The following is a 144,179-nucleotide window of genomic DNA, read 5'->3' as shown; positions in this document are numbered from 1 at the left end:
AGGATGTCTTTTTACACTATATAAAGGTGGAAATTTACATTGGAAACGTTTGGTTTAGCTGTTATAAAAGTTTGGTTTTTTAGTGCTGAAAATGCATTTTCAGCTCGCACTGTACACATTTGCTATGTGAGGCATTATCTCATAAGGGAAATACTGGACAATCAAATTAATGACTGCCCAGGCTTCAGGATGTCTTTTTACACTATATAAAGGTGGAAATTTACATTGGAAACGTTTGGTTTAGCTGTTATAAAAGTTTGGTTTTTTAGTGCTGTAAATGCATTTTCAGCTCGCGCTGTACACATTTGCTATGTGAGGCATTATCTCATAAGGGAAATATTGGACAATCAAATAATTGACTGCCCAGGCTTCAGGATGTCTTTTTACACTATATAAAGGTGGAAATTTACATTGGAAACGTTTGGTTTAGCTGTTATAAAAGTTTGGTTTTTTAGTGCTGTAAATGCATTTTCAGCTCGCGCTGTACACATTTTCTATGAGAGGCATTATCTCATAAGTGAAATATTGGACAATCAAATTAATGACTGCCCAGGCTTCAGGATGTCTTTTTACACTATATAAAGGTGGAAATTTACATTGGAAACGTTTGGTTTAGCTGTTATAAAAGTTTGGTTTTTTAGTGCTGTAAATGCATTTTCAGCTCGCGCTGTACACATTTGCTATGAGAGGCATTATCTCATAAGGGAAATATTGGACAATCAAATTAATGGCTGACCAGGCTTCAGGATGTCTTTTTACACTATATAAAGGTGGAAATTTACATTGGAAACGTTTAGTTTAGCTGTTAATGAAGTTTCGTTTTTTTAGTGCTGAAAATTCATTGTCTGCTGGCGCTGTACACTTTTTCTAAGTGTTGCAATATCTCATGAAGGAAATACTGGACAATCAAATTAATGACTTTCCAGGCTTCAGGATGCCTTTCTACACTATATAAAGGTGGAAATTTACATTGGAAACGTTTGGTTTAGCTGTTATAAAAGTTTGGTTTTTTAGTACTGTAAATGCATTTTCAGCTCGCACTGTACACATTTGCTATGTGAGGCATTATCTCATAAGGGAAATACTGGACAATCAAATTAATGACTTCCCAGGCTTCAGGATGTCTTTTTACACTATATAAAGGTGGAAATTTACATTGGAAACGTTTGGTTTAGCTGTTATAAAAGTTGGGTTTTTTAATGCTGAAAATGCATTTTCAGCTCGCACTGTACACATTTGCTATGTGAGGCATTATCTCATAAGGGAAATACTGGACAATCAAATTAATGACTTCCCAGGCTTCAGGATGCCTTTTTACACTCTATAAATGTGGAAATTTACATTGGAAACGTTTGGTTTAGCTGTTAATGAAGTTTCGTTTTTTTAGTGCTGAAAATTCATTGTCTGCTGGCGCTGTACACTTTTTCTAAGTGTTGCAATATCTCATGAAGGAGATACTGGACAATCAAATTAATGACTTTCCAGGCTTCAGGATGCCTTTTTACACTATATAAAGGTGGCAATTTACATTGGAAACGTTTGGTTTAGCTGTTATAAAAGTTTGGTTTTTTTAGTGCTGAAAATGCATTTTCAGCTCGCACTGTACACATTTGCTATGAGAGGCATTATCTCATAAGGGAAATACAGGACAATCAAATTAATTACTGCCCAGGCTTCAGGATGTCTTTTTACACTATATAAAGGTGGAAATTTACATTGGAAACGTTTGGTTTAGCTGTTATAAAAGTTTGTTTTTTTAGTGCTGAAAATGCATTTTCAGCTCGCACTGTACACATTTGCTATGTGAGGCATTATCTCATAAGGGAAATACTGAACAATCAAATTAATGACTTCCCAGGCTTCAGGATGCCTTTTTTACACTCTATAAATGTGGAAATTTACATTGGAAACGTTTGGTTTAGCTGTTAATGAAGTTTCGTTTTTTTAGTGCTGAAAATTCATTGTCTGCTGGCGCTGTACACTTTTTCTAAGTGTTGCAATATCTCATGAAGGAAATACTGGACAATCAAATTAATGACTTTCCAGGCTTCAGGATGCCTTTCTACACTATATAAAGGTGGAAATTTACATTTGAAACGTTTGGTTTAGCTGTTATAAAAGTTTGGTTTTTTTAGTGCTGTAAATGCATTTTCAGCTCGCGCTGTACACATTTGCTATGAGAGGCATTATCTCATAAGGGAAATACTGGACAATCAAATTAATGACTGCCCAGGCTTCAGGATGTCTTTTTACACTATATAAAGGTGGAAATTTACATTGGAAACGTTTGGTTTAGCTGTTATAAAAGTTTGGTTTTTTAGTGCTGAAAATGCATTTTCAGCTCGCACTGTACACATTTGCTATGTGAGGCATTATCTCATAAGGGAAATACTGGACAATCAAATTAATGACTGCCCAGGCTTCAGGATGTCTTTTTACACTATATAAAGGTGGAAATTTACATTGGAAACGTTTGGTTTAGCTGTTATAAAAGTTTGGTTTTTTAGTGCTGTAAATGCATTTTCAGCTCGCGCTGTACACATTTGCTATGTGAGGCATTATCTCATAAGGGAAATATTGGACAATCAAATAATTGACTGCCCAGGCTTCAGGATGTCTTTTTACACTATATAAAGGTGGAAATTTACATTGGAAACGTTTGGTTTAGCTGTTATAAAAGTTTGGTTTTTTAGTGCTGTAAATGCATTTTCAGCTCGCGCTGTACACATTTTCTATGAGAGGCATTATCTCATAAGTGAAATATTGGACAATCAAATTAATGACTGCCCAGGCTTCAGGATGTCTTTTTACACTATATAAAGGTGGAAATTTACATTGGAAACGTTTGGTTTAGCTGTTATAAAAGTTTGGTTTTTTAGTGCTGTAAATGCATTTTCAGCTCGCGCTGTACACATTTGCTATGAGAGGCATTATCTCATAAGGGAAATATTGGACAATCAAATTAATGGCTGACCAGGCTTCAGGATGTCTTTTTACACTATATAAAGGTGGAAATTTACATTGGAAACGTTTAGTTTAGCTGTTAATGAAGTTTCGTTTTTTTAGTGCTGAAAATTCATTGTCTGCTGGCGCTGTACACTTTTTCTAAGTGTTGCAATATCTCATGAAGGAAATACTGGACAATCAAATTAATGACTTTCCAGGCTTCAGGATGCCTTTCTACACTATATAAAGGTGGAAATTTACATTGGAAACGTTTGGTTTAGCTGTTATAAAAGTTTGGTTTTTTAGTACTGTAAATGCATTTTCAGCTCGCACTGTACACATTTGCTATGTGAGGCATTATCTCATAAGGGAAATACTGGACAATCAAATTAATGACTTCCCAGGCTTCAGGATGTCTTTTTACACTATATAAAGGTGGAAATTTACATTGGAAACGTTTGGTTTAGCTGTTATAAAAGTTGGGTTTTTTAATGCTGAAAATGCATTTTCAGCTCGCACTGTACACATTTGCTATGTGAGGCATTATCTCATAAGGGAAATACTGGACAATCAAATTAATGACTTCCCAGGCTTCAGGATGCCTTTTTACACTCTATAAATGTGGAAATTTACATTGGAAACGTTTGGTTTAGCTGTTAATGAAGTTTCGTTTTTTTAGTGCTGAAAATTCATTGTCTGCTGGCGCTGTACACTTTTTCTAAGTGTTGCAATATCTCATGAAGGAAATACTGGACAATCAAATTAATGACTTTCCAGGCTTCAGGATGCCTTTTTACACTATATAAAGGTGGCAATTTACATTGGAAACGTTTGGTTTAGCTGTTATAAAAGTTTGGTTTTTTTAGTGCTGAAAATGCATTTTCAGCTCGCACTGTACACATTTGCTATGAGAGGCATTATCTCATAAGGGAAATACAGGACAATCAAATTAATTACTGCCCAGGCTTCAGGATGTCTTTTTACACTATATAAAGGTGGAAATTTACATTGGAAACGTTTGGTTTAGCTGTTATAAAAGTTTGTTTTTTTAGTGCTGAAAATGCATTTTCAGCTCGCACTGTACACATTTGCTATGTGAGGCATTATCTCATAAGGGAAATACTGAACAATCAAATTAATGACTTCCCAGGCTTCAGGATGCCTTTTTTACACTCTATAAATGTGGAAATTTACATTGGAAACGTTTGGTTTAGCTGTTAATGAAGTTTCGTTTTTTTAGTGCTGAAAATTCATTGTCTGCTGGCGCTGTACACTTTTTCTAAGTGTTGCAATATCTCATGAAGGAAATACTGGACAATCAAATTAATGACTTTCCAGGCTTCAGGATGCCTTTCTACACTATATAAAGGTGGAAATTTACATTTGAAACGTTTGGTTTAGCTGTTATAAAAGTTTGGTTTTTTTAGTGCTGTAAATGCATTTTCAGCTCGCGCTGTACACATTTGCTATGAGAGGCATTATCTCATAAGGGAAATATTGGACAATCAAATTAATGACTGCCCAGGCTTCAGGATGTCTTTTTACACTATATAAAGGTGGAAATATACATTGGAAACGTTTAGTTTAGCTGTTAATGAAGTTTCGTTTTTTTAGTGCTGAAAATTCATTGTCTGCTGGCGCTGTACACTTTTTCTAAGTGTTGCAATATCTCATGAAGGAAATACTGGACAATCAAATTAATGACTTTCCAGGCTTCAGGATGCCTTTCTACACTATATAAAGGTGGAAATTTACATTGGAAACGTTTGGTTTAGCTGTTATAAAAGTTTGTTTTTTTAGTGCTGTAAATGCATTTTCAGCTCGCGCTGTACACATTTGCTATGAGAGGCATTATCTCATAAGGGAAATATTGGACAATCAAATTAATGACTGCCCAGGCTTCAGGATGTCTTTTTACACTATATAAAGGTGGAAATGTACATTGGAAACGTTTGGTTTAGCTGTTATAAAAGTTTGGTTTTTTAGTGCTGTAAATGCATTTTCAGCTCGCGCTGTACACATTTGCTATGAGAGGCATTATCTCATAAGGGAAATATTGGACAATCAAATTAATGACTGCCCAGGCTTCAGGATGTCTTTTTACACTATATAAGGGTGGAAATTTACATTGGAAACGTTTAGTTTAGCTGTTAATGAAGTGTCGTTTTTTTAGTGCTGAAAATTCATTGTCTGCTGGCGCTGTACACTTTTTCTAAGTGTTGCAATATCTCATGAAGGAAATACTGGACAATCAAATTAATGACTTTCCAGGCTTTAGGATGCCTTTCTACACTATATAAAGGTGGAAATGTACATTGGAAACGTTTGGTTTAGCTGTTATAAAAGTTTGGTTTTTTAGTGCTGTAAATGCATTTTCAGCTCGCGCTGTACATATTTGCTATGTGAGGCATTATCTCATAAGGGAAATACTGGACAATCAAATTAATGACTGCCCAGGCTTCAGGATGTCTTTTTACACTATATAAAGGTGGAAATTTACATTGGAAACGTTTGGTTTAGCTGTTATAAAAGTTGGTTTTTTTAATGCTGAAAATGCATTTTCAGCTCGCACTGTACACATTTGCTATGTGAGGCATTATCTCATAAGGGAAATACTGGACAATCAAATTAATGACTTCCCAGGCTTCAGGATGCCTTTTTACACTCTATAAATGTGGAAATTTACATTGGAAACGTTTGGTTTAGCTGTTAATGAAGTTTCGTTTTTTTAGTGCTGAAAATTCATTGTCTGCTGGTGCTGTACACTTTTTCTAAGTGTTGCAATATCTCATGAAGGAAATACTGGACAATCAAATTAATGACTGCCCAGGCTTCAGGATGTCTTTTTACACTATATAAAGGTGGCAATTTACATTGGAAACGTTTGGTTTAGCTGTTATAAAAGTTTGGTTTTTTTAGTGCTGAAAATGCATTTTCAGCTCGCACTGTACACATTTGCTATGTGAGGCATTATCTCATAAGGGAAATACTGGACAATCAAATTAATGACTGCCCATGCTTCAGGATGTCTTTTTACACTATATAAAGGTGGAAATTTACATTGGAAACGTTTGGTTTAGCTGTTATAAAAGTTTGGTTTTTTAGTGCTGAAAATGCATTTTCAGCTCGCACTGTACACATTTGCTATGTGAGGCATTATCTCATAAGGGAAATACTGGACAATCAAATTAATGACTTCCCAGGCTTCAGGATGCCTTTTTACACTCTATAAATGTGGAAATTTACATTGGAAACGTTTGGTTTAGCTGTTAATGAAGTTTCGTTTTTTTAGTGCTGAAAATTCATTGTCTGCTGGCGCTGTACACTTTTTCTAAGTGTTGCAATATCTCATGAAGGAAATACTGGACAATCAAATTAATGACTTTCCAGGCTTCAGGATGCCTTTCTACACTATATAAAGGTGGAAATTTACATTTGAAACGTTTGGTTTAGCTGTTATAAAAGTTTGGTTTTTTAGTGCTGTAAATGCATTTTCAGCTCGCGCTGTACACATTTGCTATGATAGGCATTATCTCATAAGGGAAATATTGGACAATCAAATTAATGACTGCCCAGGCTTCAGGATGTCTTTTTACACTATATAAGGGTGGAAATTTACATTGGAAACGTTTAGTTTAGCTGTTAATGAAGTGTCGTTTTTTTAGTGCTGAAAATTCATTGTCTGCTGGCGCTGTACACTTTTTCTAAGTGTTGCAATATCTCATGAAGGAAATACTGGACAATCAAATTAATGACTTTCCAGGCTTCAGGATGCCTTTCTACGTTATATAAAGGTGGAAATGTACATTGGAAACGTTTGGTTTAGCTGTTATAAAAGTTTGGTTTTTTAGTGCTGTAAATGCATTTTCAGCTCGCGCTGTACACATTTGCTATGAGAGGCATTATCTCAAAAGGGAAATATTGGACAATCAAATTAATGACTGCCCAGGCTTCAGGATGTCTTTTTACATTATATAAAGGTGGAAATTTACATTGGAAACGTTTGGTTTAGCTGTTATAAAAGTTGGGTTTTTTAATGCTGAAAATGCATTTTCAGCTCGCACTGTACACATTTGCTATGTGAGGCATTATCTCATAAGGGAAATACTGGACAATCAAATTAATGACTTCCCAGGCTTCAGGATGCCTTTTTACACTCTATAAATGTGGAAATTTACATTGGAAACGTTTGGTTTAGCTGTTAATGAAGTTTCGTTTTTTTAGTGCTGAAAATTCATTGTCTGCTGGCGCTGTACACTTTTTCTAAGTGTTGCAATATCTCATGAAGGAAATACTGGACAATCAAATTAATGACTTTCCAGGCTTCAGGATGCCTTTCTACACTATATAAAGGTGGAAATGTACATTGGAAACGTTTGGTTTAGCTGTTATAAAAGTTATGTTTTTTAGTGCTGTAAATGCATTTTCAGCTCGCGCTGTACACATTTGCTATGAGAGGCATTATCTCATAAGGGAAATATTGGACAATCAAATTAATGACTGCCCAGGCTTCAGGATGTCTTTTTACACTATATAAGGGTGGAAATTTACATTGGAAACGTTTAGTTTAGCTGTTAATGAAGTTTCGTTTTTTTAGTGCTGAAAATTCATTGTCTGCTGGCGCTGTACACTTTTTCTAAGTGTTGCAATATCTCATGAAAGAAATACTGGACAATCAAATTAATGACTTTCCAGGCTTCAGGATGCCTTTCTACACTATATAAAGGTGGAAATGTACATTGGAAACGTTTGGTTTAGCTGTTATAAAAGTTTGGTTTTTTAGTGCTGCAAATGCATTTTCAGCTCGCGCTGTACACATTTGCTATGAGAGGCATTATCTCAAAAGGGAAATATTGGACAATCAAATTAATGACTGCCCAGGCTTCAGGATGTCTTTTTACACTATATAAAGGTGGAAATTTACATTGGAAACGTTTGGTTTAGCTGTTATAAAAGTTTGTTTTTTTAGTGCTGAAAATGCATTTTCAGCTCGCATTGTACACATTTGCTATGTGAGGCATTATCTCATAAGGGAAATACTGGACAATCAAATTAATGACTTCCCAGGCTTCAGGATGCCTTTTTACACTCTATAAATGTCGAAATTTACATTGGAAACGTTTGGTTTAGCTGTTAATGAAGTTTCGTTTTTTTAGTGCTGAAAATTCATTGTCTGCTGGCGCTGAACACTTTTTCTAAGTGTTGCAATATCTCATGAAGGAAATACTGGACAATCAAATTAATGACTTTCCAGGCTTCAGGATGCCTTTCTACACTATATAAAGGTGGAAATTTACATTTGAAACGTTTGGTTTAGCTGTTATAAAAGTTTGGTTTTTTAGTGCTGTAAATGCATTTTCAGCTCGCGCTGTACACATTTGCTATGAGAGGCATTATCTCATAAGGGAAATATTGGACAATCAAATTAATGACTGCCCAGGCTTCAGGATGTCTTTTTACACTATATAAAGGTGGAAATTTACATTGGAAACGTTTGGTTTAGCTGTTATAAAAGTTTGGTTTTTTAGTGCTTAAAATGCATTTTCAGCTCGCACTGTACACATTTTCTATGTGAGGCATTATCTCATAAGGGAAATACTGGACAATCAAATTAATGACTTCCCAGGCTTCAGGATGCCTTTTTACACTCTATAAAGGTGGAAATTTACATTGGGAACGTTTGGTTTAGCTGTTATAAAAGTTTGTTTTTTTCGTGCTGTAAATGCATTTTCAGCTCGCGCTGTACACATTTGCAATGAGAGGCATTATCTCATAAGGGAAATATTGGACAATCAAATTAATGACTGCCCAGGCTTCAGGATGTCTTTTTACACTATATAAAGGTGGAAATTTACATTGGAAACGTTTAGTTTAGCTGTTAATGAAGTTTCGTTTTTTTTAGTGCTGAAAATTCATTGTCTGCTGGCGCTGTACACTTTTTCTAAGTGTTGCAATATCTCATGAAGGAAATACTGGACAATCAAATTAATGACTTTCCAGGCTTCAGGATGCCTTTCTACACTATATAAAGGTGGAAATTTACATTGGAAACGTTTGGTTTAGCTGTTATAAAAGTTTGGTTTTTTAGTGCTGTAAATGCATTTTCAGCTCGCGCTGTACACATTTGCTATAAGAGGCATTATCTCATAAGGGAAATATTGGACAATCAAATTAATGACTGCCCAGGCTTCAGGATGTCTTTTTACACTATATAAAGGTGGAAATTTACATTGGAAACGTTTGGTTTAGCTGTTATAAAAGTTTGGTTTTTAAGTGCTGTAAATGCATTTTCAGCTCGCGCTGTACACATTTGCTATGAGAGGCATTATCTCATAAGGGAAATATTGGACAATCAAATTAATGGCTGCCCAGGCTTCAGGATGTCTTTTTACACTATATAAAGGTGGAAATTTACATTGGAAACTTTTAGTTTAGCTGTTCATGAAGTTTCGTTTTTTTAGTGCTGAAAATTCATTGTCTGCTGGCGCTGTACACTTTTTCTAAGTGTTGCAATATCTCATGAAGGAAATACTGGACAATCAAATTAATGACTTTCCAGGCTTCAGGATGCCTTTCTACACTATATAAAGGTGGAAATGTACATTGGAAACGTTTGGTTTAGCTGTTATAAAAGTTTGGTTTTTTAGTGCTGTAAATGCATTTTCAGCTCGCGCTGTACACATTTGCTATGAGAGGCATTATCTCAGAAGGGAAATATTGGACAATCAAATTAATGACTGTCCAGGCTTCAGGATGTCTTTTTACACTATATAAAGGTGGAAATTTACATTGGAAACGTTTGGTTTAGCTGTTATAAAAGTTTGGTTTTTTTAGTGCTGAAAATGCATTTTCAGCTCGCACTGTACACATTTGCTATGTGAGGCATTATCTCATAAGGGAAATACTGGACAATCAAATTAATGACTGCCCAGGCTTCAGGATGTCTTTTTACACTATATAAAGGTGGAAATTTACATTGGAAACGTTTGGTTTAGCTGTTATAAAAGTTTGGTTTTTTAGTGCTGAAAATGCATTTTCAGCTCGCACTGTACACATTTGCTATGTGAGGCATTATCTCATAAGGGAAATACTGGACAATCAAATTAATGACTTCCCAGGCTTCAGGATGCCTTTTTACACTCTATAAATGTGGAAATTTACATTGGAAACGTTTGGTTTAGCTGTTAATGAAGTTTCGTTTTTTTAGTGCTGAAAATTCATTGTCTGCTGGCGCTGTACACTTTTTCTAAGTGTTGCAATATCTCATGAAGGAAATACTGGACAATCAAATTAATGACTTTCCAGGCTTCAGGATGCCTTTCTACACTATATAAAGGTGGAAATTTACATTGGAAACGTTTGGTTTAGCTGTTATAAAAGTTTGTTTTTTTAGTGCTGTAAATACATTTTCAGCTCGCGCTGTACACATTTGCTATGAGAGGCATTATCTCATAAGGGAAATATTGGACAATCAAATTAATGACTGCCCAGGCTTCAGGATGTCTTTTTACACTATATAAAGGTGGAAATGTACATTGGAAACGTTTGGTTTAGCTGTTATAAAAGTTTGGTTTTTTAGTGCTGTAAATGCATTTTCAGCTCGCGCTGTACACATTTGCTATGAGAGGCATTATCTCATAAGGGAAATATTGGACAATCAAATTAATGACTGCCCAGGCTTCAGGATGTCTTTTTACACTATATAAGGGTGGAAATTTACATTGGAAACGTTTAGTTTAGCTGTTAATGAAGTGTCGTTTTTTTAGTGCTGAAAATTCATTGTCTGCTGGCGCTGTACACTTTTTCTAAGTGTTGCAATATCTCATGAAGGAAATACTGGACAATCAAATTAATGACTTTCCAGGCTTTAGGATGCCTTTCTACACTATATAAAGGTGGAAATGTACATTGGAAACGTTTGGTTTAGCTGTTATAAAAGTTTGGTTTTTTAGTGCTGTAAATGCATTTTCAGCTCGCGCTGTACACATTTGCTATGTGAGGCATTATCTCATAAGGGAAATACTGGACAATCAATTTAATGACTGCCCAGGCTTCAGGATGTCTTTTTACACTATATAAAGGTGGAAATTTACATTGGAAACGTTTGGTTTAGCTGTTATAAAAGTTGGGTTTTTTAATGCTGAAAATGCATTTTCAGCTCGCACTGTACACATTTGCTATGTGAGGCATTATCTCATAAGGGAAATACTGGACAATCAAATTAATGACTTCCCAGGCTTCAGGATGCCTTTTTACACTCTATAAATGTGGAAATTTACATTGGAAACGTTTGGTTTAGCTGTTAATGAAGTTTCGTTTTTTTAGTGCTGAAAATTCATTGTCTGCTGGTGCTGTACACTTTTTCTAAGTGTTGCAATATCTCATGAAGGAAATACTGGACAATCAAATTAATGACTTTCCAGGCTTCAGGATGCCTTTCTACACTATATAAAGGTGGAAATGTACATTGGAAACGTTTGGTTTAGCTGTTATAAAAGTTTGGTTTTTTAGTGCTGTAAATGCATTTTCAGCTCGCGCTGTACACATTTGCTATGAGAGGCATTATCTCATAAGGGAAATATTGGACAATCAAATTAATGACTGCCCAGGCTTCAGGATGTCTTTTTACACTATATAAAGGTGGAAATTTACATTGGAAACGTTTGGTTTAGCTGTTATATAAGTTTGGTTTTTTTAGTGCTGAAAATGCATTTTCAGCTCGCACTGTCCACATTTGCTATGTGAGGCATTATCTCATAAGGGAAATACTGGACAATCAAATTAATGACTGCCCAGGCTTCAGGATGTCTTTTTACACTATATAAAGGTGGAAATTTACATTGGAAACGTTTGGTTTAGCTGTTATAAAAGTTTGGTTTTTTAGTGCTGAAAATGCATTTTCAGCTCGCACTGTACACATTTGCTATGTGAGGCATTATCTCATAAGGGAAATACTGGACAATCAAATTAATGACTTCCCAGGCTTCAGGATGCCTTTTTACACTCTATAAATGTGGAAATTTACATTGGAAACGTTTGGTTTAGCTGTTAATGAAGTTTCGTTTTTTTAGTGCTGAAAATTCATTGTCTGCTGGCGCTGTACACTTTTTCTAAGTGTTGCAATATCTCATGAAGGAAATACTGGACAATCAAATTAATGACTTTCCAGGCTTCAGGATGCCTTTCTACACTATATAAAGGTGGAAATTTACATTGGAAACGTTTGGTTTAGCTGTTATAAAAGTTTGGTTTTTTAGTGCTGTAAATGCATTTTCAGCTCGCGCTGTACACATTTGCTATGAGAGGCATTATCTCATAAGGGTAATATTGGACAATCAAATTAATGACTGCCCAGGCTTCAGGATGTCTTTTTACACTATATAAGGGTGGAAATTTACATTGGAAACGTTAAGTTTAGCTGTTAATGAAGTTTCGTTTTTTTAGTGCTGAAAATTCATTGTCTGCTGGCGCTGTACACTTTTTCTAAGTGTTGCAATATCTCATGAAGGAAATACTGGACAATCAAATTAATGACTTTCCAGGCTTCAGGATGCCTTTCTACACTATATAAAGGTGGAAATGTACATTGGAAACGTTTGGTTTAGCTGTTATAAAAGTTTGTTTTTTTAGTGCTGAAAATGCATTTTCAGCTCGCATTGTACACATTTGCTATGTGAGGCATTATCTCATAAGGGAAATACTGGACAATCAAATTAATGACTTCCCAGGCTTCAGGATGCCTTTTTACACTATATAAAGGTGGAAATTTACATTGGAAACGTTTGGTTTAGCTGTTATAAAAGTTGGGTTTTTTAATGCTGAAAATGCATTTTCAGCTCGCACTGTACACATTTGCTATGTGAGGCATTATCTCATAAGGGAAATACTGGACAATCAAATTAATGACTTCCCAGGCTTCAGGATGCCTTTTTACACTCTATAAATGTGGAAATTTACATTGGAAACGTTTGGTTTAGCTGTTAATGAAGTTTCGTTTTTTTAGTGCTGAAAATTCATTGTCTGCTGGCGCTGTACACTTTTTCTAAGTGTTGCAATATCTCATGAAGGAAATACTGGACAATCAAATTAATGACTTTCCAGGCTTCAGGATGCCTTTTTACACTATATAAAGGTGGCAATTTACATTGGAAACGTTTGGTTTAGCTGTTATAAAAGTTTGGTTTTTTTAGTGCTGAAAATGCATTTTCAGCTCGCACTGTACACATTTGCTATGAGAGGCATTATCTCATAAGGGAAATACAGGACAATCAAATTAATTACTGCCCAGGCTTCAGGATGTCTTTTTACACTATATAAAGGTGGAAATTTACATTGGAAACGTTTGGTTTAGCTGTTATAAAAGTTTGTTTTTTTAGTGCTGAAAATGCATTTTCAGCTCGCACTGTACACATTTGCTATGTGAGGCATTATCTCATAAGGGAAATACTGAACAATCAAATTAATGACTTCCCAGGCTTCAGGATGCCTTTTTTACACTCTATAAATGTGGAAATTTACATTGGAAACGTTTGGTTTAGCTGTTAATGAAGTTTCGTTTTTTTAGTGCTGAAAATTCATTGTCTGCTGGCGCTGTACACTTTTTCTAAGTGTTGCAATATCTCATGAAGGAAATACTGGACAATCAAATTAATGACTTTCCAGGCTTCAGGATGCCTTTCTACACTATATAAAGGTGGAAATTTACATTTGAAACGTTTGGTTTAGCTGTTATAAAAGTTTGGTTTTTTTAGTGCTGTAAATGCATTTTCAGCTCGCGCTGTACACATTTGCTATGAGAGGCATTATCTCATAAGGGAAATATTGGACAATCAAATTAATGACTGCCCAGGCTTCAGGATGTCTTTTTACACTATATAAAGGTGGAAATATACATTGGAAACGTTTAGTTTAGCTGTTAATGAAGTTTCGTTTTTTTAGTGCTGAAAATTCATTGTCTGCTGGCGCTGTACACTTTTTCTAAGTGTTGCAATATCTCATGAAGGAAATACTGGACAATCAAATTAATGACTTTCCAGGCTTCAGGATGCCTTTCTACACTATATAAAGGTGGAAATTTACATTGGAAACGTTTGGTTTAGCTGTTATAAAAGTTTGTTTTTTTAGTGCTGTAAATGCATTTTCAGCTCGCGCTGTACACATTTGCTATGAGAGGCATTATCTCATAAGGGAAATATTGGACAATCAAATTAATGACTGCCCAGGCTTCAGGATGTCTTTTTACACTATATAAAGGTGGAAATGTACATTGGAAACGTTTGGTTTAGCTGTTATAAAAGTTTGGTTTTTTAGTGCTGTAAATGCATTTTCAGCTCGCGCTGTACACATTTGCTATGAGAGGCATTATCTCATAAGGGAAATATTGGACAATCAAATTAATGACTGCCCAGGCTTCAGGATGTCTTTTTACACTATATAAGGGTGGAAATTTACATTGGAAACGTTTAGTTTAGCTGTTAATGAAGTGTCGTTTTTTTAGTGCTGAAAATTCATTGTCTGCTGGCGCTGTACACTTTTTCTAAGTGTTGCAATATCTCATGAAGGAAATACTGGACAATCAAATTAATGACTTTCCAGGCTTTAGGATGCCTTTCTACACTATATAAAGGTGGAAATGTACATTGGAAACGTTTGGTTTAGCTGTTATAAAAGTTTGGTTTTTTAGTGCTGTAAATGCATTTTCAGCTCGCGCTGTACATATTTGCTATGTGAGGCATTATCTCATAAGGGAAATACTGGACAATCAAATTAATGACTGCCCAGGCTTCAGGATGTCTTTTTACACTATATAAAGGTGGAAATTTACATTGGAAACGTTTGGTTTAGCTGTTATAAAAGTTGGTTTTTTTAATGCTGAAAATGCATTTTCAGCTCGCACTGTACACATTTGCTATGTGAGGCATTATCTCATAAGGGAAATACTGGACAATCAAATTAATGACTTCCCAGGCTTCAGGATGCCTTTTTACACTCTATAAATGTGGAAATTTACATTGGAAACGTTTGGTTTAGCTGTTAATGAAGTTTCGTTTTTTTAGTGCTGAAAATTCATTGTCTGCTGGTGCTGTACACTTTTTCTAAGTGTTGCAATATCTCATGAAGGAAATACTGGACAATCAAATTAATGACTGCCCAGGCTTCAGGATGTCTTTTTACACTATATAAAGGTGGCAATTTACATTGGAAACGTTTGGTTTAGCTGTTATAAAAGTTTGGTTTTTTTAGTGCTGAAAATGCATTTTCAGCTCGCACTGTACACATTTGCTATGTGAGGCATTATCTCATAAGGGAAATACTGGACAATCAAATTAATGACTGCCCATGCTTCAGGATGTCTTTTTACACTATATAAAGGTGGAAATTTACATTGGAAACGTTTGGTTTAGCTGTTATAAAAGTTTGGTTTTTTAGTGCTGAAAATGCATTTTCAGCTCGCACTGTACACATTTGCTATGTGAGGCATTATCTCATAAGGGAAATACTGGACAATCAAATTAATGACTTCCCAGGCTTCAGGATGCCTTTTTACACTCTATAAATGTGGAAATTTACATTGGAAACGTTTGGTTTAGCTGTTAATGAAGTTTCGTTTTTTTAGTGCTGAAAATTCATTGTCTGCTGGCGCTGTACACTTTTTCTAAGTGTTGCAATATCTCATGAAGGAAATACTGGACAATCAAATTAATGACTTTCCAGGCTTCAGGATGCCTTTCTACACTATATAAAGGTGGAAATTTACATTTGAAACGTTTGGTTTAGCTGTTATAAAAGTTTGGTTTTTTAGTGCTGTAAATGCATTTTCAGCTCGCGCTGTACACATTTGCTATGATAGGCATTATCTCATAAGGGAAATATTGGACAATCAAATTAATGACTGCCCAGGCTTCAGGATGTCTTTTTACACTATATAAGGGTGGAAATTTACATTGGAAACGTTTAGTTTAGCTGTTAATGAAGTGTCGTTTTTTTAGTGCTGAAAATTCATTGTCTGCTGGCGCTGTACACTTTTTCTAAGTGTTGCAATATCTCATGAAGGAAATACTGGACAATCAAATTAATGACTTTCCAGGCTTCAGGATGCCTTTCTACGTTATATAAAGGTGGAAATGTACATTGGAAACGTTTGGTTTAGCTGTTATAAAAGTTTGGTTTTTTAGTGCTGTAAATGCATTTTCAGCTCGCGCTGTACACATTTGCTATGAGAGGCATTATCTCAAAAGGGAAATATTGGACAATCAAATTAATGACTGCCCAGGCTTCAGGATGTCTTTTTACATTATATAAAGGTGGAAATTTACATTGGAAACGTTTGGTTTAGCTGTTATAAAAGTTGGGTTTTTTAATGCTGAAAATGCATTTTCAGCTCGCACTGTACACATTTGCTATGTGAGGCATTATCTCATAAGGGAAATACTGGACAATCAAATTAATGACTTCCCAGGCTTCAGGATGCCTTTTTACACTCTATAAATGTGGAAATTTACATTGGAAACGTTTGGTTTAGCTGTTAATGAAGTTTCGTTTTTTTAGTGCTGAAAATTCATTGTCTGCTGGCGCTGTACACTTTTTCTAAGTGTTGCAATATCTCATGAAGGAAATACTGGACAATCAAATTAATGACTTTCCAGGCTTCAGGATGCCTTTCTACACTATATAAAGGTGGAAATGTACATTGGAAACGTTTGGTTTAGCTGTTATAAAAGTTATGTTTTTTAGTGCTGTAAATGCATTTTCAGCTCGCGCTGTACACATTTGCTATGAGAGGCATTATCTCATAAGGGAAATATTGGACAATCAAATTAATGACTGCCCAGGCTTCAGGATGTCTTTTTACACTATATAAGGGTGGAAATTTACATTGGAAACGTTTAGTTTAGCTGTTAATGAAGTTTCGTTTTTTTAGTGCTGAAAATTCATTGTCTGCTGGCGCTGTACACTTTTTCTAAGTGTTGCAATATCTCATGAAAGAAATACTGGACAATCAAATTAATGACTTTCCAGGCTTCAGGATGCCTTTCTACACTATATAAAGGTGGAAATGTACATTGGAAACGTTTGGTTTAGCTGTTATAAAAGTTTGGTTTTTTAGTGCTGCAAATGCATTTTCAGCTCGCGCTGTACACATTTGCTATGAGAGGCATTATCTCAAAAGGGAAATATTGGACAATCAAATTAATGACTGCCCAGGCTTCAGGATGTCTTTTTACACTATATAAAGGTGGAAATTTACATTGGAAACGTTTGGTTTAGCTGTTATAAAAGTTTGTTTTTTTAGTGCTGAAAATGCATTTTCAGCTCGCATTGTACACATTTGCTATGTGAGGCATTATCTCATAAGGGAAATACTGGACAATCAAATTAATGACTTCCCAGGCTTCAGGATGCCTTTTTACACTCTATAAATGTCGAAATTTACATTGGAAACGTTTGGTTTAGCTGTTAATGAAGTTTCGTTTTTTTAGTGCTGAAAATTCATTGTCTGCTGGCGCTGAACACTTTTTCTAAGTGTTGCAATATCTCATGAAGGAAATACTGGACAATCAAATTAATGACTTTCCAGGCTTCAGGATGCCTTTCTACACTATATAAAGGTGGAAATTTACATTTGAAACGTTTGGTTTAGCTGTTATAAAAGTTTGGTTTTTTAGTGCTGTAAATGCATTTTCAGCTCGCGCTGTACACATTTGCTATGAGAGGCATTATCTCATAAGGGAAATATTGGACAATCAAATTAATGACTGCCCAGGCTTCAGGATGTCTTTTTACACTATATAAAGGTGGAAATTTACATTGGAAACGTTTGGTTTAGCTGTTATAAAAGTTTGGTTTTTTAGTGCTTAAAATGCATTTTCAGCTCGCACTGTACACATTTTCTATGTGAGGCATTATCTCATAAGGGAAATACTGGACAATCAAATTAATGACTTCCCAGGCTTCAGGATGCCTTTTTACACTCTATAAAGGTGGAAATTTACATTGGGAACGTTTGGTTTAGCTGTTATAAAAGTTTGTTTTTTTCGTGCTGTAAATGCATTTTCAGCTCGCGCTGTACACATTTGCAATGAGAGGCATTATCTCATAAGGGAAATATTGGACAATCAAATTAATGACTGCCCAGGCTTCAGGATGTCTTTTTACACTATATAAAGGTGGAAATTTACATTGGAAACGTTTAGTTTAGCTGTTAATGAAGTTTCGTTTTTTTTAGTGCTGAAAATTCATTGTCTGCTGGCGCTGTACACTTTTTCTAAGTGTTGCAATATCTCATGAAGGAAATACTGGACAATCAAATTAATGACTTTCCAGGCTTCAGGATGCCTTTCTACACTATATAAAGGTGGAAATTTACATTGGAAACGTTTGGTTTAGCTGTTATAAAAGTTTGGTTTTTTAGTGCTGTAAATGCATTTTCAGCTCGCGCTGTACACATTTGCTATAAGAGGCATTATCTCATAAGGGAAATATTGGACAATCAAATTAATGACTGCCCAGGCTTCAGGATGTCTTTTTACACTATATAAAGGTGGAAATTTACATTGGAAACGTTTGGTTTAGCTGTTATAAAAGTTTGGTTTTTAAGTGCTGTAAATGCATTTTCAGCTCGCGCTGTACACATTTGCTATGAGAGGCATTATCTCATAAGGGAAATATTGGACAATCAAATTAATGGCTGCCCAGGCTTCAGGATGTCTTTTTACACTATATAAAGGTGGAAATTTACATTGGAAACTTTTAGTTTAGCTGTTCATGAAGTTTCGTTTTTTTAGTGCTGAAAATTCATTGTCTGCTGGCGCTGTACACTTTTTCTAAGTGTTGCAATATCTCATGAAGGAAATACTGGACAATCAAATTAATGACTTTCCAGGCTTCAGGATGCCTTTCTACACTATATAAAGGTGGAAATGTACATTGGAAACGTTTGGTTTAGCTGTTATAAAAGTTTGGTTTTTTAGTGCTGTAAATGCATTTTCAGCTCGCGCTGTACACATTTGCTATGAGAGGCATTATCTCAGAAGGGAAATATTGGACAATCAAATTAATGACTGTCCAGGCTTCAGGATGTCTTTTTACACTATATAAAGGTGGAAATTTACATTGGAAACGTTTGGTTTAGCTGTTATAAAAGTTTGGTTTTTTTAGTGCTGAAAATGCATTTTCAGCTCGCACTGTACACATTTGCTATGTGAGGCATTATCTCATAAGGGAAATACTGGACAATCAAATTAATGACTGCCCAGGCTTCAGGATGTCTTTTTACACTATATAAAGGTGGAAATTTACATTGGAAACGTTTGGTTTAGCTGTTATAAAAGTTTGGTTTTTTAGTGCTGAAAATGCATTTTCAGCTCGCACTGTACACATTTGCTATGTGAGGCATTATCTCATAAGGGAAATACTGGACAATCAAATTAATGACTTCCCAGGCTTCAGGATGCCTTTTTACACTCTATAAATGTGGAAATTTACATTGGAAACGTTTGGTTTAGCTGTTAATGAAGTTTCGTTTTTTTAGTGCTGAAAATTCATTGTCTGCTGGCGCTGTACACTTTTTCTAAGTGTTGCAATATCTCATGAAGGAAATACTGGACAATCAAATTAATGACTTTCCAGGCTTCAGGATGCCTTTCTACACTATATAAAGGTGGAAATTTACATTGGAAACGTTTGGTTTAGCTGTTATAAAAGTTTGTTTTTTTAGTGCTGTAAATACATTTTCAGCTCGCGCTGTACACATTTGCTATGAGAGGCATTATCTCATAAGGGAAATATTGGACAATCAAATTAATGACTGCCCAGGCTTCAGGATGTCTTTTTACACTATATAAAGGTGGAAATGTACATTGGAAACGTTTGGTTTAGCTGTTATAAAAGTTTGGTTTTTTAGTGCTGTAAATGCATTTTCAGCTCGCGCTGTACACATTTGCTATGAGAGGCATTATCTCATAAGGGAAATATTGGACAATCAAATTAATGACTGCCCAGGCTTCAGGATGTCTTTTTACACTATATAAGGGTGGAAATTTACATTGGAAACGTTTAGTTTAGCTGTTAATGAAGTGTCGTTTTTTTAGTGCTGAAAATTCATTGTCTGCTGGCGCTGTACACTTTTTCTAAGTGTTGCAATATCTCATGAAGGAAATACTGGACAATCAAATTAATGACTTTCCAGGCTTTAGGATGCCTTTCTACACTATATAAAGGTGGAAATGTACATTGGAAACGTTTGGTTTAGCTGTTATAAAAGTTTGGTTTTTTAGTGCTGTAAATGCATTTTCAGCTCGCGCTGTACACATTTGCTATGTGAGGCATTATCTCATAAGGGAAATACTGGACAATCAATTTAATGACTGCCCAGGCTTCAGGATGTCTTTTTACACTATATAAAGGTGGAAATTTACATTGGAAACGTTTGGTTTAGCTGTTATAAAAGTTGGGTTTTTTAATGCTGAAAATGCATTTTCAGCTCGCACTGTACACATTTGCTATGTGAGGCATTATCTCATAAGGGAAATACTGGACAATCAAATTAATGACTTCCCAGGCTTCAGGATGCCTTTTTACACTCTATAAATGTGGAAATTTACATTGGAAACGTTTGGTTTAGCTGTTAATGAAGTTTCGTTTTTTTAGTGCTGAAAATTCATTGTCTGCTGGTGCTGTACACTTTTTCTAAGTGTTGCAATATCTCATGAAGGAAATACTGGACAATCAAATTAATGACTTTCCAGGCTTCAGGATGCCTTTCTACACTATATAAAGGTGGAAATGTACATTGGAAACGTTTGGTTTAGCTGTTATAAAAGTTTGGTTTTTTAGTGCTGTAAATGCATTTTCAGCTCGCGCTGTACACATTTGCTATGAGAGGCATTATCTCATAAGGGAAATATTGGACAATCAAATTAATGACTGCCCAGGCTTCAGGATGTCTTTTTACACTATATAAAGGTGGAAATTTACATTGGAAACGTTTGGTTTAGCTGTTATATAAGTTTGGTTTTTTTAGTGCTGAAAATGCATTTTCAGCTCGCACTGTCCACATTTGCTATGTGAGGCATTATCTCATAAGGGAAATACTGGACAATCAAATTAATGACTGCCCAGGCTTCAGGATGTCTTTTTACACTATATAAAGGTGGAAATTTACATTGGAAACGTTTGGTTTAGCTGTTATAAAAGTTTGGTTTTTTAGTGCTGAAAATGCATTTTCAGCTCGCACTGTACACATTTGCTATGTGAGGCATTATCTCATAAGGGAAATACTGGACAATCAAATTAATGACTTCCCAGGCTTCAGGATGCCTTTTTACACTCTATAAATGTGGAAATTTACATTGGAAACGTTTGGTTTAGCTGTTAATGAAGTTTCGTTTTTTTAGTGCTGAAAATTCATTGTCTGCTGGCGCTGTACACTTTTTCTAAGTGTTGCAATATCTCATGAAGGAAATACTGGACAATCAAATTAATGACTTTCCAGGCTTCAGGATGCCTTTCTACACTATATAAAGGTGGAAATTTACATTGGAAACGTTTGGTTTAGCTGTTATAAAAGTTTGGTTTTTTAGTGCTGTAAATGCATTTTCAGCTCGCGCTGTACACATTTGCTATGAGAGGCATTATCTCATAAGGGTAATATTGGACAATCAAATTAATGACTGCCCAGGCTTCAGGATGTCTTTTTACACTATATAAGGGTGGAAATTTACATTGGAAACGTTAAGTTTAGCTGTTAATGAAGTTTCGTTTTTTTAGTGCTGAAAATTCATTGTCTGCTGGCGCTGTACACTTTTTCTAAGTGTTGCAATATCTCATGAAGGAAATACTGGACAATCAAATTAATGACTTTCCAGGCTTCAGGATGCCTTTCTACACTATATAAAGGTGGAAATGTACATTGGAAACGTTTGGTTTAGCTGTTATAAAAGTTTGTTTTTTTAGTGCTGAAAATGCATTTTCAGCTCGCATTGTACACATTTGCTATGTGAGGCATTATCTCATAAGGGAAATACTGGACAATCAAATTAATGACTTCCCAGGCTTCAGGATGCCTTTTTACACTCTATAAATGTCGAAATTTACATTGGAAACGTTTGGTTTAGCTGTTAATGAAGTTTCGTTTTTTTAGTGCTGAAAATTCATTGTCTGCTGGCGCTGTACACTTTTTCTAAGTGTTGCAATATCTCATGAAAGAAATACTGGACAATCAAATTAATGACTTTCCAGGCTTCAGGATGCCTTTCTACACTATATAAAGGTGGAAATGTACATTGGAAACGTTTGGTTTAGCTGTTATAAAAGTTTGGTTTTTTAGTGCTGCAAATGCATTTTCAGCTCGCGCTGTACACATTTGCTATGAGAGGCATTATCTCAAAAGGGAAATATTGGACAATCAAATTAATGACTGCCCAGGCTTCAGGATGTCTTTTTACACTATATAAAGGTGGAAATTTACATTGGAAACGTTTGGTTTAGCTGTTATAAAAGTTTGTTTTTTTAGTGCTGAAAATGCATTTTCAGCTCGCATTGTACACATTTGCTATGTGAGGCATTATCTCATAAGGGAAATACTGGACAATCAAATTAATGACTTCCCAGGCTTCAGGATGCCTTTTTACACTCTATAAATGTCGAAATTTACATTGGAAACGTTTGGTTTAGCTGTTAATGAAGTTTCGTTTTTTTAGTGCTGAAAATTCATTGTCTGCTGGCGCTGAACACTTTTTCTAAGTGTTGCAATATCTCATGAAGGAAATACTGGACAATCAAATTAATGACTTTCCAGGCTTCAGGATGCCTTTCTACACTATATAAAGGTGGAAATTTACATTTGAAACGTTTGGTTTAGCTGTTATAAAAGTTTGGTTTTTTAGTGCTGTAAATGCATTTTCAGCTCGCGCTGTACACATTTGCTATGAGAGGCATTATCTCATAAGGGAAATATTGGACAATTAAATTAATGACTGCCCAGGCTTCAGGATGTCTTTTTACACTATATAAAGGTGGAAATTTACATTGGAAACGTTTGGTTTAGCTGTTATAAAAGTTTGGTTTTTTAGTGCTTAAAATGCATTTTCAGCTCGCACTGTACACATTTTCTATGTGAGGCATTATCTCATAAGGGAAATATTGGACAATCAAATTAATGACTGCCCAGGCTTCAGGATGTCTTTTTACACTATATAAAGGTGGAAATTTACATTGGAAACGTTTAGTTTAGCTGTTAATGAAGTTTCGTTTTTTTAGTGCTGAAAATTCATTGTCTGCTGGCGCTGTACACTTTTTCTAAGTGTTGCAATATCTCATGAAGGAAATACTGGACAATCAAATTAATGACTTTCCAGGCTTCAGGATGCCTTTCTACACTATATAAAGGTGGAAATTTACATTGGAAACGTTTGGTTTAGCTGTTATAAAAGTTTGGTTTTTTAGTGCTGTAAATGCATTTTCAGCTCGCGCTGTACACATTTGCTATGAGAGGCATTATCTCATAAGGGAAATATTGGACAATCAAATTAATGGCTGACCAGGCTTCAGGATGTCTTTTTACACTATATAAAGGTGGAAATTTACATTGGAAACGTTTAGTTTAGCTGTTAATGAAGTTTCGTTTTTTTAGTGCTGAAAATTCATTGTCTGCTGGCGCTGTACACTTTTTCTAAGTGTTGCAATATCTCATGAAGGAAATACTGGACAATCAAATTAATGACTTTCCAGGCTTCAGGATGCCTTTCTACACTATATAAAGGTGGAAATTTACATTGGAAACGTTTGGTTTAGCTGTTATAAAAGTTTGGTTTTTTAGTACTGTAAATGCATTTTCAGCTCGCACTGTACACATTTGCTATGTGAGGCATTATCTCATAAGGGAAATACTGGACAATCAAATTAATGACTTCCCAGGCTTCAGGATGTCTTTTTACACTATATAAAGGTGGAAATTTACATTGGAAACGTTTGGTTTAGCTGTTATAAAAGTTGGGTTTTTTAATGCTGAAAATGCATTTTCAGCTCGCACTGTACACATTTGCTATGTGAGGCATTATCTCATAAGGGAAATACTGGACAATCAAATTAATGACTTCCCAGGCTTCAGGATGCCTTTTTACACTCTATAAATGTGGAAATTTACATTGGAAACGTTTGGTTTAGCTGTTAATGAAGTTTCGTTTTTTTAGTGCTGAAAATTCATTGTCTGCTGGCGCTGTACACTTTTTCTAAGTGTTGCAATATCTCATGAAGGAAATACTGGACAATCAAATTAATGACTTTCCAGGCTTCAGGATGCCTTTTTACACTATATAAAGGTGGCAATTTACATTGGAAACGTTTGGTTTAGCTGTTATAAAAGTTTGGTTTTTTTAGTGCTGAAAATGCATTTTCAGCTCGCACTGTACACATTTGCTATGAGAGGCATTATCTCATAAGGGAAATACAGGACAATCAAATTAATTACTGCCCAGGCTTCAGGATGTCTTTTTACACTATATAAAGGTGGAAATTTACATTGGAAACGTTTGGTTTAGCTGTTATAAAAGTTTGTTTTTTTAGTGCTGAAAATGCATTTTCAGCTCGCACTGTACACATTTGCTATGTGAGGCATTATCTCATAAGGGAAATACTGAACAATCAAATTAATGACTTCCCAGGCTTCAGATGCCTTTTTTACACTCTATAAATGTGGAAATTTACATTGGAAACGTTTGGTTTAGCTGTTAATGAAGTTTCGTTTTTTTAGTGCTGAAAATTCATTGTCTGCTGGCGCTGTACACTTTTTCTAAGTGTTGCAATATCTCATGAAGGAAATACTGGACAATCAAATTAATGACTTTCCAGGCTTCAGGATGCCTTTCTACACTATATAAAGGTGGAAATTTACATTTGAAACGTTTGGTTTAGCTGTTATAAAAGTTTGGTTTTTTTAGTGCTGTAAATGCATTTTCAGCTCGCGCTGTACACATTTGCTATGAGAGGCATTATCTCATAAGGGAAATACTGGACAATCAAATTAATGACTGCCCAGGCTTCAGGATGTCTTTTTACACTATATAAAGGTGGAAATTTACATTGGAAACGTTTGGTTTAGCTGTTATAAAAGTTTGGTTTTTTAGTGCTGAAAATGCATTTTCAGCTCGCACTGTACACATTTGCTATGTGAGGCATTATCTCATAAGGGAAATACTGGACAATCAAATTAATGACTGCCCAGGCTTCAGGATGTCTTTTTACACTATATAAAGGTGGAAATTTACATTGGAAACGTTTGGTTTAGCTGTTATAAAAGTTTGGTTTTTTAGTGCTGTAAATGCATTTTCAGCTCGCGCTGTACACATTTGCTATGTGAGGCATTATCTCATAAGGGAAATATTGGACAATCAAATAATTGACTGCCCAGGCTTCAGGATGTCTTTTTACACTATATAAAGGTGGAAATTTACATTGGAAACGTTTGGTTTAGCTGTTATAAAAGTTTGGTTTTTTAGTGCTGTAAATGCATTTTCAGCTCGCGCTGTACACATTTTCTATGAGAGGCATTGTCTCATAAGTGAAATATTGGACAATCAAATTAATGACTGCCCAGGCTTCAGGATGTCTTTTTACACTATATAAAGGTGGAAATTTACATTGGAAACGTTTGGTTTAGCTGTTATAAAAGTTTGGTTTTTTAGTGCTGTAAATGCATTTTCAGCTCGCGCTGTACACATTTGCTATGAGAGGCATTATCTCATAAGGGAAATATTGGACAATCAAATTAATGGCTGACCAGGCTTCAGGATGTCTTTTTACACTATATAAAGGTGGAAATTTACATTGGAAACGTTTAGTTTAGCTGTTAATGAAGTTTCGTTTTTTTAGTGCTGAAAATTCATTGTCTGCTGGCGCTGTACAATTTTTCTAAGTGTTGCAATATCTCATGAAGGAAATACTGGACAATCAAATTAATGACTTTCCAGGCTTCAGGATGCCTTTCTACACTATATAAAGGTGGAAATTTACATTGGAAACGTTTGGTTTAGCTGTTATAAAAGTTTGGTTTTTTAGTACTGTAAATGCATTTTCAGCTCGCACTGTACACATTTGCTATGTGAGGCATTATCTCATAAGGGAAATACTGGACAATCAAATTAATGACTTCCCAGGCTTCAGGATGTCTTTTTACACTATATAAAGGTGGAAATTTACATTGGAAACGTTTGGTTTAGCTGTTATAAAAGTTGGGTTTTTTAATGCTGAAAATGCATTTTCAGCTCGCACTGTACACATTTGCTATGTGAGGCATTATCTCATAAGGGAAATACTGGACAATCAAATTAATGACTTCCCAGGCTTCAGGATGCCTTTTTACACTCTATAAATGTGGAAATTTACATTGGAAACGTTTGGTTTAGCTGTTAATGAAGTTTCGTTTTTTTAGTGCTGAAAATTCATTGTCTGCTGGCGCTGTACACTTTTTCTAAGTGTTGCAATATCTCATGAAGGAAATACTGGACAATCAAATTAATGACTTTCCAGGCTTCAGGATGCCTTTTTACACTATATAAAGGTGGCAATTTACATTGGAAACGTTTGGTTTAGCTGTTATAAAAGTTTGGTTTTTTTAGTGCTGAAAATGCATTTTCAGCTCGCACTGTACACATTTGCTATGAGAGGCATTATCTCATAAGGGAAATACAGGACAATCAAATTAATTACTGCCCAGGCTTCAGGATGTCTTTTTACACTATATAAAGGTGGAAATTTACATTGGAAACGTTTGGTTTAGCTGTTATAAAAGTTTGTTTTTTTAGTGCTGAAAATGCATTTTCAGCTCGCACTGTACACATTTGCTATGTGAGGCATTATCTCATAAGGGAAATACTGAACAATCAAATTAATGACTTCCCAGGCTTCAGGATGCCTTTTTTACACTCTATAAATGTGGAAATTTACATTGGAAACGTTTGGTTTAGCTGTTAATGAAGTTTCGTTTTTTTAGTGCTGAAAATTCATTGTCTGCTGGCGCTGTACACTTTTTCTAAGTGTTGCAATATCTCATGAAGGAAATACTGGACAATCAAATTAATGACTTTCCAGGCTTCAGGATGCCTTTCTACACTATATAAAGGTGGAAATTTACATTTGAAACGTTTGGTTTAGCTGTTATAAAAGTTTGGTTTTTTTAGTGCTGTAAATGCATTTTCAGCTCGCGCTGTACACATTTGCTATGAGAGGCATTATCTCATAAGGGAAATATTGGACAATCAAATTAATGACTGCCCAGGCTTCAGGATGTCTTTTTACACTATATAAAGGTGGAAATATACATTGGAAACGTTTAGTTTAGCTGTTAATGAAGTTTCGTTTTTTTAGTGCTGAAAATTCATTGTCTGCTGGCGCTGTACACTTTTTCTAAGTGTTGCAATATCTCATGAAGGAAATACTGGACAATCAAATTAATGACTTTCCAGGCTTCAGGATGCCTTTCTACACTATATAAAGGTGGAAATTTACATTGGAAACGTTTGGTTTAGCTGTTATAAAAGTTTGTTTTTTTAGTGCTGTAAATGCATTTTCAGCTCGCGCTGTACACATTTGCTATGAGAGGCATTATCTCATAAGGGAAATATTGGACAATCAAATTAATGACTGCCCAGGCTTCAGGATGTCTTTTTACACTATATAAAGGTGGAAATGTACATTGGAAACGTTTGGTTTAGCTGTTATAAAAGTTTGGTTTTTTAGTGCTGTAAATGCATTTTCAGCTCGCGCTGTACACATTTGCTATGAGAGGCATTATCTCATAAGGGAAATATTGGACAATCAAATTAATGACTGCCCAGGCTTCAGGATGTCTTTTTACACTATATAAGGGTGGAAATTTACATTGGAAACGTTTAGTTTAGCTGTTAATGAAGTGTCGTTTTTTTAGTGCTGAAAATTCATTGTCTGCTGGCGCTGTACACTTTTTCTAAGTGTTGCAATATCTCATGAAGGAAATACTGGACAATCAAATTAATGACTTTCCAGGCTTTAGGATGCCTTTCTACACTATATAAAGGTGGAAATGTACATTGGAAACGTTTGGTTTAGCTGTTATAAAAGTTTGGTTTTTTAGTGCTGTAAATGCATTTTCAGCTCGCGCTGTACACATTTGCTATGTGAGGCATTATCTCATAAGGGAAATACTGGACAATCAAATTAATGACTGCCCAGGCTTCAGGATGTCTTTTTACACTATATAAAGGTGGAAATTTACATTGGAAACGTTTGGTTTAGCTGTTATAAAAGTTGGTTTTTTTAATGCTGAAAATGCATTTTCAGCTCGCACTGTACACATTTGCTATGTGAGGCATTATCTCATAAGGGAAATACTGGACAATCAAATTAATGACTTCCCAGGCTTCAGGATGCCTTTTTACACTCTATAAATGTGGAAATTTACATTGGAAACGTTTGGTTTAGCTGTTAATGAAGTTTCGTTTTTTTAGTGCTGAAAATTCATTGTCTGCTGGTGCTGTACACTTTTTCTAAGTGTTGCAATATCTCATGAAGGAAATACTGGACAATCAAATTAATGACTGCCCAGGCTTCAGGATGTCTTTTTACACTATATAAAGGTGGCAATTTACATTGGAAACGTTTGGTTTAGCTGTTATAAAAGTTTGGTTTTTTTAGTGCTGAAAATGCATTTTCAGCTCGCACTGTACACATTTGCTATGTGAGGCATTATCTCATAAGGGAAATACTGGACAATCAAATTAATGACTGCCCATGCTTCAGGATGTCTTTTTACACTATATAAAGGTGGAAATTTACATTGGAAACGTTTGGTTTAGCTGTTATAAAAGTTTGGTTTTTTAGTGCTGAAAATGCATTTTCAGCTCGCACTGTACACATTTGCTATGTGAGGCATTATCTCATAAGGGAAATACTGGACAATCAAATTAATGACTTCCCAGGCTTCAGGATGCCTTTTTACACTCTATAAATGTGGAAATTTACATTGGAAACGTTTGGTTTAGCTGTTAATGAAGTTTCGTTTTTTTAGTGCTGAAAATTCATTGTCTGCTGGCGCTGTACACTTTTTCTAAGTGTTGCAATATCTCATGAAGGAAATACTGGACAATCAAATTAATGACTTTCCAGGCTTCAGGATGCCTTTCTACACTATATAAAGGTGGAAATTTACATTTGAAACGTTTGGTTTAGCTGTTATAAAAGTTTGGTTTTTTAGTGCTGTAAATGCATTTTCAGCTCGCGCTGTACACATTTGCTATGATAGGCATTATCTCATAAGGGAAATATTGGACAATCAAATTAATGACTGCCCAGGCTTCAGGATGTCTTTTTACACTATATAAGGGTGGAAATTTACATTGGAAACGTTTAGTTTAGCTGTTAATGAAGTGTCGTTTTTTTAGTGCTGAAAATTCATTGTCTGCTGGCGCTGTACACTTTTTCTAAGTGTTGCAATATCTCATGAAGGAAATACTGGACAATCAAATTAATGACTTTCCAGGCTTCAGGATGCCTTTCTACGTTATATAAAGGTGGAAATGTACATTGGAAACGTTTGGTTTAGCTGTTATAAAAGTTTGTTTTTTTAGTGCTGTAAATGCATTTTCAGCTCGCGCTGTACACATTTGCTATGAGAGGCATTATCTCAAAAGGGAAATATTGGACAATCAAATTAATGACTGCCCAGGCTTCAGGATGTCTTTTTACATTATATAAAGGTGGAAATTTACATTGGAAACGTTTGGTTTAGCTGTTATAAAAGTTGGGTTTTTTAATGCTGAAAATGCATTTTCAGCTCGCACTGTACACATTTGCTATGTGAGGCATTATCTCATAAGGGAAATACTGGACAATCAAATTAATGACTTCCCAGGCTTCAGGATGCCTTTTTACACTCTATAAATGTGGAAATTTACATTGGAAACGTTTGGTTTAGCTGTTAATGAAGTTTCGTTTTTTTAGTGCTGAAAATTCATTGTCTGCTGGCGCTGTACACTTTTTCTAAGTGTTGCAATATCTCATGAAGGAAATACTGGACAATCAAATTAATGACTTTCCAGGCTTCAGGATGCCTTTCTACACTATATAAAGGTGGAAATGTACATTGGAAACGTTTGGTTTAGCTGTTATAAAAGTTATGTTTTTTAGTGCTGTAAATGCATTTTCAGCTCGCGCTGTACACATTTGCTATGAGAGGCATTATCTCATAAGGGAAATATTGGACAATCAAATTAATGACTGCCCAGGCTTCAGGATGTCTTTTTACACTATATAAGGGTGGAAATTTACATTGGAAACGTTTAGTTTAGCTGTTAATGAAGTTTCGTTTTTTTAGTGCTGAAAATTCATTGTCTGCTGGCGCTGTACACTTTTTCTAAGTGTTGCAATATCTCATGAAAGAAATACTGGACAATCAAATTAATGACTTTCCAGGCTTCAGGATGCCTTTCTACACTATATAAAGGTGGAAATGTACATTGGAAACGTTTGGTTTAGCTGTTATAAAAGTTTGGTTTTTTAGTGCTGCAAATGCATTTTCAGCTCGCGCTGTACACATTTGCTATGAGAGGCATTATCTCAAAAGGGAAATATTGGACAATCAAATTAATGACTGCCCAGGCTTCAGGATGTCTTTTTACACTATATAAAGGTGGAAATTTACATTGGAAACGTTTGGTTTAGCTGTTATAAAAGTTTGTTTTTTTAGTGCTGAAAATGCATTTTCAGCTCGCATTGTACACATTTGCTATGTGAGGCATTATCTCATAAGGGAAATACTGGACAATCAAATTAATGACTTCCCAGGCTTCAGGATGCCTTTTTACACTCTATAAATGTCGAAATTTACATTGGAAACGTTTGGTTTAGCTGTTAATGAAGTTTCGTTTTTTTAGTGCTGAAAATTCATTGTCTGCTGGCGCTGAACACTTTTTCTAAGTGTTGCAATATCTCATGAAGGAAATACTGGACAATCAAATTAATGACTTTCCAGGCTTCAGGATGCCTTTCTACACTATATAAAGGTGGAAATTTACATTTGAAACGTTTGGTTTAGCTGTTATAAAAGTTTGGTTTTTTAGTGCTTGTAAATGCATTTTCAGCTCGCGCTGTACACATTTGCTATGAGAGGCATTATCTCATAAGGGAAATATTGGACAATCAAATTAATGACTGCCCAGGCTTCAGGATGTCTTTTTACACTATATAAAGGTGGAAATTTACATTGGAAACGTTTGGTTTAGCTGTTATAAAAGTTTGGTTTTTTAGTGCTTAAAATGCATTTTCAGCTCGCACTGTACACATTTTCTATGTGAGGCATTATCTCATAAGGGAAATACTGGACAATCAAATTAATGACTTCCCAGGCTTCAGGATGCCTTTTTACACTCTATAAAGGTGGAAATTTACATTGGGAACGTTTGGTTTAGCTGTTATAAAAGTTTGTTTTTTTCGTGCTGTAAATGCATTTTCAGCTCGCGCTGTACACATTCGCAATGAGAGGCATTATCTCATAAGGGAAATATTGGACAATCAAATTAATGACTGCCCAGGCTTCAGGATGTCTTTTTACACTATATAAAGGTGGAAATTTACATTGGAAACGTTTAGTTTAGCTGTTAATGAAGTTTCGTTTTTTTTAGTGCTGAAAATTCATTGTCTGCTGGCGCTGTACACTTTTTCTAAGTGTTGCAATATCTCATGAAGGAAATACTGGACAATCAAATTAATGACTTTCCAGGCTTCAGGATGCCTTTCTACACTATATAAAGGTGGAAATTTACATTGGAAACGTTTGGTTTAGCTGTTATAAAAGTTTGGTTTTTTAGTGCTGTAAATGCATTTTCAGCTCGCGCTGTACACATTTGCTATAAGAGGCATTATCTCATAAGGGAAATATTGGACAATCAAATTAATGACTGCCCAGGCTTCAGGATGTCTTTTTACACTATATAAAGGTGGAAATTTACATTGGAAACGTTTGGTTTAGCTGTTATAAAAGTTTGGTTTTTAAGTGCTGTAAATGCATTTTCAGCTCGCGCTGTACACATTTGCTATGAGAGGCATTATCTCAGAAGGGAAATATTGGACAATCAAATTAATGACTGTCCAGGCTTCAGGATGTCTTTTTACACTATATAAAGGTGGAAATTTACATTGGAAACGTTTGGTTTAGCTGTTATAAAAGTTTGGTTTTTTTAGTGCTGAAAATGCATTTTCAGCTCGCACTGTACACATTTGCTATGTGAGGCATTATCTCATAAGGGAAATACTGGACAATCAAATTAATGACTGCCCAGGCTTCAGGATGTCTTTTTACACTATATAAAGGTGGAAATTTACATTGGAAACGTTTGGTTTAGCTGTTATAAAAGTTTGGTTTTTTAGTGCTGAAAATGCATTTTCAGCTCGCACTGTACACATTTGCTATGTGAGGCATTATCTCATAAGGGAAATACTGGACAATCAAATTAATGACTTCCCAGGCTTCAGGATGCCTTTTTACACTCTATAAATGTGGAAATTTACATTGGAAACGTTTGGTTTAGCTGTTAATGAAGTTTCGTTTTTTTAGTGCTGAAAATTCATTGTCTGCTGGCGCTGTACACTTTTTCTAAGTGTTGCAATATCTCATGAAGGAAATACTGGACAATCAAATTAATGACTTTCCAGGCTTCAGGATGCCTTTCTACACTATATAAAGGTGGAAATTTACATTGGAAACGTTTGGTTTAGCTGTTATAAAAGTTTGTTTTTTTAGTGCTGTAAATACATTTTCAGCTCGCGCTGTACACATTTGCTATGAGAGGCATTATCTCATAAGGGAAATATTGGACAATCAAATTAATGACTGCCCAGGCTTCAGGATGTCTTTTTACACTATATAAAGGTGGAAATGTACATTGGAAACGTTTGGTTTAGCTGTTATAAAAGTTTGGTTTTTTAGTGCTGTAAATGCATTTTCAGCTCGCGCTGTACACATTTGCTATGAGAGGCATTATCTCATAAGGGAAATATTGGACAATCAAATTAATGACTGCCCAGGCTTCAGGATGTCTTTTTACACTATATAAGGGTGGAAATTTACATTGGAAACGTTTAGTTTAGCTGTTAATGAAGTGTCGTTTTTTTAGTGCTGAAAATTCATTGTCTGCTGGCGCTGTACACTTTTTCTAAGTGTTGCAATATCTCATGAAGGAAATACTGGACAATCAAATTAATGACTTTCCAGGCTTTAGGATGCCTTTCTACACTATATAAAGGTGGAAATGTACATTGGAAACGTTTGGTTTAGCTGTTATAAAAGTTTGGTTTTTTAGTGCTGTAAATGCATTTTCAGCTCGCGCTGTACACATTTGCTATGTGAGGCATTATCTCATAAGGGAAATACTGGACAATCAATTTAATGACTGCCCAGGCTTCAGGATGTCTTTTTACACTATATAAAGGTGGAAATTTACATTGGAAACGTTTGGTTTAGCTGTTATAAAAGTTGGGTTTTTTAATGCTGAAAATGCATTTTCAGCTCGCACTGTACACATTTGCTATGTGAGGTATTATCTCATAAGGGAAATACTGGACAATCAAATTAATGACTTCCCAGGCTTCAGGATGCCTTTTTACACTCTATAAATGTGGAAATTTACATTGGAAACGTTTGGTTTAGCTGTTAATGAAGTTTCGTTTTTTTAGTGCTGAAAATTCATTGTCTGCTGGTGCTGTACACTTTTTCTAAGTGTTGCAATATCTCATGAAGGAAATACTGGACAATCAAATTAATGACTTTCCAGGCTTCAGGATGCCTTTCTACACTATATAAAGGTGGAAATGTACATTGGAAACGTTTGGTTTAGCTGTTATAAAAGTTTGGTTTTTTAGTGCTGTAAATGCATTTTCAGCTCGCGCTGTACACATTTGCTATGAGAGGCATTATCTCATAAGGGAAATATTGGACAATCAAATTAATGACTGCCCAGGCTTCAGGATGTCTTTTTACACTATATAAAGGTGGAAATTTACATTGGAAACGTTTGGTTTAGCTGTTATATAAGTTTGGTTTTTTTAGTGCTGAAAATGCATTTTCAGCTCGCACTGTCCACATTTGCTATGTGAGGCATTATCTCATAAGGGAAATACTGGACAATCAAATTAATGACTGCCCAGGCTTCAGGATGTCTTTTTACACTATATAAAGGTGGAAATTTACATTGGAAACGTTTGGTTTAGCTGTTATAAAAGTTTGGTTTTTTAGTGCTGAAAATGCATTTTCAGCTCGCACTGTACACATTTGCTATGTGAGGCATTATCTCATAAGGGAAATACTGGACAATCAAATTAATGACTTCCCAGGCTTCAGGATGCCTTTTTACACTCTATAAATGTGGAAATTTACATTGGAAACGTTTGGTTTAGCTGTTAATGAAGTTTCGTTTTTTTAGTGCTGAAAATTCATTGTCTGCTGGCGCTGTACACTTTTTCTAAGTGTTGCAATATCTCATGAAGGAAATACTGGACAATCAAATTAATGACTTTCCAGGCTTCAGGATGCCTTTCTACACTATATAAAGGTGGAAATTTACATTGGAAACGTTTGGTTTAGCTGTTATAAAAGTTTGGTTTTTTAGTGCTGTAAATGCATTTTCAGCTCGCGCTGTACACATTTGCTACGAGAGGCATTATCTCATAAGGGTAATATTGGACAATCAAATTAATGACTGCCCAGGCTTCAGGATGTCTTTTTACACTATATAAGGGTGGAAATTTACATTGGAAACGTTAAGTTTAGCTGTTAATGAAGTTTCGTTTTTTTAGTGCTGAAAATTCATTGTCTGCTGGCGCTGTACACTTTTTCTAAGTGTTGCAATATCTCATGAAGGAAATACTGGACAATCAAATTAATGACTTTCCAGGCTTCAGGATGCCTTTCTACACTATATAAAGGTGGAAATGTACATTGGAAACGTTTGGTTTAGCTGTTATAAAAGTTTGTTTTTTTAGTGCTGAAAATGCATTTTCAGCTCGCATTGTACACATTTGCTATGTGAGGCATTATCTCATAAGGGAAATACTGGACAATCAAATTAATGACTTCCCAGGCTTCAGGATGCCTTTTTACACTCTATAAATGTCGAAATTTACATTGGAAACGTTTGGTTTAGCTGTTAATGAAGTTTCGTTTTTTTAGTGCTGAAAATTCATTGTCTGCTGGCGCTGTACACTTTTTCTAAGTGTTGCAATATCTCATGAAAGAAATACTGGACAATCAAATTAATGACTTTCCAGGCTTCAGGATGCCTTTCTACACTATATAAAGGTGGAAATGTACATTGGAAACGTTTGGTTTAGCTGTTATAAAAGTTTGGTTTTTTAGTGCTGCAAATGCATTTTCAGCTCGCGCTGTACACATTTGCTATGAGAGGCATTATCTCAAAAGGGAAATATTGGACAATCAAATTAATGACTGCCCAGGCTTCAGGATGTCTTTTTACACTATATAAAGGTGGAAATTTACATTGGAAACGTTTGGTTTAGCTGTTATAAAAGTTTGTTTTTTTAGTGCTGAAAATGCATTTTCAGCTCGCATTGTACACATTTGCTATGTGAGGCATTATCTCATAAGGGAAATACTGGACAATCAAATTAATGACTTCCCAGGCTTCAGGATGCCTTTTTACACTCTATAAATGTCGAAATTTACATTGGAAACGTTTGGTTTAGCTGTTAATGAAGTTTCGTTTTTTTAGTGCTGAAAATTCATTGTCTGCTGGCGCTGAACACTTTTTCTAAGTGTTGCAATATCTCATGAAGGAAATACTGGACAATCAAATTAATGACTTTCCAGGCTTCAGGATGCCTTTCTACACTATATAAAGGTGGAAATTTACATTTGAAACGTTTGGTTTAGCTGTTATAAAAGTTTGGTTTTTTAGTGCTGTAAATGCATTTTCAGCTCGCGCTGTACACATTTGCTATGAGAGGCATTATCTCATAAGGGAAATATTGGACAATCAAATTAATGACTGCCCAGGCTTCAGGATGTCTTTTTACACTATATAAAGGTGGAAATTTACATTGGAAACGTTTGGTTTAGCTGTTATAAAAGTTTGGTTTTTTAGTGCTTAAAATGCATTTTCAGCTCGCACTGTACACATTTTCTATGTGAGGCATTATCTCATAAGGGAAATACTGGACAATCAAATTAATGACTTCCCAGGCTTCAGGATGCCTTTTTACACTCTATAAAGGTGGAAATTTACATTGGAAACGTTTGGTTTAGCTGTTATAAAAGTTTGTTTTTTTCGTGCTGTAAATGCATTTTCAGCTCGCGCTGTACACATTTGCAGTGAGAGGCATTATCTCATAAGGGAAATATTGGACAATCAAATTAATGACTGCCCAGGCTTCAGGATGTCTTTTTACACTATATAAAGGTGGAAATTTACATTGGAAACGTTTAGTTTAGCTGTTAATGAAGTTTCGTTTTTTTTAGTGCTGAAAATTCATTGTCTGCTGGCGCTGTACACTTTTTCTAAGTGTTGCAATATCTCATGAAGGAAATACTGGACAATCAAATTAATGACTTTCCAGGCTTCAGGATGCCTTTCTACACTATATAAAGGTGGAAATTTACATTGGAAACGTTTGGTTTAGCTGTTATAAAAGTTTGGTTTTTTAGTGCTGTAAATGCATTTTCAGCTCGCGCTGTACACATTTGCTATAAGAGGCATTATCTCATAAGGGAAATATTGGACAATCAAATTAATGACTGCCCAGGCTTCAGGATGTCTTTTTACACTATATAAAGGTGGAAATTTACATTGGAAACGTTTGGTTTAGCTGTTATAAAAGTTTGGTTTTTTTAGTGCTGTAAATGCATTTTCAGCTCGCGCTGTACACATTTGCTATGAGAGGCATTATCTCATAAGGGAAATATTGGACAATCAAATTAATGGCTGCCCAGGCTTCAGGATGTCTTTTTACACTATATAAAGGTGGAAATTTACATTGGAAACTTTTAGTTTAGCTGTTCATGAAGTTTCGTTTTTTTAGTGCTGAAAATTCATTGTCTGCTGGCGCTGTACACTTTTTCTAAGTGTTGCAATATCTCATGAAGGAAATACTGGACAATCAAATTAATGACTTTCCAGGCTTCAGGATGCCTTTCTACACTATATAAAGGTGGAAATGTACATTGGAAACGTTTGGTTTAGCTGTTATAAAAGTTTGGTTTTTTAGTGCTGTAAATGCATTTTCAGCTCGCGCTGTACACATTTGCTATGAGAGGCATTATCTCAGAAGGGAAATATTGGACAATCAAATTAATGACTGCCCAGGCTTCAGGATGTCTTTTTACACTATATAAAGGTGGAAATTTACATTGGAAACGTTTGGTTTAGCTGTTATAAAAGTTTGGTTTTTTTAGTGCTGAAAATGCATTTTCAGCTCGCACTGTACACATTTGCTATGTGAGGCATTATCTCATAAGGGAAATACTGGACAATCAAATTAATGACTGCCCAGGCTTCAGGATGTCTTTTTACACTATATAAAGGTGGAAATTTACATTGGAAACGTTTGGTTTAGCTGTTATAAAAGTTTGGTTTTTTAGTGCTGAAAATGCATTTTCAGCTCGCACTGTACACATTTGCTATGTGAGGCATTATCTCATAAGGGAAATACTGGACAATCAAATTAATGACTTCCCAGGCTTCAGGATGCCTTTTTACACTCTATAAATGTGGAAATTTACATTGGAAACGTTTGGTTTAGCTGTTAATGAAGTTTCGTTTTTTTAGTGCTGAAAATTCATTGTCTGCTGGCGCTGTACACTTTTTCTAAGTGTTGCAATATCTCATGAAGGAAATACTGGACAATCAAATTAATGACTTTCCAGGCTTCAGGATGCCTTTCTACACTATATAAAGGTGGAAATTTACATTGGAAACGTTTGGTTTAGCTGTTATAAAAGTTTGTTTTTTTAGTGCTGTAAATGCATTTTCAGCTCGCGCTGTACACATTTGCTATGAGAGGCATTATCTCATAAGGGAAATATTGGACAATCAAATTAATGACTGCCCAGGCTTCAGGATGTCTTTTTACACTATATAAAGGTGGAAATGTACATTGGAAACGTTTGGTTTAGCTGTTATAAAAGTTTGGTTTTTTAGTGCTGTAAATGCATTTTCAGCTCGCGCTGTACACATTTGCTATGAGAGGCATTATCTCATAAGGGAAATATTGGACAATCAAATTAATGACTGCCCAGGCTTCAGGATGTCTTTTTACACTATATAAGGGTGGAAATTTACATTGGAAACGTTTAGTTTAGCTGTTAATGAAGTGTCGTTTATTTAGTGCTGAAAATTCATTGTCTGCTGGCGCTGTACACTTTTTCTAAGTGTTGCAATATCTCATGAAGGAAATACTGGACAATCAAATTAATGACTTTCCAGGCTTTAGGATGCCTTTCTACACTATATAAAGGTGGAAATGTACATTGGAAACGTTTGGTTTAGCTGTTATAAAAGTTTGGTTTTTTAGTGCTGTAAATGCATTTTCAGCTCGCGCTGTACACATTTGCTATGTGAGGCATTATCTCATAAGGGAAATACTGGACAATCAATTTAATGACTGCCCAGGCTTCAGGATGTCTTTTTACACTATATAAAGGTGGAAATTTACATTGGAAACGTTTGGTTTAGCTGTTATAAAAGTTGGGTTTTTTAATGCTGAAAATGCATTTTCAGCTCGCACTGTACACATTTGCTATGTGAGGCATTATCTCAAAAGGGAAATATTGGACAATCAAATTAATGACTGCCCAGGCTTCAGGATGTCTTTTTACACTATATAGAGGTGGAAATTTACATTGGAAACGTTTGGTTTAGCTGTTATAAAAGTTTGTTTTTTTAGTGCTGAAAATGCATTTTCAGCTCGCATTGTACACATTTGCTATGTGAGGCATTATCTCATAAGGGAAATACTGGACAATCAAATTAATGACTTCCCAGGCTTCAGGATGCCTTTTTACACTCTATAAATGTCGAAATTTACATTGGAAACGTTTGGTTTAGCTGTTAATGAAGTTTCGTTTTTTTAGTGCTGAAAATTCATTGTCTGCTGGCGCTGTACACTTTTTCTAAGTGTTGCAATATCTCATGAAGGAAATACTGGACAATCAAATTAATGACTTTCCAGGCTTCAGGATGCCTTTCTACACTATATAAAGGTGGAAATTTACATTTGAAACGTTTGGTTTAGCTGTTATAAAAGTTTGGTTTTTTAGTGCTGTAAATGCATTTTCAGCTCGCGCTGTACACATTTGCTATGAGAGGCATTATCTCATAAGGGAAATATTGGACAATCAAATTAATGACTGCCCAGGCTTCAGGATGTCTTTTTACACTATATAAAGGTGGAAATTTACATAGGAAACGTTTGGTTTAGCTGTTATAAAAGTTTGGTTTTTTAGTGCTTAAAATGCATTTTCAGCTCGCACTGTACACATTTTCTATGTGAGGCATTATCTCATAAGGGAAATACTGGACAATCAAATTAATGACTTCCCAGGCTTCAGGATGCCTTTTTACACTCTATAAAGGTGGAAATTTACATTGGAAACGTTTGGTTTAGCTGTTATAAAAGTTTGTTTTTTTCGTGCTGTAAATGCATTTTCAGCTCGCGCTGTACACATTTGCAATGAGAGGCATTATCTCATAAGGGAAATATTGGACAATCCAATTAATGACTGCCCAGGCTTCAGGATGTCTTTTTACACTATATAAAGGTGGAAATTTACATTGGAAACGTTTAGTTTAGCTGTTAATGAAGTTTCGTTTTTTTTAGTGCTGAAAATTCATTGTCTGCTGGCGCTGTACACTTTTTCTAAGTGTTGCAATATCTCATGAAGGAAATACTGGACAATCAAATTAATGACTTTCCAGGCTTCAGGATGCCTTTCTACACTATATAAAGGTGGAAATTTACATTGGAAACGTTTGGTTTAGCTGTTATAAAAGTTTGGTTTTTTAGTGCTGTAAATGCATTTTCAGCTCGCGCTGTACACATTTGCTATAAGAGGCATTATCTCATAAGGGAAATATTGGACAATCAAATTAATGACTGCCCAGGCTTCAGGATGTCTTTTTACACTATATAAAGGTGGAAATTTACATTGGAAACGTTTGGTTTAGCTGTTATAAAAGTTTGGTTTTTTAGTGCTGTAAATGCATTTTCAGCTCGCGCTGTACACATTTGCTATGAGAGGCATTATCTCATAAGGGAAATATTGGACAATCAAATTAATGACTGCCCAGGCTTCAGGATGTCTTTTTACACTATATAAAGGTGGAAATTTACATTGGAAACGTTTAGTTTAGCTGTTAATGAAGTTTCGTTTTTTTTAGTGCTGAACATTCATTGTCTGCTGGCGCTGTACACTTTTTCTAAGTGTTGCAATATCTCATGAAGGAAATACTGGACAATCAAATTAATGACTTTCCAGGCTTCAGGATGCCTTTCTACACTATATAAAGGTGGAAATTTACATTGGAAACGTTTGGTTTAGCTGTTATAAAAGTTTGGTTTTTTAGTGCTGTAAATGCATTTTCAGCTCGCGCTGTACACATTTGCTATAAGAGGCATTATCTCATAAGGGAAATATTGGACAATCAAATTAATGACTGCCCAGGCTTCAGGATGTCTTTTTACACTATATAAAGGTGGAAATTTACATTGGAAACGTTTGGTTTAGCTGTTATAAAAGTTTGGTTTTTTAGTGCTGTAAATGCATTTTCAGCTCGCGCTGTACACATTTGCTATGAGAGGCATTATCTCATAAGGGAAATATTGGACAATCAAATTAATGGCTGCCCAGGCTTCAGGATGTCTTTTTACACTATATAAAGGTGGAAATTTACATTGGAAACTTTTAGTTTAGCTGTTCATGAAGTTTCGTTTTTTTAGTGCTGAAAATTCATTGTCTGCTGGCGCTGTACACTTTTTCTAAGTGTTGCAATATCTCATGAAGGAAATACTGGACAATCAAATTAATGACTTTCCAGGCTTCAGGATGCCTTTCTACACTATATAAAGTTGGAAATGTACATTGGAAACGTTTGGTTTAGCTGTTATAAAAGTTTGTTTTTTTAGTGCTGTAAATGCATTTTCAGCTCGCGCTGTACACATTTGCTATGAGAGGCATTATCTCAGAAGGGAAATATTGGACAATCAAATTAATGACTGCCCAGGCTTCAGGATGTCTTTTTACACTATATAAAGGTGGAAATTTACATTGGAAACGTTTGGTTTAGCTGTTATAAAAGTTTGGTTTTTTTAGTGCTGAAAATGCATTTTCAGCTCGCACTGTACACATTTGCTATGTGAGGCATTATCTCATAAGGGAAATACTGGACAATCAAATTAATGACTGCCCAGGCTTCAGGATGTCTTTTTACACTATATAAAGGTGGAAATTTACATTGGAAACGTTTGGTTTAGCTGTTATAAAAGTTTGGTTTTTTTAGTGCTGAAAATTCATTGTCTGCTGGCGCTGTACACTTTTTCTAAGTGTTGCAATATCTCATGAAGGAAATACTGGACAATCAAGTTAATGACTTTCCAGGCTTCAGGATGCCTTTCTACACTATATAAAGGTGGAAATGTACATTGGAAACGTTTGGTTTAGCTGTTATAAAAGTTTGGTTTTTTAGTGCTGTAAATACATTTTCAGCTCGCGCTGTACACATTTGCTATGAGAGGCATTATCTCAAAAGGGAAATATTGGACAATCAAATTAATGACTGCCCAGGCTTCAGGATGTCTTTTTACACTATATAAAGGTGGAAATTTACATTGGAAACGTTTGGTTTAGCTGTTATAAAAGTTGGGTTTTTTAATGCTGAAAATGCATTTTCAGCTCGCACTGCACACATTTGCTATGTGAGGCATTATCTCATAAGGGAAATACTGGACAATCAAATTAATGACTTCCCAGGCTTCAGGATGCCTTTTTACACTCTATAAATGTGGAAATTTACATTGGAAACGTTTGGTTTAGCTGTTAATGAAGTTTCGTTTTTTTAGTGCTGAAAATTCATTGTCTGCTGGCGCTGTACACTTTTTCTAAGTGTTGCAATATCTCATGAAGGAAATACTGGACAATCAAATTAATGACTTTCCAGGCTTCAGGATGCCTTTCTACACTATATAAAGGTGGAAATGTACATTGGAAACGTTTGGTTTAGCTGTTATAAAAGTTTGGTTTTTTAGTGCTGTAAATGCATTTTCAGCTCGCGCTGTACACATTTGCTATGAGAGGCATTATCTCATAAGGGAAATATTGGACAATCAAATTAATGACTGCCCAGGCTTCAGGATGTCTTTTTACACTATATAAGGGTGGAAATTTACATTGGAAACGTTTAGTTTAGCTGTTAATGAAGTGTCGTTTTTTTAGTGCTGAAAATTCATTGTCTGCTGGCGCTGTACACTTTTTCTAAGTGTTGCAATATCTCATGAAGGAAATACTGGACAATCAAATTAATGACTTTCCAGGCTTCAGGATGCCTTTCTACACTATATAAAGGTGGAAATGTACATTGGAAACGTTTGGTTTAGCTGTTATAAAAGTTTGGTTTTTTAGTGCTGTAAATGCATTTTCAGCTCGCGCTGTACACATTTGCTATGAGAGGCATTATCTCAAAAGGGAAATATTGGACAATCAAATTAATGACTGCCCAGGCTTCAGGATGTCTTTTTACACTATATAAAGGTGGAAATTTACATTGGAAACGTTTGGTTTAGCTGTTATAAAAGTTGGGTTTTTTAATGCTGAAAATGCATTTTCAGCTCGCACTGTAAACATTTGCTATGTGAGGCATTATCTCATAAGGGAAATACTGGACAATCAAATTAATGACTTCCCAGGCTTCAGGATGCCTTTTTACATTCTATAAATGTGGAAATTTACATTGGAAACGTTTGGTTTAGCTGTTAATGAAGTTTCGTTTTTTTAGTGCTGAAAATTCATTGTCTGCTGGCGCTGTAACACTCTTTCTAAGTGTTGCAATATCTCATGAAGGAAATACTGGACAATCAAATTAATGACTTTCCAGGCTTCAGGATGCCTTTCTACACTATATAAAGGTGGAAATTTACATTTGAAACGTTTGGTTTAGCTGTTATAAAAGTTTGGTTTTTTAGTGCTGTAAATGCATTTTCAGCTCGCGCTGTACACATTTGCTATGAGAGGCATTATCTCATAAGGGAAATATTGGACAATCAAATTAATGACTGCCCAGGCTTCAGGATGTCTTTTTACACTATATAAAGGTGGAAATTTACATTGGAAACGTTTGGTTTAGCTGTTATAAAAGTTTGGTTTTTTAGTGCTTAAAATGCATTTTCAGCTCGCACTGTACACATTTGCTATGTGAGGCATTATCTCATAAGGGAAATACTGGACAATCAAATTAATGACTTCCCAGGCTTCAGGATGTTTTTTTACACTCTATAAAGGTGGAAATTTACATTGGAAACGTTTGGTTTAGCTGTTATAAAAGTTTGTTTTTTTCGTGCTGTAAATGCATTTTCAGCTCGCGCTGTACACATTTGCAATGAGAGGCATTATCTCATAAGGGAAATATTGGACAATCAAATTAATGACTGCCCAGGATTCAGGATGTCTTTTTACACTATATAAAGGTGGAAATTTACATTGGAAACGTTTAGTTTAGCTGTTAATGAAGTTTCGTTTTTTTTAGTGCGCTGTACACTTTTTCTAAGTGTTGCAATATCTCATGAAGGAAATACTGGACAATCAAATTAATGACTTTCCAGGCTTCAGGATGCCTTTCTACACTATATAAAGGTGGAAATTTACATTGGAAACGTTTGGTTTAGCTGTTATAAAAGTTTGGTTTTTTAGTGCTGTAAATGCATTTTCAGCTCGCGCTGTACACATTTGCTATGAGAGGCATTATCTCATAAGGGAAATATTGGACAATCAAATTAATGACTGCCCAGGCTTCAGGATGTCTTTTTACACTATATAAAGGTGGAAATTTACATTGGAAACGTTTGGTTTAGCTGTTATAAAAGTTTGGTTTTTTAGTGCTGTAAATGCATTTTCAGCTCGCGCTGTACACATTTGCTATGAGAGGCATTATCTCATAAGGGAAATATTGGACAATCAAATTAATGATGCCCAGGCTTCAGGATGTCTTTTTACACTATATAAAGGTGGAAATTTACATTGGAAACTTTTAGTTTAGCTGTTAATGAAGTTTCGTTTTTTAAGTGCTGAAAATTCATTGTCTGCTGGCGCTGTACACTTTTTCTAAGTGTTGCAATATCTCATGAAGGAAATACTGGACAATCAAATTAATGACTTTCCAGGCTTCAGGATGCCTTTCTACACTATATAAAGGTGGAAATGTACATTGGAAACGTTTGGTTTAGCTGTTATAAAAGTTTGGTTTTTTAGTGCTGTAAATGCATTTTCAGCTCGCGCTGTACACATTTGCTATGAGAGGCATTATCTCAGAAGGGAAATATTGGACTATCAAATTAATGACTGCCCAGGCTTCAGGATGTCTTTTTACACTATATAAAGGTGGAAATTTACATTGGAAACGTTTGGTTTAGCTGTTATAAAAGTTTGGTTTTTTTAGTGCTGAAAATGCATTTTCAGCTCGCACTGTACACATTTGCTATGTGAGGCATTATCTCATAAGGGAAATACTGGACAATCAAATTAATGACTGCCCAGGCTTCAGGATGTCTTTTTACACTATATAAAGGTGGAAATTTACATTGGAAACGTTTGGTTTAGCTGTTATAAAAGTTTGGTTTTTTAGTGCTGTAAATGCATTTTCAGCTCGCGCTGTACACATTTGCTATGAGAGGCATTATCTCAGAAGGGAAATATTGGACTATCAAATTAATGACTGCCCAGGCTTCAGGATGTCTTTTTACACTATATAAGGGTGGAAATTTACATTGGAAACGTTTAGTTTAGCTGTTAATGAAGTGTCGTTTTTTTAGTGCTGAAAATTCATTGTCTGCTGGCGCTGTACACTTTTTCTAAGTGTTGCAATATCTCATGAAGGAAATACTGGACAATCAAATTAATGACTTTCCAGGCTTCAGGATGCCTTTCTACACTATATAAAGGTGGAAATGTACATTGGAAACGTTTGGTTTAGCTGTTATAAAAAGTTGGTTTTTTAGTGCTGTAAATGCATTTTCAGCTCGCGCTGTACACATTTGCTATGAGAGGCATTATCTCAAAAGGGAAATATTGGAAAATCAAATTAATGACTGCCCAGGCTTCAGGATGTCCTTTTACACTATATAAAGGTGGAAATTTACATTGGAAACGTTTGGTTTAGCTGTTATAAAAGTTGGGTTTTTTAATGCTGAAAATGCATTTTCAGCTCGCACTGTACACATTTGCTATGTGAGGCATTATCTCATAAGGGAAATACTGGACAATCAAATTAATGACTTCCCAGGCTTCAGGATGCCTTTTTACACTCTATAAATGTGGAAATTTACATTGGAAACGTTTGGTTTAGCTGTTATAAAAGTTTGTTTTTTTCGTGCTGTAAATGCATTTTCAGCTCGCGCTGTACACATTTGCAATGAGAGGCATTATCTCATAAGGGAAATATTGGACAATCAAATTAATGACTGCCCAGGCTTCAGGATGTCTTTTTACACTATATAAAGGTGGAAATTTACATTGGAAACGTTTAGTTTAGCTGTTAATGAAGTTTCGTTTTTTTTAGTGCTGAAAATTCATTGTCTGCTGGCGCTGTACACTTTTTCTAAGTGTTGCAATATCTCATGAAGGAAATACTGGACAATCAAATTAATGACTTTCCAGGCTTCAGGATGCCTTTCTACACTATATAAAGGTGGAAATTTACATTGGAAACGTTTGGTTTAGCTGTTAGAAAAGTTTGGTTTTTTAGTGCTGTAAATGCATTTTCAGCTCGCGCTGTACACATTTGCTATGAGAGGCATTATCTCATAAGGGAAATATTGGACAATCAAATTAATGACTGCCCAGGCTTCAGGATGTCTTTTTACACTATATAAAGGTGGAAATTTACATTGGAAACGGTTGGTTTAGTTGTTATAAAAGTTTGGTTTTTTATTGCTGTAAATGCATTTTCAGCTCGCGCTGTACACATTTGCTATGAGAGGCATTATCTCATAAGGGAAATATTGGACAATCAAATTAATGGCTGCCTAGGCTTCAGGATGTCTTTTTACACTATATAAAGGTGGAAATTTACATTGGAAACGTTTGGTTTAGCTGTTATAAAAGTTTGGTTTTTTAGTGCTGTAAATGCATTTTCAGCTCGCGCTGTACACATTTGCTATGAGAGGCATTATCTCAGAAGGGAAATATTGGACTATCAAATTAATGACTGCCCAGGCTTCAGGATGTCTTTTTACACTATATAAGGGTGGAAATTTACATTGGAAACGTTTAGTTTAGCTGTTAATGAAGTGTCGTTTTTTTAGTGCTGAAAATTCATTGTCTGCTGGCGCTGTACACTTTTTCTAAGTGTTGCAATATCTCATGAAGGAAATACTGGACAATCAAATTAATGACTTTCCAGGCTTCAGGATGCCTTTCTACACTATATAAAGGTGGAAATGTACATTGGAAACGTTTGGTTTAGCTGTTATAAAAGTTTGGTTTTTTAGTGCTGTAAATGCATTTTCAGCTCGCGCTGTACACATTTGCTATGAGAGGCATTATCTCAGAAGGGAAATATTGGACTATCAAATTAATGACTGCCCAGGCTTCAGGATGTCTTTTTACACTATATAAAGGTGGAAATTTACATTGGAAACGTTTGGTTTAGCTGTTATAAAAGTTTGGTTTTTTTAGTGCTGAAAATGCATTTTCAGCTCGCACTGTACACATTTGCTATGTGAGGCATTATCTCATAAGGGAAATACTGGACAATCAAATTAATGACTGCCCAGGCTTCAGGATGTCTTTTTACACTATATAAAGGTGGAAATTTACATTGGAAACGTTTGGTTTAGCTGTTATAAAAGTTTGGTTTTTTAGTGCTGTAAATGCATTTTCAGCTCGCGCTGTACACATTTGCTATGAGAGGCATTATCTCAGAAGGGAAATATTGGACTATCAAATTAATGACTGCCCAGGCTTCAGGATGTCTTTTTACACTATATAAGGGTGGAAATTTACATTGGAAACGTTTAGTTTAGCTGTTAATGAAGTGTCGTTTTTTTAGTGCTGAAAATTCATTGTCTGCTGGCGCTGTACACTTTTTCTAAGTGTTGCAATATCTCATGAAGGAAATACTGGACAATCAAATTAATGACTTTCCAGGCTTCAGGATGCCTTTCTACACTATATAAAGGTGGAAATGTACATTGGAAACGTTTGGTTTAGCTGTTATAAAAAGTTGGTTTTTTAGTGCTGTAAATGCATTTTCAGCTCGCGCTGTACACATTTGCTATGAGAGGCATTATCTCAAAAGGGAAATATTGGAAAATCAAATTAATGACTGCCCAGGCTTCAGGATGTCCTTTTACACTATATAAAGGTGGAAATTTACATTGGAAACGTTTGGTTTAGCTGTTATAAAAGTTGGGTTTTTTAATGCTGAAAATGCATTTTCAGCTCGCACTGTACACATTTGCTATGTGAGGCATTATCTCATAAGGGAAATACTGGACAATCAAATTAATGACTTCCCAGGCTTCAGGATGCCTTTTTACACTCTATAAATGTGGAAATTTACATTGGAAACGTTTGGTTTAGCTGTTATAAAAGTTTGTTTTTTTCGTGCTGTAAATGCATTTTCAGCTCGCGCTGTACACATTTGCAATGAGAGGCATTATCTCATAAGGGAAATATTGGACAATCAAATTAATGACTGCCCAGGCTTCAGGATGTCTTTTTACACTATATAAAGGTGGAAATTTACATTGGAAACGTTTAGTTTAGCTGTTAATGAAGTTTCGTTTTTTTTAGTGCTGAAAATTCATTGTCTGCTGGCGCTGTACACTTTTTCTAAGTGTTGCAATATCTCATGAAGGAAATACTGGACAATCAAATTAATGACTTTCCAGGCTTCAGGATGCCTTTCTACACTATATAAAGGTGGAAATTTACATTGGAAACGTTTGGTTTAGCTGTTAGAAAAGTTTGTTTTTTTAGTGCTGTAAATGCATTTTCAGCTCGCGCTGTACACATTTGCTATGAGAGGCATTATCTCATAAGGGAAATATTGGACAATCAAATTAATGACTGCCCAGGCTTCAGGATGTCTTTTTACACTATATAAAGGTGGAAATTTACATTGGAAACGGTTGGTTTAGTTGTTATAAAAGTTTGGTTTTTTATTGCTGTAAATGCATTTTCAGCTCGCGCTGTACACATTTGCTATGAGAGGCATTATCTCATAAGGGAAATATTGGACAATCAAATTAATGGCTGCCTAGGCTTCAGGATGTCTTTTTACACTATATAAAGGTGGAAATTTACATTGGAAACTTTTAGTTTAGCTGTTAATGAAGTTTCGTTTTTTTAGTGCTGAAAATTCATTGTCTGCTGGCGCTGTACACTTTTTCTAAGTGTTGCAATATCTCATGAAGGAAATACTGGACAATCAAATTAATGACTTTCTAGGCTTCAGGATGCCTTTCTACACTATATAAAGGTGGAAATGTACATTGGAAACGTTTGGTTTAGCTGTTATAAAAGTTTGGTTTTTTAGTGCTGTAAATGCATTTTCAGCTCGCGCTGTACACATTTGCTATGAGAGGCATTATCTCAGAAGGGAAATATTGGACTATCAAATTAATGACTGCCCAGGCTTCAGGATGTCTTTTTACACTATATAAAGGTGGAAATTTACATTGGAAACGTTTGGTTTAGCTGTTATAAAAGTTTGGTTTTTTTAGTGCTGAAAATGCATTTTCAGCTCGCACTGTACACATTTGCTATGTGAGGCATTATCTCATAAGGGAAATACTGGACAATCAAATTAATGACTGCCCAGGCTTCAGGATGTCTTTTTACACTATATAAAGGTGGAAATTTACATTGGAAACGTTTGGTTTAGCTGTTATAAAAGTTTGGTTTTTTAGTGCTGTAAATGCATTTTCAGCTCGCGCTGTACACATTTGCTATGAGAGGCATTATCTCAGAAGGGAAATATTGGACTATCAAATTAATGACTGCCCAGGCTTCAGGATGTCTTTTTACACTATATAAGGGTGGAAATTTACATTGGAAACGTTTAGTTTAGCTGTTAATGAAGTGTCGTTTTTTTAGTGCTGAAAATTCATTGTCTGCTGGCGCTGTACACTTTTTCTAAGTGTTGCAATATCTCATGAAGGAAATACTGGACAATCAAATTAATGACTTTCCAGGCTTCAGGATGCCTTTCTACACTATATAAAGGTGGAAATGTACATTGGAAACGTTTGGTTTAGCTGTTATAAAAAGTTGGTTTTTTAGTGCTGTAAATGCATTTTCAGCTCGCGCTGTACACATTTGCTATGAGAGGCATTATCTCAAAAGGGAAATATTGGAAAATCAAATTAATGACTGCCCAGGCTTCAGGATGTCCTTTTACACTATATAAAGGTGGAAATTTACATTGGAAACGTTTGGTTTAGCTGTTATAAAAGTTGGGTTTTTTAATGCTGAAAATGCATTTTCAGCTCGCACTGTACACATTTGCTATGTGAGGCATTATCTCATAAGGGAAATACTGGACAATCAAATTAATGACTTCCCAGGCTTCAGGATGCCTTTTTACACTCTATAAATGTGGAAATTTACATTGGAAACGTTTGGTTTAGCTGTTATAAAAGTTTGTTTTTTTCGTGCTGTAAATGCATTTTCAGCTCGCGCTGTACACATTTGCAATGAGAGGCATTATCTCATAAGGGAAATATTGGACAATCAAATTAATGACTGCCCAGGCTTCAGGATGTCTTTTTACACTATATAAAGGTGGAAATTTACATTGGAAACGTTTAGTTTAGCTGTTAATGAAGTTTCGTTTTTTTTAGTGCTGAAAATTCATTGTCTGCTGGCGCTGTACACTTTTTCTAAGTGTTGCAATATCTCATGAAGGAAATACTGGACAATCAAATTAATGACTTTCCAGGCTTCAGGATGCCTTTCTACACTATATAAAGGTGGAAATTTACATTGGAAACGTTTGGTTTAGCTGTTAGAAAAGTTTGTTTTTTTAGTGCTGTAAATGCATTTTCAGCTCGCGCTGTACACATTTGCTATGAGAGGCATTATCTCATAAGGGAAATATTGGACAATCAAATTAATGACTGCCCAGGCTTCAGGATGTCTTTTTACACTATATAAAGGTGGAAATTTACATTGGAAACGGTTGGTTTAGTTGTTATAAAAGTTTGGTTTTTTATTGCTGTAAATGCATTTTCAGCTCGCGCTGTACACATTTGCTATGAGAGGCATTATCTCATAAGGGAAATATTGGACAATCAAATTAATGGCTGCCTAGGCTTCAGGATGTCTTTTTACACTATATAAAGGTGGAAATTTATATTGGAAACTTTTAGTTTAGCTGTTAATGAAGTTTCGTTTTTTTAGTGCTGAAAATTCATTGTCTGCTGGCGCTGTACACTTTTTCTAAGTGTTGCAATATCTCATGAAGGAAATACTGGACAATCAAATTAATGACTTTCCAGGCTTCAGGATGCCTTTCTACACTATATAAAGGTGGAAATGTACATTGGAAACGTTTGGTTTAGCTGTTATAAAAGTTTGGTTTTTTAGTGCTGTAAATGCATTTTCAGCTCGCGCTGTACACATTTGCTATGTGAGGCATTATCTCATAAGGGAAATACTGGACAATCAAATTAATGACTTCCCAGGCTTCAGGATGTTTTTTTACACTCTATAAAGGTGGAAATTTACATTGGAAACGTTTGGTTTAGCTGTTATAAAAGTTTGTTTTTTTCGTGCTGTAAATGCATTTTCAGCTCGCGCTGTACACATTTGCAATGAGAGGCATTATCTCATAAGGGAAATATTGGACAATCAAATTAATGACTGCCCAGGCTTCAGGATGTCTTTTTACACTATATAAAGGTGGAAATTTACATTGGAAACGTTTAGTTTAGCTGTTAATGAAGTTTCGTTTTTTTTAGTGCTGAAAATTCATTGTCTGCTGGCGCTGTACACTTTTTCTAAGTGTTGCAATATCTCATGAAGGAAATATTGGACAATCAAATTAATGACTTTCCAGGCTTCAGGATGCCTTTCTACACTATATAAAGGTGGAAATTTACATTGGAAACGTTTGGTTTAGCTGTTATAAAAGTTTGGTTTTTTAGTGCTGTAAATGCATTTTCAGCTCGCGCTGTACACATTTGCTATGAGAGGCATGATCTCATAAGGGAAATATTGGACAATCAAATTAATGACTGCCCAGGCTTCAGGATGTCTTTTTACACTATATAAAGGTGGAAATTTACATTGGAAACGTTTGGTTTAGCTGTTATAAAAGTTTGGTTTTTTAGTGCTTAAAATGCATTTTCAGCTCGCGCTGTACACATTTGCTATGAGAGGCATTATCTCATAAGGGAAATATTGGACAATCAAATTAATGATGCCCAGGCTTCAGGATGTCTTTTTACACTATATAAAGGTGGAAATTTACATTGGAAACTTTTAGTTTAGCTGTTAATGAAGTTTCGTTTTTTAAGTGCTGAAAATTCATTGTCTGCTGGCGCTGTACACTTTTTCTAAGTGTTGCAATATCTCATGAAGGAAATACTGGACAATCAAATTAATGACTTTCCAGGCTTCAGGATGCCTTTCTACACTATATAAAGGTGGAAATGTACATTGGAAACGTTTGGTTTAGCTGTTATAAAAGTTTGGTTTTTTAGTGCTGTAAATGCATTTTCAGCTCGCGCTGTACACATTTGCTATGAGAGGCATTATCTCAGAAGGGAAATATTGGACTATCAAATTAATGACTGCCCAGGCTTCAGGATGTCTTTTTACACAATATAAAGGTGGAAATTTACATTGGAAACGTTTGGTTTAGCTGTTATAAAAGTTTGGTTTTTTTAGTGCTGAAAATGCATTTTCAGCTCGCACTGTACACATTTGCTATGTGAGGCATTATCTCATAAGGGAAATAATGGACAATCAAATTAATGACTGCCCAGGCTTCAGGATGTCTTTTTACACTATATAAAGGTGGAAATTTACATTGGAAACGTTTGGTTTAGCTGTTATAAAAGTTTGGTTTTTTAGTGCTGTAAATGCATTTTCAGCTCGCGCTGTACACATTTGCTATGAGAGGCATTATCTCAGAAGGGAAATATTGGACTATCAAATTAATGACTGCCCAGGCTTCAGGATGTCTTTTTACACTATATAAGGGTGGAAATTTACATTGGAAACGTTTAGTTTAGCTGTTAATGAAGTGTCGTTTTTTTAGTGCTGAAAATTCATTGTCTGCTGGCGCTGTACACTTTTTCTAAGTGTTGCAATATCTCATGAAGGAAATACTGGACAATCAAATTAATGACTTTCCAGGCTTCAGGATGCCTATCTACACTATATAAAGGTGGAAATGTACATTGGAAACGTTTGGTTTAGCTGTTATAAAAAGTTGGTTTTTTAGTGCTGTAAATGCATTTTCAGCTCGCGCTGTACACATTTGCTATGAGAGGCATTATCTCAAAAGGGAAATATTGGAAAATCAAATTAATGACTGCCCAGGCTTCAGGATGTCCTTTTACACTATATAAAGGTGGAAATTTACATTGGAAACGTTTGGTTTAGCTGTTATAAAAGTTGGGTTTTTTAATGCTGAAAATGCATTTTCAGCTCGCACTGTACACATTTGCTATGTGAGGCATTATCTCATAAGGGAAATACTGGACAATCAAATTAATGACTTCCCAGGCTTCAGGATGCCTTTTTACACTCTATAAATGTGGAAATTTACATTGGAAACGTTTGGTTTAGCTGTTATAAAAGTTTGTTTTTTTCGTGCTGTAAATGCATTTTCAGCTCGCGCTGTACACATTTGCAATGAGAGGCATTATCTCATAAGGGAAATATTGGACAATCAAATTAATGACTGCCCAGGCTTCAGGATGTCTTTTTACACTATATAAAGGTGGAAATTTACATTGGAAACGTTTAGTTTAGCTGTTAATGAAGTTTCGTTTTTTTTAGTGCTGAAAATTCATTGTCTGCTGGCGCTGTACACTTTTTCTAAGTGTTGCAATATCTCATGAAGGAAATACTGGACAATCAAATTAATGACTTTCCAGGCTTCAGGATGCCTTTCTACACTATATAAAGGTGGAAATTTACATTGGAAACGTTTGGTTTAGCTGTTAGAAAAGTTTGGTTTTTTAGTGCTGTAAATGCATTTTCAGCTCGCGCTGTACACATTTGCTATGAGAGGCATTATCTCATAAGGGAAATATTGGACAATCAAATTAATGACTGCCCAGGCTTCAGGATGTCTTTTTACACTATATAAAGGTGGAAATTTACATTGGAAACGGTTGGTTTAGTTGTTATAAAAGTTTGGTTTTTTATTGCTGTAAATGCATTTTCAGCTCGCGCTGTACACATTTGCTATGAGAGGCATTATCTCATAAGGGAAATATTGGACAATCAAATTAATGGCTGCCTAGGCTTCAGGATGTCTTTTTACACTATATAAAGGTGGAAATTTACATTGGAAACTTTTAGTTTAGCTGTTAATGAAGTTTCGTTTTTTTAGTGCTGAAAATTCATTGTCTGCTGGCGCTGTACACTTTTTCTAAGTGTTGCAATATCTCATGAAGGAAATACTGGACAATCAAATTAATGACTTTCCAGGCTTCAGGATGCCTTTCTACACTATATAAAGGTGGAAATGTACATTGGAAACGTTTGGTTTAGCTGTTATAAAAGTTTGGTTTTTTAGTGCTGTAAATGCATTTTCAGCTCGCGCTGTACACATTTGCTATGAGAGGCATTATCTCATAAGGGAAATATTGGACAATCAAATTAATGACTGCCCAGGCTTCAGGATGTCTTTTTACACTATATAAAGGTGGAAATTTACATTGGAAACGTTTGGTTTAGCTGTTAATGAAGTTTCGTTTTTTTAGTGCTGAAAATTCATTGTCTGCTGGCGCTGTACACTTTTTCTAAGTGTTGCAATATCTCATGAAGGAAATACTGGACAATCAAATTAATGACTTTCCAGGCTTCATGATGCCTTTCTACACTATATAAAGGTGGGAATTTACATTGGAAACGTTTGGTTTAGCTGTTATAAAAGTTTGGTTTTTTAAGTGCTGTAAATGCATTTTCAGCTCGCGCTGTACACATTTGCTATGAGAGGCATTATCTCATAAGGGAAATATTGGACAATCAAATTAATGACTGCCCAGGCTTCAGGATGTCTTTTTACACTATATAAAGGTGGAAATTTACATTGGAAACGTTTAGTTTAGCTGTTATAAAAGTTTGTTTTTTTAGTGCTGTAAATGCATTTTCAGCTCGCGCTGTACACATTTGCTATGTGAGGCATTATCTCATAAGGGAAATACTGGACAATCAAATTAATGACTGCCCAGGCTTCAGGATGTCTTTTTACACTATATAACGGTGGAAATTTACATTGGAAACGTTTGGTTTAGCTGTTATAAAAGTTTGGTTTTTTAGTGCTGAAAATGCATTTTCAGCTCGCACTGTACACATTTGCTATGTGAGGCATTATCTCATAAGGGAAATACTGGACAATCAAATTAATGACTTCCCAGGCTTCAGGATGCCTTTTTACACTCTATAAATGTGGAAATTTACATTGGAAACGTTTGGTTTAGCTGTTAATGAAGTTTCGTTTTTTTAGTGCTGAAAATTCATTGTCTGCTGGCGCTGTACACTTTTTCTAAGTGTTGCAATATCTCATGAAGGAAATACTGGACAATCAAATTAATGACTTTCCAGGCTTCAGGATGCCTTTCTACACTATATAAAGGTGGAAATTTACATTTGAAACGTTTGGTTTAGCTGTTATAAAAGTTTGGTTTTTTAGTGCTGTAAATGCATTTTCAGCTCGCGCTGTACACATTTGCTATGAGAGGCATTATCTCATAAGGGAAATATTGGACAATCAAATTAATGACTGCCCAGGCTTCAGGATGTCTTTTTACACTATATAAAGGTGGAAATTTACATTGGAAACGTTTGGTTTAGCTGTTATAAAAGTTTGGTTTTTTAGTGCTGTAAATGCATTTTCAGCTCGCGCTGTACACATTTGCTATGAGAGGCATTATCTCATAAGGGAAATATTGGACAATCAAATTAATGATGCCCAGGCTTCAGGATGTCTTTTTACACTATATAAAGGTGGAAATTTACATTGGAAACTTTTAGTTTAGCTGTTAATGAAGTTTCGTTTTTTAAGTGCTGAAAATTCATTGTCTGCTGGCGCTGTACACTTTTTCTAAGTGTTGCAATATCTCATGAAGGAAATACTGGACAATCAAATTAATGACTTTCCAGGCTTCAGGATGCCTTTTTACACTATATAAAGGTGGAAATGTACATTGGAAACGTTTGGTTTAGCTGTTATAAAAGTTTGGTTTTTTAGTGCTGTAAATGCATTTTCAGCTCGCGCTGTACACATTTGCTATGAGAGGCATTATCTCAGAAGGGAAATATTGGACTATCAAATTAATGACTGCCCAGGCTTCAGGATGTCTTTTTACACTATATAAAGGTGGAAATTTACATTGGAAACGTTTGGTTTAGCTGTTATAAAAGTTTGGTTTTTTTAGTGCTGAAAATGCATTTTCAGCTCGCGCTGTACACATTTGCTATGAGAGGCATTATCTCATAAGGGAAATATTGGACAATCAAATTAATGGCTGCCTAGGCTTCAGGATGTCTTTTTACACTATATAAAGGTGGAAATTTACATTGGAAACTTTTAGTTTAGCTGTTAATGAAGTTTCGTTTTTTTAGTGCTGAAAATTCATTGTCTGCTGGCGCTGTACACTTTTTCTAAGTGTTGCAATATCTCATGAAGGAAATACTGGACAATCAAATTAATGACTTTCCAGGCTTCAGGATGCCTTTCTACACTATATAAAGGTGGAAATGTACATTGGAAACGTTTGGTTTAGCTGTTATAAAAGTTTGGTTTTTTAGTGCTGTAAATGCATTTTCAGCTCGCGCTGTACACATTTGCTATGAGAGGCATTATCTCATAAGGGAAATATTGGACAATCAAATTAATGACTGCCCAGGCTTCAGGATGTCTTTTTACACTATATAAAGGTGGAAATTTACATTGGAAACGTTTGGTTTAGCTGTTAATGAAGTTTCGTTTTTTTAGTGCTGAAAATTCATTGTCTGCTGGCGCTGTACACTTTTTCTAAGTGTTGCAATATCTCATGAAGGAAATACTGGACAATCAAATTAATGACTTTCCAGGCTTCATGATGCCTTTCTACACTATATAAAGGTGGGAATTTACATTGGAAACGTTTGGTTTAGCTGTTATAAAAGTTTGGTTTTTTAAGTGCTGTAAATGCATTTTCAGCTCGCGCTGTACACATTTGCTATGAGAGGCATTATCTCATAAGGGAAATATTGGACAATCAAATTAATGACTGCCCAGGCTTCAGGATGTCTTTTTACACTATATAAAGGTGGAAATTTACATTGGAAACGTTTAGTTTAGCTGTTATAAAAGTTTGTTTTTTTAGTGCTGTAAATGCATTTTCAGCTCGCGCTGTACACATTTGCTATGTGAGGCATTATCTCATAAGGGAAATACTGGACAATCAAATTAATGACTGCCCAGGCTTCAGGATGTCTTTTTACACTATATAACGGTGGAAATTTACATTGGAAACGTTTGGTTTAGCTGTTATAAAAGTTTGGTTTTTTAGTGCTGAAAATGCATTTTCAGCTCGCACTGTACACATTTGCTATGTGAGGCATTATCTCATAAGGGAAATACTGGACAATCAAATTAATGACTTCCCAGGCTTCAGGATGCCTTTTTACACTCTATAAATGTGGAAATTTACATTGGAAACGTTTGGTTTAGCTGTTAATGAAGTTTCGTTTTTTTAGTGCTGAAAATTCATTGTCTGCTGGCGCTGTACACTTTTTCTAAGTGTTGCAATATCTCATGAAGGAAATACTGGACAATCAAATTAATGACTTTCCAGGCTTCAGGATGCCTTTCTACACTATATAAAGGTGGAAATTTACATTTGAAACGTTTGGTTTAGCTGTTATAAAAGTTTGGTTTTTTAGTGCTGTAAATGCATTTTCAGCTCGCGCTGTACACATTTGCTATGAGAGGCATTATCTCATAAGGGAAATATTGGACAATCAAATTAATGACTGCCCAGGCTTCAGGATGTCTTTTTACACTATATAAAGGTGGAAATTTACATTGGAAACGTTTGGTTTAGCTGTTATAAAAGTTTGGTTTTTTAGTGCTGTAAATGCATTTTCAGCTCGCGCTGTACACATTTGCTATGAGAGGCATTATCTCATAAGGGAAATATTGGACAATCAAATTAATGATGCCCAGGCTTCAGGATGTCTTTTTACACTATATAAAGGTGGAAATTTACATTGGAAACTTTTAGTTTAGCTGTTAATGAAGTTTCGTTTTTTAAGTGCTGAAAATTCATTGTCTGCTGGCGCTGTACACTTTTTCTAAGTGTTGCAATATCTCATGAAGGAAATACTGGACAATCAAATTAATGACTTTCCAGGCTTCAGGATGCCTTTTTACACTATATAAAGGTGGAAATGTACATTGGAAACGTTTGGTTTAGCTGTTATAAAAGTTTGGTTTTTTAGTGCTGTAAATGCATTTTCAGCTCGCGCTGTACACATTTGCTATGAGAGGCATTATCTCAGAAGGGAAATATTGGACTATCAAATTAATGACTGCCCAGGCTTCAGGATGTCTTTTTACACTATATAAAGGTGGAAATTTACATTGGAAACGTTTGGTTTAGCTGTTATAAAAGTTTGGTTTTTTTAGTGCTGAAAATGCATTTTCAGCTCGCACTGTACACATTTGCTATGTGAGGCATTATCTCATAAGGGAAATACTGGACAATCAAATTAATGACTGCCCAGGCTTCAGGATGTCTTTTTACACTATATAAAGGTGGAAATTTACATTGGAAACGTTTGGTTTAGCTGTTATAAAAGTTTGGTTTTTTAGTGCTGTAAATGCATTTTCAGCTCGCGCTGTACACATTTGCTATGAGAGGCATTATCTCAGAAGGGAAATATTGGACTATCAAATTAATGACTGCCCAGGCTTCAGGATGTCTTTTTACACTATATAAGGGTGGAAATTTACATTGGAAACGTTTAGTTTAGCTGTTAATGAAGTGTCGTTTTTTTAGTGCTGAAAATTCATTGTCTGCTGGCGCTGTACACTTTTTCTAAGTGTTGCAATATCTCATGAAGGAAATACTGGACAATCAAATTAATGACTTTCCAGGCTTCAGAATGCCTTTCTACACTATATAAAGGTGGAAATGTACATTGGAAACGTTTGGTTTAGCTGTTATAAAAAGTTGGTTTTTTAGTGCTGTAAATGCATTTTCAGCTCGCGCTGTACACATTTGCTATGAGAGGCATTATCTCAAAAGGGAAATATTGGAAAATCAAATTAATGACTGCCCAGGCTTCAGGATGTCCTTTTACACTATATAAAGGTGGAAATTTACATTGGAAACGTTTGGTTTAGCTGTTATAAAAGTTGGGTTTTTTAATGCTGAAAATGCATTTTCAGCTCGCACTGTACACATTTGCTATGTGAGGCATTATCTCATAAGGGAAATACTGGACAATCAAATTAATGACTTCCCAGGCTTCAGGATGCCTTTTTACACTCTATAAATGTGGAAATTTACATTGGAAACGTTTGGTTTAGCTGTTATAAAAGTTTGTTTTTTTCGTGCTGTAAATGCATTTTCAGCTCGCGCTGTACACATTTGCAATGAGAGGCATTATCTCATAAGGGAAATATTGGACAATCAAATTAATGACTGCCCAGGCTTCAGGATGTCTTTTTACACTATATAAAGGTGGAAATTTACATTGGAAACGTTTAGTTTAGCTGTTAATGAAGTTTCGTTTTTTTTAGTGCTGAAAATTCATTGTCTGCTGGCGCTGTACACTTTTTCTAAGTGTTGCAATATCTCATGAAGGAAATACTGGACAATCAAATTAATGACTTTCCAGGCTTCAGGATGCCTTTCTACACTATATAAAGGTGGAAATTTACATTGGAAACGTTTGGTTTAGCTGTTAGAAAAGTTTGGTTTTTTAGTGCTGTAAATGCATTTTCAGCTCGCGCTGTACACATTTGCTATGAGAGGCATTATCTCATAAGGGAAATATTGGACAATCAAATTAATGACTGCCCAGGCTTCAGGATGTCTTTTTACACTATATAAAGGTGGAAATTTACATTGGAAACGGTTGGTTTAGTTGTTATAAAAGTTTGGTTTTTATTGCTGTAAATGCATTTTCAGCTCGCGCTGTACACATTTGCTATGAGAGGCATTATCTCATAAGGGAAATATTGGACAATCAAATTAATGGCTGCCTAGGCTTCAGGATGTCTTTTTACACTATATAAAGGTGGAAATTTACATTGGAAACTTTTAGTTTAGCTGTTAATGAAGTTTCGTTTTTTTAGTGCTGAAAATTCATTGTCTGCTGGCGCTGTACACTTTTTCTAAGTGTTGCAATATCTCATGAAGGAAATACTGGACAATCAAATTAATGACTTTCCAGGCTTCAGGATGCCTTTCTACACTATATAAAGGTGGAAATGTACATTGGAAACGTTTGGTTTAGCTGTTATAAAAGTTTGGTTTTTTAGTGCTGTAAATGCATTTTCAGCTCGCGCTGTACACATTTGCTATGAGAGGCATTATCTCATAAGGGAAATATTGGACAATCAAATTAATGACTGCCCAGGCTTCAGGATGTCTTTTTACACTATATAAAGGTGGAAATTTACATTGGAAACGTTTGGTTTAGCTGTTAATGAAGTTTCGTTTTTTTAGTGCTGAAAATTCATTGTCTGCTGGCGCTGTACACTTTTTCTAAGTGTTGCAATATCTCATGAAGGAAATACTGGACAATCAAATTAATGACTTTCCAGGCTTCATGATGCCTTTCTACACTATATAAAGGTGGGAATTTACATTGGAAACGTTTGGTTTAGCTGTTATAAAAGTTTGGTTTTTTAAGTGCTGTAAATGCATTTTCAGCTCGCGCTGTACACATTTGCTATGAGAGGCATTATCTCATAAGGGAAATATTGGACAATCAAATTAATGACTGCCCAGGCTTCAGGATGTCTTTTTACACTATATAAAGGTGGAAATTTACATTGGAAACGTTTAGTTTAGCTGTTATAAAAGTTTGTTTTTTTAGTGCTGTAAATGCATTTTCAGCTCGCGCTGTACACATTTGCTATGTGAGGCATTATCTCATAAGGGAAATACTGGACAATCAAATTAATGACTGCCCAGGCTTCAGGATGTCTTTTTACACTATATAACGGTGGAAATTTACATTGGAAACGTTTGGTTTAGCTGTTATAAAAGTTTGGTTTTTTAGTGCTGAAAATGCATTTTCAGCTCGCACTGTACACATTTGCTATGTGAGGCATTATCTCATAAGGGAAATACTGGACAATCAAATTAATGACTTCCCAGGCTTCAGGATGCCTTTTTACACTCTATAAATGTGGAAATTTACATTGGAAACGTTTGGTTTAGCTGTTAATGAAGTTTCGTTTTTTTAGTGCTGAAAATTCATTGTCTGCTGGCGCTGTACACTTTTTCTAAGTGTTGCAATATCTCATGAAGGAAATACTGGACAATCAAATTAATGACTTTCCAGGCTTCAGGATGCCTTTCTACACTATATAAAGGTGGAAATTTACATTTGAAACGTTTGGTTTAGCTGTTATAAAAGTTTGGTTTTTTAGTGCTGTAAATGCATTTTCAGCTCGCGCTGTACACATTTGCTATGAGAGGCATTATCTCATAAGGGAAATATTGGACAATCAAATTAATGACTGCCCAGGCTTCAGGATGTCTTTTTACACTATATAAAGGTGGAAATTTACATTGGAAACGTTTGGTTTAGCTGTTATAAAAGTTTGGTTTTTTAGTGCTGTAAATGCATTTTCAGCTCGCGCTGTACACATTTGCTATGAGAGGCATTATCTCATAAGGGAAATATTGGACAATCAAATTAATGATGCCCAGGCTTCAGGATGTCTTTTTACACTATATAAAGGTGGAAATTTACATTGGAAACTTTTAGTTTAGCTGTTAATGAAGTTTCGTTTTTTAAGTGCTGAAAATTCATTGTCTGCTGGCGCTGTACACTTTTTCTAAGTGTTGCAATATCTCATGAAGGAAATACTGGACAATCAAATTAATGACTTTCCAGGCTTCAGGATGCCTTTTTACACTATATAAAGGTGGAAATGTACATTGGAAACGTTTGGTTTAGCTGTTATAAAAGTTTGGTTTTTTAGTGCTGTAAATGCATTTTCAGCTCGCGCTGTACACATTTGCTATGAGAGGCATTATCTCAGAAGGGAAATATTGGACTATCAAATTAATGACTGCCCAGGCTTCAGGATGTCTTTTTACACTATATAAAGGTGGAAATTTACATTGGAAACGTTTGGTTTAGCTGTTATAAAAGTTTGGTTTTTTTAGTGCTGAAAATGCATTTTCAGCTCGCACTGTACACATTTGCTATGTGAGGCATTATCTCATAAGGGAAATACTGGACAATCAAATTAATGACTGCCCAGGCTTCAGGATGTCTTTTTACACTATATAAAGGTGGAAATTTACATTGGAAACGTTTGGTTTAGCTGTTATAAAAGTTTGGTTTTTTAGTGCTGTAAATGCATTTTCAGCTCGCGCTGTACACATTTGCTATGAGAGGCATTATCTCAGAAGGGAAATATTGGACTATCAAATTAATGACTGCCCAGGCTTCAGGATGTCTTTTTACACTATATAAGGGTGGAAATTTACATTGGAAACGTTTAGTTTAGCTGTTAATGAAGTGTCGTTTTTTTAGTGCTGAAAATTCATTGTCTGCTGGCGCTGTACACTTTTTCTAAGTGTTGCAATATCTCATGAAGGAAATACTGGACAATCAAATTAATGACTTTCCAGGCTTCAGAATGCCTTTCTACACTATATAAAGGTGGAAATGTACATTGGAAACGTTTGGTTTAGCTGTTATAAAAAGTTGGTTTTTTAGTGCTGTAAATGCATTTTCAGCTCGCGCTGTACACATTTGCTATGAGAGGCATTATCTCAAAAGGGAAATATTGGAAAATCAAATTAATGACTGCCCAGGCTTCAGGATGTCCTTTTACACTATATAAAGGTGGAAATTTACATTGGAAACGTTTGGTTTAGCTGTTATAAAAGTTGGGTTTTTTAATGCTGAAAATGCATTTTCAGCTCGCACTGTACACATTTGCTATGTGAGGCATTATCTCATAAGGGAAATACTGGACAATCAAATTAATGACTTCCCAGGCTTCAGGATGCCTTTTTACACTCTATAAATGTGGAAATTTACATTGGAAACGTTTGGTTTAGCTGTTATAAAAGTTTGTTTTTTTCGTGCTGTAAATGCATTTTCAGCTCGCGCTGTACACATTTGCAATGAGAGGCATTATCTCATAAGGGAAATATTGGACAATCAAATTAATGACTGCCCAGGCTTCAGGATGTCTTTTTACACTATATAAAGGTGGAAATTTACATTGGAAACGTTTAGTTTAGCTGTTAATGAAGTTTCGTTTTTTTTAGTGCTGAAAATTCATTGTCTGCTGGCGCTGTACACTTTTTCTAAGTGTTGCAATATCTCATGAAGGAAATACTGGACAATCAAATTAATGACTTTCCAGGCTTCAGGATGCCTTTCTACACTATATAAAGGTGGAAATTTACATTGGAAACGTTTGGTTTAGCTGTTAGAAAAGTTTGGTTTTTTAGTGCTGTAAATGCATTTTCAGCTCGCGCTGTACACATTTGCTATGAGAGGCATTATCTCATAAGGGAAATATTGGACAATCAAATTAATGACTGCCCAGGCTTCAGGATGTCTTTTTACACTATATAAAGGTGGAAATTTACATTGGAAACGGTTGGTTTAGTTGTTATAAAAGTTTGGTTTTTTATTGCTGTAAATGCATTTTCAGCTCGCGCTGTACACATTTGCTATGAGAGGCATTATCTCATAAGGGAAATATTGGACAATCAAATTAATGGCTGCCTAGGCTTCAGGATGTCTTTTTACACTATATAAAGGTGGAAATTTACATTGGAAACTTTTAGTTTAGCTGTTAATGAAGTTTCGTTTTTTTAGTGCTGAAAATTCATTGTCTGCTGGCGCTGTACACTTTTTCTAAGTGTTGCAATATCTCATGAAGGAAATACTGGACAATCAAATTAATGACTTTCCAGGCTTCAGGATGCCTTTCTACACTATATAAAGGTGGAAATGTACATTGGAAACGTTTGGTTTAGCTGTTATAAAAGTTTGGTTTTTTAGTGCTGTAAATGCATTTTCAGCTCGCGCTGTACACATTTGCTATGAGAGGCATTATCTCATAAGGGAAATATTGGACAATCAAATTAATGACTGCCCAGGCTTCAGGATGTCTTTTTACACTATATAAAGGTGGAAATCTACATTGGAAACGTTTGGTTTAGCTGTTATAAAAGTTTGGTTTTTTAGTGCTTAAAATGCATTTTCAGCTCGCACTGTACACATTTGCTATGTGAGGCATTATCTCATAAGGGAAATACTGGACAATCAAATTAATGACTTCCCAGGCTTCAGGATGCCTTTTTACACTCTATAAAGGTGGAAATTTACATTGGAAACGTTTGGTTTAGCTGTTATAAAAGTTTGTTTTTTTCGTGCTGTAAATGCATTTTCAGCTCGCGCTGTACACATTTGCAATGAGAGGCATTATCTCATAAGGGAAATATTGGACAATCAAATTAATGACTGCCCAGGCTTCAGGATGTCTTTTTACACTATATAAAGGTGGAAATTTACATTGGAAACGTTTAGTTTAGCTGTTAATGAAGTTTCGTTTTTTTTAGTGCTGAAAATTCATTGTCTGCTGGCGCTGTACACTTTTTCTAAGTGTTGCAATATCTCATGAAGGAAATACTGGACAATCAAATTAATGACTTTCCAGGCTTCAGGATGCCTTTCTACACTATATAAAGGTGGAAATTTACATTGGAAACGTTTGGTTTAGCTGTTATAAAAGTTTGGTTTTTTAGTGCTGTAAATGCATTTTCAGCTCGCGCTGTACACATTTGCTATGAGAGGCATTATCTCATAAGGGAAATATTGGACAATCAAATTAATGACTGCCCAGGCTTCAGGATGTCTTTTTACACTATATAAAGGTGGAAATTTACATTGGAAACGGTTGGTTTAGTTGTTATAAAAGTTTGGTTTTTTATTGCTGTAAATGCATTTTCAGCTCGCGCTGTACACATTTGCTATGAGAGGCATTATCTCATAAGGGAAATATTGGACAATCAAATTAATGGCTGCCTAGGCTTCAGGATGTCTTTTTACACTATATAAAGGTGGAAATTTACATTGGAAACTTTTAGTTTAGCTGTTAATGAAGTTTCGTTTTTTTAGTGCTGAAAATTCATTGTCTGCTGGCGCTGTACACTTTTTCTAAGTGTTGCAATATCTCATGAAGGAAATACTGGACAATCAAATTAATGACTTTCCAGGCTTCAGGATGCCTTTCTACACTATATAAAGGTGGAAATGTACATTGGAAACGTTTGGTTTAGCTGTTATAAAAGTTTGGTTTTTTAGTGCTGTAAATGCATTTTCAGCTCGCGCTGTACACATTTGCTATGAGAGGCATTATCTCATAAGGGAAATATTGGACAATCAAATTAATGACTGCCCAGGCTTCAGGATGTCTTTTTACACTATATAAAGGTGGAAATATACATTGGAAACGTTTAGTTTAGCTGTTAATGAAGTTTCGTTTTTTTAGTGCTGAAAATTCATTGTCTGCTGGCGCTGTACACTTTTTCTAAGTGTTGCAATATCTCATGAAGGAAATACTGGACAATCAAATTTATGACTTTCCAGGCTTCAGGATGCCTTTCTACACTATATAAAGGTGGAAATTTACATTGGAAACGTTTGGTTTAGCTGTTATAAAAGTTTGTTTTTTTAGTGCTGTAAATACATTTTCAGCTCGCGCTGTACACATTTGCTATGAGAGGCATTATCTCATAAGGGAAATATTGGAAAATCAAATTAATGACTGCCCAGGCTTCAGGATGTCTTTTTACACTATATAAAGGTGGAAATTTACATTGGAAACGTTTGGTTTAGCTGTTATAAAAGTTTGGTTTTTTAGTGCTTAAAATGCATTTTCAGCTCGCACTGTACACATTTGCTATGTGAGGCATTATCTCATAAGGGAAATACTGGACAATCAAATTAATGACTTCCCAGGCTTCAGGATGCCTATTTACACTCTATAAAGGTGGAAATTTACATTGGAAACGTTTGGTTTAGCTGTTATAAAAGTTTGTTTTTTTCGTGCTGTAAATGCATTTTCAGCTCGCGCTGTACACATTTGCAATGAGAGGCATTATCTCATAAGGGAAATATTGGACAATCAAATTAATGACTGCCCAGGCTTCAGGATGTCTTTTTACACTATATAAAGGTGGAAATTTACATTGGAAAAGTTTAGTTTAGCTGTTAATGAAGTTTCGGTTTTTTTAGTGCTTAAAATTCATTGTCTGCTGGCGCTGTACACTTTTTCTAAGTGTTGCAATATCTCATGAAGGAAATACTGGACAATCAAATTAATGACTGCCCAGGCTTCAGGATGTCTTTTTACACTATATAAAGGTGGAAATTTACATTGGAAACGTTTGGTTTAGCTGTTATAAAAGTTTGGTTTTTTAGTGCTGTAAATGCATTTTCAGCTCGCGCTGTACACATTTGCTATGTGAGGCATTATCTCATAAGGGAAATACTGGACAATCAAATTAATGACTGCCCAGGCTTCAGGATGTCTTTTTACACTATATAAAGGTGGAAATTTACATTGGAAACGTTTGGTTTAGCTGTTATAAAAGTTTGTTTTTTTAGTGCTGAAAATGCATTTTCAGCTCGCACTGTACACATTTGCAATGAGAGGCATTATCTCATAAGGGAAATATTGGACAATCAAATTAATGACTGCCCAGGCTTCAGGATGTCTTTTTACACTATATAAAGGTGGAAATTTACATTGGAAACGTTTAGTTTAGCTTTTAATGAAGTTTCGGTTTTTTAGTGCTGAAAATTCATTGTCTGCTGGCGCTGTACACTTTTTCTAAGTGTTGCAATATCTCATGAAGGAAATACTGGACAATCAAATCAATGACTTTCCAGGCTTCAGGATGCCTTTCAACACTATATAAAGGTGGAAATTTACATTGGAAACGTTTGGTTTAGCTGTTATAAAAGTTTGGTTTTTTAGTGCTGTAAATGCATTTTCAGCTCGCACTGTACACATTTGCTATGTGAGGCATTATCTCATAAGGGAAATACTGGACAATCAAATTAATGACTTCCCAGGCTTCAGGATGCCTTTTTACACTCTATAAATGTGGAAATTTACATTGGAAACGTTTGGTTTAGCTGTTAATGAAGTTTCGTTTTTTTAGTGCTGAAAATTCATTGTCTGCTGGCGCTGTACACTTTTTCTAAGTGTTGCAATATCTCATGAAGGAAATACTGGACAATCAAATTAATGACTTTCCAGGCTTCAGGATGCCTTTCTACACTATATAAAGGTGGGAATTTACATTGGAAACGTTTGGTTTAGCTGTTATAAAAGTTTGTTTTTTTAGTGCTGTAAATGCATTTTCAGCTCGCGCTGTACACATTTGCTATGAGAGGCATTATCTCATAAGGGAAATATTGGACAATCAAATTAATGACTGCCCAGGCTTCAGGATGTCTTTTTACACTATATAAAGGTGGAAATTTACATTGGAAACGTTTAGTTTAGCTGTTATAAAAGTTTGTTTTTTTAGTGCTGTAAATGCATTTTCAGCTCGCGCTGTACACATTTGCTATGTGAGGCATTATCTCATAAGGGAAATACTGGACAATCAAATTAATGACTGCCCAGGCTTCAGGATGTCTTTTTACACTATATAAAGGTGGAAATTTACATTGGAAACGTTTGGTTTAGCTGTTATAAAAGTTTGGTTTTTTAGTGCTGAAAATGCATTTTCAGCTCGCACTGTACACATAAGGGAAATACTGGACAATCAAATTAATGACTTCCCAGGCTTCAGGATGCCTTTTTACACTCTATAAATGTGGAAATTTACATTGGAAACCTTTGGTTTAGCTGTTAATGAAGTTTCGTTTTTTTAGTGCTGAAAATTCATTGTCTGCTGGCGCTGTACACTTTTTCTAAGTGTTGCAATATCTCATGAAGGAAATACTGGACAATCAAATTAATGACTTTCCAGGCTTCAGGATGCCTTTCTACACTATATAAAGGTGGAAATTTACATTTGAAACGTTTGGTTTAGCTGTTATAAAAGTTTGGTTTTTTAGTGCTGTAAATGCATTTTCAGCTCGCACTGTACACATTTGCTATGAGAGGCATTATCTCATAAGGGAAATATTGGACAATCAAATTAATGACTGCCCAGGCTTCAGGATGTCTTTTTACACTATATAAAGGTGGAAATTTACATTGGAAACGTTTGGTTTAGCTGTTATAAAAGTTTGGTTTTTTAGTGCTTAAAATGCATTTTCAGCTCGCACTGTACACATTTGCTATGTGAGGCATTATCTCATAAGGGAAATACTGGACAATCAAATTAATGACTTCCCAGGCTTCAGGATGCCTTTTTACACTCTATAAAGGTGGAAATTTACATTGGAAACGTTTGGTTTAGCTGTTATAAAAGTTTGTTTTTTTCGTGCTGTAAATGCATTTTCAGCTCGCGCTGTACACATTTGCAATGAGAGGCATTATCTCATAAGGGAAATATTGGACAATCAAATTAATGACTGCCCAGGCTTCAGGATGTCTTTTTACACTATATAAAGGTGGAAATTTACATTGGAAACGTTTAGTTTAGCTTTTAATGAAGTTTCGTTTTTTTTAGTGCTGAAAATTCATTGTCTGCTGGCGCTGTACACTTTTTCTAAGTGTTGCAATATCTCATGAAGGAAATACTGGACAATCAAATTAATGACTTTCCAGGCTTCAGGATGCCTTTCTAAACTATATAAAGGTGGAAATTTACATTGGAAACGTTTGGTTTAGCTGTTATAAAAGTTTGGTTTTTTAGTGCTGTAAATGCATTTTCAGCTCGCACTGTACACATTTGCTATGTGAGGCATTATCTCATAAGGGAAATACTGGACAATCAAATTAATGACTTCCCAGGCTTCAGGATGCCTTTTTACACTCTATAAATGTGGAAATTTACATTGGAAACGTTTGGTTTAGCTGTTAATGAAGTTTCGTTTTTTTAGTGCTGAAAATTCATTGTCTGCTGGCGCTGTACACTTTTTCTAAGTGTTGCAATATCTCATGAAGGAAATACTGGACAATCAAATTAATGACTTTCCAGGCTTCAGGATGCCTTTCTACACTATATAAAGGTGGGAATTTACATTGGAAACGTTTGGTTTAGCTGTTATAAAAGTTTGTTTTTTTAGTGCTGTAAATGCATTTTCAGCTCGCGCTGTACACATTTGCTATGAGAGGCATTATCTCATAAGGGAAATATTGGACAATCAAATTAATGACTGCCCAGGCTTCAGGATGTCTTTTTACACTATATAAAGGTGGAAATTTACATTGGAAACGTTTAGTTTAGCTGTTATAAAAGTTTGTTTTTTTAGTGCTGTAAATGCATTTTCAGCTCGCGCTGTACACATTTGCTATGTGAGGCATTATCTCATAAGGGAAATACTGGACAATCAAATTAATGACTGCCCAGGCTTCAGGATGTCTTTTTACACTATATAAAGGTGGAAATTTACATTGGAAACGTTTGGTTTAGCTGTTATAAAAGTTTGGTTTTTTAGTGCTGAAAATGCATTTTCAGCTCGCACTGTACACATTTGCTATGTGAGGCATTATCTCATAAGGGAAATACTGGACAATCAAATTAATGACTTCCCAGGCTTCAGGATGCCTTTTTACACTCTATAAATGTGGAAATTTACATTGGAAACCTTTGGTTTAGCTGTTAATGAAGTTTCGTTTTTTTAGTGCTGAAAATTCATTGTCTGCTGGCGCTGTACACTTTTTCTAAGTGTTGCAATATCTCATGAAGGAAATACTGGACAATCAAATTAATGACTTTCCAGGCTTCAGGATGCCTTTCTACACTATATAAAGGTGGAAATTTACATTTGAAACGTTTGGTTTAGCTGTTATAAAAGTTTGGTTTTTTAGTGCTGTAAATGCATTTTCAGCTCGCACTGTACACATTTGCTATGAGAGGCATTATCTCATAAGGGAAATATTGGACAATCAAATTAATGACTGCCCAGGCTTCAGGATGTCTTTTTACACTATATAAAGGTGGAAATTTACATTGGAAACGTTTGGTTTAGCTGTTATAAAAGTTTGGTTTTTTAGTGCTTAAAATGCATTTTCAGCTCGCACTGTACACATTTGCTATGTGAGGCATTATCTCATAAGGGAAATACTGGACAATCAAATTAATGACTTCCCAGGCTTCAGGATGCCTTTTTACACTCTATAAAGGTGGAAATTTACATTGGAAACGTTTGGTTTAGCTGTTATAAAAGTTTGTTTTTTTCGTGCTGTAAATGCATTTTCAGCTCGCGCTGTACACATTTGCAATGAGAGGCATTATCTCATAAGGGAAATATTGGACAATCAAATTAATGACTGCCCAGGCTTCAGGATGTCTTTTTACACTATATAAAGGTGGAAATTTACATTGGAAACGTTTGGTTTAGCTGTTATAAAAGTTTGTTTTTTTCGTGCTGTAAATGCATTTTCAGCTCGCGCTGTACACATTTGCAATGAGAGGCATTATCTCATAAGGGAAATATTGGACAATCAAATTAATGACTGCCCAGGCTTCAGGGATGTCTTTTTACACTATATAAAGGTGGAAATTTACATTGGAAACGTTTAGTTTAGCTTTTAATGAAGTTTCGTTTTTTTAGTGCTGAAAATTCATTGTCTGCTGGCGCTGTACACTTTTTCTAAGTGTTGCAATATCTCATGAAGGAAATACTGGACAATCAAATCAATGACTTTCCAGGCTTCAGGATGCCTTTCTACACTATATAAAGGTGGAAATTTACATTGGAAACGTTTGGTTTAGCTGTTATAAAAGTTTGGTTTTTTAGTGCTGTAAATGCATTTTCAGCTCGCACTGTACACATTTGCTATGTGAGGCATTATCTCATAAGGGAAATACTGGACAATCAAATTAATGACTTCCCAGGCTTCAGGATGCCTTTTTACACTCTATAAATGTGGAAATTTACATTGGAAACGTTTGGTTTAGCTGTTAATGAAGTTTCGTTTTTTTAGTGCTGAAAATTCATTGTCTGCTGGCGCTGTACACTTTTTCTAAGTGTTGCAATATCTCATGAAGGAAATACTGGACAATCAAATTAATGACTTTCCAGGCTTCAGGATGCCTTTCTACACTATATAAAGGTGGGAATTTACATTGGAAACGTTTGGTTTAGCTGTTATAAAAGTTTGTTTTTTTAGTGCTGTAAATGCATTTTCAGCTCGCGCTGTACACATTTGCTATGAGAGGCATTATCTCATAAGGGAAATATTGGACAATCAAATTAATGACTGCCCAGGCTTCAGGATGTCTTTTTACACTATATAAAGGTGGAAATTTACATTGGAAACGTTTAGTTTAGCTGTTATAAAAGTTTGTTTTTTTAGTGCTGTAAATGCATTTTCAGCTCGCGCTGTACACATTTGCTATGTGAGGCATTATCTCATAAGGGAAATACTGGACAATCAAATTAATGACTGCCCAGGCTTCAGGATGTCTTTTTACACTATATAAAGGTGGAAATTTACATTGGAAACGTTTAGTTTAGCTGTTATAAAAGTTTGTTTTTTTAGTGCTGTAAATGCATTTTCAGCTCGCGCTGTACACATTTGCTATGTGAGGCATTATCTCATAAGGGAAATACTGGACAATCAAATTAATGACTGCCCAGGCTTCAGGATGTCTTTTTACACTATATAACGGTGGAAATTTACATTGGAAACGTTTGGTTTAGCTGTTATAAAAGTTTGTTTTTTTAGTGCTGAAAATGCATTTTCAGCTCGCACTGTACACATTTGCTATGTGAGGCATTATCTCATAAGGGAAATACTGGACAATCAAATTAATGACTTCCCAGGCTTCAGGATGCCTTTTTACACTCTATAAATGTGGAAATTTACATTGGAAACGTTTGGTTTAGCTGTTAATGAAGTTTCGTTTTTTTAGTGCTGAAAATTCATTGTCTGCTGGCGCTGTACACTTTTTCTAAGTGTTGCAATATCTCATGAAGGAAATACTGGACAATCAAATTAATGACTTTCCAGGCTTCAGGATGCCTTTCTACACTATATAAAGGTGGAAATTTACATTTGAAACGTTTGGTTTAGCTGTTATAAAAGTTTGGTTTTTTAGTGCTGTAAATGCATTTTCAGCTCGCACTGTACACATTTGCTATGAGAGGCATTATCTCATAAGGGAAATATTGGACAATCAAATTAATGACTGCCCAGGCTTCAGGATGTCTTTTTACACTATATAAAGGTGGAAATTTACATTGGAAACGTTTGGTTTAGCTGTTATAAAAGTTTGGTTTTTTAGTGCTTAAAATGCATTTTCAGCTCGCACTGTACACATTTGCTATGTGAGGCATTATCTCATAAGGGAAATACTGGACAATCAAATTAATGACTTCCCAGGCTTCAGGATGCCTTTTTACACTCTATAAAGGTGGAAATTTACATTGGAAACGTTTGGTTTAGCTGTTATAAAAGTTTGTTTTTTTCGTGCTGTAAATGCATTTGCAGCTCGCGCTGTACACATTTGCAATGAGAGGCATTATCTCATAAGGAAAATATTGGACAATCAAATTAATGACTGCCCAGGCTTCAGGATGTCTTTTTACACTATATAAAGGTGGAAATTTACATTGGAAACGTTTAGTTTAGCTTTTAATGAAGTTTCGTTTTTTTTAGTGCTGAAAATTCATTGTCTGCTGGCGCTGTACACTTTTTCTAAGTGTTGCAATATCTCATGAAGGAAATACTGGACAATCAAATTAATGACTTTCCAGGCTTCAGGATGCCTTTCTAAACTATATAAAGGTGGAAATTTACATTGGAAACGTTTGGTTTAGCTGTTATAAAAGTTTGGTTTTTTAGTGCTGTAAATGCATTTTCAGCTCGCACTGTACACATTTGCTATGTGAGGCATTATCTCATAAGGGAAATACTGGACAATCAAATTAATGACTTCCCAGGCTTCAGGATGCCTTTTTACACTCTATAAATGTGGAAATTTACATTGGAAACGTTTGGTTTAGCTGTTAATGAAGTTTCGTTTTTTTAGTGCTGAAAATTCATTGTCTGCTGGCGCTGTACACTTTTTCTAAGTGTTGCAATATCTCATGAAGGAAATACTGGACAATCAAATTAATGACTTTCCAGGCTTCAGGATGCCTTTCTACACTATATAAAGGTGGGAATTTACATTGGAAACGTTTGGTTTAGCTGTTATAAAAGTTTGTTTTTTTAGTGCTGTAAATGCATTTTCAGCTCGCGCTGTACACATTTGCTATGAGAGGCATTATCTCATAAGGGAAATATTGGACAATCAAATTAATGACTGCCCAGGCTTCAGGATGTCTTTTTACACTATATAAAGGTGGAAATTTACATTGGAAACGTTTAGTTTAGCTGTTATAAAAGTTTGTTTTTTTAGTGCTGTAAATGCATTTTCAGCTCGCGCTGTACACATTTGCTATGTGAGGCATTATCTCATAAGGGAAATACTGGACAATCAAATTAATGACTGCCCAGGCTTCAGGATGTCTTTTTACACTATATAAAGGTGGAAATTTACATTGGAAACGTTTGGTTTAGCTGTTATAAAAGTTTGGTTTTTTAGTGCTGAAAATGCATTTTCAGCTCGCACTGTACACATTTGCTATGTGAGGCATTATCTCATAAGGGAAATACTGGACAATCAAATTAATGACTTCCCAGGCTTCAGGATGCCTTTTTACACTCTATAAATGTGGAAATTTACATTGGAAACCTTTGGTTTAGCTGTTAATGAAGTTTCGTTTTTTTAGTGCTGAAAATTCATTGTCTGCTGGCGCTGTACACTTTTTCTAAGTGTTGCAATATCTCATGAAGGAAATACTGGACAATCAAATTAATGACTTTCCCGGCTTCAGGATGCCTTTCTACACTATATAAAGGTGGAAATTTACATTTGAAACGTTTGGTTTAGCTGTTATAAAAGTTTGGTTTTTTAGTGCTGTAAATGCATTTTCAGCTCGCACTGTACACATTTGCTATGAGAGGCATTATCTCATAAGGGAAATATTGGACAATCAAATTAATGACTGCCCAGGCTTCAGGATGTCTTTTTACACTATATAAAGGTGGAAATTTACATTGGAAACGTTTGGTTTAGCTGTTATAAAAGTTTGGTTTTTTAGTGCTTAAAATGCATTTTCAGCTCGCACTGTACACATTTGCTATGTGAGGCATTATCTCATAAGGGAAATACTGGACAATCAAATTAATGACTTCCCAGGCTTCAGGATGCCTTTTTACACTCTATAAAGGTGGAAATTTACATTGGAAACGTTTGGTTTAGCTGTTATAAAAGTTTGTTTTTTTCGTGCTGTAAATGCATTTTCAGCTCGCGCTGTACACATTTGCAATGAGAGGCATTATCTCATAAGGGAAATATTGGACAATCAAATTAATGACTGCCCAGGCTTCAGGATGTCTTTTTACACTATATAAAGGTGGAAATTTACATTGGAAACGTTTGGTTTAGCTGTTATAAAAGTTTGTTTTTTTCGTGCTGTAAATGCATTTTCAGCTCGCGCTGTACACATTTGCAATGAGAGGCATTATCTCATAAGGGAAATATTGGACAATCAAATTAATGACTGCCCAGGCTTCAGGGATGTCTTTTTACACTATATAAAGGTGGAAATTTACATTGGAAACGTTTAGTTTAGCTTTTAATGAAGTTTCGTTTTTTTAGTGCTGAAAATTCATTGTCTGCTGGCGCTGTACACTTTTTCTAAGTGTTGCAATATCTCATGAAGGAAATACTGGACAATCAAATCAATGACTTTCCAGGCTTCAGGATGCCTTTCTACACTATATAAAGGTGGAAATTTACATTGGAAACGTTTGGTTTAGCTGTTATAAAAGTTTGTTTTTTTAGTGCTGTAAATGCATTTTCAGCTCGCACTGTACACATTTGCTATGTGAGGCATTATCTCATAAGGGAAATACTGGACAATCAAATTAATGACTTCCCAGGCTTCAGGATGCCTTTTTACACTCTATAAATGTGGAAATTTACATTGGAAACGTTTGGTTTAGCTGTTAATGAAGTTTCGTTTTTTTAGTGCTGAAAATTCATTGTCTGCTGGCGCTGTACACTTTTTCTAAGTGTTGCAATATCTCATGAAGGAAATACTGGACAATCAAATTAATGACTTTCCAGGCTTCAGGATGCCTTTCTACACTATATAAAGGTGGGAATTTACATTGGAAACGTTTGGTTTAGCTGTTATAAAAGTTTGTTTTTTTAGTGCTGTAAATGCATTTTCAGCTCGCGCTGTACACATTTGCTATGAGAGGCATTATCTCATAAGGGAAATATTGGACAATCAAATTAATGACTGCCCAGGCTTCAGGATGTCTTTTTACACTATATAAAGGTGGAAATTTACATTGGAAACGTTTAGTTTAGCTGTTATAAAAGTTTGTTTTTTTAGTGCTGTAAATGCATTTTCAGCTCGCGCTGTACACATTTGCTATGTGAGGCATTATCTCATAAGGGAAATACTGGACAATCAAATTAATGACTGCCCAGGCTTCAGGATGTCTTTTTACACTATATAAAGGTGGAAATTTACATTGGAAACGTTTGGTTTAGCTGTTATAAAAGTTTGGTTTTTTAGTGCTGAAAATGCATTTTCAGCTCGCACTGTACACATTTGCTATGTGAGGCATTATCTCATAAGGGAAATACTGGACAATCAAATTAATGACTTCCCAGGCTTCAGGATGCCTTTTTACACTCTATAAATGTGGAAATTTACATTGGAAACCTTTGGTTTAGCTGTTAATGAAGTTTCGTTTTTTTAGTGCTGAAAATTCATTGTCTGCTGGCGCTGTACACTTTTTCTAAGTGTTGCAATATCTCATGAAGGAAATACTGGACAATCAAATTAATGACTTTCCAGGCTTCAGGATGCCTTTCTACACTATATAAAGGTGGAAATTTACATTTGAAACGTTTGGTTTAGCTGTTATAAAAGTTTGGTTTTTTAGTGCTGTAAATGCATTTTCAGCTCGCACTGTACACATTTGCTATGAGAGGCATTATCTCATAAGGGAAATATTGGACAATCAAATTAATGACTGCCCAGGCTTCAGGATGTCTTTTTACACTATATAAAGGTGGAAATTTACATTGGAAACGTTTGGTTTAGCTGTTATAAAAGTTTGGTTTTTTAGTGCTTAAAATGCATTTTCAGCTCGCACTGTACACATTTGCTATGTGAGGCATTATCTCATAAGGGAAATACTGGACAATCAAATTAATGACTTCCCAGGCTTCAGGATGCCTTTTTACACTCTATAAAGGTGGAAATTTACATTGGAAACGTTTGGTTTAGCTGTTATAAAAGTTTGTTTTTTTCGTGCTGTAAATGCATTTGCAGCTCGCGCTGTACACATTTGCAATGAGAGGCATTATCTCATAAGGGAAATATTGGACAATCAAATTAATGACTGCCCAGGCTTCAGGATGTCTTTTTACACTATATAAAGGTGGAAATTTACATTGGAAACGTTTAGTTTAGCTTTTAATGAAGTTTCGTTTTTTTTAGTGCTGAAAATTCATTGTCTGCTGGCGCTGTACACTTTTTCTAAGTGTTGCAATATCTCATGAAGGAAATACTGGACAATCAAATTAATGACTTTCCAGGCTTCAGGATGCCTTTCTAAACTATATAAAGGTGGAAATTTACATTGGAAACGTTTGGTTTAGCTGTTATAAAAGTTTGGTTTTTTAGTGCTGTAAATGCATTTTCAGCTCGCACTGTACACATTTGCTATGTGAGGCATTATCTCATAAGGGAAATACTGGACAATCAAATTAATGACTTCCCAGGCTTCAGGATGCCTTTTTACACTCTATAAATGTGGAAATTTACATTGGAAACGTTTGGTTTAGCTGTTAATGAAGTTTCGTTTTTTTAGTGCTGAAGATTCATTGTCTGCTGGCGCTGTACACTTTTTCTAAGTGTTGCAATATCTCATGAAGGAAATACTGGACAATCAAATTAATGACTTTCCAGGCTTAATGATGCCTTTCTACACTATATAAAGGTGGGAATTTACATTGGAAACGTTTGGTTTAGCTGTTATAAAAGTTTGGTTTTTTAAGTGCTGTAAATGCATTTTCAGCTCGCGCTGTACACATTTGCTATGAGAGGCATTATCTCATAAGGGAAATATTGGACAATCAAATTAATGACTGCCCAGGCTTCAGGATGTCTTTTTACACTATATAAAGGTGGAAATTTACATTGGAAACGTTTGGTTTAGCTGTTATAAAAGTTTGGTTTTTTAGTGCTTAAAATGCATTTTCAGCTCGCACTGTACACATTTGCTATGTGAGGCATTATCTCATAAGGGAAATACTGGACAATCAAATTAATGACTTCCCAGGCTTCAGGATGCCTTTTTACACTCTATAAAGGTGGAAATTTACATTGGAAACGTTTGGTTTAGCTGTTATAAAAGTTTGTTTTTTTCGTGCTGTAAATGCATTTGCAGCTCGCGCTGTACACATTTGCAATGAGAGGCATTATCTCATAAGGGAAATATTGGACAATCAAATTAATGACTGCCCAGGCTTCAGGATGTCTTTTTACACTATATAAAGGTGGAAATTTACATTGGAAACGTTTAGTTTAGCTTTTAATGAAGTTTCGTTTTTTTTAGTGCTGAAAATTCATTGTCTGCTGGCGCTGTACACTTTTTCTAAGTGTTGCAATATCTCATGAAGGAAATACTGGACAATCAAATTAATGACTTTCCAGGCTTCAGGATGCCTTTCTAAACTATATAAAGGTGGAAATTTACATTGGAAACGTTTGGTTTAGCTGTTATAAAAGTTTGGTTTTTTAGTGCTGTAAATGCATTTTCAGCTCGCACTGTACACATTTGCTATGTGAGGCATTATCTCATAAGGGAAATACTGGACAATCAAATTAATGACTTCCCAGGCTTCAGGATGCCTTTTTACACTCTATAAATGTGGAAATTTACATTGGAAACGTTTGGTTTAGCTGTTAATGAAGTTTCGTTTTTTTAGTGCTGAAAATTCATTGTCTGCTGGCGCTGTACACTTTTTCTAAGTGTTGCAATATCTCATGAAGGAAATACTGGACAATCAAATTAATGACTTTCCAGGCTTCAGGATGCCTTTCTACACTATATAAAGGTGGGAATTTACATTGGAAACGTTTGGTTTAGCTGTTATAAAAGTTTGTTTTTTTAGTGCTGTAAATGCATTTTCAGCTCGCGCTGTACACATTTGCTATGAGAGGCATTATCTCATAAGGGAAATATTGGACAATCAAATTAATGACTGCCCAGGCTTCAGGATGTCTTTTTACACTATATAAAGGTGGAAATTTACATTGGAAACGTTTAGTTTAGCTGTTATAAAAGTTTGTTTTTTTAGTGCTGTAAATGCATTTTCAGCTCGCGCTGTACACATTTGCTATGTGAGGCATTATCTCATAAGGGAAATACTGGACAATCAAATTAATGACTGCCCAGGCTTCAGGATGTCTTTTTACACTATATAAAGGTGGAAATTTACATTGGAAACGTTTGGTTTAGCTGTTATAAAAGTTTGGTTTTTTAGTGCTGAAAATGCATTTTCAGCTCGCACTGTACACATTTGCTATGTGAGGCATTATCTCATAAGGGAAATACTGGACAATCAAATTAATGACTTCCCAGGCTTCAGGATGCCTTTTTACACTCTATAAATGTGGAAATTTACATTGGAAACCTTTGGTTTAGCTGTTAATGAAGTTTCGTTTTTTTAGTGCTGAAAATTCATTGTCTGCTGGCGCTGTACACTTTTTCTAAGTGTTGCAATATCTCATGAAGGAAATACTGGACAATCAAATTAATGACTTTCCAGGCTTCAGGATGCCTTTCTACACTATATAAAGGTGGAAATTTACATTTGAAACGTTTGGTTTAGCTGTTATAAAAGTTTGGTTTTTTAGTGCTGTAAATGCATTTTCAGCTCGCACTGTACACATTTGCTATGAGAGGCATTATCTCATAAGGGAAATATTGGACAATCAAATTAATGACTGCCCAGGCTTCAGGATGTCTTTTTACACTATATAAAGGTGGAAATTTACATTGGAAACGTTTGGTTTAGCTGTTATAAAAGTTTGGTTTTTTAGTGCTTAAAATGCATTTTCAGCTCGCACTGTACACATTTGCTATGTGAGGCATTATCTCATAAGGGAAATACTGGACAATCAAATTAATGACTTCCCAGGCTTCAGGATGCCTTTTTACACTCTATAAAGGTGGAAATTTACATTGGAGACGTTTGGTTTAGCTGTTATAAAAGTTTGTTTTTTTCGTGCTGTAAATGCATTTGCAGCTCGCGCTGTACACATTTGCAATGAGAGGCATTATCTCATAAGGGAAATATTGGACAATCAAATTAATGACTGCCCAGGCTTCAGGATGTCTTTTTACACTATATAAAGGTGGAAATTTACATTGGAAACGTTTAGTTTAGCTTTTAATGAAGTTTCGTTTTTTTTAGTGCTGAAAATTCATTGTCTGCTGGCGCTGTACACTTTTTCTAAGTGTTGCAATATCTCATGAAGGAAATACTGGACAATCAAATTAATGACTTTCCAGGCTTCAGGATGCCTTTCTAAACTATATAAAGGTGGAAATTTACATTGGAAACGTTTGGTTTAGCTGTTATAAAAGTTTGGTTTTTTAGTGCTGTAAATGCATTTTCAGCTCGCACTGTACACATTTGCTATGTGAGGCATTATCTCATAAGGGAAATACTGGACAATCAAATTAATGACTTCCCAGGCTTCAGGATGCCTTTTTACACTCTATAAATGTGGAAATTTACATTGGAAACGTTTGGTTTAGCTGTTAATGAAGTTTCGTTTTTTTAGTGCTGAAGATTCATTGTCTGCTGGCGCTGTACACTTTTTCTAAGTGTTGCAATATCTCATGAAGGAAATACTGGACAATCAAATTAATGACTTTCCAGGCTTAATGATGCCTTTCTACACTATATAAAGGTGGGAATTTACATTGGAAACGTTTGGTTTAGCTGTTATAAAAGTTTGGTTTTTTAAGTGCTGTAAATGCATTTTCAGCTCGCGCTGTACCATTTGCTATGAGAGGCATTATCTCATAAGGGAAATATTGGACAATCAAATTAATGACTGCCCAGGCTTCAGGATGTCTTTTTACACTATATAAAGGTGGAAATTTACATTGGAAACGTTTGGTTTAGCTGTTATAAAAGTTTGGTTTTTTAGTGCTTAAAATGCATTTTCAGCTCGCACTGTACACATTTGCTATGTGAGGCATTATCTCATAAGGGAAATACTGGACAATCAAATTAATGACTTCCCAGGCTTCAGGATGCCTTTTTACACTCTATAAAGGTGGAAATTTACATTGGAAACGTTTGGTTTAGCTGTTATAAAAGTTTGTTTTTTTCGTGCTGTAAATGCATTTGCAGCTCGCGCTGTACACATTTGCAATGAGAGGCATTATCTCATAAGGGAAATATTGGACAATCAAATTAATGACTGCCCAGGCTTCAGGATGTCTTTTTACACTATATAAAGGTGGAAATTTACATTGGAAACGTTTAGTTTAGCTTTTAATGAAGTTTCGTTTTTTTTAGTGCTGAAAATTCATTGTCTGCTGGCGCTGTACACTTTTTCTAAGTGTTGCAATATCTCATGAAGGAAATACTGGACAATCAAATTAATGACTTTCCAGGCTTCAGGATGCCTTTCTAAACTATATAAAGGTGGAAATTTACATTGGAAACGTTTGGTTTAGCTGTTAATGAAGTTTCGTTTTTTTAGTGCTGAAAATTCATTGTCTGCTGGCGCTGTACACTTTTTCTAAGTGTTGCAATATCTCATGAAGGAAATACTGGACAATCAAATTAATGACTTTCCAGGCTTCAGGATGCCTTTCTACACTATATAAAGGTGGGAATTTACATTGGAAACGTTTGGTTTAGCTGTTATAAAAGTTTGTTTTTTTAGTGCTGTAAATGCATTTTCAGCTCGCGCTGTACACATTTGCTATGAGAGGCATTATCTCATAAGGGAAATATTGGACAATCAAATTAATGACTGCCCAGGCTTCAGGATGTCTTTTTACACTATATAAAGGTGGAAATTTACATTGGAAACGTTTAGTTTAGCTGTTATAAAAGTTTGTTTTTTTAGTGCTGTAAATGCATTTTCAGCTCGCGCTGTACACATTTGCTATGTGAGGCATTATCTCATAAGGGAAATACTGGACAATCAAATTAATGACTGCCCAGGCTTCAGGATGTCTTTTTACACTATATAAAGGTGGAAATTTACATTGGAAACGTTTGGTTTAGCTGTTATAAAAGTTTGGTTTTTTAGTGCTGAAAATGCATTTTCAGCTCGCACTGTACACATTTGCTATGTGAGGCATTATCTCATAAGGGAAATACTGGACAATCAAATTAATGACTTCCCAGGCTTCAGGATGCCTTTTTACACTCTATAAATGTGGAAATTTACATTGGAAACCTTTGGTTTAGCTGTTAATGAAGTTTCGTTTTTTTAGTGCTGAAAATTCATTGTCTGCTGGCGCTGTACACTTTTTCTAAGTGTTGCAATATCTCATGAAGGAAATACTGGACAATCAAATTAATGACTTTCCAGGCTTCAGGATGCCTTTCTACACTATATAAAGGTGGAAATTTACATTTGAAACGTTTGGTTTAGCTGTTATAAAAGTTTGGTTTTTTAGTGCTGTAAATGCATTTTCAGCTCGCACTGTACACATTTGCTATGAGAGGCATTATCTCATAAGGGAAATATTGGACAATCAAATTAATGACTGCCCAGGCTTCAGGATGTCTTTTTACACTATATAAAGGTGGAAATTTACATTGGAAACGTTTGGTTTAGCTGTTATAAAAGTTTGGTTTTTTAGTGCTTAAAATGCATTTTCAGCTCGCACTGTACACATTTGCTATGTGAGGCATTATCTCATAAGGGAAATACTGGACAATCAAATTAATGACTTCCCAGGCTTCAGGATGCCTTTTTACACTCTATAAAGGTGGAAATTTACATTGGAAACGTTTGGTTTAGCTGTTATAAAAGTTTGTTTTTTTCGTGCTGTAAATGCATTTTCAGCTCGCGCTGTACACATTTGCAATGAGAGGCATTATCTCATAAGGGAAATATTGGACAATCAAATTAATGACTGCCCAGGCTTCAGGATGTCTTTTTACACTATATAAAGGTGGAAATTTACATTGGAAACGTTTGGTTTAGCTGTTATAAAAGTTTGTTTTTTTCGTGCTGTAAATGCATTTTCAGCTCGCGCTGTACACATTTGCAATGAGAGGCATTATCTCATAAGGGAAATATTGGACAATCAAATTAATGACTGCCCAGGCTTCAGGGATGTCTTTTTACACTATATAAAGGTGGAAATTTACATTGGAAACGTTTAGTTTAGCTTTTAATGAAGTTTCGTTTTTTTAGTGCTGAAAATTCATTGTCTGCTGGCGCTGTACACTTTTTCTAAGTGTTGCAATATCTCATGAAGGAAATACTGGACAATCAAATCAATGACTTTCCAGGCTTCAGGATGCCTTTCTACACTATATAAAGGTGGAAATTTACATTGGAAACGTTTGGTTTAGCTGTTATAAAAGTTTGGTTTTTTAGTGCTGTAAATGCATTTTCAGCTCGCACTGTACACATTTGCTATGTGAGGCATTATCTCATAAGGGAAATACTGGACAATCAAATTAATGACTTCCCAGGCTTCAGGATGCCTTTTTACACTCTATAAATGTGGAAATTTACATTGGAAACGTTTGGTTTAGCTGTTAATGAAGTTTCGTTTTTTTAGTGCTGAAAATTCATTGTCTGCTGGCGCTGTACACTTTTTCTAAGTGTTGCAATATCTCATGAAGGAAATACTGGACAATCAAATTAATGACTTTCCAGGCTTCAGGATGCCTTTCTACACTATATAAAGGTGGGAATTTACATTGGAAACGTTTGGTTTAGCTGTTATAAAAGTTTGTTTTTTTAGTGCTGTAAATGCATTTTCAGCTCGCGCTGTACACATTTGCTATGAGAGGCATTATCTCATAAGGGAAATATTGGACAATCAAATTAATGACTGCCCAGGCTTCAGGATGTCTTTTTACACTATATAAAGGTGGAAATTTACATTGGAAACGTTTAGTTTAGCTGTTATAAAAGTTTGTTTTTTTAGTGCTGTAAATGCATTTTCAGCTCGCGCTGTACACATTTGCTATGTGAGGCATTATCTCATAAGGGAAATACTGGACAATCAAATTAATGACTGCCCAGGCTTCAGGATGTCTTTTTACACTATATAAAGGTGGAAATTTACATTGGAAACGTTTAGTTTAGCTGTTATAAAAGTTTGTTTTTTTAGTGCTGTAAATGCATTTTCAGCTCGCGCTGTACACATTTGCTATGTGAGGCATTATCTCATAAGGGAAATACTGGACAATCAAATTAATGACTGCCCAGGCTTCAGGATGTCTTTTTACACTATATAACGGTGGAAATTTACATTGGAAACGTTTGGTTTAGCTGTTATAAAAGTTTGTTTTTTTAGTGCTGAAAATGCATTTTCAGCTCGCACTGTACACATTTGCTATGTGAGGCATTATCTCATAAGGGAAATACTGGACAATCAAATTAATGACTTCCCAGGCTTCAGGATGCCTTTTTACACTCTATAAATGTGGAAATTTACATTGGAAACGTTTGGTTTAGCTGTTAATGAAGTTTCGTTTTTTTAGTGCTGAAAATTCATTGTCTGCTGGCGCTGTACACTTTTTCTAAGTGTTGCAATATCTCATGAAGGAAATACTGGACAATCAAATTAATGACTTTCCAGGCTTCAGGATGCCTTTCTACACTATATAAAGGTGGAAATTTACATTTGAAACGTTTGGTTTAGCTGTTATAAAAGTTTGGTTTTTTAGTGCTGTAAATGCATTTTCAGCTCGCACTGTACACATTTGCTATGAGAGGCATTATCTCATAAGGGAAATATTGGACAATCAAATTAATGACTGCCCAGGCTTCAGGATGTCTTTTTACACTATATAAAGGTGGAAATTTACATTGGAAACGTTTGGTTTAGCTGTTATAAAAGTTTGGTTTTTTAGTGCTTAAAATGCATTTTCAGCTCGCACTGTACACATTTGCTATGTGAGGCATTATCTCATAAGGGAAATACTGGACAATCAAATTAATGACTTCCCAGGCTTCAGGATGCCTTTTTACACTCTATAAAGGTGGAAATTTACATTGGAAACGTTTGGTTTAGCTGTTATAAAAGTTTGTTTTTTTCGTGCTGTAAATGCATTTGCAGCTCGCGCTGTACACATTTGCAATGAGAGGCATTATCTCATAAGGGAAATATTGGACAATCAAATTAATGACTGCCCAGGCTTCAGGATGTCTTTTTACACTATATAAAGGTGGAAATTTACATTGGAAACGTTTAGTTTAGCTTTTAATGAAGTTTCGTTTTTTTTAGTGCTGAAAATTCATTGTCTGCTGGCGCTGTACACTTTTTCTAAGTGTTGCAATATCTCATGAAGGAAATACTGGACAATCAAATTAATGACTTTCCAGGCTTCAGGATGCCTTTCTAAACTATATAAAGGTGGAAATTTACATTGGAAACGTTTGGTTTAGCTGTTATAAAAGTTTGGTTTTTTAGTGCTGTAAATGCATTTTCAGCTCGCACTGTACACATTTGCTATGTGAGGCATTATCTCATAAGGGAAATACTGGACAATCAAATTAATGACTTCCCAGGCTTCAGGATGCCTTTTTACACTCTATAAATGTGGAAATTTACATTGGAAACGTTTGGTTTAGCTGTTAATGAAGTTTCGTTTTTTTAGTGCTGAAAATTCATTGTCTGCTGGCGCTGTACACTTTTTCTAAGTGTTGCAATATCTCATGAAGGAAATACTGGACAATCAAATTAATGACTTTCCAGGCTTCAGGATGCCTTTCTACACTATATAAAGGTGGGAATTTACATTGGAAACGTTTGGTTTAGCTGTTATAAAAGTTTGTTTTTTTAGTGCTGTAAATGCATTTTCAGCTCGCGCTGTACACATTTGCTATGAGAGGCATTATCTCATAAGGGAAATATTGGACAATCAAATTAATGACTGCCCAGGCTTCAGGATGTCTTTTTACACTATATAAAGGTGGAAATTTACATTGGAAACGTTTGGTTTAGCTGTTATAAAAGTTTGTTTTTTTAGTGCTGTAAATGCATTTTCAGCTCGCACTGTACACATTTGCTATGTGAGGCATTATCTCATAAGGGAAATACTGGACAATCAAATTAATGACTTCCCAGGCTTCAGGATGCCTTTTTACACTCTATAAATGTGGAAATTTACATTGGAAACGTTTGGTTTAGCTGTTAATGAAGTTTCGTTTTTTTAGTGCTGAAAATTCATTGTCTGCTGGCGCTGTACACTTTTTCTAAGTGTTGCAATATCTCATGAAGGAAATACTGGACAATCAAATTAATGACTTTCCAGGCTTCAGGATGCCTTTCTACACTATATAAAGGTGGGAATTTACATTGGAAACGTTTGGTTTAGCTGTTATAAAAGTTTGTTTTTTTAGTGCTGTAAATGCATTTTCAGCTCGCGCTGTACACATTTGCTATGAGAGGCATTATCTCATAAGGGAAATATTGGACAATCAAATTAATGACTGCCCAGGCTTCAGGATGTCTTTTTACACTATATAAAGGTGGAAATTTACATTGGAAACGTTTAGTTTAGCTGTTATAAAAGTTTGTTTTTTTAGTGCTGTAAATGCATTTTCAGCTCGCGCTGTACACATTTGCTATGTGAGGCATTATCTCATAAGGGAAATACTGGACAATCAAATTAATGACTGCCCAGGCTTCAGGATGTCTTTTTACACTATATAAAGGTGGAAATTTACATTGGAAACGTTTGGTTTAGCTGTTATAAAAGTTTGGTTTTTTAGTGCTTAAAATGCATTTTCAGCTCGCACTGTACACATTTGCTATGTGAGGCATTATCTCATAAGGGAAATACTGGACAATCAAATTAATGACTTCCCAGGCTTCAGGATGCCTTTTTACACTCTATAAAGGTGGAAATTTACATTGGAAACGTTTAGTTTAGCTGTTATAAAAGTTTGTTTTTTTAGTGCTGTAAATGCATTTTCAGCTCGCGCTGTACACATTTGCTATGTGAGGCATTATCTCATAAGGGAAATACTGGACAATCAAATTAATGACTGCCCAGGCTTCAGGATGTCTTTTTACACTATATAAAGGTGGAAATTTACATTTGAAACGTTTGGTTTAGCTGTTATAAAAGTTTGGTTTTTTAGTGCTTAAAATGCATTTTCAGCTCGCACTGTACACATTTGCTATGTGAGGCATTATCTCATAAGGGAAATACTGGACAATCAAATTAATGACTTCCCAGGCTTCAGGATGCCTTTTTACACTCTATAAAGGTGGAAATTTACATTGGAAACGTTTGGTTTAGCTGTTATAAAAGTTTGTTTTTTTCGTGCTGTAAATGCATTTGCAGCTCGCGCTGTACACATTTGCAATGAGAGGCATTATCTCATAAGGGAAATATTGGACAATCAAATTAATGACTGCCCAGGCTTCAGGATGTCTTTTTACACTATATAAAGGTGGAAATTTACATTGGAAACGTTTAGTTTAGCTTTTAATGAAGTTTCGTTTTTTTTAGTGCTGAAAATTCATTGTCTGCTGGCGCTGTACACTTTTTCTAAGTGTTGCAATATCTCATGAAGGAAATACTGGACAATCAAATTAATGACTTTCCAGGCTTCAGGATGCCTTTCTAAACTATATAAAGGTGGAAATTTACATTGGAAACGTTTGGTTTAGCTGTTATAAAAGTTTGGTTTTTTAGTGCTGTAAATGCATTTTCAGCTCGCACTGTACACATTTGCTATGTGAGGCATTATCTCATAAGGGAAATACTGGACAATCAAATTAATGACTTCCCAGGCTTCAGGATGCCTTTTTACACTCTATAAATGTGGAAATTTACATTGGAAACGTTTGGTTTAGCTGTTAATGAAGTTTCGTTTTTTTAGTGCTGAAGATTCATTGTCTGCTGGCGCTGTACACTTTTTCTAAGTGTTGCAATATCTCATGAAGGAAATACTGGACAATCAAATTAATGACTTTCCAGGCTTAATGATGCCTTTCTACACTATATAAAGGTGAGAATTTACATTGGAAACGTTTGGTTTAGCTGTTATAAAAGTTTGGTTTTTTAAGTGCTGTAAATGCATTTTCAGCTCGCGCTGTACACATTTGCTATGAGAGGCATTATCTCATAAGGGAAATATTGGACAATCAAATTAATGACTGCCCAGGCTTCAGGATGTCTTTTTACACTATATAAAGGTGGAAATTTACATTGGAAACGTTTGGTTTAGCTGTTATAAAAGTTTGGTTTTTTAGTGCTTAAAATGCATTTTCAGCTCGCACTGTACACATTTGCTATGTGAGGCATTATCTCATAAGGGAAATACTGGACAATCAAATTAATGACTTCCCAGGCTTCAGGATGCCTTTTTACACTCTATAAAGGTGGAAATTTACATTGGAAACGTTTGGTTTAGCTGTTATAAAAGTTTGTTTTTTTCGTGCTGTAAATGCATTTGCAGCTCGCGCTGTACACATTTGCAATGAGAGGCATTATCTCATAAGGGAAATATTGGACAATCAAATTAATGACTGCCCAGGCTTCAGGATGTCTTTTTACACTATATAAAGGTGGAAATTTACATTGGAAACGTTTAGTTTAGCTTTTAATGAAGTTTCGTTTTTTTTAGTGCTGAAAATTCATTGTCTGCTGGCGCTGTACACTTTTTCTAAGTGTTGCAATATCTCATGAAGGAAATACTGGACAATCAAATTAATGACTTTCCAGGCTTCAGGATGCCTTTCTAAACTATATAAAGGTGGAAATTTACATTGGAAACGTTTGGTTTAGCTGTTATAAAAGTTTGGTTTTTTAGTGCTGTAAATGCATTTTCAGCTCGCACTGTACACATTTGCTATGTGAGGCATTATCTCATAAGGGAAATACTGGACAATCAAATTAATGACTTCCCAGGCTTCAGGATGCCTTTTTACACTCTATAAATGTGGAAATTTACATTGGAAACGTTTGGTTTAGCTGTTAATGAAGTTTCGTTTTTTTAGTGCTGAAAATTCATTGTCTGCTGGCGCTGTACACTTTTTCTAAGTGTTGCAATATCTCATGAAGGAAATACTGGACAATCAAATTAATGACTTTCCAGGCTTCAGGATGCCTTTCTACACTATATAAAGGTGGGAATTTACATTGGAAACGTTTGGTTTAGCTGTTATAAAAGTTTGTTTTTTTAGTGCTGTAAATGCATTTTCAGCTCGCGCTGTACACATTTGCTATGAGAGGCATTATCTCATAAGGGAAATATTGGACAATCAAATTAATGACTGCCCAGGCTTCAGGATGTCTTTTTACACTATATAAAGGTGGAAATTTACATTGGAAACGTTTAGTTTAGCTGTTATAAAAGTTTGTTTTTTTAGTGCTGTAAATGCATTTTCAGCTCGCGCTGTACACATTTGCTATGTGAGGCATTATCTCATAAGGGAAATACTGGACAATCAAATTAATGACTGCCCAGGCTTCAGGATGTCTTTTTACACTATATAAAGGTGGAAATTTACATTGGAAACGTTTGGTTTAGCTGTTATAAAAGTTTGGTTTTTTAGTGCTGAAAATGCATTTTCAGCTCGCACTGTACACATTTGCTATGTGAGGCATTATCTCATAAGGGAAATACTGGACAATCAAATTAATGACTTCCCAGGCTTCAGGATGCCTTTTTACACTCTATAAATGTGGAAATTTACATTGGAAACCTTTGGTTTAGCTGTTAATGAAGTTTCGTTTTTTTAGTGCTGAAAATTCATTGTCTGCTGGCGCTGTACACTTTTTCTAAGTGTTGCAATATCTCATGAAGGAAATACTGGACAATCAAATTAATGACTTTCCAGGCTTCAGGATGCCTTTCTACACTATATAAAGGTGGAAATTTACATTTGAAACGTTTGGTTTAGCTGTTATAAAAGTTTGGTTTTTTAGTGCTGTAAATGCATTTTCAGCTCGCACTGTACACATTTGCTATGAGAGGCATTATCTCATAAGGGAAATATTGGACAATCAAATTAATGACTGCCCAGGCTTCAGGATGTCTTTTTACACTATATAAAGGTGGAAATTTACATTGGAAACGTTTAGTTTAGCTGTTATAAAAGTTTGTTTTTTTAGTGCTGTAAATGCATTTTCAGCTCGCGCTGTACACATTTGCTATGTGAGGCATTATCTCATAAGGGAAATACTGGACAATCAAATTAATGACTGCCCAGGCTTCAGGATGTCTTTTTACACTATATAAAGGTGGAAATTTACATTGGAAACGTTTGGTTTAGCTGTTATAAAAGTTTGGTTTTTTAGTGCTTAAAATGCATTTTCAGCTCGCACTGTACACATTTGCTATGTGAGGCATTATCTCATAAGGGAAATACTGGACAATCAAATTAATGACTTCCCAGGCTTCAGGATGCCTTTTTACACTCTATAAAGGTGGAAATTTACATTGGAAACGTTTGGTTTAGCTGTTATAAAAGTTTGTTTTTTTCGTGCTGTAAATGCATTTGCAGCTCGCGCTGTACACATTTGCAATGAGAGGCATTATCTCATAAGGGAAATATTGGACAATCAAATTAATGACTGCCCAGGCTTCAGGATGTCTTTTTACACTATATAAAGGTGGAAATTTACATTGGAAACGTTTAGTTTAGCTTTTAATGAAGTTTCGTTTTTTTTAGTGCTGAAAATTCATTGTCTGCTGGCGCTGTACACTTTTTCTAAGTGTTGCAATATCTCATGAAGGAAATACTGGACAATCAAATTAATGACTTTCCAGGCTTCAGGATGCCTTTCTAAACTATATAAAGGTGGAAATTTACATTGGAAACGTTTGGTTTAGCTGTTATAAAAGTTTGGTTTTTTAGTGCTGTAAATGCATTTTCAGCTCGCACTGTACACATTTGCTATGTGAGGCATTATCTCATAAGGGAAATACTGGACAATCAAATTAATGACTTCCCAGGCTTCAGGATGCCTTTTTACACTCTATAAATGTGGAAATTTACATTGGAAACGTTTGGTTTAGCTGTTAATGAAGTTTCGTTTTTTTAGTGCTGAAGATTCATTGTCTGCTGGCGCTGTACACTTTTTCTAAGTGTTGCAATATCTCATGAAGGAAATACTGGACAATCAAATTAATGACTTTCCAGGCTTAATGATGCCTTTCTACACTATATAAAGGTGGGAATTTACATTGGAAACGTTTGGTTTAGCTGTTATAAAAGTTTGGTTTTTTAAGTGCTGTAAATGCATTTTCAGCTCGCGCTGTACCATTTGCTATGAGAGGCATTATCTCATAAGGGAAATATTGGACAATCAAATTAATGACTGCCCAGGCTTCAGGATGTCTTTTTACACTATATAAAGGTGGAAATTTACATTGGAAACGTTTGGTTTAGCTGTTATAAAAGTTTGGTTTTTTAGTGCTTAAAATGCATTTTCAGCTCGCACTGTACACATTTGCTATGTGAGGCATTATCTCATAAGGGAAATACTGGACAATCAAATTAATGACTTCCCAGGCTTCAGGATGCCTTTTTACACTCTATAAAGGTGGAAATTTACATTGGAAACGTTTGGTTTAGCTGTTATAAAAGTTTGTTTTTTTCGTGCTGTAAATGCATTTGCAGCTCGCGCTGTACACATTTGCAATGAGAGGCATTAGCTCATAAGGGAAATATTGGACAATCAAATTAATGACTGCCCAGGCTTCAGGATGTCTTTTTACACTATATAAAGGTGGAAATTTACATTGGAAACGTTTAGTTTAGCTTTTAATGAAGTTTCGTTTTTTTTAGTGCTGAAAATTCATTGTCTGCTGGCGCTGTACACTTTTTCTAAGTGTTGCAATATCTCATGAAGGAAATACTGGACAATCAAATTAATGACTTTCCAGGCTTCAGGATGCCTTTCTAAACTATATAAAGGTGGAAATTTACATTGGAAACGTTTGGTTTAGCTGTTAATGAAGTTTCGTTTTTTTAGTGCTGAAAATTCATTGTCTGCTGGCGCTGTACACTTTTTCTAAGTGTTGCAATATCTCATGAAGGAAATACTGGACAATCAAATTAATGACTTTCCAGGCTTCAGGATGCCTTTCTACACTATATAAAGGTGGGAATTTACATTGGAAACGTTTGGTTTAGCTGTTATAAAAGTTTGTTTTTTTAGTGCTGTAAATGCATTTTCAGCTCGCGCTGTACACATTTGCTATGAGAGGCATTATCTCATAAGGGAAATATTGGACAATCAAATTAATGACTGCCCAGGCTTCAGGATGTCTTTTTACACTATATAAAGGTGGAAATTTACATTGGAAACGTTTAGTTTAGCTGTTATAAAAGTTTGTTTTTTTAGTGCTGTAAATGCATTTTCAGCTCGCGCTGTACACATTTGCTATGTGAGGCATTATCTCATAAGGGAAATACTGGACAATCAAATTAATGACTGCCCAGGCTTCAGGATGTCTTTTTACACTATATAAAGGTGGAAATTTACATTGGAAACGTTTGGTTTAGCTGTTATAAAAGTTTGGTTTTTTAGTGCTGAAAATGCATTTTCAGCTCGCACTGTACACATTTGCTATGTGAGGCATTATCTCATAAGGGAAATACTGGACAATCAAATTAATGACTTCCCAGGCTTCAGGATGCCTTTTTACACTCTATAAATGTGGAAATTTACATTGGAAACCTTTGGTTTAGCTGTTAATGAAGTTTCGTTTTTTTAGTGCTGAAAATTCATTGTCTGCTGGCGCTGTACACTTTTTCTAAGTGTTGCAATATCTCATGAAGGAAATACTGGACAATCAAATTAATGACTTTCCAGGCTTCAGGATGCCTTTCTACACTATATAAAGGTGGAAATTTACATTTGAAACGTTTGGTTTAGCTGTTATAAAAGTTTGGTTTTTTAGTGCTGTAAATGCATTTTCAGCTCGCACTGTACACATTTGCTATGAGAGGCATTATCTCATAAGGGAAATATTGGACAATCAAATTAATGACTGCCCAGGCTTCAGGATGTCTTTTTACACTATATAAAGGTGGAAATTTACATTGGAAACGTTTGGTTTAGCTGTTATAAAAGTTTGGTTTTTTAGTGCTTAAAATGCATTTTCAGCTCGCACTGTACACATTTGCTATGTGAGGCATTATCTCATAAGGGAAATACTGGACAATCAAATTAATGACTTCCCAGGCTTCAGGATGCCTTTTTACACTCTATAAAGGTGGAAATTTACATTGGAAACGTTTGGTTTAGCTGTTATAAAAGTTTGTTTTTTTCGTGCTGTAAATGCATTTTCAGCTCGCGCTGTACACATTTGCAATGAGAGGCATTATCTCATAAGGGAAATATTGGACAATCAAATTAATGACTGCCCAGGCTTCAGGATGTCTTTTTACACTATATAAAGGTGGAAATTTACATTGGAAACGTTTGGTTTAGCTGTTATAAAAGTTTGTTTTTTTCGTGCTGTAAATGCATTTTCAGCTCGCGCTGTACACATTTGCAATGAGAGGCATTATCTCATAAGGGAAATATTGGACAATCAAATTAATGACTGCCCAGGCTTCAGGGATGTCTTTTTACACTATATAAAGGTGGAAATTTACATTGGAAACGTTTAGTTTAGCTTTTAATGAAGTTTCGTTTTTTTAGTGCTGAAAATTCATTGTCTGCTGGCGCTGTACACTTTTTCTAAGTGTTGCAATATCTCATGAAGGAAATACTGGACAATCAAATCAATGACTTTCCAGGCTTCAGGATGCCTTTCTACACTATATAAAGGTGGAAATTTACATTGGAAACGTTTGGTTTAGCTGTTATAAAAGTTTGGTTTTTTAGTGCTGTAAATGCATTTTCAGCTCGCACTGTACACATTTGCTATGTGAGGCATTATCTCATAAGGGAAATACTGGACAATCAAATTAATGACTTCCCAGGCTTCAGGATGCCTTTTTACACTCTATAAATGTGGAAATTTACATTGGAAACGTTTGGTTTAGCTGTTAATGAAGTTTCGTTTTTTTAGTGCTGAAAATTCATTGTCTGCTGGCGCTGTACACTTTTTCTAAGTGTTGCAATATCTCATGAAGGAAATACTGGACAATCAAATTAATGACTTTCCAGGCTTCAGGATGCCTTTCTACACTATATAAAGGTGGGAATTTACATTGGAAACGTTTGGTTTAGCTGTTATAAAAGTTTGTTTTTTTAGTGCTGTAAATGCATTTTCAGCTCGCGCTGTACACATTTGCTATGAGAGGCATTATCTCATAAGGGAAATATTGGACAATCAAATTAATGACTGCCCAGGCTTCAGGATGTCTTTTTACACTATATAAAGGTGGAAATTTACATTGGAAACGTTTAGTTTAGCTGTTATAAAAGTTTGTTTTTTTAGTGCTGTAAATGCATTTTCAGCTCGCGCTGTACACATTTGCTATGTGAGGCATTATCTCATAAGGGAAATACTGGACAATCAAATTAATGACTGCCCAGGCTTCAGGATGTCTTTTTACACTATATAAAGGTGGAAATTTACATTGGAAACGTTTAGTTTAGCTGTTATAAAAGTTTGTTTTTTTAGTGCTGTAAATGCATTTTCAGCTCGCGCTGTACACATTTGCTATGTGAGGCATTATCTCATAAGGGAAATACTGGACAATCAAATTAATGACTGCCCAGGCTTCAGGATGTCTTTTTACACTATATAACGGTGGAAATTTACATTGGAAACGTTTGGTTTAGCTGTTATAAAAGTTTGTTTTTTTAGTGCTGAAAATGCATTTTCAGCTCGCACTGTACACATTTGCTATGTGAGGCATTATCTCATAAGGGAAATACTGGACAATCAAATTAATGACTTCCCAGGCTTCAGGATGCCTTTTTACACTCTATAAATGTGGAAATTTACATTGGAAACGTTTGGTTTAGCTGTTAATGAAGTTTCGTTTTTTTAGTGCTGAAAATTCATTGTCTGCTGGCGCTGTACACTTTTTCTAAGTGTTGCAATATCTCATGAAGGAAATACTGGACAATCAAATTAATGACTTTCCAGGCTTCAGGATGCCTTTCTACACTATATAAAGGTGGAAATTTACATTTGAAACGTTTGGTTTAGCTGTTATAAAAGTTTGGTTTTTTAGTGCTGTAAATGCATTTTCAGCTCGCACTGTACACATTTGCTATGAGAGGCATTATCTCATAAGGGAAATATTGGACAATCAAATTAATGACTGCCCAGGCTTCAGGATGTCTTTTTACACTATATAAAGGTGGAAATTTACATTGGAAACGTTTGGTTTAGCTGTTATAAAAGTTTGGTTTTTTAGTGCTTAAAATGCATTTTCAGCTCGCACTGTACACATTTGCTATGTGAGGCATTATCTCATAAGGGAAATACTGGACAATCAAATTAATGACTTCCCAGGCTTCAGGATGCCTTTTTACACTCTATAAAGGTGGAAATTTACATTGGAAACGTTTGGTTTAGCTGTTATAAAAGTTTGTTTTTTTCGTGCTGTAAATGCATTTGCAGCTCGCGCTGTACACATTTGCAATGAGAGGCATTATCTCATAAGGGAAATATTGGACAATCAAATTAATGACTGCCCAGGCTTCAGGATGTCTTTTTACACTATATAAAGGTGGAAATTTACATTGGAAACGTTTAGTTTAGCTTTTAATGAAGTTTCGTTTTTTTTAGTGCTGAAAATTCATTGTCTGCTGGCGCTGTACACTTTTTCTAAGTGTTGCAATATCTCATGAAGGAAATACTGGACAATCAAATTAATGACTTTCCAGGCTTCAGGATGCCTTTCTAAACTATATAAAGGTGGAAATTTACATTGGAAACGTTTGGTTTAGCTGTTATAAAAGTTTGGTTTTTTAGTGCTGTAAATGCATTTTCAGCTCGCACTGTACACATTTGCTATGTGAGGCATTATCTCATAAGGGAAATACTGGACAATCAAATTAATGACTTCCCAGGCTTCAGGATGCCTTTTTACACTCTATAAATGTGGAAATTTACATTGGAAACGTTTGGTTTAGCTGTTAATGAAGTTTCGTTTTTTTAGTGCTGAAAATTCATTGTCTGCTGGCGCTGTACACTTTTTCTAAGTGTTGCAATATCTCATGAAGGAAATACTGGACAATCAAATTAATGACTTTCCAGGCTTCAGGATGCCTTTCTACACTATATAAAGGTGGGAATTTACATTGGAAACGTTTGGTTTAGCTGTTATAAAAGTTTGTTTTTTTAGTGCTGTAAATGCATTTTCAGCTCGCGCTGTACACATTTGCTATGAGAGGCATTATCTCATAAGGGAAATATTGGACAATCAAATTAATGACTGCCCAGGCTTCAGGATGTCTTTTTACACTATATAAAGGTGGAAATTTACATTGGAAACGTTTGGTTTAGCTGTTATAAAAGTTTGTTTTTTTAGTGCTGTAAATGCATTTTCAGCTCGCACTGTACACATTTGCTATGTGAGGCATTATCTCATAAGGGAAATACTGGACAATCAAATTAATGACTTCCCAGGCTTCAGGATGCCTTTTTACACTCTATAAATGTGGAAATTTACATTGGAAACGTTTGGTTTAGCTGTTAATGAAGTTTCGTTTTTTTAGTGCTGAAAATTCATTGTCTGCTGGCGCTGTACACTTTTTCTAAGTGTTGCAATATCTCATGAAGGAAATACTGGACAATCAAATTAATGACTTTCCAGGCTTCAGGATGCCTTTCTACACTATATAAAGGTGGGAATTTACATTGGAAACGTTTGGTTTAGCTGTTATAAAAGTTTGTTTTTTTAGTGCTGTAAATGCATTTTCAGCTCGCGCTGTACACATTTGCTATGAGAGGCATTATCTCATAAGGGAAATATTGGACAATCAAATTAATGACTGCCCAGGCTTCAGGATGTCTTTTTACACTATATAAAGGTGGAAATTTACATTGGAAACGTTTAGTTTAGCTGTTATAAAAGTTTGTTTTTTTAGTGCTGTAAATGCATTTTCAGCTCGCGCTGTACACATTTGCTATGTGAGGCATTATCTCATAAGGGAAATACTGGACAATCAAATTAATGACTGCCCAGGCTTCAGGATGTCTTTTTACACTATATAAAGGTGGAAATTTACATTGGAAACGTTTGGTTTAGCTGTTATAAAAGTTTGGTTTTTTAGTGCTTAAAATGCATTTTCAGCTCGCACTGTACACATTTGCTATGTGAGGCATTATCTCATAAGGGAAATACTGGACAATCAAATTAATGACTTCCCAGGCTTCAGGATGCCTTTTTACACTCTATAAAGGTGGAAATTTACATTGGAAACGTTTAGTTTAGCTGTTATAAAAGTTTGTTTTTTTAGTGCTGTAAATGCATTTTCAGCTCGCGCTGTACACATTTGCTATGTGAGGCATTATCTCATAAGGGAAATACTGGACAATCAAATTAATGACTGCCCAGGCTTCAGGATGTCTTTTTACACTATATAAAGGTGGAAATTTACATTTGAAACGTTTGGTTTAGCTGTTATAAAAGTTTGGTTTTTTAGTGCTTAAAATGCATTTTCAGCTCGCACTGTACACATTTGCTATGTGAGGCATTATCTCATAAGGGAAATACTGGACAATCAAATTAATGACTTCCCAGGCTTCAGGATGCCTTTTTACACTCTATAAAGGTGGAAATTTACATTGGAAACGTTTGGTTTAGCTGTTATAAAAGTTTGTTTTTTTCGTGCTGTAAATGCATTTGCAGCTCGCGCTGTACACATTTGCAATGAGAGGCATTATCTCATAAGGGAAATATTGGACAATCAAATTAATGACTGCCCAGGCTTCAGGATGTCTTTTTACACTATATAAAGGTGGAAATTTACATTGGAAACGTTTAGTTTAGCTTTTAATGAAGTTTCGTTTTTTTTAGTGCTGAAAATTCATTGTCTGCTGGCGCTGTACACTTTTTCTAAGTGTTGCAATATCTCATGAAGGAAATACTGGACAATCAAATTAATGACTTTCCAGGCTTCAGGATGCCTTTCTAAACTATATAAAGGTGGAAATTTACATTGGAAACGTTTGGTTTAGCTGTTATAAAAGTTTGGTTTTTTAGTGCTGTAAATGCATTTTCAGCTCGCACTGTACACATTTGCTATGTGAGGCATTATCTCATAAGGGAAATACTGGACAATCAAATTAATGACTTCCCAGGCTTCAGGATGCCTTTTTACACTCTATAAATGTGGAAATTTACATTGGAAACGTTTGGTTTAGCTGTTAATGAAGTTTCGTTTTTTTAGTGCTGAAAATTCATTGTCTTGGCGCTGTACACTTTTTCTAAGTGTTGCAATATCTCATGAAGGAAATACTGGACAATCAAATTAATGACTTTCCAGGCTTCAGGATGCCTTTCTACACTATATAAAGGTGGGAATTTACATTGGAAACGTTTGGTTTAGCTGTTATAAAAGTTTGTTTTTTTAGTGCTGTAAATGCATTTTCAGCTCGCGCTGTACACATTTGCTATGAGAGGCATTATCTCATAAGGGAAATATTGGACAATCAAATTAATGACTGCCCAGGCTTCAGGATGTCTTTTTACACTATATAAAGGTGGAAATTTACATTGGAAACGTTTGGTTTAGCTGTTATAAAAGTTTGGTTTTTTAGTGCTGTAAATGCATTTTCAGCTCGCACTGTACACATTTGCTATGTGAGGCATTATCTCATAAGGGAAATACTGGACAATCAAATTAATGACTTCCCAGGCTTCAGGATGCCTTTTTACACTCTATAAATGTGGAAATTTACATTGGAAACGTTTGGTTTAGCTGTTAATGAAGTTTCGTTTTTTTAGTGCTGAAAATTCATTGTCTGCTGGCGCTGTACACTTTTTCTAAGTGTTGCAATATCTCATGAAGGAAATACTGGACAATCAAATTAATGACTTTCCAGGCTTCAGGATGCCTTTCTACACTATATAAAGGTGGGAATTTACATTGGAAACGTTTGGTTTAGCTGTTATAAAAGTTTGTTTTTTTAGTGCTGTAAATGCATTTTCAGCTCGCGCTGTACACATTTGCTATGAGAGGCATTATCTCATAAGGGAAATATTGGACAATCAAATTAATGACTGCCCAGGCTTCAGGATGTCTTTTTACACTATATAAAGGTGGAAATTTACATTGGAAACGTTTAGTTTAGCTGTTATAAAAGTTTGTTTTTTTAGTGCTGTAAATGCATTTTCAGCTCGCGCTGTACACATTTGCTATGTGAGGCATTATCTCATAAGGGAAATACTGGACAATCAAATTAATGACTGCCCAGGCTTCAGGATGTCTTTTTACACTATATAAAGGTGGAAATTTACATTGGAAACGTTTGGTTTAGCTGTTATAAAAGTTTGGTTTTTTAGTGCTGAAAATGCATTTTCAGCTCGCACTGTACACATTTGCTATGTGAGGCATTATCTCATAAGGGAAATACTGGACAATCAAATTAATGACTTCCCAGGCTTCAGGATGCCTTTTTACACTCTATAAATGTGGAAATTTACATTGGAAACCTTTGGTTTAGCTGTTAATGAAGTTTCGTTTTTTTAGTGCTGAAAATTCATTGTCTGCTGGCGCTGTACACTTTTTCTAAGTGTTGCAATATCTCATGAAGGAAATACTGGACAATCAAATTAATGACTTTCCAGGCTTCAGGATGCCTTTCTACACTATATAAAGGTGGAAATTTACATTTGAAACGTTTGGTTTAGCTGTTATAAAAGTTTGGTTTTTTAGTGCTGTAAATGCATTTTCAGCTCGCACTGTACACATTTGCTATGAGAGGCATTATCTCATAAGGGAAATATTGGACAATCAAATTAATGACTGCCCAGGCTTCAGGATGTCTTTTTACACTATATAAAGGTGGAAATTTACATTGGAAACGTTTGGTTTAGCTGTTATAAAAGTTTGGTTTTTTAGTGCTTAAAATGCATTTTCAGCTCGCACTGTACACATTTGCTATGTGAGGCATTATCTCATAAGGGAAATACTGGACAATCAAATTAATGACTTCCCAGGCTTCAGGATGCCTTTTTACACTCTATAAAGGTGGAAATTTACATTGGAAACGTTTGGTTTAGCTGTTATAAAAGTTTGTTTTTTTCGTGCTGTAAATGCATTTTCAGCTCGCGCTGTACACATTTGCAATGAGAGGCATTATCTCATAAGGGAAATATTGGACAATCAAATTAATGACTGCCCAGGCTTCAGGATGTCTTTTTACACTATATAAAGGTGGAAATTTACATTGGAAACGTTTAGTTTAGCTTTTAATGAAGTTTCGTTTTTTTTAGTGCTGAAAATTCATTGTCTGCTGGCGCTGTACACTTTTTCTAAGTGTTGCAATATCTCATGAAGGAAATACTGGACAATCAAATTAATGACTTTCCAGGCTTCAGGATGCCTTTCTAAACTATATAAAGGTGGAAATTTACATTGGAAACGTTTGGTTTAGCTGTTATAAAAGTTTGGTTTTTTAGTGCTGTAAATGCATTTTCAGCTCGCACTGTACACATTTGCTATGTGAGGCATTATCTCATAAGGGAAATACTGGACAATCAAATTAATGACTTCCCAGGCTTCAGGATGCCTTTTTACACTCTATAAATGTGGAAATTTACATTGGAAACGTTTGGTTTAGCTGTTAATGAAGTTTCGTTTTTTTAGTGCTGAAAATTCATTGTCTGCTGGCGCTGTACACTTTTTCTAAGTGTTGCAATATCTCATGAAGGAAATACTGGACAATCAAATTAATGACTTTCCCAGGCTTCAGGATGCCTTTCTACACTATATAAAGGTGGGAATTTACATTGGAAACGTTTGGTTTAGCTGTTATAAAAGTTTGTTTTTTTAGTGCTGTAAATGCATTTTCAGCTCGCGCTGTACACATTTGCTATGAGAGGCATTATCTCATAAGGGAAATATTGGACAATCAAATTAATGACTGCCCAGGCTTCAGGATGTCTTTTTACACTATATAAAGGTGGAAATTTACATTGGAAACGTTTAGTTTAGCTGTTATAAAAGTTTGTTTTTTTAGTGCTGTAAATGCATTTTCAGCTCGCGCTGTACACATTTGCTATGTGAGGCATTATCTCATAAGGGAAATACTGGACAATCAAATTAATGACTGCCCAGGCTTCAGGATGTCTTTTTACACTATATAAAGGTGGAAATTTACATTGGAAACGTTTGGTTTAGCTGTTATAAAAGTTTGGTTTTTTAGTGCTGAAAATGCATTTTCAGCTCGCACTGTACACATTTGCTATGTGAGGCATTATCTCATAAGGGAAATACTGGACAATCAAATTAATGACTTCCCAGGCTTCAGGATGCCTTTTTACACTCTATAAATGTGGAAATTTACATTGGAAACCTTTGGTTTAGCTGTTAATGAAGTTTCGTTTTTTTAGTGCTGAAAATTCATTGTCTGCTGGCGCTGTACACTTTTTCTAAGTGTTGCAATATCTCATGAAGGAAATACTGGACAATCAAATTAATGACTTTCCAGGCTTCAGGATGCCTTTCTACACTATATAAAGGTGGAAATTTACATTTGAAACGTTTGGTTTAGCTGTTATAAAAGTTTGGTTTTTTAGTGCTGTAAATGCATTTTCAGCTCGCACTGTACACATTTGCTATGAGAGGCATTATCTCATAAGGGAAATATTGGACAATCAAATTAATGACTGCCCAGGCTTCAGGATGTCTTTTTACACTATATAAAGGTGGAAATTTACATTGGAAACGTTTGGTTTAGCTGTTATAAAAGTTTGGTTTTTTAGTGCTTAAAATGCATTTTCAGCTCGCACTGTACACATTTGCTATGTGAGGCATTATCTCATAAGGGAAATACTGGACAATCAAATTAATGACTTCCCAGGCTTCAGGATGCCTTTTTACACTCTATAAAGGTGGAAATTTACATTGGAAACGTTTGGTTTAGCTGTTATAAAAGTTTGTTTTTTTCGTGCTGTAAATGCATTTTCAGCTCGCGCTGTACACATTTGCAATGAGAGGCATTATCTCATAAGGGAAATATTGGACAATCAAATTAATGACTGCCCAGGCTTCAGGATGTCTTTTTACACTATATAAAGGTGGAAATTTACATTGGAAACGTTTAGTTTAGCTTTTAATGAAGTTTCGTTTTTTTTAGTGCTGAAAATTCATTGTCTGCTGGCGCTGTACACTTTTTCTAAGTGTTGCAATATCTCATGAAGGAAATACTGGACAATCAAATTAATGACTTTCCAGGCTTCAGGATGCCTTTCTAAACTATATAAAGGTGGAAATTTACATTGGAAACGTTTGGTTTAGCTGTTATAAAAGTTTGGTTTTTTAGTGCTGTAAATGCATTTTCAGCTCGCACTGTACACATTTGCTATGTGAGGCATTATCTCATAAGGGAAATACTGGACAATCAAATTAATGACTTCCCAGGCTTCAGGATGCCTTTTTACACGCTATAAATGTGGAAATTTACATTGGAAACGTTTGGTTTAGCTGTTAATGAAGTTTCGTTTTTTTAGTGCTGAAAATTCATTGTCTGCTGGCGCTGTACACTTTTTCTAAGTGTTGCAATATCTCATGAAGGAAATACTGGACAATCAAATTAATGACTTTCCAGGCTTCAGGATGCCTTTCTACACTATATAAAGGTGGGAATTTACATTGGAAACGTTTGGTTTAGCTGTTATAAAAGTTTGTTTTTTTAGTGCTGTAAATGCATTTTCAGCTCGCGCTGTACACATTTGCTATGAGAGGCATTATCTCATAAGGGAAATATTGGACAATCAAATTAATGACTGCCCAGGCTTCAGGATGTCTTTTTACACTATATAAAGGTGGAAATTTACATTGGAAACGTTTAGTTTAGCTGTTATAAAAGTTTGTTTTTTTAGTGCTGTAAATGCATTTTCAGCTCGCGCTGTACACATTTGCTATGTGAGGCATTATCTCATAAGGGAAATACTGGACAATCAAATTAATGACTGCCCAGGCTTCAGGATGTCTTTTTACACTATATAAAGGTGGAAATTTACATTGGAAACGTTTGGTTTAGCTGTTATAAAAGTTTGGTTTTTTAGTGCTGAAAATGCATTTTCAGCTCGCACTGTACACATTTGCTATGTGAGGCATTATCTCATAAGGGAAATACTGGACAATCAAATTAATGACTTCCCAGGCTTCAGGATGCCTTTTTACACTCTATAAATGTGGAAATTTACATTGGAAACCTTTGGTTTAGCTGTTAATGAAGTTTCGTTTTTTTAGTGCTGAAAATTCATTGTCTGCTGGCGCTGTACACTTTTTCTAAGTGTTGCAATATCTCATGAAGGAAATACTGGACAATCAAATTAATGACTTTCCAGGCTTCAGGATGCCTTTCTACACTATATAAAGGTGGAAATTTACATTTGAAACGTTTGGTTTAGCTGTTATAAAAGTTTGGTTTTTTAGTGCTGTAAATGCATTTTCAGCTCGCACTGTACACATTTGCTATGAGAGGCATTATCTCATAAGGGAAATATTGGACAATCAAATTAATGACTGCCCAGGCTTCAGGATGTCTTTTTACACTATATAAAGGTGGAAATTTACATTGGAAACGTTTGGTTTAGCTGTTATAAAAGTTTGGTTTTTTAGTGCTTAAAATGCATTTTCAGCTCGCACTGTACACATTTGCTATGTGAGGCATTATCTCATAAGGGAAATACTGGACAATCAAATTAATGACTTCCCAGGCTTCAGGATGCCTTTTTACACTCTATAAAGGTGGAAATTTACATTGGAAACGTTTGGTTTAGCTGTTATAAAAGTTTGTTTTTTTCGTGCTGTAAATGCATTTTCAGCTCGCGCTGTACACATTTGCAATGAGAGGCATTATCTCATAAGGGAAATATTGGACAATCAAATTAATGACTGCCCAGGCTTCAGGATGTCTTTTTACACTATATAAAGGTGGAAATTTACATTGGAAACGTTTGGTTTAGCTGTTATAAAAGTTTGTTTTTTTCGTGCTGTAAATGCATTTTCAGCTCGCGCTGTACACATTTGCAATGAGAGGCATTATCTCATAAGGGAAATATTGGACAATCAAATTAATGACTGCCCAGGCTTCAGGGATGTCTTTTTACACTATATAAAGGTGGAAATTTACATTGGAAACGTTTAGTTTAGCTTTTAATGAAGTTTCGTTTTTTTAGTGCTGAAAATTCATTGTCTGCTGGCGCTGTACACTTTTTCTAAGTGTTGCAATATCTCATGAAGGAAATACTGGACAATCAAATCAATGACTTTCCAGGCTTCAGGATGCCTTTCTACACTATATAAAGGTGGAAATTTACATTGGAAACGTTTGGTTTAGCTGTTATAAAAGTTTGGTTTTTTAGTGCTGTAAATGCATTTTCAGCTCGCACTGTACACATTTGCTATGTGAGGCATTATCTCATAAGGGAAATACTGGACAATCAAATTAATGACTTCCCAGGCTTCAGGATGCCTTTTTACACTCTATAAATGTGGAAATTTACATTGGAAACGTTTGGTTTAGCTGTTAATGAAGTTTCGTTTTTTTAGTGCTGAAAATTCATTGTCTGCTGGCGCTGTACACTTTTTCTAAGTGTTGCAATATCTCATGAAGGAAATACTGGACAATCAAATTAATGACTTTCCAGGCTTCAGGATGCCTTTCTACACTATATAAAGGTGGGAATTTACATTGGAAACGTTTGGTTTAGCTGTTATAAAAGTTTGTTTTTTTAGTGCTGTAAATGCATTTTCAGCTCGCGCTGTACACATTTGCTATGAGAGGCATTATCTCATAAGGGAAATATTGGACAATCAAATTAATGACTGCCCAGGCTTCAGGATGTCTTTTTACACTATATAAAGGTGGAAATTTACATTGGAAACGTTTAGTTTAGCTGTTATAAAAGTTTGTTTTTTTAGTGCTGTAAATGCATTTTCAGCTCGCGCTGTACACATTTGCTATGTGAGGCATTATCTCATAAGGGAAATACTGGACAATCAAATTAATGACTGCCCAGGCTTCAGGATGTCTTTTTACACTATATAAAGGTGGAAATTTACATTGGAAACGTTTAGTTTAGCTGTTATAAAAGTTTGTTTTTTTAGTGCTGTAAATGCATTTTCAGCTCGCGCTGTACACATTTGCTATGTGAGGCATTATCTCATAAGGGAAATACTGGACAATCAAATTAATGACTGCCCAGGCTTCAGGATGTCTTTTTACACTATATAACGGTGGAAATTTACATTGGAAACGTTTGGTTTAGCTGTTATAAAAGTTTGTTTTTTTAGTGCTGAAAATGCATTTTCAGCTCGCACTGTACACATTTGCTATGTGAGGCATTATCTCATAAGGGAAATACTGGACAATCAAATTAATGACTTCCCAGGCTTCAGGATGCCTTTTTACACTCTATAAATGTGGAAATTTACATTGGAAACGTTTGGTTTAGCTGTTAATGAAGTTTCGTTTTTTTAGTGCTGAAAATTCATTGTCTGCTGGCGCTGTACACTTTTTCTAAGTGTTGCAATATCTCATGAAGGAAATACTGGACAATCAAATTAATGACTTTCCAGGCTTCAGGATGCCTTTCTACACTATATAAAGGTGGAAATTTACATTTGAAACGTTTGGTTTAGCTGTTATAAAAGTTTGGTTTTTTAGTGCTGTAAATGCATTTTCAGCTCGCACTGTACACATTTGCTATGAGAGGCATTATCTCATAAGGGAAATATTGGACAATCAAATTAATGACTGCCCAGGCTTCAGGATGTCTTTTTACACTATATAAAGGTGGAAATTTACATTGGAAACGTTTGGTTTAGCTGTTATAAAAGTTTGGTTTTTTAGTGCTTAAAATGCATTTTCAGCTCGCACTGTACACATTTGCTATGTGAGGCATTATCTCATAAGGGAAATACTGGACAATCAAATTAATGACTTCCCAGGCTTCAGGATGCCTTTTTACACTCTATAAAGGTGGAAATTTACATTGGAAACGTTTGGTTTAGCTGTTATAAAAGTTTGTTTTTTTCGTGCTGTAAATGCATTTGCAGCTCGCGCTGTACACATTTGCAATGAGAGGCATTATCTCATAAGGGAAATATTGGACAATCAAATTAATGACTGCCCAGGCTTCAGGATGTCTTTTTACACTATATAAAGGTGGAAATTTACATTGGAAACGTTTAGTTTAGCTTTTAATGAAGTTTCGTTTTTTTTAGTGCTGAAAATTCATTGTCTGCTGGCGCTGTACACTTTTTCTAAGTGTTGCAATATCTCATGAAGGAAATACTGGACAATCAAATTAATGACTTTCCAGGCTTCAGGATGCCTTTCTAAACTATATAAAGGTGGAAATTTACATTGGAAACGTTTGGTTTAGCTGTTATAAAAGTTTGTTTTTTTAGTGCTGTAAATGCATTTTCAGCTCGCACTGTACACATTTGCTATGTGAGGCATTATCTCATAAGGGAAATACTGGACAATCAAATTAATGACTTCCCAGGCTTCAGGATGCCTTTTTACACTCTATAAATGTGGAAATTTACATTGGAAACGTTTGGTTTAGCTGTTAATGAAGTTTCGTTTTTTTAGTGCTGAAAATTCATTGTCTGCTGGCGCTGTACACTTTTTCTAAGTGTTGCAATATCTCATGAAGGAAATACTGGACAATCAAATTAATGACTTTCCAGGCTTCAGGATGCCTTTCTACACTATATAAAGGTGGGAATTTACATTGGAAACGTTTGGTTTAGCTGTTATAAAAGTTTGTTTTTTTAGTGCTGTAAATGCATTTTCAGCTCGCGCTGTACACATTTGCTATGAGAGGCATTATCTCATAAGGGAAATATTGGACAATCAAATTAATGACTGCCCAGGCTTCAGGATGTCTTTTTACACTATATAAAGGTGGAAATTTACATTGGAAACGTTTAGTTTAGCTGTTATAAAAGTTTGTTTTTTTAGTGCTGTAAATGCATTTTCAGCTCGCGCTGTACACATTTGCTATGTGAGGCATTATCTCATAAGGGAAATACTGGACAATCAAATTAATGACTGCCCAGGCTTCAGGATGTCTTTTTACACTATATAAAGGTGGAAATTTACATTGGAAACGTTTGGTTTAGCTGTTATAAAAGTTTGGTTTTTTAGTGCTGAAAATGCATTTTCAGCTCGCACTGTACACATTTGCTATGTGAGGCATTATCTCATAAGGGAAATACTGGACAATCAAATTAATGACTTCCCAGGCTTCAGGATGCCTTTTTACACTCTATAAATGTGGAAATTTACATTGGAAACCTTTGGTTTAGCTGTTAATGAAGTTTCGTTTTTTTAGTGCTGAAAATTCATTGTCTGCTGGCGCTGTACACTTTTTCTAAGTGTTGCAATATCTCATGAAGGAAATACTGGACAATCAAATTAATGACTTTCCAGGCTTCAGGATGCCTTTCTACACTATATAAAGGTGGAAATTTACATTTGAAACGTTTGGTTTAGCTGTTATAAAAGTTTGGTTTTTTAGTGCTGTAAATGCATTTTCAGCTCGCACTGTACACATTTGCTATGAGAGGCATTATCTCATAAGGGAAATATTGGACAATCAAATTAATGACTGCCCAGGCTTCAGGATGTCTTTTTACACTATATAAAGGTGGAAATTTACATTGGAAACGTTTGGTTTAGCTGTTATAAAAGTTTGGTTTTTTAGTGCTTAAAATGCATTTTCAGCTCGCACTGTACACATTTGCTATGTGAGGCATTATCTCATAAGGGAAATACTGGACAATCAAATTAATGACTTCCCAGGCTTCAGGATGCCTTTTTACACTCTATAAAGGTGGAAATTTACATTGGAAACGTTTGGTTTAGCTGTTATAAAAGTTTGTTTTTTTCGTGCTGTAAATGCATTTGCAGCTCGCGCTGTACACATTTGCAATGAGAGGCATTATCTCATAAGGGAAATATTGGACAATCAAATTAATGACTGCCCAGGCTTCAGGATGTCTTTTTACACTATATAAAGGTGGAAATTTACATTGGAAACGTTTAGTTTAGCTTTTAATGAAGTTTCGTTTTTTTTAGTGCTGAAAATTCATTGTCTGCTGGCGCTGTACACTTTTTCTAAGTGTTGCAATATCTCATGAAGGAAATACTGGACAATCAAATTAATGACTTTCCAGGCTTCAGGATGCCTTTCTAAACTATATAAAGGTGGAAATTTACATTGGAAACGTTTGGTTTAGCTGTTATAAAAGTTTGGTTTTTTAGTGCTGTAAATGCATTTTCAGCTCGCACTGTACACATTTGCTATGTGAGGCATTATCTCATAAGGGAAATACTGGACAATCAAATTAATGACTTCCCAGGCTTCAGGATGCCTTTTTACACTCTATAAATGTGGAAATTTACATTGGAAACGTTTGGTTTAGCTGTTAATGAAGTTTCGTTTTTTTAGTGCTGAAGATTCATTGTCTGCTGGCGCTGTACACTTTTTCTAAGTGTTGCAATATCTCATGAAGGAAATACTGGACAATCAAATTAATGACTTTCCAGGCTTAATGATGCCTTTCTACACTATATAAAGGTGGGAATTTACATTGGAAACGTTTGGTTTAGCTGTTATAAAAGTTTGGTTTTTTAAGTGCTGTAAATGCATTTTCAGCTCGCGCTGTACACATTTGCTATGAGAGGCATTATCTCATAAGGGAAATATTGGACAATCAAATTAATGACTGCCCAGGCTTCAGGATGTCTTTTTACACTATATAAAGGTGGAAATTTACATTGGAAACGTTTAGTTTAGCTGTTATAAAAGTTTGTTTTTTTAGTGCTGTAAATGCATTTTCAGCTCGCGCTGTACACATTTGCTATGTGAGGCATTATCTCATAAGGGAAATACTGGACAATCAAATTAATGACTGCCCAGGCTTCAGGATGTCTTTTTACACTATATAAAGGTGGAAATTTACATTGGAAACGTTTGGTTTAGCTGTTATAAAAGTTTGGTTTTTTAGTGCTGAAAATGCATTTTCAGCTCGCACTGTACACATTTGCTATGTGAGGCATTATCTCATAAGGGAAATACTGGACAATCAAATTAATGACTTCCCAGGCTTCAGGATGCCTTTTTACACTCTATAAATGTGGAAATTTACATTGGAAACCTTTGGTTTAGCTGTTAATGAAGTTTCGTTTTTTTAGTGCTGAAAATTCATTGTCTGCTGGCGCTGTACACTTTTTCTAAGTGTTGCAATATCTCATGAAGGAAATACTGGACAATCAAATTAATGACTTTCCAGGCTTCAGGATGCCTTTCTACACTATATAAAGGTGGAAATTTACATTTGAAACGTTTGGTTTAGCTGTTATAAAAGTTTGGTTTTTTAGTGCTGTAAATGCATTTTCAGCTCGCACTGTACACATTTGCTATGAGAGGCATTATCTCATAAGGGAAATATTGGACAATCAAATTAATGACTGCCCAGGCTTCAGGATGTCTTTTTACACTATATAAAGGTGGAAATTTACATTGGAAACGTTTGGTTTAGCTGTTATAAAAGTTTGGTTTTTTAGTGCTTAAAATGCATTTTCAGCTCGCACTGTACACATTTGCTATGTGAGGCATTATCTCATAAGGGAAATACTGGACAATCAAATTAATGACTTCCCAGGCTTCAGGATGCCTTTTTACACTCTATAAAGGTGGAAATTTACATTGGAAACGTTTGGTTTAGCTGTTATAAAAGTTTGTTTTTTTCGTGCTGTAAATGCATTTTCAGCTCGCGCTGTACACATTTGCAATGAGAGGCATTATCTCATAAGGGAAATATTGGACAATCAAATTAATGACTGCCCAGGCTTCAGGATGTCTTTTTACACTATATAAAGGTGGAAATTTACATTGGAAACGTTTGGTTTAGCTGTTATAAAAGTTTGTTTTTTTCGTGCTGTAAATGCATTTTCAGCTCGCGCTGTACACATTTGCAATGAGAGGCATTATCTCATAAGGGAAATATTGGACAATCAAATTAATGACTGCCCAGGCTTCAGGGATGTCTTTTTACACTATATAAAGGTGGAAATTTACATTGGAAACGTTTAGTTTAGCTTTTAATGAAGTTTCGTTTTTTTAGTGCTGAAAATTCATTGTCTGCTGGCGCTGTACACTTTTTCTAAGTGTTGCAATATCTCATGAAGGAAATACTGGACAATCAAATCAATGACTTTCCAGGCTTCAGGATGCCTTTCTACACTATATAAAGGTGGAAATTTACATTGGAAACGTTTGGTTTAGCTGTTATAAAAGTTTGTTTTTTTAGTGCTGTAAATGCATTTTCAGCTCGCACTGTACACATTTGCTATGTGAGGCATTATCTCATAAGGGAAATACTGGACAATCAAATTAATGACTTCCCAGGCTTCAGGATGCCTTTTTACACTCTATAAATGTGGAAATTTACATTGGAAACGTTTGGTTTAGCTGTTAATGAAGTTTCGTTTTTTTAGTGCTGAAAATTCATTGTCTGCTGGCGCTGTACACTTTTTCTAAGTGTTGCAATATCTCATGAAGGAAATACTGGACAATCAAATTAATGACTTTCCAGGCTTCAGGATGCCTTTCTACACTATATAAAGGTGGGAATTTACATTGGAAACGTTTGGTTTAGCTGTTATAAAAGTTTGTTTTTTTAGTGCTGTAAATGCATTTTCAGCTCGCGCTGTACACATTTGCTATGAGAGGCATTATCTCATAAGGGAAATATTGGACAATCAAATTAATGACTGCCCAGGCTTCAGGATGTCTTTTTACACTATATAAAGGTGGAAATTTACATTGGAAACGTTTAGTTTAGCTGTTATAAAAGTTTGTTTTTTTAGTGCTGTAAATGCATTTTCAGCTCGCGCTGTACACATTTGCTATGTGAGGCATTATCTCATAAGGGAAATACTGGACAATCAAATTAATGACTGCCCAGGCTTCAGGATGTCTTTTTACACTATATAAAGGTGGAAATTTACATTGGAAACGTTTGGTTTAGCTGTTATAAAAGTTTGGTTTTTTAGTGCTGAAAATGCATTTTCAGCTCGCACTGTACACATTTGCTATGTGAGGCATTATCTCATAAGGGAAATACTGGACAATCAAATTAATGACTTCCCAGGCTTCAGGATGCCTTTTTACACTCTATAAATGTGGAAATTTACATTGGAAACCTTTGGTTTAGCTGTTAATGAAGTTTCGTTTTTTTAGTGCTGAAAATTCATTGTCTGCTGGCGCTGTACACTTTTTCTAAGTGTTGCAATATCTCATGAAGGAAATACTGGACAATCAAATTAATGACTTTCCAGGCTTCAGGATGCCTTTCTACACTATATAAAGGTGGAAATTTACATTTGAAACGTTTGGTTTAGCTGTTATAAAAGTTTGGTTTTTTAGTGCTGTAAATGCATTTTCAGCTCGCACTGTACACATTTGCTATGAGAGGCATTATCTCATAAGGGAAATATTGGACAATCAAATTAATGACTGCCCAGGCTTCAGGATGTCTTTTTACAGTATATAAAGGTGGAAATTTACATTGGAAACGTTTGGTTTAGCTGTTATAAAAGTTTGGTTTTTTAGTGCTTAAAATGCATTTTCAGCTCGCACTGTACACATTTGCTATGTGAGGCATTATCTCATAAGGGAAATACTGGACAATCAAATTAATGACTTCCCAGGCTTCAGGATGCCTTTTTACACTCTATAAAGGTGGAAATTTACATTGGAAACGTTTGGTTTAGCTGTTATAAAAGTTTGTTTTTTTCGTGCTGTAAATGCATTTGCAGCTCGCGCTGTACACATTTGCAATGAGAGGCATTATCTCATAAGGGAAATATTGGACAATCAAATTAATGACTGCCCAGGCTTCAGGATGTCTTTTTACACTATATAAAGGTGGAAATTTACATTGGAAACGTTTAGTTTAGCTTTTAATGAAGTTTCGTTTTTTTTAGTGCTGAAAATTCATTGTCTGCTGGCGCTGTACACTTTTTCTAAGTGTTGCAATATCTCATGAAGGAAATACTGGACAATCAAATTAATGACTTTCCAGGCTTCAGGATGCCTTTCTAAACTATATAAAGGTGGAAATTTACATTGGAAACGTTTGGTTTAGCTGTTATAAAAGTTTGGTTTTTTAGTGCTGTAAATGCATTTTCAGCTCGCACTGTACACATTTGCTATGTGAGGCATTATCTCATAAGGGAAATACTGGACAATCAAATTAATGACTTCCCAGGCTTCAGGATGCCTTTTTACACTCTATAAATGTGGAAATTTACATTGGAAACGTTTGGTTTAGCTGTTAATGAAGTTTCGTTTTTTTAGTGCTGAAGATTCATTGTCTGCTGGCGCTGTACACTTTTTCTAAGTGTTGCAATATCTCATGAAGGAAATACTGGACAATCAAATTAATGACTTTCCAGGCTTAATGATGCCTTTCTACACTATATAAAGGTGGGAATTTACATTGGAAACGTTTGGTTTAGCTGTTATAAAAGTTTGGTTTTTTAAGTGCTGTAAATGCATTTTCAGCTCGCGCTGTACACATTTGCTATGAGAGGCATTATCTCATAAGGGAAATATTGGACAATCAAATTAATGACTGCCCAGGCTTCAGGATGTCTTTTTACACTATATAAAGGTGGAAATTTACATTGGAAACGTTTAGTTTAGCTGTTATAAAAGTTTGTTTTTTTAGTGCTGTAAATGCATTTTCAGCTCGCGCTGTACACATTTGCTATGTGAGGCATTATCTCATAAGGGAAATACTGGACAATCAAATTAATGACTGCCCAGGCTTCAGGATGTCTTTTTACACTATATAAAGGTGGAAATTTACATTGGAAACGTTTGGTTTAGCTGTTATAAAAGTTTGGTTTTTTAGTGCTGAAAATGCATTTTCAGCTCGCACTGTACACATTTGCTATGTGAGGCATTATCTCATAAGGGAAATACTGGACAATCAAATTAATGACTTCCCAGGCTTCAGGATGCCTTTTTACACTCTATAAATGTGGAAATTTACATTGGAAACGTTTGGTTTAGCTGTTAATGAAGTTTCGTTTTTTTAGTGCTGAAGATTCATTGTCTGCTGGCGCTGTACACTTTTTCTAAGTGTTGCAATATCTCATGAAGGAAATACTGGACAATCAAATTAATGACTTTCCAGGCTTCAGGATGCCTTTCTACACTATATAAAGGTGGAAATTTACATTTGAAACGTTTGGTTTAGCTGTTATAAAAGTTTGGTTTTTTAGTGCTGTAAATGCATTTTCAGCTCGCACTGTACACATTTGCTATGAGAGGCATTATCTCATAAGGGAAATACTGGACAATCAAATTAATGACTTCCCAGGCTTCAGGATGCCTTTTTACACTCTATAAAGGTGGAAATTTACATTGGAAACGTTTGGTTTAGCTGTTATAAAAGTTTGTTTTTTTCGTGCTGTAAATGCATTTTCAGCTCGCACTGTACACATTTGCTATGTGAGGCATTATCTCATAAGGGAAATATTGGACAATCAAATTAATGACTGCCCAGGCTTCAGGATGTCTTTTTACACTATATAAAGGTGGAAATTTACATTGGAAACGTTTAGTTTAGCTTTTAATGAAGTTTCGTTTTTTTTAGTGCTGAAAATTCATTGTCTGCTGGCGCTGTACACTTTTTCTAAGTGTTGCAATATCTCATGAAGGAAATACTGGACAATCAAATTAATGACTTTCCAGGCTTCAGGATGCCTTTCTAAACTATATAAAGGTGGAAATTTACATTGGAAACGTTTGGTTTAGCTGTTATAAAAGTTTGGTTTTTTAGTGCTGTAAATGCATTTTCAGCTCGCACTGTACACATTTGCTATGTGAGGCATTATCTCATAAGGGAAATACTGGACAATCAAATTAATGACTTCCCAGGCTTCAGGATGCCTTTTTACACTATATAAAGGTGGAAATTTACATTGGAAACGTTTGGTTTAGCTGTTATAAAAGTTTGGTTTTTTAGTGCTGAAAATGCATTTTCAGCTCGCACTGTACACATTTGCTATGTGAGGCATTATCTCATAAGGGAAATACTGGACAATCAAATTAATGACTTCCCAGGCTTCAGGATGCCTTTTTACACTCTATAAATGTGGAAATTTACATTGGAAACGTTTGGTTTAGCTGTTAATGAAGTTTCGTTTTTTTAGTGCTGAAGATTCATTGTCTGCTGGCGCTGTACACTTTTTCTAAGTGTTGCAATATCTCATGAAGGAAATACTGGACAATCAAATTAATGACTTTCCAGGCTTCAGGATGCCTTTCTACACTATATAAAGGTGGAAATTTACATTTGAAACGTTTGGTTTAGCTGTTATAAAAGTTTGGTTTTTTAGTGCTGTAAATGCATTTTCAGCTCGCACTGTACACATTTGCTATGAGAGGCATTATCTCATAAGGGAAATACTGGACAATCAAATTAATGACTTCCCAGGCTTCAGGATGCCTTTTTACACTCTATAAAGGTGGAAATTTACATTGGAAACGTTTGGTTTAGCTGTTATAAAAGTTTGTTTTTTTCGTGCTGTAAATGCATTTTCAGCTCGCACTGTACACATTTGCTATGTGAGGCATTATCTCATAAGGGAAATATTGGACAATCAAATTAATGACTGCCCAGGCTTCAGGATGTCTTTTTACACTATATAAAGGTGGAAATTTACATTGGAAACGTTTAGTTTAGCTTTTAATGAAGTTTCGTTTTTTTTAGTGCTGAAAATTCATTGTCTGCTGGCGCTGTACACTTTTTCTAAGTGTTGCAATATCTCATGAAGGAAATACTGGACAATCAAATTAATGACTTTCCAGGCTTCAGGATGCCTTTCTAAACTATATAAAGGTGGAAATTTACATTGGAAACGTTTGGTTTAGCTGTTATAAAAGTTTGGTTTTTTAGTGCTGTAAATGCATTTTCAGCTCGCACTGTACACATTTGCTATGTGAGGCATTATCTCATAAGGGAAATACTGGACAATCAAATTAATGACTTCCCAGGCTTCAGGATGCCTTTTTACACTCTATAAATGTGGAAATTTACATTGGAAACGTTTGGTTTAGCTGTTAATGAAGTTTCGTTTTTTTAGTGCTGAAAATTCATTGTCTGCTGGCGCTGTACACTTTTTCTAAGTGTTGCAATATCTCATGAAGGAAATACTGGACAATCAAATTAATGACTTTCCCAGGCTTCAGGATGCCTTTCTACACTATATAAAGGTGGGAATTTACATTGGAAACGTTTGGTTTAGCTGTTATAAAAGTTTGTTTTTTTAGTGCTGTAAATGCATTTTCAGCTCGCGCTGTACACATTTGCTATGAGAGGCATTATCTCATAAGGGAAATATTGGACAATCAAATTAATGACTGCCCAGGCTTCAGGATGTCTTTTTACACTATATAAAGGTGGAAATTTACATTGGAAACGTTTAGTTTAGCTGTTATAAAAGTTTGTTTTTTTAGTGCTGTAAATGCATTTTCAGCTCGCGCTGTACACATTTGCTATGTGAGGCATTATCTCATAAGGGAAATACTGGACAATCAAATTAATGACTGCCCAGGCTTCAGGATGTCTTTTTACACTATATAAAGGTGGAAATTTACATTGGAAACGTTTGGTTTAGCTGTTATAAAAGTTTGGTTTTTTAGTGCTGAAAATGCATTTTCAGCTCGCACTGTACACATTTGCTATGTGAGGCATTATCTCATAAGGGAAATACTGGACAATCAAATTAATGACTTCCCAGGCTTCAGGATGCCTTTTTACACTCTATAAATGTGGAAATTTACATTGGAAACCTTTGGTTTAGCTGTTAATGAAGTTTCGTTTTTTTAGTGCTGAAAATTCATTGTCTGCTGGCGCTGTACACTTTTTCTAAGTGTTGCAATATCTCATGAAGGAAATACTGGACAATCAAATTAATGACTTTCCAGGCTTCAGGATGCCTTTCTACACTATATAAAGGTGGAAATTTACATTTGAAACGTTTGGTTTAGCTGTTATAAAAGTTTGGTTTTTTAGTGCTGTAAATGCATTTTCAGCTCGCACTGTACACATTTGCTATGAGAGGCATTATCTCATAAGGGAAATATTGGACAATCAAATTAATGACTGCCCAGGCTTCAGGATGTCTTTTTACACTATATAAAGGTGGAAATTTACATTGGAAACGTTTGGTTTAGCTGTTATAAAAGTTTGGTTTTTTAGTGCTTAAAATGCATTTTCAGCTCGCACTGTACACATTTGCTATGTGAGGCATTATCTCATAAGGGAAATACTGGACAATCAAATTAATGACTTCCCAGGCTTCAGGATGCCTTTTTACACTCTATAAAGGTGGAAATTTACATTGGAAACGTTTGGTTTAGCTGTTATAAAAGTTTGTTTTTTTCGTGCTGTAAATGCATTTTCAGCTCGCGCTGTACACATTTGCAATGAGAGGCATTATCTCATAAGGGAAATATTGGACAATCAAATTAATGACTGCCCAGGCTTCAGGATGTCTTTTTACACTATATAAAGGTGGAAATTTACATTGGAAACGTTTCGTTTAGCTTTTAATGAAGTTTCGTTGTTTTTAGTGCTGAAAATTCATTGTCTGCTGGCGCTGTACACTTTTTCTAAGTGTTGCAATATCTCATGAAGGAAATACTGGACAATCAAATTAATGACTTTCCAGGCTTCAGGATGCCTTTCTAAACTATATAAAGGTGGAAATTTACATTGGAAACGTTTGGTTTAGCTGTTATAAAAGTTTGGTTTTTTAGTGCTGTAAATGCATTTTCAGCTCGCACTGTACACATTTGCTATGTGAGGCATTATCTCATAAGGGAAATACTGGACAATCAAATTAATGACTTCCCAGGCTTCAGGATGCCTTTTTACACGCTATAAATGTGGAAATTTACATTGGAAACGTTTGGTTTAGCTGTTAATGAAGTTTCGTTTTTTTAGTGCTGAAAATTCATTGTCTGCTGGCGCTGTACATTTTTCTAAGTGTTGCAATATCTCATGAAGGAAATACTGGACAATCAAATTAATGACTTTCCAGGCTTCAGGATGCCTTTCTACACTATATAAAGGTGGGAATTTACATTGGAAACGTTTGGTTTAGCTGTTATAAAAGTTTGTTTTTTTAGTGCTGTAAATGCATTTTCAGCTCGCGCTGTACACATTTGCTATGAGAGGCATTATCTCATAAGGGAAATATTGGACAATCAAATTAATGACTGCCCAGGCTTCAGGATGTCTTTTTACACTATATAAAGGTGGAAATTTACATTGGAAACGTTTAGTTTAGCTGTTATAAAAGTTTGTTTTTTTAGTGCTGTAAATGCATTTTCAGCTCGCGCTGTACACATTTGCTATGTGAGGCATTATCTCATAAGGGAAATACTGGACAATCAAATTAATGACTGCCCAGGCTTCAGGATGTCTTTTTACACTATATAAAGGTGGAAATTTACATTGGAAACGTTTGGTTTAGCTGTTATAAAAGTTTGGTTTTTTAGTGCTGAAAATGCATTTTCAGCTCGCACTGTACACATTTGCTATGTGAGGCATTATCTCATAAGGGAAATACTGGACAATCAAATTAATGACTTCCCAGGCTTCAGGATGCCTTTTTACACTCTATAAATGTGGAAATTTACATTGGAAACCTTTGGTTTAGCTGTTAATGAAGTTTCGTTTTTTTAGTGCTGAAAATTCATTGTCTGCTGGCGCTGTACACTTTTTCTAAGTGTTGCAATATCTCATGAAGGAAATACTGGACAATCAAATTAATGACTTTCCAGGCTTCAGGATGCCTTTCTACACTATATAAAGGTGGAAATTTACATTTGAAACGTTTGGTTTAGCTGTTATAAAAGTTTGGTTTTTTAGTGCTGTAAATGCATTTTCAGCTCGCACTGTACACATTTGCTATGAGAGGCATTATCTCATAAGGGAAATATTGGACAATCAAATTAATGACTGCCCAGGCTTCAGGATGTCTTTTTACACTATATAAAGGTGGAAATTTACATTGGAAACGTTTAGTTTAGCTTTTAATGAAGTTTCGTTTTTTTTAGTGCTGAAAATTCATTGTCTGCTGGCGCTGTACACTTTTTCTAAGTGTTGCAATATCTCATGAAGGAAATACTGGACAATCAAATTAATGACTTTCCAGGCTTCAGGATGCCTTTCTAAACTATATAAAGGTGGAAATTTACATTGGAAACGTTTGGTTTAGCTGTTATAAAAGTTTGGTTTTTTAGTGCTGTAAATGCATTTTCAGCTCGCACTGTACACATTTGCTATGTGAGGCATTATCTCATAAGGGAAATACTGGACAATCAAATTAATGACTTCCCAGGCTTCAGGATGCCTTTTTACACTATATAAAGGTGGAAATTTACATTGGAAACGTTTGGTTTAGCTGTTATAAAAGTTTGGTTTTTTAGTGCTGAAAATGCATTTTCAGCTCGCACTGTACACATTTGCTATGTGAGGCATTATCTCATAAGGGAAATACTGGACAATCAAATTAATGACTTCCCAGGCTTCAGGATGCCTTTTTACACTCTATAAATGTGGAAATTTACATTGGAAACGTTTGGTTTAGCTGTTAATGAAGTTTCGTTTTTTTAGTGCTGAAGATTCATTGTCTGCTGGCGCTGTACACTTTTTCTAAGTGTTGCAATATCTCATGAAGGAAATACTGGACAATCAAATTAATGACTTTCCAGGCTTCAGGATGCCTTTCTACACTATATAAAGGTGGAAATTTACATTTGAAACGTTTGGTTTAGCTGTTATAAAAGTTTGGTTTTTTAGTGCTGTAAATGCATTTTCAGCTCGCACTGTACACATTTGCTATGAGAGGCATTATCTCATAAGGGAAATACTGGACAATCAAATTAATGACTTCCCAGGCTTCAGGATGCCTTTTTACACTCTATAAAGGTGGAAATTTACATTGGAAACGTTTGGTTTAGCTGTTATAAAAGTTTGTTTTTTTCGTGCTGTAAATGCATTTTCAGCTCGCACTGTACACATTTGCTATGTGAGGCATTATCTCATAAGGGAAATATTGGACAATCAAATTAATGACTGCCCAGGCTTCAGGATGTCTTTTTACACTATATAAAGGTGGAAATTTACATTGGAAACGTTTAGTTTAGCTTTTAATGAAGTTTCGTTTTTTTTAGTGCTGAAAATTCATTGTCTGCTGGCGCTGTACACTTTTTCTAAGTGTTGCAATATCTCATGAAGGAAATACTGGACAATCAAATTAATGACTTTCCAGGCTTCAGGATGCCTTTCTAAACTATATAAAGGTGGAAATTTACATTGGAAACGTTTGGTTTAGCTGTTATAAAAGTTTGGTTTTTTAGTGCTGTAAATGCATTTTCAGCTCGCACTGTACACATTTGCTATGTGAGGCATTATCTCATAAGGGAAATACTGGACAATCAAATTAATGACTTCCCAGGCTTCAGGATGCCTTTTTACACTCTATAAATGTGGAAATTTACATTGGAAACGTTTGGTTTAGCTGTTAATGAAGTTTCGTTTTTTTAGTGCTGAAAATTCATTGTCTGCTGGCGCTGTACACTTTTTCTAAGTGTTGCAATATCTCATGAAGGAAATACTGGACAATCAAATTAATGACTTTCCCAGGCTTCAGGATGCCTTTCTACACTATATAAAGGTGGGAATTTACATTGGAAACGTTTGGTTTAGCTGTTATAAAAGTTTGTTTTTTTAGTGCTGTAAATGCATTTTCAGCTCGCGCTGTACACATTTGCTATGAGAGGCATTATCTCATAAGGGAAATATTGGACAATCAAATTAATGACTGCCCAGGCTTCAGGATGTCTTTTTACACTATATAAAGGTGGAAATTTACATTGGAAACGTTTAGTTTAGCTGTTATAAAAGTTTGTTTTTTTAGTGCTGTAAATGCATTTTCAGCTCGCGCTGTACACATTTGCTATGTGAGGCATTATCTCATAAGGGAAATACTGGACAATCAAATTAATGACTGCCCAGGCTTCAGGATGTCTTTTTACACTATATAAAGGTGGAAATTTACATTGGAAACGTTTGGTTTAGCTGTTATAAAAGTTTGGTTTTTTAGTGCTGAAAATGCATTTTCAGCTCGCACTGTACACATTTGCTATGTGAGGCATTATCTCATAAGGGAAATACTGGACAATCAAATTAATGACTTCCCAGGCTTCAGGATGCCTTTTTACACTCTATAAATGTGGAAATTTACATTGGAAACCTTTGGTTTAGCTGTTAATGAAGTTTCGTTTTTTTAGTGCTGAAAATTCATTGTCTGCTGGCGCTGTACACTTTTTCTAAGTGTTGCAATATCTCATGAAGGAAATACTGGACAATCAAATTAATGACTTTCCAGGCTTCAGGATGCCTTTCTACACTATATAAAGGTGGAAATTTACATTTGAAACGTTTGGTTTAGCTGTTATAAAAGTTTGGTTTTTTAGTGCTGTAAATGCATTTTCAGCTCGCACTGTACACATTTGCTATGAGAGGCATTATCTCATAAGGGAAATATTGGACAATCAAATTAATGACTGCCCAGGCTTCAGGATGTCTTTTTACACTATATAAAGGTGGAAATTTACATTGGAAACGTTTGGTTTAGCTGTTATAAAAGTTTGGTTTTTTAGTGCTTAAAATGCATTTTCAGCTCGCACTGTACACATTTGCTATGTGAGGCATTATCTCATAAGGGAAATACTGGACAATCAAATTAATGACTTCCCAGGCTTCAGGATGCCTTTTTACACTCTATAAAGGTGGAAATTTACATTGGAAACGTTTGGTTTAGCTGTTATAAAAGTTTGTTTTTTTCGTGCTGTAAATGCATTTTCAGCTCGCGCTGTACACATTTGCAATGAGAGGCATTATCTCATAAGGGAAATATTGGACAATCAAATTAATGACTGCCCAGGCTTCAGGATGTCTTTTTACACTATATAAAGGTGGAAATTTACATTGGAAACGTTTCGTTTAGCTTTTAATGAAGTTTCGTTGTTTTTAGTGCTGAAAATTCATTGTCTGCTGGGCTGTACACTTTTTCTAAGTGTTGCAATATCTCATGAAGGAAATACTGGACAATCAAATTAATGACTTTCCAGGCTTCAGGATGCCTTTCTAAACTATATAAAGGTGGAAATTTACATTGGAAACGTTTGGTTTAGCTGTTATAAAAGTTTGGTTTTTTAGTGCTGTAAATGCATTTTCAGCTCGCACTGTACACATTTGCTATGTGAGGCATTATCTCATAAGGGAAATACTGGACAATCAAATTAATGACTTCCCAGGCTTCAGGATGCCTTTTTACACGCTATAAATGTGGAAATTTACATTGGAAACGTTTGGTTTAGCTGTTAATGAAGTTTCGTTTTTTTAGTGCTGAAAATTCATTGTCTGCTGGCGCTGTACATTTTTCTAAGTGTTGCAATATCTCATGAAGGAAATACTGGACAATCAAATTAATGACTTTCCAGGCTTCAGGATGCCTTTCTACACTATATAAAGGTGGGAATTTACATTGGAAACGTTTGGTTTAGCTGTTATAAAAGTTTGTTTTTTTAGTGCTGTAAATGCATTTTCAGCTCGCGCTGTACACATTTGCTATGAGAGGCATTATCTCATAAGGGAAATATTGGACAATCAAATTAATGACTGCCCAGGCTTCAGGATGTCTTTTTACACTATATAAAGGTGGAAATTTACATTGGAAACGTTTAGTTTAGCTGTTATAAAAGTTTGTTTTTTTAGTGCTGTAAATGCATTTTCAGCTCGCGCTGTACACATTTGCTATGTGAGGCATTATCTCATAAGGGAAATACTGGACAATCAAATTAATGACTGCCCAGGCTTCAGGATGTCTTTTTACACTATATAAAGGTGGAAATTTACATTGGAAACGTTTGGTTTAGCTGTTATAAAAGTTTGGTTTTTTAGTGCTGAAAATGCATTTTCAGCTCGCACTGTACACATTTGCTATGTGAGGCATTATCTCATAAGGGAAATACTGGACAATCAAATTAATGACTTCCCAGGCTTCAGGATGCCTTTTTACACTCTATAAATGTGGAAATTTACATTGGAAACCTTTGGTTTAGCTGTTAATGAAGTTTCGTTTTTTTAGTGCTGAAAATTCATTGTCTGCTGGCGCTGTACACTTTTTCTAAGTGTTGCAATATCTCATGAAGGAAATACTGGACAATCAAATTAATGACTTTCCAGGCTTCAGGATGCCTTTCTACACTATATAAAGGTGGAAATTTACATTTGAAACGTTTGGTTTAGCTGTTATAAAAGTTTGGTTTTTTAGTGCTGTAAATGCATTTTCAGCTCGCACTGTACACATTTGCTATGAGAGGCATTATCTCATAAGGGAAATATTGGACAATCAAATTAATGACTGCCCAGGCTTCAGGATGTCTTTTTACACTATATAAAGGTGGAAATTTACATTGGAAACGTTTGGTTTAGCTGTTATAAAAGTTTGGTTTTTTAGTGCTTAAAATGCATTTTCAGCTCGCACTGTACACATTTGCTATGTGAGGCATTATCTCATAAGGGAAATACTGGACAATCAAATTAATGACTTCCCAGGCTTCAGGATGCCTTTTTACACTCTATAAAGGTGGAAATTTACATTGGAAACGTTTGGTTTAGCTGTTATAAAAGTTTGTTTTTTTCGTGCTGTAAATGCATTTTCAGCTCGCGCTGTACACATTTGCAATGAGAGGCATTATCTCATAAGGGAAATATTGGACAATCAAATTAATGACTGCCCAGGCTTCAGGATGTCTTTTTACACTATATAAAGGTGGAAATTTACATTGGAAACGTTTGGTTTAGCTGTTATAAAAGTTTGTTTTTTTCGTGCTGTAAATGCATTTTCAGCTCGCGCTGTACACATTTGCAATGAGAGGCATTATCTCATAAGGGAAATATTGGACAATCAAATTAATGACTGCCCAGGCTTCAGGGATGTCTTTTTACACTATATAAAGGTGGAAATTTACATTGGAAACGTTTAGTTTAGCTTTTAATGAAGTTTCGTTTTTTTAGTGCTGAAAATTCATTGTCTGCTGGCGCTGTACACTTTTTCTAAGTGTTGCAATATCTCATGAAGGAAATACTGGACAATCAAATCAATGACTTTCCAGGCTTCAGGATGCCTTTCTACACTATATAAAGGTGGAAATTTACATTGGAAACGTTTGGTTTAGCTGTTATAAAAGTTTGGTTTTTTAGTGCTGTAAATGCATTTTCAGCTCGCACTGTACACATTTGCTATGTGTGGCATTATCTCATAAGGGAAATACTGGACAATCAAATTAATGACTTCCCAGGCTTCAGGATGCCTTTTTACACTCTATAAATGTGGAAATTTACATTGGAAACGTTTGGTTTAGCTGTTAATGAAGTTTCGTTTTTTTAGTGCTGAAAATTCATTGTCTGCTGGCGCTGTACACTTTTTCTAAGTGTTGCAATATCTCATGAAGGAAATACTGGACAATCAAATTAATGACTTTCCAGGCTTCAGGATGCCTTTCTACACTATATAAAGGTGGGAATTTACATTGGAAACGTTTGGTTTAGCTGTTATAAAAGTTTGTTTTTTTAGTGCTGTAAATGCATTTTCAGCTCGCGCTGTACACATTTGCTATGAGAGGCATTATCTCATAAGGGAAATACTGGACAATCAAATTAATGACTTCCCAGGCTTCAGGATGCCTTTTTACACTCTATAAATGTGGAAATTTACATTGGAAACGTTTGGTTTAGCTGTTAATGAAGTTTCGTTTTTTTAGTGCTGAAAATTCATTGTCTGCTGGCGCTGTACACTTTTTCTAAGTGTTGCAATATCTCATGAAGGAAATACTGGACAATCAAATTAATGACTTTCCAGGCTTCAGGATGCCTTTCTACACTATATAAAGGTGGAAATTTACATTTGAAACGTTTGGTTTAGCTGTTATAAAAGTTTGGTTTTTTAGTGCTGTAAATGCATTTTCAGCTCGCACTGTACACATTTGCTATGAGAGGCATTATCTCATAAGGGAAATATTGGACAATCAAATTAATGACTGCCCAGGCTTCAGGATGTCTTTTTACACTATATAAAGGTGGAAATTTACATTGGAAACGTTTGGTTTAGCTGTTATAAAAGTTTGGTTTTTTAGTGCTTAAAATGCATTTTCAGCTCGCACTGTACACATTTGCTATGTGAGGCATTATCTCATAAGGGAAATACTGGACAATCAAATTAATGACTTCCCAGGCTTCAGGATGCCTTTTTACACTCTATAAAGGTGGAAATTTACATTGGAAACGTTTGGTTTAGCTGTTATAAAAGTTTGGTTTTTTAGTGCTGTAAATGCATTTTCAGCTCGCGCTGTACACATTTGCTATGAGAGGCATTATCTCATAAGGGTAATATTGGACAATCAAATTAATGACTGCCCAGGCTTCAGGATGTCTTTTTACACTATATAAGGGTGGAAATTTACATTGGAAACGTTAAGTTTAGCTGTTAATGAAGTTTCGTTTTTTTAGTGCTGAAAATTCATTGTCTGCTGGCGCTGTACACTTTTTCTAAGTGTTGCAATATCTCATGAAGGAAATACTGGACAATCAAATTAATGACTTTCCAGGCTTCAGGATGCCTTTCTAAACTATATAAAGGTGGAAATTTACATTGGAAACGTTTGGTTTAGCTGTTATAAAAGTTTGGTTTTTTAGTGCTGTAAATGCATTTTCAGCTCGCACTGTACACATTTGCTATGTGAGGCATTATCTCATAAGGGAAATACTGGACAATCAAATTAATGACTTCCCAGGCTTCAGGATGCCTTTTTACACTCTATAAATGTGGAAATTTACATTGGAAACGTTTGGTTTAGCTGTTAATGAAGTTTCGTTTTTTTAGTGCTGAAGATTCATTGTCTGCTGGCGCTGTACACTTTTTCTAAGTGTTGCAATATCTCATGAAGGAAATACTGGACAATCAAATTAATGACTTTCCAGGCTTAATGATGCCTTTCTACACTATATAAAGGTGGGAATTTACATTGGAAACGTTTGGTTTAGCTGTTATAAAAGTTTGGTTTTTTAAGTGCTGTAAATGCATTTTCAGCTCGCGCTGTACACATTTGCTATGAGAGGCATTATCTCATAAGGGAAATATTGGACAATCAAATTAATGACTGCCCAGGCTTCAGGATGTCTTTTTACACTATATAAAGGTGGAAATTTACATTGGAAACGTTTAGTTTAGCTGTTATAAAAGTTTGTTTTTTTAGTGCTGTAAATGCATTTTCAGCTCGCGCTGTACACATTTGCTATGTGAGGCATTATCTCATAAGGGAAATACTGGACAATCAAATTAATGACTGCCCAGGCTTCAGGATGTCTTTTTACACTATATAAAGGTGGAAATTTACATTGGAAACGTTTGGTTTAGCTGTTATAAAAGTTTGGTTTTTTAGTGCTGAAAATGCATTTTCAGCTCGCACTGTACACATTTGCTATGTGAGGCATTATCTCATAAGGGAAATACTGGACAATCAAATTAATGACTTCCCAGGCTTCAGGATGCCTTTTTACACTCTATAAATGTGGAAATTTACATTGGAAACGTTTGGTTTAGCTGTTAATGAAGTTTCGTTTTTTTAGTGCTGAAGATTCATTGTCTGCTGGCGCTGTACACTTTTTCTAAGTGTTGCAATATCTCATGAAGGAAATACTGGACAATCAAATTAATGACTTTCCAGGCTTCAGGATGCCTTTCTACACTATATAAAGGTGGAAATTTACATTTGAAACGTTTGGTTTAGCTGTTATAAAAGTTTGGTTTTTTAGTGCTGTAAATGCATTTTCAGCTCGCACTGTACACATTTGCTATGAGAGGCATTATCTCATAAGGGAAATATTGGACAATCAAATTAATGACTGCCCAGGCTTCAGGATGTCTTTTTACACTATATAAAGGTGGAAATTTACATTGGAAACGTTTGGTTTAGCTGTTATAAAAGTTTGGTTTTTTAGTGCTTAAAATGCATTTTCAGCTCGCACTGTACACATTTGCTATGTGAGGCATTATCTCATAAGGGAAATACTGGACAATCAAATTAATGACTTCCCAGGCTTCAGGATGCCTTTTTACACTCTATAAAGGTGGAAATTTACATTGGAAACGTTTGGTTTAGCTGTTATAAAAGTTTGTTTTTTTCGTGCTGTAAATGCATTTTCAGCTCGCGCTGTACACATTTGCAATGAGAGGCATTATCTCATAAGGGAAATATTGGACAATCAAATTAATGACTGCCCAGGCTTCAGGATGTCTTTTTACACTATATAAAGGTGGAAATTTACATTGGAAACGTTTAGTTTAGCTTTTAATGAAGTTTCGTTTTTTTTAGTGCTGAAAATTCATTGTCTGCTGGCGCTGTACACTTTTTCTAAGTGTTGCAATATCTCATGAAGGAAATACTGGACAATCAAATTAATGACTTTCCAGGCTTCAGGATGCCTTTCTAAACTATATAAAGGTGGAAATTTACATTGGAAACGTTTGGTTTAGCTGTTATAAAAGTTTGGTTTTTTAGTGCTGTAAATGCATTTTCAGCTCGCACTGTACACATTTGCTATGTGAGGCATTATCTCATAAGGGAAATACTGGACAATCAAATTAATGACTTCCCAGGCTTCAGGATGCCTTTTTACACTCTATAAATGTGGAAATTTACATTGGAAACGTTTGGTTTAGCTGTTAATGAAGTTTCGTTTTTTTAGTGCTGAAAATTCATTGTCTGCTGGCGCTGTACACTTTTTCTAAGTGTTGCAATATCTCATGAAGGAAATACTGGACAATCAAATTAATGACTTTCCCAGGCTTCAGGATGCCTTTCTACACTATATAAAGGTGGGAATTTACATTGGAAACGTTTGGTTTAGCTGTTATAAAAGTTTGTTTTTTTAGTGCTGTAAATGCATTTTCAGCTCGCGCTGTACACATTTGCTATGAGAGGCATTATCTCATAAGGGAAATATTGGACAATCAAATTAATGACTGCCCAGGCTTCAGGATGTCTTTTTACACTATATAAAGGTGGAAATTTACATTGGAAACGTTTAGTTTAGCTGTTATAAAAGTTTGTTTTTTTAGTGCTGTAAATGCATTTTCAGCTCGCGCTGTACACATTTGCTATGTGAGGCATTATCTCATAAGGGAAATACTGGACAATCAAATTAATGACTGCCCAGGCTTCAGGATGTCTTTTTACACTATATAAAGGTGGAAATTTACATTGGAAACGTTTGGTTTAGCTGTTATAAAAGTTTGGTTTTTTAGTGCTGAAAATGCATTTTCAGCTCGCACTGTACACATTTGCTATGTGAGGCATTATCTCATAAGGGAAATACTGGACAATCAAATTAATGACTTCCCAGGCTTCAGGATGCCTTTTTACACTCTATAAATGTGGAAATTTACATTGGAAACCTTTGGTTTAGCTGTTAATGAAGTTTCGTTTTTTTAGTGCTGAAAATTCATTGTCTGCTGGCGCTGTACACTTTTTCTAAGTGTTGCAATATCTCATGAAGGAAATACTGGACAATCAAATTAATGACTTTCCAGGCTTCAGGATGCCTTTCTACACTATATAAAGGTGGAAATTTACATTTGAAACGTTTGGTTTAGCTGTTATAAAAGTTTGGTTTTTTAGTGCTGTAAATGCATTTTCAGCTCGCACTGTACACATTTGCTATGAGAGGCATTATCTCATAAGGGAAATATTGGACAATCAAATTAATGACTGCCCAGGCTTCAGGATGTCTTTTTACACTATATAAAGGTGGAAATTTACATTGGAAACGTTTGGTTTAGCTGTTATAAAAGTTTGGTTTTTTAGTGCTTAAAATGCATTTTCAGCTCGCACTGTACACATTTGCTATGTGAGGCATTATCTCATAAGGGAAATACTGGACAATCAAATTAATGACTTCCCAGGCTTCAGGATGCCTTTTTACACTCTATAAAGGTGGAAATTTACATTGGAAACGTTTGGTTTAGCTGTTATAAAAGTTTGTTTTTTTCGTGCTGTAAATGCATTTTCAGCTCGCGCTGTACACATTTGCAATGAGAGGCATTATCTCATAAGGGAAATATTGGACAATCAAATTAATGACTGCCCAGGCTTCAGGATGTCTTTTTACACTATATAAAGGTGGAAATTTACATTGGAAACGTTTAGTTTAGCTTTTAATGAAGTTTCGTTTTTTTTAGTGCTGAAAATTCATTGTCTGCTGGCGCTGTACACTTTTTCTAAGTGTTGCAATATCTCATGAAGGAAATACTGGACAATCAAATTAATGACTTTCCAGGCTTCAGGATGCCTTTCTAAACTATATAAAGGTGGAAATTTACATTGGAAACGTTTGGTTTAGCTGTTATAAAAGTTTGGTTTTTTAGTGCTGTAAATGCATTTTCAGCTCGCACTGTACACATTTGCTATGTGAGGCATTATCTCATAAGGGAAATACTGGACAATCAAATTAATGACTTCCCAGGCTTCAGGATGCCTTTTTACACGCTATAAATGTGGAAATTTACATTGGAAACGTTTGGTTTAGCTGTTAATGAAGTTTCGTTTTTTTAGTGCTGAAAATTCATTGTCTGCTGGCGCTGTACACTTTTTCTAAGTGTTGCAATATCTCATGAAGGAAATACTGGACAATCAAATTAATGACTTTCCAGGCTTCAGGATGCCTTTCTACACTATATAAAGGTGGGAATTTACATTGGAAACGTTTGGTTTAGCTGTTATAAAAGTTTGTTTTTTTAGTGCTGTAAATGCATTTTCAGCTCGCGCTGTACACATTTGCTATGAGAGGCATTATCTCATAAGGGAAATATTGGACAATCAAATTAATGACTGCCCAGGCTTCAGGATGTCTTTTTACACTATATAAAGGTGGAAATTTACATTGGAAACGTTTAGTTTAGCTGTTATAAAAGTTTGTTTTTTTAGTGCTGTAAATGCATTTTCAGCTCGCGCTGTACACATTTGCTATGTGAGGCATTATCTCATAAGGGAAATACTGGACAATCAAATTAATGACTGCCCAGGCTTCAGGATGTCTTTTTACACTATATAAAGGTGGAAATTTACATTGGAAACGTTTGGTTTAGCTGTTATAAAAGTTTGTTTTTTTAGTGCTGAAAATGCATTTTCAGCTCGCACTGTACACATTTGCTATGTGAGGCATTATCTCATAAGGGAAATACTGGACAATCAAATTAATGACTTCCCAGGCTTCAGGATGCCTTTTTACACTCTATAAATGTGGAAATTTACATTGGAAACGTTTGGTTTAGCTGTTAATGAAGTTTCGTTTTTTTAGTGCTGAAAATTCATTGTCTGCTGGCGCTGTACACTTTTTCTAAGTGTTGCAATATCTCATGAAGGAAATACTGGACAATCAAATTAATGACTTTCCAGGCTTCAGGATGCCTTTCTACACTATATAAAGGTGGAAATTTACATTTGAAACGTTTGGTTTAGCTGTTATAAAAGTTTGGTTTTTTAGTGCTGTAAATGCATTTTCAGCTCGCACTGTACACATTTGCTATGAGAGGCATTATCTCATAAGGGAAATATTGGACAATCAAATTAATGACTGCCCAGGCTTCAGGATGTCTTTTTACACTATATAAAGGTGGAAATTTACATTGGAAACGTTTGGTTTAGCTGTTATAAAAGTTTGGTTTTTTAGTGCTTAAAATGCATTTTCAGCTCGCACTGTACACATTTGCTATGTGAGGCATTATCTCATAAGGGAAATACTGGACAATCAAATTAATGACTTCCCAGGCTTCAGGATGCCTTTTTACACTCTATAAAGGTGGAAATTTACATTGGAAACGTTTGGTTTAGCTGTTATAAAAGTTTGTTTTTTTCGTGCTGTAAATGCATTTTCAGCTCGCGCTGTACACATTTACAATGAGAGGCATTATCTCATAAGGGAAATATTGGACAATCAAATTAATGACTGCCCAGGCTTCAGGATGTCTTTTTACACTATATAAAGGTGGAAATTTACATTGGAAACGTTTGGTTTAGCTGTTATAAAAGTTTGTTTTTTTCGTGCTGTAAATGCATTTTCAGCTCGCGCTGTACACATTTGCAATGAGAGGCATTATCTCATAAGGGAAATATTGGACAATCAAATTAATGACTGCCCAGGCTTCAGGATGTCTTTTTACACTATATAAAGGTGGAAATTTACATTGGAAACGTTTAGTTTAGCTTTTAATGAAGTTTCGTTTTTTTAGTGCTGAAAATTCATTGTCTGCTGGCGCTGTACACTTTTTCTAAGTGTTGCAATATCTCATGAAGGAAATGCTGGACAATCAAATCAATGACTTTCCAGGCTTCAGGATGCCTTTCTACACTATATAAAGGTGGAAATTTACATTGGAAACGTTTGGTTTAGCTGTTATAAAAGTTTGGTTTTTTAGTGCTGTAAATGCATTTTCAGCTCGCACTGTACACATTTGCTATGTGAGGCATTATCTCATAAGGGAAATACTGGACAATCAAATTAATGACTGCCCAGGCTTCAGGATGTCTTTTTACACTATATAAAGGTGGAAATTTACATTTGAAACGTTTGGTTTAGCTGTTATAAAAGTTTGGTTTTTTAGTGCTGTAAATGCATTTTCAGCTCGCGCTGTACACATTTGCTATGAGAGGCATTATCTCATAAGGGAAATATTGGACAATCAAATTAATGACTGCCCAGGCTTCAGGATGTCTTTTTACACTATATAAAGGTGGAAATTTACATTGGAAACGTTTAGTTTAGCTGTTATAAAAGTTTGTTTTTTTAGTGCTGTAAATGCATTTTCAGCTCGCGCTGTACACATTTGCTATGTGAGGCATTATCTCATAAGGGAAATACTGGACAATCAAATTAATGACTGCCCAGGCTTCAGGATGTCTTTTTACACTATATAAAGGTGGAAATTTACATTGGAAACGTTTGGTTTAGCTGTTATAAAAGTTTGGTTTTTTAGTGCTGAAAATGCATTTTCAGCTCGCACTGTACACATTTGCTATGTGAGGCATTATCTCATAAGGGAAATACTGGACAATCAAATTAATGACTTCCCAGGCTTCAGGATGCCTTTTTACACTCTATAAATGTGGAAATTTACATTGGAAACGTTTGGTTTAGCTGTTAATGAAGTTTCGTTTTTTTAGTGCTGAAAATTCATTGTCTGCTGGCGCTGTACACTTTTTCTAAGTGTTGCAATATCTCATGAAGGAAATACTGGACAATCAAATTAATGACTTTCCAGGCTTCAGGATGCCTTTCTACACTATATAAAGGTGGAAATTTACATTTGAAACGTTTGGTTTAGCTGTTATAAAAGTTTGGTTTTTTAGTGCTGTAAATGCATTTTCAGCTCGCACTGTACACATTTGCTATGAGAGGCATTATCTCATAAGGGAAATATTGGACAATCAAATTAATGACTGCCCAGGCTTCAGGATGTCTTTTTACACTATATAAAGGTGGAAATTTACATTGGAAACGTTTGGTTTAGCTGTTATAAAAGTTTGGTTTTTTAGTGCTTAAAATGCATTTTCAGCTCGCACTGTACACATTTGCTATGTGAGGCATTATCTCATAAGGGAAATACTGGACAATCAAATTAATGACTTCCCAGGCTTCAGGATGCCTTTTTACACTCTATAAAGGTGGAAATTTACATTGGAAACGTTTGGTTTAGCTGTTATAAAAGTTTGTTTTTTTCGTGCTGTAAATGCATTTTCAGCTCGCGCTGTACACATTTACAATGAGAGGCATTATCTCATAAGGGAAATATTGGACAATCAAATTAATGACTGCCCAGGCTTCAGGATGTCTTTTTACACTATATAAAGGTGGAAATTTACATTGGAAACGTTTGGTTTAGCTGTTATAAAAGTTTGTTTTTTTCGTGCTGTAAATGCATTTTCAGCTCGCGCTGTACACATTTGCAATGAGAGGCATTATCTCATAAGGGAAATATTGGACAATCAAATTAATGACTGCCCAGGCTTCAGGATGTCTTTTTACACTATATAAAGGTGGAAATTTACATTGGAAACGTTTAGTTTAGCTTTTAATGAAGTTTCGTTTTTTTAGTGCTGAAAATTCATTGTCTGCTGGCGCTGTACACTTTTTCTAAGTGTTGCAATATCTCATGAAGGAAATACTGGACAATCAAATCAATGACTTTCCAGGCTTCAGGATGCCTTTCTACACTATATAAAGGTGGAAATTTACATTGGAAACGTTTGGTTTAGCTGTTATAAAAGTTTGGTTTTTTAGTGCTGTAAATGCATTTTCAGCTCGCACTGTACACATTTGCTATGTGAGGCATTATCTCATAAGGGAAATACTGGACAATCAAATTAATGACTGCCCAGGCTTCAGGATGTCTTTTTACACTATATAAAGGTGGAAATTTACATTGGAAACGTTTGGTTTAGCTGTTATAAAAGTTTGGTTTTTTAGTGCTGTAAATGCATTTTCAGCTCGCGCTGTACACATTTGCTATGTGACGCATTATCTCATAAGGGAAATACTGGACAATCAAATTAATGACTTCCCAGGCTTCAGGATGCCTTTTTACACTCTATAAATGTGGAAATTTACATTGGAAACGTTTGGTTTAGCTGTTAATGAAGTTTCGTTTTTTTAGTGCTGAAAATTCATTGTCTGCTGGCGCTGTACACATTTGCTATGAGAGGCATTATCTCATAAGGGAAATATTGGACAATCAAATTAATGGCTGCCCAGGCTTCAGGATGTCTTTTTACACTATATAAAGGTGGAAATTTACATTGGAAACGTTTGGTTTAGCTGTTATAAAAGTTTGGTTTTTTAGTGCTGTAAATGCATTTTCAGCTCGCACTGTACACATTTGCTATGTGAGGCATTATCTCATAAGGGAAATACTGGACAATCAAATTAATGACTTCCCAGGCTTCAGGATGCCTTTTTACACTCTATAAATGTGGAAATTTACATTGGAAACGTTTGGTTTAGCTGTTAATGAAGTTTCGTTTTTTTAGTGCTGAAAATTCATTGTCTGCTGGCGCTGTACACTTTTTCTAAGTGTTGCAATATCTCATGAAGGAAATACTGGACAATCAAATTAATGACTTTCCAGGCTTCAGGATGCCTTTCTACACTATATAAAGGTGGAAATTTACATTGGAAACGTTTGGTTTAGCTGTTATAAAAGTTTGGTTTTTTAGTGCTGTAAATGCATTTTCAGCTCGCGCTGTACACATTTGCTATGAGAGGCATTATCTCATAAGGGAAATATTGGACAATCAAATTAATGACTGCCCAGGCTTCAGGATGTCTTTTTACACTATATAAAAGTGGAAATTTACATTGGAAACGTTTGGTTTAGCTGTTATAAAAGTTTGTTTTTTTAGTGCTGTAAATGCATTTTCAGCTCGCACTGTACACATTTGCTATGAGAGGCATTATCTCATAAGGGAAATATTGGACAATCAAATTAATGACTGCCCAGGCTTCAGGATGTCTTTTTACACTATATAAGGGTGGAAATTTACATTGGAAACGTTTAGTTTAGCTGTTAATGAAGTTTCGTTTTTTTAGTGCTGAAAATTCATTGTCTGCTGGCGCTGTACACTTTTTCTAAGTGTTGCAATATCTCATGAAGGAAATACTGGACAATCAAATTAATGACTTTCCAGGCTTCAGGATGCCTTTCTACACTATATAAAGGTGGAAATGTAATTTGGAAACGTTTGGTTTAGCTGTTATAAAAGTTTGGTTTTTTAGTGCTGTAAATGCATTTTCAGCTCGCGCTGTACACATTTGCTATGAGAGGCATTATCTCATAAGGGAAATATTGGACAATCAAATTAATGACTGCCCAGGCTTCAGGATGTCTTTTTACACTATATAAAGGTGGAAATTTACATTGGAAACGTTTGGTTTAGCTGTTATAAAAGTTTGGTTTTTTAGTGCTGAAAATGCATTTTCAGCTCGCACTGTACACATTTGCTATGTGAGGCATTATCTCATAAGGGAAATACTGGACAATCAAATTAATGACTTCCCAGGCTTCAGGATGCCTTTTTACACTCTATAAATGTGGAAATTTACATTGGAAACGTTTGGTTTAGCTGTTAATGAAGTTTCGTTTTTTTAGTGCTGAAAATTCATTGTCTGCTGGCGCTGTACACTTTGTCTAAGTGTTGCAATATCTCATGAAGGAAATACTGGACAATCAAATTAATGACTTTCCAGGCTTCAGGATGCCTTTCTACACTATATAAAGGTGGAAATGTACATTGGAAACGTTTGGTTTAGCTGTTATAAAAGTTTGGTTTTTTAGTGCTGTAAATGCATTTTCAGCTCGCGCTGTACACATTTGCTATGAGAGGCATTTTCTCATAAGGGAAATATTGGACAATCAAATTAATGACTGCCCAGGCTTCAGGATGTCTTTTTACACTATATAAGGGTGGAAATTTACATTGGAAACGTTTAGTTTAGCTGTTAATGAAGTTTCGTTTTTTTAGTGCTGAAAATTCATTGTCTGCTGGCGCTGTACACTTTTTCTAAGTGTTGCAATATCTCATGAAGGAAATACTGGACAATCAAATTAATGACTTTCCAGGCTTCAGGATGCCTTTCTACACCATATAAAGGTGGAAATGTACATTGGAAACGTTTGGTTTAGCTGTTATAAAAGTTTGGTTTTTTAGTGCTGTAAATTCATTTTCAGCTCGCGCTGTACACATTTGCTATGAGAGGCATTATCTCATAAGGGAAATATTGGACAATCAAATTAATGACTGCCCAGGCTTCAGGATGTCTTTTTACACTATATAAAGGTGGAAATATACATTGGAAACGTTTAGTTTAGCTGTTAATGAAGTTTCGTTTTTTTAGTGCTGAAAATTCATTGTCTGCTGGCGCTGTACACTTTTTCTAAGTGTTGCAATATCTCATGAAGGAAATACTGGACAATCAAATTTATGACTTTCCAGGCTTCAGGATGCCTTTCTACACTATATAAAGGTGGAAATTTACATTGGAAACGATTGGTTTAGCTGTTATAAAAGTTAGTTTTTTTAGTGCTTAAAATGCATTTTCAGCTCGCACTGTACACATTTGCTATGTGAGGCATTATCTCATAAGGGAAATACTGGACAATCAAATTAATGACTTCCCAGGCTTCAGGATGCCTTTCTACACTATATAAAGGTGGAAATTTACATTGGAAACGTTTGGTTTAGCTGTTATAAAAGTTTGGTTTTTTAGTGCTGTAAATGCATTTTCAGCTCGCGCTGTACACATTTGCTATGAGAGGCATTATCTCATAAGGGAAATATTGGACAATCAAATTAATGACTGCCCAGGCTTCAGGATGTCTTTTTACACTCTATAAAGGTGGAAATTTACATTGGAAACGTTTGGTTTAGCTGTTATAAAAGTTAGGTTTTTTAGTGCTGAAAATGCATTTTCAGCTCGCACTGTACACATTTGCTATGTGAGGCATTATCTCATAAGGGAAATACTGGACAATCAAATTAATGACTTCCCAGGCTTCAGGATGCCTTTTTACACTCTATAAATGTGGAAATTTACATTGGAAACGTTTGGTTTAGCTGTTAATGAAGTTTCGTTTTTTTAGTGCTGAAAATTCATTGTCTGCTGGCGCTGTACACTTTTTCTAAGTGTTGCAATATCTCATGAAGGAAATACTGGACAATCAAATTAATGACTTTCCAGGCTTCAGGATGCCTTTCTACACTATATAAAGGTGGAAATTTACATTGGAAACGTTTGGTTTAGCTGTTAATGAAGTTTCGTTTTTTTTAGTGCTGAAAATTCATTGTCTGCTGGCGCTGTACACTTTTTCTAAGTGTTGCAATATCTCATGAAGGAAATACTGGACAATCAAATTAATGACTTTCCAGGCTTCAGGATGCCTTTCTACACTATATAAAGGTGGAAATTTACATTGGAAACGTTTGGTTTAGCTGTTATAAAAGTTTGTTTTTTTAGTGCTGTAAATGCATTTTCAGCTCGCGCTGTACACATTTGCTACGAGAGGCATTATCTCATAAGGGAAATATTGGACAATCAAATTAATGACTGCCCAGGCTTCAGGATGTCTTTTTACACTATATAAAGGTGGAAATTTACATTGGAAACGTTTGGTTTAGCTGTTATAAAAGTTTGTTTTTTTAGTGCTGTAAATGCATTTTCAGCTCGCGCTGTACACATTTGCTATGAGAGGCATTATCTCATAAGGGAAATATTGGACAATCAAATTAATGGCTGCCCAGGCTTCAGGATGTCTTTTTACACTATATAAAGGTGGAAATTTACATTGGAAACGTTTGGTTTAGCTGTTATAAAAGATTGGTTTTTTAGTGCTGTAAATGCATTTTCAGCTCGCACTGTACACATTTGCTATGTGAGGCATTATCTCATAAGGGAAATACTGGACAATCAAATTAATGACTTCCCAGGCTTCAGGATGCCTTTTTACACTCTATAAATGTGGAAATTTACATTGGAAACGTTTGGTTTAGCTGTTAATGAAGTTTCGTTTTTTTAGTGCTGAAAATTCATTGTCTGCTGGCGCTGTACACTTTTTCTAAGTGTTGCAATATCTCATGAAGGAAATACTGGACAATCAAATTAATGACTTTCCAGGCTTCAGGATGCCTTTCTACACTATATAAAGGTGGAAATTTACATTGGAAACGTTTGGTTTAGCTGTTATAAAAGTTTGGTTTTTTAGTGCTGTAAATGCATTTTCAGCTCGCGCTGTACACATTTGCTATGAGAGGCATTATCTCATAAGGGAAATATTGGACAATCAAATTAATGACTGCCCAGGCTTCAGGATGTCTTTTTACACTATATAAAAGTGGAAATTTACATTGGAAACGTTTGGTTTAGCTGTTATAAAAGTTTGTTTTTTTAGTGCTGTAAATGCATTTTCAGCTCGCACTGTACACATTTGCTATGAGAGGCATTATCTCATAAGGGAAATATTGGACAATCAAATTAATGACTGCCCAGGCTTCAGGATGTCTTTTTACACTATATAAGGGTGGAAATTTACATTGGAAACGTTTAGTTTAGCTGTTAATGAAGTTTCGTTTTTTTAGTGCTGAAAATTCATTGTCTGCTGGCGCTGTACACTTTTTCTAAGTGTTGCAATATCTCATGAAGGAAATACTGGACAATCAAATTAATGACTTTCCAGGCTTCAGGATGCCTTTCTACACTATATAAAGGTGGAAATGTAATTTGGAAACGTTTGGTTTAGCTGTTATAAAAGTTTGGTTTTTTAGTGCTGTAAATGCATTTTCAGCTCGCGCTGTACACATTTGCTATGAGAGGCATTATCTCATAAGGGAAATATTGGACAATCAAATTAATGACTGCCCAGGCTTCAGGATGTCTTTTTACACTATATAAAGGTGGAAATTTACATTGGAAACGTTTGGTTTAGCTGTTATAAAAGTTTGGTTTTTTAGTGCTGAAAATGCATTTTCAGCTCGCACTGTACACATTTGCTATGTGAGGCATTATCTCATAAGGGAAATACTGGACAATCAAATTAATGACTTCCCAGGCTTCAGGATGCCTTTTTACACTCTATAAATGTGGAAATTTACATTGGAAACGTTTGGTTTAGCTGTTAATGAAGTTTCGTTTTTTTAGTGCTGAAAATTCATTGTCTGCTGGCGCTGTACACTTTTTCTAAGTGTTGCAATATCTCATGAAGGAAATACTGGACAATCAAATTAATGACTTTCCAGGCTTCAGGATGCCTTTCTACACTATATAAAGGTGGAAATGTACATTGGAAACGTTTGGTTTAGCTGTTATAAAAGTTTGGTTTTTTAGTGCTGTAAATGCATTTTCAGCTCGCGCTGTACACATTTGCTATGAGAGGCATTATCTCATAAGGGAAATATTAGACAATCAAATTAATGACTGCCCAGGCTTCAGGATGTCTTTTTACACTATATAAGGGTGGAAATTTACATTGGAAACGTTTAGTTTAGCTGTTATAAAAGTTGGGTTTTTTAGTGCTGAAAATGCATTTTCAGCTCGCACTGTACACATTTGCTATGTGAGGCATTATCTCATAAGGGAAATACTGGACAATCAAATTAATGACTTCCCAGGCTTCAGGATGCCTTTTTACACTCTATAAATGTGGAAATTTACATTGGAAACGTTTGGTTTAGCTGTTAATGAAGTTTCGTTTTTTTAGTGCTGAAAATTCATTGTCTGCTGGCGCTGTACACTTTTTCTAAGTGTTGCAATATCTCATGAAGGAAATACTGGACAATCAAATTAATGACTTTCCAGGCTTCAGGATGCCTTTCTACACTATATAAAGGTGGAAATGTACATTGGAAACGTTTGGTTTAGCTGTTATAAAAGTTTGTTTTTTTAGTGCTGTAAATGCATTTTCAGCTCGCGCTGTACACATTTGCTATGAGAGGCATTATCTCATAAGGGAAATATTGGACAATCAAATTAATGACTGCCCAGGCTTCAGGATGTCTTTTTACACTATATAAGGGTGGAAATTTACATCGGAAACGTTTAGTTTAGCTGTTAATGAAGTTTCGTTTTTTTAGTGCTGAAAATTCATTGTCTTGCTGGCGCTGTACACTTTTTCTAAGTGTTGCAATATCTCATGAAGGAAATACTGGACAATCAAATTAATGACTTTCCAGGCTTCAGGATGCCTTTCTACACTATATAAAGGTGGAAATGTACGTTGGAAACGTTTGGTTTAGCTGTTAATGAAGTTTCGTTTTTTTAGTGCTGAAAATTCATTGTCTGCTGACGCTGTACACTTTTTCTAAGTGTTGCAATATCTCATGAAGGAAATACTGGACTATCAAATTAATGACTTTCCAGGCTTCAGGATGTCTTTTTACACTATATAAAGGTGGAAATTTACATTGGAAACGTTTGGTTTAGCTGTTATAAAAGTTTGGTTTTTTAGTGCTGAAAATGCATTTTCAGCTCGCACTGTACACATTTGCTATGTGAGGCATTATCTCATAAGGTAAATACTGGACAATCAAATTAATGACTTCCCAGGCTTCAGGATGCCTTTTTACACTCTATAAATGTGGAAATTTACATTGGAAACGTTTGGTTTAGCTGTTAATGAAGTTTCGTTTTTTTAGTGCTGAAAATTCATTGTCTGCTGGCGCTGTACACTTTTTCTAAGTGTTGCAATATCTCATGAAGGAAATACTGGACAATCAAATTAATGACTTTCCAGGCTTCAGGATGCCTTTCTACACTATATAAAGGTGGAAATGTACATTGGAAACGTTTGGTTTAGCTGTTATAAAAGTTTGTTTTTTTAGTGCTGTAAATGCATTTTCAGCTCGCGCTGTACACATTTGCTATGAGAGGCATTATCTCATAAGGGAAATATTGGACAATCAAATTAATGACTGCCCAGGCTTCAGGATGTCTTTTTACACTATATAAGGGTGGAAATTTACATCGGAAACGTTTAGTTTAGCTGTTAATGAAGTTTCGTTTTTTTAGTGCTGAAAATTCATTGTCTGCTGGCGCTGTACACTTTTTCTAAGTGTTGCAATATCTCATGAAGGAAATACTGGACAATCAAATTAATGACTTTCCAGGCTTCAGGATGCCTTTCTACACTATATAAAGGTGGAAATGTACATTGGAAACGTTTGGTTTAGCTGTTAATGAAGTTTCGTTTTTTTAGTGCTGAAAATTCATTGTCTGCTGGCGCTGTACACTTTTTCTAAGTGTTGCAATATCTCATGAAGGAAATACTGGACAATCAAATTAATGACTTTCCAGGCTTCAGGATGTCTTTTTACACTATATAAAGGTGGAAATTTACATTGGAAACGTTTGGTTTAGCTGTTATAAAAGTTTGGTTTTTTAGTGCTGAAAATGCATTTTCAGCTCGCACTGTACACATTTGCTATGTGAGGCATTATCTCATAAGGGAAATACTGGACAATCAAATTAATGACTTCCCAGGCTTCAGGATGCCTTTTTACACTCTATAAATGTGGAAATTTACATTGGAAACGTTTGGTTTAGCTGTTAATGAAGTTTCGTTTTTTTAGTGCTGAAAATTCATTGTCTGCTGGCGCTGTACACTTTTTCTAAGTGTTGCAATATCTCATGAAGGAAATACTGGACAATCAAATTAATGACTTTCCAGGCTTCAGGATGCCTTTCTACACTATATAAAGGTGGAAATTTACATTGGAAACGTTTGGTTTAGCTGTTATAAAAGTTTGGTTTTTTAGTGCTGTAAATGCATTTTCAGCTCGCGCTGTACACATTTGCTATGAGAGGCATTATCTCATAAGGGAAATATTGGACAATCAAATTAATGACTGCCCAGGCTTCAGGATGTCTTTTTACACTATATAAAAGTGGAAATTTACATTGGAAACGTTTGGTTTAGCTGTTATAAAAGTTTGTTTTTTTAGTGCTGTAAATGCATTTTCAGCTCGCACTGTACACATTTGCTATGAGAGGCATTATCTCATAAGGGAAATATTGGACAATCAAATTAATGACTGCCCAGGCTTCAGGATGTCTTTTTACACTATATAAAGGTGGAAATTTACATTGGAAACGTTTGGTTTAGCTGTTATAAAAGTTTGTTTTTTTTAGTGCTGAAAATGCATTTTCAGCTCGCACTGTACACATTTGCTATGTGAGGCATTATCTCATAAGGGAAATACTGGACAATCAAATTAATGACTGCCCAGGCTTCAGGATGTCTTTTTACACTATATAAAGGTGGAAATTTACATTGGAAACGTTTGGTTTAGCTGTTATAAAAGTTTGGTTTTTTAGTGCTGAAAATGCATTTTCAGCTCGCACTGTACACATTTGCTATGTGAGGCATTATCTCATAAGGGAAATACTGGACAATCAAATTAATGACTGCCCAGGCTTCAGGATGCCTTTTTACACTCTATAAATGTGGAAATTTACATTGGAAACGTTTGGTTTAGCTGTTAATGAAGTTTCGTTTTTTTAGTGCTGAAAATTCATTGTCTGCTGGCGCTGTACACTTTTTCTAAGTGTTGCAATATCTCATGAAGGAAATACTGGACAATCAAATTAATGACTTTCCAGGCTTCAGGATGCCTTTCTACACTATATAAAGGTGGAAATTTACATTGGAAACGTTTGGTTTAGCTGTTATAAAAGTTTGGTTTTTTAGTGCTGTAAATGCATTTTCAGCTCGCGCTGTACACATTTGCTATGAGAGGCATTATCTCATAAGGGAAATATTGGACAATCAAATTAATGACTGCCCAGGCTTCAGGATGTCTTTTTACACTATATAAAGGTGGAAATTTACATTGGAAACGTTTGGTTTAGCTGTTATAAAAGTTTGGTTTTTTAGTGCTGAAAATGCATTTTCAGCTCGCACTGTACACATTTGCTATGTGAGGCATTATCTCATAAGGGAAATACTGGACAATCAAATTAATGACTTCCCAGGCTTCAGGATGCCTTTTTACACTCTATAAATGTGGAAATTTACATTGGAAGCGTTTGGTTTAGCTGTTAATGAAGTTTCGTTTTTTTAGTGCTGAAAATTCATTGTCTGCTGGCGCTGTACACTTTTTCTAAGTGTTGCAATATCTCATGAAGGAAATACTGGACAATCAAATTAATGACTTTCCAGGCTTCAGGATGCCTTTCTACACTATATAAAGGTGGAAATTTACATTGGAAACGTTTGGTTTAGCTGTTAATGAAGTTTCGTTTTTTTTAGTGCTGAAAATGCATTTTCAGCTCGCACTGTACACATTTGCTATGTGAGGCATTATCTCATAAGGGAAATACTGGACAATCAAATTAATGACTTTCCAGGCTTCAGGATGCCTTTCTACACTATATAAAGGTGGAAATTTACATTGGAAACGTTTGGTTTAGCTGTTAATGAAGTTTCGTTTTTTTAGTGCTGAAAATTCATTGTCTGCTGGCGCTGTACACTTTTTCTAAGTGTTGCAATATCTCATGAAGGAAATACTGGACAATCAAATTAATGACTTTCCAGGCTTCAGGATGCCTTTCTACACTATATAAAGGTGGAAATTTACATTTGAAACGTTTGGTTTAGCTGTTATAAAAGTTTGGTTTTTTAGTGCTGTAAATGCATTTTCAGCTCGCGCTGTACACATTTGCTATGAGAGGCATTATCTCATAAGGGAAATATTGGACAATCAAATTAATGACTGCCCAGGCTTCAGGATGTCTTTTTACACTATATAAAGGTGGAAATTTACATTGGAAACGTTTGGTTTAGCTGTTATAAAAGTTTGTTTTTTTAGTGCTGAAAATGCATTTTCAGCTCGCACTGTACACATTTGCTATGTGAGGCATTATCTCATAAGGGAAATACTGGACAATCAAATTAATGACTTCCCAGGCTTCAGGATGCCTTTTTACACTCTATAAATGTGGAAATTTACATTGGAAACGTTTGGTTTAGCTGTTAATGAAGTTTCGTTTTTTTAGTGCTGAAAATTCATTGTCTGCTGGCGCTGTACACTTTTTCTAAGTGTTGCAATATCTCATGAAGGAAATACTGGACAATCAAATTAATGACTTTCCAGGCTTCAGGATGTCTTTTTACACTATATAAGGGTGGAAATTTACATAGGAAACGTTTAGTTTAGCTGTTATAAAAGTTTGGTTTTTTTAGTGCTGTAAATGCATTTTCAGCTCGCGCTGTACACTTTTTCTAAGTGTTGCAATATCTCATGAAGGAAATACTGGACAATCAAATTAATGACTTTCCAGGCTTCAGGATGCCTTTCTACACTATATAAAGGTGGAAATTTACATTGGAAACGTTTGGTTTAGCTGTTATAAAAGTTTGGTTTTTTAGTGCTGTAAATGCATTTTCAGCTCGCGCTGTACACATTTGCTATGAGAGGCATTATCTCATAAGGGTAATATTGGACAATCAAATTAATGACTGCCCAGGCTTCAGGATGTCTTTTTACACTATATAAGGGTGGAAATTTACATTGGAAACGTTTAGTTTAGCTGTTAATGAAGTTTCGTTTTTTTAGTGCTGAAAATTCATTGTCTGCTGGCGCTGTACACTTTTTCTAAGTGTTGCAATATCTCATGAAGGAAATACTGGACAATCAAATTAATGACTTTCCAGGCTTCAGGATGCCTTTCTACACTATATAAAGGTGGAAATGTACATTGGAAACGTTTGGTTTAGCTGTTATAAAAGTTTGGTTTTTTAGTGCTGTAAATGCATTTTCAGCTCGCGCTGTACACATTTGCTATGAGAGGCATTATCTCATAAGGGAAATATTGGACAATCAAATTAATGACTGCCCAGGCTTCAGGATGTCTTTTTACACTATATAAAGGTGGAAATTTACATTGGAAACGTTTGGTTTAGCTGTTATAAAAGTTTGGTTTTTTTAGTGCTGAAAATGCATTTTCAGCTCGCACTGTCCACATTTGCTATGTGAGGCATTATCTCATAAGGGAAATACTGGACAATCAAATTAATGACTGCCCAGGCTTCAGGATGTCTTTTTACACTATATAAAGGTGGAAATTTACATTGGAAACGTTTGGTTTAGCTGTTATAAAAGTTTGGTTTTTTAGTGCTGAAAATGCATTTTCAGCTCGCACTGTACACATTTGCTATGTGAGGCATTATCTCATAAGGGAAATACTGGACAATCAAATTAATGACTTCCCAGGCTTCAGGATGCCTTTTTACACTCTATAAATGTGGAAATTTACATTGGAAACGTTTGGTTTAGCTGTTAATGAAGTTTCGTTTTTTTAGTGCTGAAAATTCATTGTCTGCTGGCGCTGTACACTTTTTCTAAGTGTTGCAATATCTCATGAAGGAAATACTGGACAATCAAATTAATGACTTTCCAGGCTTCAGGATGCCTTTCTACACTATATAAAGGTGGAAATTTACATTGGAAACGTTTGGTTTAGCTGTTATAAAAGTTTGGTTTTTTAGTGCTGTAAATGCATTTTCAGCTCGCGCTGTACACATTTGCTATGAGTGGCATTATCTCATAAGGGTAATATTGGACAATCAAATTAATGACTGCCCAGGCTTCAGGATGTCTTTTTACACTATATAAGGGTGGAAATTTACATTGGAAACGTTTAGTTTAGCTGTTAATGAAGTTTCGTTTTTTTAGTGCTGAAAATTCATTGTCTGCTGGCGCTGTACACTTTTTCTAAGTGTTGCAATATCTCATGAAGGAAATACTGGACAATCAAATTAATGACTTTCCAGGCTTCAGGATGCCTTTCTACACTATATAAAGGTGGAAATTTACATTGGAAACGTTTGGTTTAGCTGTTATAAAAGTTTGTTTTTTTAGTGCTGTAAATGCATTTTCAGCTCGCACTGTACACATTTGCTATGTGAGGCATTATCTCATAAGGGAAATACTGGACAATCAAATTAATGACTTCCCAGGCTTCAGGATGCCTTTTTACACTCTATAAATGTGGAAATTTACATTGGAAACGTTTGGTTTAGCTGTTAATGAAGTTTCGTTTTTTTAGTGCTGAAAATTCATTGTCTGCTGGCGCTGTACACTTTTTCTAAGTGTTGCAATATCTCATGAAGGAAATACTGGACAATCAAATTAATGACTTTCCAGGCTTCAGGATGCCTTTCTACACTATATAAAGGTGGAAATTTACATTGGAAACGTTTGGTTTAGCTGTTATAAAAGTTTGGTTTTTTAGTGCTGTAAATGCATTTTCAGCTCGCGCTGTAC

The sequence above is a fragment of the Idiotropiscis lumnitzeri genome, chromosome 1 (assembly GCF_059441095.1).
Source record: "Idiotropiscis lumnitzeri isolate Australia: NSW breed Sydney's pygmy pipehorse chromosome 1, RoL_Ilum_1.0, whole genome shotgun sequence".
Classification (NCBI taxonomy): domain Eukaryota; kingdom Metazoa; phylum Chordata; class Actinopteri; order Syngnathiformes; family Syngnathidae; genus Idiotropiscis; species Idiotropiscis lumnitzeri.
The sequence above is the reverse complement of the archived record's forward strand: the minus strand, read 5'-3'. Positions refer to the sequence as shown.